At 43.7% G+C, this 143,414-nt stretch overlaps 8 protein-coding genes, 1 long non-coding RNA gene and 2 pseudogenes across 14 annotated transcripts; 6 read left to right on the forward strand and 5 right to left on the reverse strand.

The window, feature by feature from the left end:
* Positions 1 to 34,883: 34,883 nt before the first annotated feature.
* On the forward strand, positions 34,884 to 35,837 carry LOC103633250 (NDR1/HIN1-like protein 26). The gene has a single exon (XM_008654947.3). It carries the CDS (start codon positions 34,959 to 34,961, stop codon positions 35,568 to 35,570), a length of 612 nt encoding a protein of 203 aa, XP_008653169.1. The 5' UTR covers positions 34,884 to 34,958; the 3' UTR covers positions 35,571 to 35,837.
* On the reverse strand, positions 35,795 to 47,841 carry LOC100382209 (glycerol-3-phosphate acyltransferase 9). Its single transcript, NM_001174967.1, has 12 exons — positions 47,658 to 47,841; positions 47,495 to 47,552; positions 39,471 to 39,589; positions 38,455 to 38,554; positions 37,707 to 37,802; positions 37,300 to 37,396; positions 37,124 to 37,211; positions 36,958 to 37,054; positions 36,665 to 36,750; positions 36,461 to 36,580; positions 36,252 to 36,350; positions 35,795 to 36,171 (listed from the first exon to the last, which is right to left on the reverse strand). The coding sequence occupies exons 1-12, from the start codon at positions 47,762 to 47,764 to the stop codon at positions 36,123 to 36,125; spliced, it is 1,116 nt and encodes a 371-aa protein (NP_001168438.1). The 5' UTR covers positions 47,765 to 47,841; the 3' UTR covers positions 35,795 to 36,122.
* On the reverse strand, positions 41,763 to 47,488 carry LOC118472991 (uncharacterized). Its single transcript, XR_004851573.1, has 2 exons — positions 46,995 to 47,488; positions 41,763 to 41,931 (listed from the first exon to the last, which is right to left on the reverse strand). It is a non-coding gene; the product is annotated as an uncharacterized lncRNA (long non-coding RNA).
* Positions 47,842 to 48,145: 304 nt separating the features above from the next.
* On the forward strand, positions 48,146 to 53,190 carry LOC100278378 (Pre-rRNA-processing protein esf1). Its single transcript, NM_001361333.1, has 7 exons — positions 48,146 to 48,817; positions 49,823 to 49,939; positions 50,698 to 50,987; positions 51,271 to 51,433; positions 51,674 to 51,802; positions 51,895 to 52,622; positions 52,735 to 53,190. The coding sequence occupies exons 1-7, from the start codon at positions 48,167 to 48,169 to the stop codon at positions 52,976 to 52,978; spliced, it is 2,322 nt and encodes a 773-aa protein (NP_001348262.1). The 5' UTR covers positions 48,146 to 48,166; the 3' UTR covers positions 52,979 to 53,190.
* A 1,494-nt stretch (positions 53,191 to 54,684) lies between these two features.
* Positions 54,685 to 83,215, reverse strand: LOC103633251 (uncharacterized). The gene is made up of 4 exons (XM_008654948.1): positions 82,953 to 83,215; positions 58,325 to 58,578; positions 55,089 to 55,778; positions 54,685 to 54,806 (listed from the first exon to the last, which is right to left on the reverse strand). Exons 1-4 carry the CDS (start codon positions 83,213 to 83,215, stop codon positions 54,685 to 54,687), a joined length of 1,329 nt encoding a protein of 442 aa, XP_008653170.1.
* Positions 83,216 to 86,697: 3,482 nt separating this feature from the next.
* Positions 86,698 to 88,312, reverse strand: LOC100274575 (Aspartic proteinase nepenthesin-1). Its single transcript, NM_001157206.2, has one exon. The coding sequence runs from the start codon at positions 88,279 to 88,281 to the stop codon at positions 86,923 to 86,925; it is 1,359 nt and encodes a 452-aa protein (NP_001150678.2). The 5' UTR covers positions 88,282 to 88,312; the 3' UTR covers positions 86,698 to 86,922.
* Positions 88,313 to 93,703: 5,391 nt separating this feature from the next.
* Positions 93,704 to 95,621, forward strand: LOC100382296 (LOC100279706-like pseudogene; annotated as a pseudogene). Of its 2 annotated transcripts, NR_155553.1 has the most exons (4): positions 93,704 to 93,794; positions 94,031 to 94,445; positions 94,523 to 95,038; positions 95,132 to 95,621. The product of NR_155553.1 is annotated as a protein-like pseudogene, transcript variant 1 (transcript). The 2 variants fall into 2 exon arrangements; NR_155554.1 differs by lacking the exon at positions 93,704 to 93,794 and having other exon boundaries at positions 94,032 to 95,505.
* A 462-nt stretch (positions 95,622 to 96,083) lies between these two features.
* LOC118472992 (cysteine-rich receptor-like protein kinase 10) lies at positions 96,084 to 100,745 on the forward strand. Of its 3 annotated transcripts, none has more exons than XM_035961097.1 (7): positions 96,085 to 96,807; positions 98,855 to 98,956; positions 99,046 to 99,227; positions 99,453 to 99,666; positions 99,744 to 99,981; positions 100,126 to 100,279; positions 100,390 to 100,745. In XM_035961097.1, exons 1-7 carry the CDS (start codon positions 96,798 to 96,800, stop codon positions 100,669 to 100,671), a joined length of 1,182 nt encoding a protein of 393 aa, XP_035816990.1. In that variant the 5' UTR covers positions 96,085 to 96,797; the 3' UTR covers positions 100,672 to 100,745. The 3 variants fall into 3 exon arrangements, with proteins under 3 accessions (XP_035816991.1, XP_035816990.1, XP_035816992.1); XM_035961099.1 differs by lacking the exon at positions 96,085 to 96,807 and adding an exon at positions 96,825 to 97,019; XM_035961098.1 differs by lacking the exon at positions 98,855 to 98,956 and having other exon boundaries at positions 96,084 to 96,807.
* Positions 97,487 to 101,399, reverse strand: LOC100279054 (uncharacterized). 2 transcript variants are annotated; one of them, NM_001152110.1, is made up of 6 exons: positions 101,237 to 101,399; positions 100,571 to 100,659; positions 100,349 to 100,425; positions 99,821 to 99,933; positions 98,414 to 98,645; positions 97,688 to 98,330 (listed from the first exon to the last, which is right to left on the reverse strand). In NM_001152110.1, the coding sequence occupies exons 5-6, from the start codon at positions 98,453 to 98,455 to the stop codon at positions 97,818 to 97,820; spliced, it is 555 nt and encodes a 184-aa protein (NP_001145582.1). In that variant the 5' UTR covers positions 98,456 to 98,645; positions 99,821 to 99,933; positions 100,349 to 100,425; positions 100,571 to 100,659; positions 101,237 to 101,399; the 3' UTR covers positions 97,688 to 97,817. The 2 variants fall into 2 exon arrangements, with proteins under 2 accessions (XP_008651289.1, NP_001145582.1); XM_008653067.3 differs by having other exon boundaries at positions 97,487 to 98,330; positions 100,349 to 100,659; positions 101,237 to 101,397.
* A 1,965-nt stretch (positions 101,400 to 103,364) lies between these two features.
* Positions 103,365 to 104,333, forward strand: LOC103633253 (uncharacterized; the record flags this gene model as incomplete). Its single annotated transcript, XM_020541728.2, has 2 exons — positions 103,365 to 103,541; positions 103,623 to 104,333. Coding segments are annotated over 2 exons (417 nt in total), but the record flags the coding sequence as incomplete, so codon positions are not given.
* An 828-nt stretch (positions 104,334 to 105,161) lies between these two features.
* LOC111589897 (uncharacterized) lies at positions 105,162 to 105,348 on the forward strand (annotated as a pseudogene).
* Positions 105,349 to 143,414: the final 38,066 nt, after the last annotated feature.

A 143,414-nucleotide genomic window follows, 5' to 3' on the forward strand; every position in this document is an offset into this window, starting at 1 on the left:
TGCAATTTTACCTAACCCTTTTACCTTGCCTTGATTCCCATCACCGAATATAATTGAATCTTGGGAATCCTTATTCTTGACGTAGGAGGTGAACATCTTCTTCTCCCCCGTCATATGGTTTGTGCATCCGCTGTCGATAATCCAGCTTGAACCCCCGGATGCATAAACCTGCAAGGCAAATTTAGGCTTGGGACTTAGGTACCCAACTCTTGTTGGGTCCTACAAGGTTAGTCACAATTTCCTTAGGGATCCAAATGCAAGTTTTATCACCCTTGCATTTTGCCCCTAACTTCCTAGCAATCACCTTTCTATCCTTTCTACAAATTGCAAAGGAAGCATTCAAAGCATGATATATTGTAGAAGGTTCATTTACTTTCCTAGGAACATTAACAACATTTCTCCTAGGCATATTATGAACAACATTTCTCCTACCAACATTTCTATCATGCACATAAGAAGAGCTAGAAGCAAACATGGCATGAGAATCAAAGGCATTATATGCATTACAACTCCTATAAGCATTTCTAGGTTGTCTTCTATCATAGTACATAAAGGCATGGTTCTTTTGCACACTACTAGCCATAGGGGCCTTCCCTTTCTCCTTGGCGGAGATGGGAGCCTTATGGCTTGTCAAGTTCTTGGCTTCCCTTTTGTAGCCAAGTCCATCCTTAATTGAGGGATGTCTACCAATCGTATAGGCATCCCTTGCAAATTTTAATTTATCAAATTCGCTTTTGCTAGTCTTAAGTTGGGCATTAAGACTAGCCACTTCATCATTCAATTTAGAAATTGAAACTAGGTGTTCACTACAAGCATCAACATTAAAATCTTTACACCTAGTGCAAACCATAACATGTTCTACACAAGAGTTAGATTTACTAGCCACTTCTAGTTTAGCATTTAAATCATTATTAACACCTTTTAAAGTAGCAATGGTTTCATGACAAGAAGATAATTCACTAGAAAGCACTTCATTTCTTTTAACTTCTAAAGCATAAGATTTTTGAGCCTCTACAAATTTGTCATGCTCTTCATATAAAAGATCCTCTTGTTTTTCTAAGAGTCTATCCTTTTCATTCAAGGCATCAATCAATTCATTAATCTTATCTACTTTAGTTCTATCCATTCCCTTGAACAAACTAGAGTAATCTATTTCTTCATCACTAGACTCATCATCACTAGAAGAATCATAAGTGACATTGTTTTGATTACTTACCTTCTTCTCCCTTGCCATAAGGCATGTGTGACGCTCGTTGGGGAAGAGGGATGACTTGTTGAAGGCAGTGGCGGCGAGTCCTTCATTGTCGGAGTCGGAGGAGGAGCAATCCGAATCCCACTCCTTTCCGATATGTGCCTTGCCCTTGGCCTTCTTGTAATGCTTCTTCCTTTCTCTCTTGCTCCCGTGTTCCTGGTCACTATCATTGTCGGGACAGTTAGCAATAAAATGACCAATCTTACCGCATTTGAAGCACGAGCGCTTCCCCTTGGCTTTGGTCTTGCTTGGCTGTCCCTTGCGTCCTTTAAGCGCCGTCTTGAAGCGCTTAATGATGAGGGCCATCTCCTCATTATTTAGCCCGGCCGCCTCAACTTGCGCCACCTTGCTCGGTAGCGCCTCCTTGCTCCTCGTTGCCTTGAGAGCAAGGGGTTGCGGCTCGTTGATCGGACCATTCAAGGCGTCGTCCACGTATCTTGCCTCCTTGATCATCATTCGCCCGCTAACGAATTTCCCAAGTACTTCTTCGGGCGACATCTTGGTGTACCTAGGATTTTCACGAATATTGTTCACCAAATGAGGATCAAGAACAGTAAAGGACCTTAGCATTAGGCGGACGACGTCGTGATCCGTCCATCGCGTGCTTCCGTAGCTCCTTATTTTGTTGATAAGGGTCTTGAGCCGGTTGTATGTTTGAGTTGGCTCCTCGCCCCTTATCATTGCGAACCGTCCAAGCTCGCCTTCCACCAACTCCATCTTGGTGAGTAAGGTGACATCGTTCCCCTCATGAGAGATCTTGAGGGTGTCCCAGATCTGCTTGGCATTGTCCAAGCCGCTCACCTTATGGTACTCGTCCCTGCACAAAGAGGCTAGCAACACAGTAGTAGCTTGTGCATTTTTATGAATCTGTTCATTAATAAACATGGGACTATCCGTACTATCAAAGTGCATTCCACTTTCCACAATCTCCCATATGCTAGGATGGAGAGAGAACAAGTGACTACGCATTTTGTGACTCCAAAATCCGTAGTCCTCTCCATCAAAATGAGGAGGTTTACCAAGTGGAATAGATAATAAATGAGCATTAGTACTTTGAGGAATACGAGAGTAATCAAAAGAAAAGTTCGAATTGACCGGTTTCTTTTTCTCGTATTCGTTGTGGTCGTCGTCCTTTTGGGAGGAAGTAGACTCATCGCTGTCGTAGTAGACGATCTCCTTGATGCGTCTTGTCTTCTTCTTCTTCCCATCTTTGCGTCTGTGGCCCAAGCCCGAGTCGTTGGACTTGTCATCCCTTGGCTCGTTGACGAAGGACTCCTTCTCCTTGTCGTTGATCACGATTCCCTTCCCTTTAGAATCCATCTCTTCGGGCGGTTAGTCCCTTTGTGAAGAGAACGGCTCTGATACCAATTGAGAGCACCTAGAGGGGGGGGGTGAATAGGTGATCCTGTGAAAACTTAAACTTATAGCCACAAAAACTTGTTAAGTGTTAGCACAATAATTGCCAAGTGGCTAGAGAGGAGTCTCAACAAAACACAATACCACAAGAGATCAAACACAGAGATGACACAGTGGTTTATCCCGTGGTTCGGCCAAGACCAACGCTTGCCTACTCCACGTTGTGGCGTCCCAACGGACGAGGGTTGCAATCAACCCCTCTCAAGCGGTCCAAAGACCAACTTGAATACCACGGTGTTTTGCTTTGCCTTTCAATATCCCGTTTGCGAGGAATCTCCACAACTTGGAGCCTCTCGCCCTTACACTTAAGATTCTCAAAGAAATACGGAGTAAGGAAGAAACTAGCAACGCACACAAGACTCAAAATCAGAGCAACAGCACGCACACAAGTCGCAACAAGAGCTCACAACACAACTCAATGAGTTCACAACTCAACAAGAGCTCTAGATGCTATCACAATGAACCAAATGCGTGGAATCGATGTCTTGGTGCTTAGGAATGTTGTAGGAATGCTTGGTGTTCTCCTCCATGCGCCTAGGGGTCCCTTTTATAGCCCCAAGGCAGCTAGGAGCCGTTGAGAGCAGTTCTGGAAGGCTGAGCTTGCCTTCTGTCATCGGGCGCACCGGACAGTCCGGTGCCCGATCTCCTTCCTAAAATGGTGCAGCCGACCGTTGCAGATCTGGGAGCCGTTGGCGCACCGGACATGTCCGGTGCACACCGGACAGTCCGGTGCCCCCTTCCGACCGTTGGCTCGGCCACGTGTCCCGCGCAGATCGCGCGGCCGACCGTTTGCCCGGCCGACCGTTGGCTCACCGGACAGTCCGGTGCACACCGGACAGTCCGGTGAATTTTAGCCGTACGCCTTCGGCAAATTCCCGAGAGCGGCCACTTCGCTCGAGGCAACCTGGCGCACCGGATACTGTCCGGTGCACCACCGGACAGTCCGGTGCCCCAGACCGAAACAGCCTCTTGGCTGTACACAGCCAACTCTTCTCTTCTCTTCTTCTTTCTGTTTCTGATACTTAGACAAGTATATTAGTACACAAAACCAATGTACTAAGACTTAGAAACATACCTTTGCTCTTGATTTGCACTTTGTCCATTCATGGGCATAGATTCTCATTTAAGCACTTGTGTTGGCACTCAATCACCAAAATACTTAGAAATGGCCCAAGGGCACATTTCCCTTTCAGGAAGGTTGCTGTCGCATGGCGCACCTGACAGTCCGGTGCGCCAGCCACGTTAGCAGACCATTGGAGTTCGACCGTTGGAGCTCTGACTTGTGGGGCCTCTGGGCTGTTCGGTGGTGCACCGGACAGGTCTTGTAGACTGTCCGGTGCGCCAACTGCGCGTGCTCTGTCCTCTGCGTGCGCAGGCGCGCATTAAATGCGTTGCAGTCGACCGTTGCACGCGAAGTAGCCGTTGCTCCACTGGCACACTGGACAGTCCGGTGCGTCACCGGATAGTCCGGTGAATTATAGCGGAGCGGCCTCTGATTTTCCCGAAGGTAACGAGTTCAGCGTCGAGTGCCCTGATGCACCGGACACTGTCCGGTGGCACACCGGACAGTCCGGTGCACAAGACCAGGGTGCCTTTGGGTTGTCTTTTGCTCTCTTTGTTTGAACCCTTTCTTGGTCTTTTTATTGACTTATTGTGAACCTTTGGTACCTGTAGAACTTATAGACTAGAGCAAACTAGTTAGTCCAATTATTTGTGTTGGGCAATTCAACCACCAAAATCAATTAGGAAAAAGGTGTAAGCCTAATTCCCTTTCACTTGCCAATTGACCGAAGTAGAATTTAGAGTGGTGGCTGGGCACATCAGTACTAGGGACTTGGTGCAAGAGTACTTATCAAACATAACATATCCAACTTCTAGTGGTTGGGGAATGCCGAAGAGAAAAGAAGTGGGAAAGAAGCATGAGCTTGTACAACTCCCCTATCGCTTTAAGTTTGAGAAACAATTCAAAAAACCTTGCAAAGAATGACTGGAGATGATCGAGACAATGTGCAATGAAATACTTGGTAATTATACCAAGAAAGAAGATCAATTGATGACTGTAGCCTTCGGTACCCAGCCGAAATGAAGATTGAACCGGGTAATGGACGCCTTAAATTTCGAATACCCCGACTATAAAAAGCTTGACGAAGGGGCCAAAGGGGTGAAAAGGAAAAGGGTTGTCAGCATCCTGAATAGGCAAGCTGCCCGGCTAATAAAAGAAGATGAGAAATTTTTGAAGAAAGCGAAAACAGTTCCTGAGCCGAAAGCGACATCCTCTAAAAAGCGAAGACTTGATACAACTCCCTCTGCTGAGCTGAAGGTGGATGAGACAGAAGAATCTCCTTCAACACCCTCTGCTGCTGAAGTGGCAGAAATTTTAAAGGTAATGACTGACTCCCTGTCCATCAAGCTGCTAAGTCCTCTGGGACTGGAACTGACGAAATTTTTACAGAAGAAAGAACAACCTTCGGCTGCAAAGGAGAAGGTTGAAGGGCAAAAGAAACGAAGAATAGTCAACGTGATGCAAGCTATCGAGCGAACACCGCCTTCAGCTTCAGCGACCAAAATAGCGACTGCTGCGGGTGTCAAAGCCGATGCTGTTGCTGAAGTTGAAGAACTCGCAACCACAATGTCAGGAATTGACAAGCTTATATCAGATATGGTTGCAGAGGAGACAGGTGTGGCTGCGGAGGAAAGCATGGCTGCAGTGCCTGATAAAGGGAAGAAAGTTGTTGATACTTCTTTGGGAGAGAAAGATTTTGACCTTCGGCACCTGGGTGGCCAGGAACTATCCGAGGCAGACAAGGAGGAGTTGAAAGAATATGCAATATCTTGTGGCTATCAGCCAGGATCTTTGCTCTTCGGCGGGGTTGATGAAGAAATTTTGAGATGTATTTGCGACCGCACCGGGGCGAAAATAATTGGCACTCTGTCTAAGAGTGTTGGTTTCCCAAAGCTGGAGTCTAACATCAGTGGTTACCGACGGCAACACACTGTCCAAGTTTCGACATCTTTTGTTGCTTCTTCATCCTGAGCCACTTCCGTCCAATCAGCAATGAAGTCTGCTAACGCCTGAGATTGAATTGAGGATTTGTGCATGTAATTAATGGTGAATTCGTTAAGTTCCGCGGCCCATTTTCCGATCCTTCCTGTAGCTTCTCTGTTCCTCATTATGTCCTTCAGTGGTTGCGCTGAAGGCACTATTATGTGATATGCTTGAAAGTAATACCGAAGCTTCTTGGAGGCCATCAATACATCATACAGTACCTTCTCCAACTCTGTGTAATTTTTCTTTGAAGGACTGAGTACTTCAGAAATGAAGTATACTGGTGCTTTCTTTTTTACCTATCCCTCTTGTTTCTCTTGTACAAGTGCTGCACTAACCGCAACATGGGAAGCAACCACATATAGAAGTAACGGAGCTCCTGATGAAGACAAGGTTAGAGTTGTCAGATCTATCAAATCATGCTTCAGCTCTTCGAAGGCTTTCTGTTGAGTTGGACCCCATTGGAAGACTTCAGCTGATTTCAGTATTTCAAAGAAAGGTAGATTCCTCTCTACTGATCTTGAAATGAATCTGTTTAACGATGCCAACCTTCTTGCCAACCGTTGAGCCCCCTTCTTTGAATTTGGTGGCTCCATCCAAAGGATAGCTTCGTTCTTGCTTGGATTAGCTTCGAGGCTGAAAGTCGCCTAGAGGGGGGGAGGTGAATAGGCAAATCTGAAATTTATAAACTTTAAGCACAACTACAAGCCGGGGTTAGCGTTAGAAATAAAACCGAGTCTGAAAGAGAGGGTGAAAACAAATCACAAGCAAATGAAGCGGATGACACGATGATTTGTTTTACCGAGGTTCGGTTCTTGCAAACCTACTCCCCGTTGAGGTGGTCACAAAGACCGGGTCTCTTTCAACCATTTCCCTCTCTCAAACGGTCACCTAGACCGAGTGAGCTTTTCTCCTCAATCAAATGGGTCACTTAGAACCCGCAAGGACCACCACACAATTGGTGTCTCTTGCTTTGATTACAAATGTCTTGAGAACAAGAATGGGGAAGAAGAAAAGCGATCCAAGCGACAAGAACTCAAATGAACACGAAAATCTCTCTCTCACTAGTCACTAAGTGTTTGGAGAGATTTTGGACTTGGGAGAGGATTTGATCTCTTGTTTGTGTCTTGGAGTGAAGTCTAGAGCTCTTGTATTGAATGCACTATGCTGAAAAACTTGGATGCCTTGAATGGTGGTGGTTGGGGAGTATTTATAGCTCTAACCACCAAAACAGCCGTTGGAGAGGGCTGCTCTCGATGGGCGCACTGAACAGTCCGGTGCGCCACCGGACACTGTCCGGTGTGCCAGCCACGTCACCCAACCATTAGGGTTCTGACGGTTTCGACCGTTAGAGCTCTGACAGCCTGGGCCACGGGACAGTCCGGTGTCGCACCAGACAGTCACTGTTCACTGTCCGGTGCACCTTCTGGCGCTGCTCTGACTCTACACGAACTGTCCGCGCACTGTTCACTAGTCAGTCGACCGTTGCGCTGGCGAGCCGTTGCTCCGCTGGCACACCGGACAGCCCGGTGACCCACCGGACAATCCAGTGAATTATAGCGGAGCGCGGCCTCAGAAACCCGAAGGTGAAGAGTTTGAAATCGATCCACCCTGGTACACCGGACACTATCCGGTGGCACACCGGACAGTCCGGTGCGCCAGACCAGGGTTCACTTCGGTTTCTTTTGCTCCTTTCTTTTGAACCCTAACTTTAATCTTTTTATTGGTTTGTGCTGAACCTTTGGCACCTGTAGAACATATAATCTAGAGCAAACTAGTTAGTCCAATATTTGTGTTGGGCAATTCAACCACCAAAATCATTTAGGAAAAGGTTTAACCCTATTTCCCTTTCAATCTCCCCCTTTTTGGTGATTGATGCCAACACAAACCAAAGCAAATATATAAGTGCAGAATTGAACTAGTTTGCCTAAGGTAAGTGCAAAGGTTGCTTGGAATTAAACCAATTTTACTTATACTAGATATGCATGGATTGCTTTCTTTCTTTTTAATATTTTGGACCACATTTGCACCACTAGTTTTGTTTTTGCAAATTCTTTTGGAAAATCTTTTCAAAGTCCATTTGCAAATAGTCAAAGGTATATGAATAAGATTGCAAGAAGCATTTTCAAGATTTGAAATTTTCTCCCCTTGTTTCAAATGCTTTTCCTTTGACTTTAAACAAAACTCCCCCTGAATTGAAATTCTCCTCTTAGTGTTCAAGAGGGTTTTACCAATTGAAAGAAGATTAACTATACCAATTTGAAAAATACTAACCAATTGAAAAATCATCTTTTAAATATTTTATCGTAAGATACCAATTGAAAAATCCTCTTTTAAATATTTTATCATAAGATACCAATTGAAAACTTCATTTTTAAACTTTGAAATTGGTGGTGGTGTGGTCCTTTTGCTTTGGGCTAATACTTTCTCCCCCTTTGGCATTAATCGCCAAAAACGGAGTCTTTAGAGCCCTTCTTACTTTCTCCCCAATGGTACAAATGAATATGAGTGAAGATTATACCAAAGAGGAGAGCGATGCGGAGTGATGGCGAAGGGTAAATAATACCGATAGAGTGGAGTGGAAGTCTTGTCTTCGCCGAAAACTCCATTTCCCTTTCAATCTATGACTTAATAGAAATTCACTTGAAGACACATTAGTATAGGCATAAAAGAGATATGATCAAAGGTATATAAATGAGCTATGTGTGCAAAGTATCAATCAAAGTTCCAAGAATCAAGAATGTTTAGCTCATTCCTAAGTTTGGTAAAGGTTTTCTCATCTAGTGGTTTGGTAAAGATATCGGCTAATTGTTCTTTGGTGCTAACATAAGCTATCTCGATATCCCCCCTTTGTTGGTGATCTCTCAAAAAGTGATATCGAATGGCTATGTGCTTAGTGCGACTGTGTTCAACGGGATTATCTGCCATGCGGATTGCACTCCCATTATCACATAGGAGAGGGACTTTGCTAAATTTGTAGCCATAGTCCCTAAGGGTTTGCCTCATCCAAAGCAATTGCGCGCAGCAATGACCTGCGGCAATATACTCGGCTTCGGCGGTAGAAAGAGCTATTGAGTTTTGTTTCTTTGAAGCCCAAGACACCAGGGATCTTCCCAAGAACTGACAAGTCCCTGATGTGCTCTTCCTATCAATTTTACACCCTGTCCAATCAGCATCTGAATAACCTATTAAATCAAAAGTGGATCCCCTGGGGTACCAAAGACCAAACTTAGGTGTATGAACTAAATATCTCAAGATTCTTTTCATGGCCCTAAGGTGAACTTCCTTAGGATCGGCTTGGAACCTTGCACACATGCATACGGAAAGCATAATATCTGGTCGAGATGCACATAAATAGAGTAGAGATCCTATCATCGACCGGTATACCTTTTGATCTACGGATTTACCTCCCGTGTCGAGGTCGAGATGCCCATTGGTTCCCATGGGTGTCTTGATGGGCTTGGTATCCTTCATTCCAAACTTGGTAAGTATGTCTTGTATATACTTGGTTTGGCTGATGAAGATGCCCTCTTGGAGTTGCTTGACTTGAAATCCTAGAAAATACTTCAACTCCCCCATCATAGACATCTCGAATTTTTGAATCATAATCCTACTAAACTCTTCACAAGTAGATTTGTTAGTAGACCCAAATATGATATCATCAACATAAATTTGGCATACAAACAAATCATTTGCAATAGTTTTAGTAAAGAGAGTATGATCAGCTTTGCCGACTTTGAAGCCATTAGTGATAAGGAAATCTCTTAGGCATTCATACCATGCTCTTGGGGCTTGCTTGAGCCCATAAAGCGCTTTAGAGAGTTTATAAACGCGATTAGGGTACTCACTATCTTCAAAGCCGGGAGGTTGCTCAACATAGACCTCTTCCTTGATTGGTCCATTGAGAAAGGCACTTTTCACGTCCATTTGGTAAAGCTTAAATCCATGGTAAGTAGCATAGGCAAGTAATATGCGAATTGACTCAAGCCTAGCTACGGGTGCATAGGTTTCACTGAAATCCAAACCTTCGACTTGTGAATATCCCTTGGCCACAAGTCGTGCTTTGTTCCTTGTCACCACACCATGCTCATCTTGCTTGTTGCAAAATACCCACTTGGTTCCTACAACATTTTGATTAGGACGTGGAACAAGATGCCATACCTCATTCCTCGTGAAGTTGTTGAGTTCCTCTTGCATTGCCAACACCCAATCCGAATCTCTTAATGCATCTTCCACCCTGTATGGCTCAATATAAGACACAAAAGAGTAATGTTCACAAAAATGGGCGACACGAGATCGAGTGGTTACCCCCTTATGAATATCGCCGAGGATGGAGTTCACGAGGTGATCTCGTTGTATCACTTGGTGGACTCTTGGGTGAGGCGGTCTTTGACTCTATTCTTCTTGATCATCTTCCTTGTCTTGATCATTGTTATCTCCCCCTTGATCATTGTACTCCTCTTGAGATGGTTCATCCTCTTGATCTTCATTTTCATCACCTTGAGCCTGATCCTCATCTTGGGTTGGTGGAGATGCTTGCATGGAAGATGACAGTTGATCTTGTGCTTGTGTGGGCTCTTCGGATTTCTTAGGACACACATCCCCAATGGACATATTCCTTAGTGCGACGCACGGAGCCTCTTCATCATCTAGCTCATAAAGATCAACTTGCTCTACTTGAGAGCCATTAGTCTCGTCAAACACAATGTCACAAGAAACTTCAACTAGTCCAGTGGACTTGTTAAAGACTTTATATGCCCTTGTGTTTGAGTCATAACTAAGTAAAAAACCTTCTACAGCCTTAGGAGCAAATTTAGATTTTCTATCTCTTTTAACAAGAATAAAACATTTGCTACCAAATACTCTAAAATATGAAACATTGGGCTTTTTACCGGTGAGGAGTTCATATGATGTCTTCTTGAGGATTCGGTGAAGGTAGAGCCGATTGATGGAGTAGCAAGCAGTGTTGATTGCTTCCGCCCAAAACCAGTCCAAAGTCTTGTACTCATCAAGCATGGTCCTTGCCATGTCCAATAGAGTTCTATTCTTCCTCTCCACTACACCATTTTGTTGAGGTGTGTAGGGAGAAGAGAACTCATGCTTGATGCCCTCATCCTCAAGAAAGCCTTCAATTTGAGAGTTCTTGAACTCTGTCCCGTTATCGCTTCTTATCTTCTTGATCCTTAATCCAAACTTGTTTTGAGTCCGTCTCAAAAGTCCCTTTAAAGTCTCTTGGGTTTGAGATTTTTCCTGCAAGAAGAACACCCAAGTGAAGCGACAATAATCATCCACAATTACAAGACAATACTTACTCCCGTCGATGCTTATGTAAGCGACCGGGCCGAATAAATCCATGTGGAGTAGCTCAAGCGACCTGTCGGTCGTCATGATGTTCTTGTGTGGATGGTGGGTACCAACTTGCTTCCCTGCTTGACATGCGCTACAAACCCTGTCTTTCTCAAAATGAACATTTGTTAGTCCCAAAATGTGTTCTCCCTTTAGAAGCTTGTGAAGATTCTTCATCCCAACATGGGCTAGTCGGCGATGCCAGAGCCAACCCATATTAGTCTTAGCAATTAAGCAAGTATCGAGTTCAGCTCTATTAAAATCAACTAAGTATAGCTGACCCTCTAATACTCCCTTAAATGCTACTGAATCATCACTTCTTCTAAAGACAGTAACACCTATATCCGTAAAAAGACAGTTGTAACCCATTTTGCATAATTGAGAAACTGAAAGCAAGTTAGAATCTACAAGAAAAACATTGGAAATGGAATGGTCAGGTGATATAGCAATTTTACCAAGTCCTTTGACCAAACCTAGATTTCCATCCCCGAATGTGATAGCTCTTTGGGGATCATCATTTTTCTCGTAGGAGGAGAACATCCTTTTCTCCCCTGTCATGTGTTTTGTGCACCCGCTATCAATGATCCAACTTGAGCCCCCGGATGCATAAACCTACAAAACAAGTTTAGGCCTTGTTCTTAGGTACCCAAACGGTCTTGGGTCCTTTCACATTAGAAACAAGCACCTTGGGTACCCAAACACAAGTCTTGGAGCCCTTGTGTTTGCCCCCAACATATTTGGCAACTATTTTGCCTGATTTGTTAGTTAAAACATAAGCAGCATCAAAAGTCTTAAATGAAATGTTAAGATCATTTGATGCAACAGGAGATTTCCTTTTAGGCATTTTAACATGGGTAGAATGTCTAGAACTAGATGTCTCATTCTTATACATAAAAGCATGATGAGATCTAGAATGAGACTTCCTGGAATGAATTCTCCTAATTTTATGCTCAGGATAACCAACAGGATATAAAATGTAACCCTCGTTATCCTGAGCCATGGGAGCCTTACCCTTAACAAAATTAGAAAATTTCTTGGGGGAATTAAGCTTGACATTGTCTCCATGTTGGAAGCCAATGCCATCCTTAATGCTAGGGCGTCTCCCATTATAAAGCATGCTACGAGCAAATTTAAAATTTTCATTTTCTAGTTCATGTTCGGCAATTTTAGCATCTAGTTTAGCTATATGATCATTTTGTTGTTTAATCATAGCAATGTGATCATGGATAGCATCAATATTAATGTCTCTACATCTCATGCAAATGGAAACATGATCAACAGTGGATGTAGAGGGTTTGCAAGTATTTAATTCATCAATCTTAGCATGTAACATGTCATTCTCATTTCTAAGATTGGAAATAGAAACATTGCAAACATCTAAATCTTTAGCCTTAGAAATTAGTTTATCATTCTCAATCTTAAGGCTAGAAATTGATTCATTCAATTTGTCAATCTTAGCAATCAAACTAGCATTATCATTTTTAAGGTTGACAAGAGAATCATCACAAACACTTAATTTCTCAACCTTAGCAATTAATTTGGTGTTTTCAATTCTAAGATTGGAGATAGTGTCATGGCAAATGCTAAGTTCATTAGACAAGTTTTCATTTTTCTCTACTTCCTGAGCATAAGCATTTTTTACCTTAACATGCCTTTTGTTTTCCTTAATAAGGAATTCCTCTTGGCTATCCAAGAGTTCATCCTTCTCATGAATAGCACCTATAAATTCATTCAATTTTTCTTTTTGTTGCATGTTTAGGTTGGCAAAAAGAGCAAGCAAATTATCTTCATTATCACTAGAGCTACTCTCGTCACTAGATGTTGCATATTTAGTGGATGCTCTAGATTTTACCTTCTACTTTTTGCCGTCCTTTGCCATGAGGCACTTGTGGCCGACGTTGGGGAAGAGGAGGCCTTTGGTGACGACGATGTTGGCGGCGTCCTCATCAGAGGAGGAGTCGGTGGAGCTCATGCCGGAGTCTCATTCCCTACATACGTGGGCATCGTCGCCCTTCTTCTTGTAGTACTTCTTCTTTTCCTTCCTCCTTCCCTTCTTGTCGTCGCCCCTATCACTATCACTAGATATAGGACATTTAGCAATGAAATGACCGGGCTTACCACACTTTTAGCAAACTTTCTTGGAGCAAGGTTTATAGTCCTTCCCCCTCCTTTGCTTGAGGATTTGGCGGAAGCTCTTGATGATGAGTGCCATTTCCTCGTTGTCGAGCTTGGAGGCGTCGATGGGGAGCCTACTTGAGGTAGACTCTTCTTTCTTCTCCTCTGTCGCTTTGAATGCGACGGGTTGCACCTCGGGTGTGGAGGTGCCGCCTTGCTCGACAATTTGTTTGGAGCCTTTGATCATCAATTCAAAGCTCACAAACTTTCCTATCACTTCCTCGGGAGACATTAGTTTATATCTAGGATCACCACGAATTAATTGAACTTGCGTAGGATTACGAAAAACGAGTGATCTTAGAATAACTTTAACCATTTCATGGTCATCCCATCTTGTGCTCTCGAGGTTGCGCACTGATTCACCAAGGTCTTGAGCCGGTTGTACATAGCTTGTGGCTCCTCTCCTTGGTTGAGGATGAATCGACTGAGCTCCCCCTCGATCGTCTCCCGCTTGGTGATCTTGGTCACCTCATCTCCCTCGTGCGCGGTTTTGAGCACGTTCCAAATCTCCTTGACACTTTTCCACCTTTGCACCTTATTATACTCCTCTCGACATAGAGAGGCGAGGAGTATAGTGGTGGCTTGGGAGTTAAAATGTCAGATTTGGGCGACATCGTCCGAATCATATGCTTCATCCCCTACGGATGGTACCTGCGCTCCAAACTCAACAATGTCCCAAATACTAGCGTGGAGTGAGGTTAGGTGATGCCTCATTTTATCACTCCACATAAAATAATCTTCACTGTCAAAAACCGATGGTTTGCCTAATGGGACGGAAAGTAAAGGAGTGCGCTTTGAAATGCGAGGGTAGCGTAGGGGGATCTTACTAAACTTCTTGCGCTCATGGCGCTTAGAAGTGACGGACGGTGCGTCGAAGCCGGAGGTGGAGGGCGACGAAGAATCGGTCTCGTAGTAGACCACTTTCTTCATTTTCTTCTTCTTATCGCCACTCCGGTGCGACTTGACGCAGGGAGGTGATTCCTCCTTTCCTTTGGCGCCAGACTCCTTCGATGGAGCCTTCCCGTGGCTTGTGGCCGTTTCCATCTCCCTCTTGGCGGATCCTCCCGACATCACTTCGAGTTGTTAGACTCTAATGAAGTATCGGGCTCTGATACCAATTGAAAGTCGCCTAGGGGGGTGAATAGGCATGTAACACCCACTTTGTAATTGGTTAGGAATAATACTAATAGAGAAGCAGTTTCTCTTTATGTGAGTTTGGTCTTTGTGCATCATCATATGTGAACACCACGTCCGAGAACAATTAATAAAAAGATATGCAACTAAATCCATGCATCATGTTGAATATTGTATTTTTGTGTGCATTTTGTAACAAGAAAATATTAAAGACCAAAAAGGGAAAATTAAAACCTAAAAGAAATCCTTGAAAATAGAGAAAAGAAAGGGAACATTATAAAAAAAATATATAAATAAAAATATATAACAAAATATATTATTTCTGCAGCAAGATTTGAAATGGTACATTTACTCAAAGGTGAAATTCATATTCAAATTCAAATTGGATTCAAAATACTTATAAAAGAAAACAGAAAATAAAAGGGAAAAGAATAAAACCTTACCTGGGCCGGCGGCTACCCATTCGGCCCAACCCCGAATCACGCCTGCGCAGCCCACCTGCACCACGCGCGCGCGCCGACATGTGGCCCCATCTGGTCAGCCGCTCGCGCGCTTCTGCTCGTACAGGGACCCACTCGGCAGTCCCTGCGATCAACTCCTCTCCCTGCGCCACTTCCACGCGGGGCCCACACGTCATCGCCCACCTCGCGTGTAATCCGCGGAGCTTCACCGGGAGAAGTGGATCGGCATGCGCTGAACCGACTTCGCCTGATTTCCAGGCCTCGACCTGGGTATAAGGCCTCCGCGCCGCGTCCCTTCAATCTTCTCTGTGATTTCTCCAACTTCTTGCCACCATCACCGCACCGCCGCGAACACCACGGGTGAAACCCGCCGCCGCCGTGCCTTTCCACCCATTCGCCGTCGATTGGAGCCGTAGGAGGGACCGGGGATTATAACCGGAGTACCCGGAACTTGCGCGGGTGATCTGTGGACCTCGGAGGGGGGACACCGTTGGGAATCGCTCACCGGAGTACGACGACCACGACAAGCCGCAACTCACCGTGGACTGGGTTCTTGCGTGCGCCATCCTCGGTGAGCATGCCTCCTATTGCTTCGCACTGTTCTTCGCTACGCATACCATATGGCGGATTAGAGAGTAGTTGTAGGGTTCGTCGGGCGTGTGTTGTCCGGCCATGGCGCCGCCGCGCGCGGAGTGAACCCCGGCGGCCGGAGTTGGGCGGGGGTCGGCCGGGATTCGTGCACCGTCGGATACGGAGCGGACGGCTGGATTAGAATCGGGTGATTTTCCCTGGGCGATTCGATCGGGCCGTTGGTGTGGATCAGACGGTTCCGGGTGACTCGGGCTGCATAGAATCAGGACCGTTGATTTTAGATCCAATGGGAGCAGTGGCGTACCGGTTCGTTGAGTGGACGATCTAATCCGAGCCACAGGATCTAGATCCTACGGACGATAATAGAGAATACCCCTTCGCGGGTACATTTTGCTAAAGAAACCCTAGGGTATTTTATAATGAACCCGCCGTCCCTAGCGACTGTGCTCTGTGTCTTGGTGTTCTTACGCCCGAGACCCCTGCACTTTTCATATTTTAGCGCCCAGTCCAGAGCTCATGAAAATCAAATAAATAAATTCAGAAATGGATTTTTAATATAAAAACAATTCCTAGAACTTATTTAATCCATAGAAAATCCATTTTTAGTCCAAATCACTCCATTCCAGTTCCTAAAATTTTGTAATTTTATTCTCCATCATCTAGAGTCTCTGTTGCTACATGAAAACAGTAATAAAATTAATTTATCATCTAATCCTATTATAATCACCTTAAATCTTAGGAAATTCATAACTTGAATTCTATAACTCCAAATTCAGTGATTCCAGTTCCTATGATTTCATTTTAATGTGTATATTTTTACTGTATATTTTATTCATCTGTTTGGTGTGATGTTGATTTTGGCTATACCATGTATGTATTGTGTTGATGCGAGTAGACGAGCAAGCCACTGTGGTAACTGAGGTTCAACAAGTAGAAGTAGCTGAGCAGGAGCTCATTGAAGGCAAGTTGTGCCCTTGACCACTTTTTACCCAATAATGTTCTTTAATATCACTTATCCATGCATAGGTTAATTTTGATGGGACCCAATAGGTCACCCTAGATTGTTTATCTCATTACCTTGTTTACCCCTGAATCACTTGGGTAGTTTGCTATTGCTTTATATGGTTTTGGGATAATCATTTATCACCTCTATGTTCCAATTCTTGTTGTTATTCTGTTTATGTTCATGTTGTTATCATTAATGTTAATTGGAACATAGAGCTTAACTTGAGAACCACGTGCCACCACAAGGGTTTAATGGGACGCCCTTGGCTGATTAACTAGGAAAGCTAGTGGAAGACTACCTTACCCGAAAGGGGCAAGGGCAGTAGGGGAGAGGTCAGTGCGGGGAGGTCCCTGGTTGATTTTGCTGCGATGGCGGTCAGCCAGGAACCCTGTACTGGATCTTCCCATAAACTGTAGCGGGTTTTCGGAAGCTAGTGGAACTTTGTAAAGGCCTCGTAGTGTTGCCCTGCCGCGCTTCCTAGGTAGAGGTGTATGGGATTCATGACCCCTTGGCAGATGGGTAACATGACTTGTGGGTAAAGGGTACAACCTCTGCAGAGTGTAAAACTGGTATACTAGCCGAGCTCACGGTCATGAGCAGCTCAGGACTCTCTGATGTTTAAATTATGGAACTTAAATTCAATTTTGTCATTTGCATTGCATGGGTTTATTATTAATTTTGTTCTATTACTTTACTTATGGTTTGGTATTTACTTACACTTAGTAATTGCTAATAAAATTTTGACCAACTACTTAAAAGCAATGCTCAGCTTTAACCCCTATCTTTGATTAGCCTTACACATTACATGAACTCACACCTTTGTGAGTTTATGTCCACTGGTTCCCCACAACTTGTTGAGCTATGATCATATGTGAGCTCACCCTTGCTGTCTCACACCCCCCCCACAGGAGAAGATCAGGTGGTTCAGGAGGAGCTGCCTAACACTGAGGAGTTCGATCTGATCTAGGTGGTGTTTCCCAGTCGACATTGGCGCCGACGATCCTTAGTTCGTTTTATGTTTACACTTTTATTTTGTGATAAGTCTTCCGCTATGTAATAAATACTCTGATGTTTTATGACATTTATCTCTATACACTCTGTTATTATATATGTTGTCTTCTTGGCGCATGTATGAGATGCACCCGGCTTTGTCCTTTAAAACCGGGTGTTACAGAAGTGGTATCAGAGGAAATGTTGACTGTAGGACGAAACCTAGATAGAAATGGACAAATCTTTCCTACTTACCTTACTCTGATTCATTCCATACTTATCTCATCTTGATCTTGTCTCACCTTTTGCTATTCTACTCTGATTAATCTTATCTTTTCTACTCTAAGACAAGAGGGATTTCACACCTTGGAATCCTACCACTATGATCTTTTTAAGATATAGGAAGCCTAAGACAAAATTAAAACTATTTTCTTTAAAAAAATGTTGTTTGATTGTGCTGATGCTAAATGCCTGATTTGCTTCTTTGATTGATTGAATTTTAGATGGACATCTTAGCATGTACCAACATAAGGTGTTGAATTAGCTTTAGTAGGTAAAATATTAATCTACTTAGCTAATAAAGTTCCCCAAAGTAACCTGCTTTGTAAATACCTGCCTTGTCTACTATTCTCTTACCATATGTATCTAACTCAGAGGGTCAATACCAGGAAAGGAAAGATTATCACGCAACAGCAAACAGAAATGAATTCTCCAAATCCTCCACCTGTTGACACCGATCAAGTGATTGCAACCCAAAGGCTGGTAATACAACAATTGACAGACATGGTGACTGAAATGCAAAACCAGATAAGACAAGAACGCGAGGAAATACGTCAGGTCCGTCTGGAGATACAACAAGAAAGAAGGCAATCACGGTTGGAGAGACAACAACAACAACCACCATCTCCACCACCACCAGCTCCACCAAGCTACATAAACATATATATAAATTACTACTATTTGTAAGATCTACATGTTCCTTTAGTTAGTATTCGGTATGATACTATTTTACGAGGAATAAAAAGGTCTATTTGACCCCATGAGTTGCTAATAAAATTGTGCGTCATGCTGAGATTTTGGTTTGTGCACATGTGTTGGACAATATGAGAAAACCCATGGGAGTAATTACACCTAAAGGGCCTGTTGAGGCAAGTCAAATGACACGTAGATTGACATTAACCATTATGGGTAGAGAATTTGGAGCTACTGCTATAATATTGGAGTCAAGCAGTATAGATTTGATCCTTGGTATGTCATGGCTAAGAAAGGCAAAGGCCGTTATAGCATGTGGTAGAGGTACCGTAGAACTCACTACTACTAAAGGAGAAAGGTTTCAAGTTAATATTGCAGTAACCTCCTCACCCATGCGTGCAATGTTCTTTATACCGGAGGAGTTTGTTGGTGACAACATCCGGGTGGTTAGAGATTTTCCGGATGTCTTTCCAGAGGGGTTACCAGGGATGCCACCTGAGAGAGAAGTCGAGTTTGTTATTGACCTCTTACCTGGAACCGCCCCTATTTCTAAACGGCCATATAGGATGTCCGTAGAAGAACTAAAGGAACTTAAGAAGCAGTTAACTGAGTTACAAGAGGCTGAGTACATTCGTCCAAGTTCCTCACCTTGGGGAGCACCGGTCTTGTTTGTACAGAAGAAGGATGGATCGCAGCGGATATGTGTGGATTATAGATCTCTTAATGATGTTACGGTGAAGAACAAGTACCCGTTGCCCCGTATTGAGGATTTATTTGATCAGATGAGAGGAGCTAGGGTATTCTCGAAGATTGATCTCCGATCGGGTTACCATCAGATGAGGATTAGACCATCGGATATTCCCAAGACGGCTTTCTCAACTCGATATGGATTATATGAGTTTACTGTTATGTCATTTGGACTAACCAATGCACCAGCTTACTTCATGAATTTGATGAATAAGGTGTTTATGGAGTATTTGGACAGATTCGTCGTGGTATTCATCGACGATATTCTTATCTATTCTAAGGATGAAAGCGATCACGAGGAACATCTGAGGTTGGTGCTACAGAAGCTACGAGATAATCAACTCTATGCTAAGTTCAGCAAGTGCGAGTTTTGGATTGGCGAAGTGCCATTTCTTGGTCATATTATTTCTAATGGAGGAATAGCAGTGGATCCTGCTAAAGTTAAGGAGATAATGGAGTGGAGAGTACCCACTACAGTTACCGAGATTCGGAGTTTCTTGGGGTTAGCAGGCTATTATCGGAGATTTATTGAAGGATTTTCTAAGATTGCTAAACCGATGACTTCACTTTTGGAGAAAGGAAGAGAATTTAAGTGGGACGAGAAGTGCCAAGACAGCTTTGATCTATTGAAGAAGAGGTTGATGTCGCCACCAGTATTGGTTATGCCAGACCTACAGAAAGGATTTGATATCTATTGTGATGCATGTGGCCAAGGCTTAGGATGTGTGCTCATGCAAGAAGGACATGTGATCGCTTATGCTTCTCGTCAGTTACGCAAGCATGAATTGAACTACCCTACTCATGACTTGGAATTGGCAGCCGTTGTGCATGCGCTTAAGATTTGGAGACACTACATCATGGGGACCAAGTGCCAAGTGTATATACGGATCATAAGAGTTTGAAGTATATATTCACTCAGAAGGATCTCAACCTTAGGCAACGCCGTTGGTTGGAGCTTATTAAGGATTATGATTTGGAGATTCACTATCACCCGGGCAAGGCAAATTTGGTTGCAGATGCCTTGAGTCGCAAGGAGCATGTTCATTCAGCTATTGTTGCCCAGTTACCCGATGAGATTGTTGAGGATTTCAGGAGACTTAACCTGGGGATAGTTGCTCATACTGAAGGAGTTACTATTGATGTGGAACCTACTTTGGAGCAAGAGATCCGCAAAGGACAAATTGGTGATGCTAAAATAAAAGAGATTAAGGATCTGATTACTGAAGGTCGAGTACCGGAATTTACGGAAGATGAGCAGGGCACTGTATGGTTCAAGGACAGGATGTGTGTTCCTGACATTAAAAGCCTTCGAGAGACTATATTGAAAGAGGCCCATGACTCGGATTACTCTATTCATCCTGGTAGTACCAAGATGTATCAGGATTTGAAACGGAAGTATTGGTGGTATGGATTGAAAAGAGATGTGGCTGCACATGTGGCTATGTGTGATGTATGTCAAAGAGTCAAGGCTGAACACCAGAGGCCAGCTGGACTACTGCATCCACTGAAGATACCCGAGTGGAAATGGGAAGAGATTGGTATGGATTTTATTACTGGATTGCCTCGCACCCAGAAAGGATATGATGCAATATGGGTGATTGTGGATAGATTGACTAAAGTGGCTCACTTTATTCCTGTCAAGACTACTTATAAAGGTTCTCAGCTAGCAGAGTTATATATGGCTCGGATTGTGTGTTTACATGGAGTACCAAAGAAGATCGTGTCTGATCGAGGTTCGCAGTTTACCTCAAGATTTTGGAGAAGCTTTCATGAGAATATGAGTACAAAGTTGAATTTTAGTACGGCCTATCACCCTCAGACTGATGGACAGACTGAAAGGACTAATCAAGTATTGGAAGATATGTTGAGAGCATGTGCCCTTCAGCATGGAGGAAGTTGGGATAAAAGTCTACCTTATGCTGAATTCTCATATAACAATAGCTATCAAGCCAGTCTGAAGATGTCACCTTTTGAAGCTTTATATGGGAGGAAGTGCAGGACTCCTTTGTATTGGGATCAGACTGGTGAGAGACAATTCTTTGGGCCTGAATTGATTCAAGAAGCGGAAGAACAAGTTCGTATAATTCGAGAGAATTTGAGGGTGGCTCAAACCAGGCAAAAGAGTTATGCTGATAATAGAAGAAGGCCACTGGAATTTGAAGAAGGAGATTATGTGTATCTCAAGGTGTCACCACTGCGTGGAATGAGGAGATTTAAAGTTAAGGGCAAATTGTCCCCTCGCTATATTGGACCATTCCTGATCTTTAGAAGAGTTGGGGAGATGGCATACCAACTCGAGTTACCTGCTAGTCTATCGGATGTGCATAATGTGTTCCATGTATCTCAACTGAAGAAGTGTCTCCGTGTGCCCGAGGAACAGTTACCCATGGAAGAGCTCAGTGTTCAGGGTGATTTGACTTACACGGAATACCCGATCAAGATTTTGGATACATTGACTCGAGTTACAAGAAATAAGGTGATAAAGATGTGCAAAGTCCAATGGAGTCACCATGGTGAAGATGAAGCAACTTGGGAAAGAGAAGAAGAGTTTCGTATAGATTTTCCCCACCTTTTCTCTAGTTCTTCTTAAATCTCGAGGACGAGATTATTTTTAAGGGGGGTAGGATTTGTAACACCCACTTTGTAATTGGTTAGGAATAATACTAATAGAGAAGCAGTTTCTCTTTATGTGAGTTTGGTCTTTGTGCATCATCATATGTGAACACCACGTCCGAGAACAATTAATAAAAAGATATGCAACTAAATCCATGCATCATGTTGAATATTGTATTTTTGTGTGCATTTTGTAACAAGAAAATATTAAAGACCAAAAAGGGAAAATTAAAACCTAAAAGAAATCCTTGAAAATAGAGAAAAGAAAGGGAACATTATAAAAAAAATATATAAATAAAAATATATAACAAAATATATTATTTCTGCAGCAAGATTTGAAATGGTACATTTACTCAAAGGTGAAATTCATATTCAAATTCAAATTGGATTCAAAATACTTATAAAAGAAAACAGAAAATAAAAGGGAAAAGAATAAAACCTTACCTGGGCCGGCGGCTACCCATTCGGCCCAACCCCGAATCACGCCTGCGCAGCCCACCTGCACCACGCGCGCGCGCCGACATGTGGCCCCATCTGGTCAGCCGCTCGCGCGCTTCTGCTCGTACAGGGACCCACTCGGCAGTCCCTGCGATCAACTCCTCTCCCTGCGCCACTTCCACGCGGGGCCCACACGTCATCGCCCACCTCGCGTGTAATCCGCGGAGCTTCACCGGGAGAAGTGGATCGGCATGCGCTGAACCGACTTCGCCTGATTTCCAGGCCTCGACCTGGGTATAAGGCCTCCGCGCCGCGTCCCTTCAATCTTCTCTGTGATTTCTCCAACTTCTTGCCACCATCACCGCACCGCCGCGAACACCACGGGTGAAACCCGCCGCCGCCGTGCCTTTCCACCCATTCGCCGTCGATTGGAGCCGTAGGAGGGACCGGGGATTATAACCGGAGTACCCGGAACTTGCGCGGGTGATCTGTGGACCTCGGAGGGGGGACACCGTTGGGAATCGCTCACCGGAGTACGACGACCACGACAAGCCGCAACTCACCGTGGACTGGGTTCTTGCGTGCGCCATCCTCGGTGAGCATGCCTCCTATTGCTTCGCACTGTTCTTCGCTACGCATACCATATGGCGGATTAGAGAGTAGTTGTAGGGTTCGTCGGGCGTGTGTTGTCCGGCCATGGCGCCGCCGCGCGCGGAGTGAACCCCGGCGGCCGGAGTTGGGCGGGGGTCGGCCGGGATTCGTGCACCGTCGGATACGGAGCGGACGGCTGGATTAGAATCGGGTGATTTTCCCTGGGCGATTCGATCGGGCCGTTGGTGTGGATCAGACGGTTCCGGGTGACTCGGGCTGCATAGAATCAGGACCGTTGATTTTAGATCCAATGGGAGCAGTGGCGTACCGGTTCGTTGAGTGGACGATCTAATCCGAGCCACAGGATCTAGATCCTACGGACGATAATAGAGAATACCCCTTCGCGGGTACATTTTGCTAAAGAAACCCTAGGGTATTTTATAATGAACCCGCCGTCCCTAGCGACTGTGCTCTGTGTCTTGGTGTTCTTACGCCCGAGACCCCTGCACTTTTCATATTTTAGCGCCCAGTCCAGAGCTCATGAAAATCAAATAAATAAATTCAGAAATGGATTTTTAATATAAAAACAATTCCTAGAACTTATTTAATCCATAGAAAATCCATTTTTAGTCCAAATCACTCCATTCCAGTTCCTAAAATTTTGTAATTTTATTCTCCATCATCTAGAGTCTCTGTTGCTACATGAAAACAGTAATAAAATTAATTTATCATCTAATCCTATTATAATCACCTTAAATCTTAGGAAATTCATAACTTGAATTCTATAACTCCAAATTCAGTGATTCCAGTTCCTATGATTTCATTTTAATGTGTATATTTTTACTGTATATTTTATTCATCTGTTTGGTGTGATGTTGATTTTGGCTATACCATGTATGTATTGTGTTGATGCGAGTAGACGAGCAAGCCACTGTGGTAACTGAGGTTCAACAAGTAGAAGTAGCTGAGCAGGAGCTCATTGAAGGCAAGTTGTGCCCTTGACCACTTTTTACCCAATAATGTTCTTTAATATCACTTATCCATGCATAGGTTAATTTTGATGGGACCCAATAGGTCACCCTAGATTGTTTATCTCATTACCTTGTTTACCCCTGAATCACTTGGGTAGTTTGCTATTGCTTTATATGGTTTTGGGATAATCATTTATCACCTCTATGTTCCAATTCTTGTTGTTATTCTGTTTATGTTCATGTTGTTATCATTAATGTTAATTGGAACATAGAGCTTAACTTGAGAACCACGTGCCACCACAAGGGTTTAATGGGACGCCCTTGGCTGATTAACTAGGAAAGCTAGTGGAAGACTACCTTACCCGAAAGGGGCAAGGGCAGTAGGGGAGAGGTCAGTGCGGGGAGGTCCCTGGTTGATTTTGCTGCGATGGCGGTCAGCCAGGAACCCTGTACTGGATCTTCCCATAAACTGTAGCGGGTTTTCGGAAGCTAGTGGAACTTTGTAAAGGCCTCGTAGTGTTGCCCTGCCGCGCTTCCTAGGTAGAGGTGTATGGGATTCATGACCCCTTGGCAGATGGGTAACATGACTTGTGGGTAAAGGGTACAACCTCTGCAGAGTGTAAAACTGGTATACTAGCCGAGCTCACGGTCATGAGCAGCTCAGGACTCTCTGATGTTTAAATTATGGAACTTAAATTCAATTTTGTCATTTGCATTGCATGGGTTTATTATTAATTTTGTTCTATTACTTTACTTATGGTTTGGTATTTACTTACACTTAGTAATTGCTAATAAAATTTTGACCAACTACTTAAAAGCAATGCTCAGCTTTAACCCCTATCTTTGATTAGCCTTACACATTACATGAACTCACACCTTTGTGAGTTTATGTCCACTGGTTCCCCACAACTTGTTGAGCTATGATCATATGTGAGCTCACCCTTGCTGTCTCACACCCCCCCCCCCCCCACAGGAGAAGATCAGGTGGTTCAGGAGGAGCTGCCTAACACTGAGGAGTTCGATCTGATCTAGGTGGTGTTTCCCAGTCGACATTGGCGCCGACGATCCTTAGTTCGTTTTATGTTTACACTTTTATTTTGTGATAAGTCTTCCGCTATGTAATAAATACTCTGATGTTTTATGACATTTATCTCTATACACTCTGTTATTATATATGTTGTCTTCTTGGCGCATGTATGAGATGCACCCGGCTTTGTCCTTTAAAACCGGGTGTTACAGAAGTGGTATCAGAGGAAATGTTGACTGTAGGACGAAACCTAGATAGAAATGGACAAATCTTTCCTACTTACCTTACTCTGATTCATTCCATACTTATCTCATCTTGATCTTGTCTCACCTTTTGCTATTCTACTCTGATTAATCTTATCTTTTCTACTCTAAGACAAGAGGGATTTCACACCTTGGAATCCTACCACTATGATCTTTTTAAGATATAGGAAGCCTAAGACAAAATTAAAACTATTTTCTTTAAAAAAATGTTGTTTGATTGTGCTGATGCTAAATGCCTGATTTGCTTCTTTGATTGATTGAATTTTAGATGGACATCTTAGCATGTACCAACATAAGGTGTTGAATTAGCTTTAGTAGGTAAAATATTAATCTACTTAGCTAATAAAGTTCCCCAAAGTAACCTGCTTTGTAAATACCTGCCTTGTCTACTATTCTCTTACCATATGTATCTAACTCAGAGGGTCAATACCAGGAAAGGAAAGATTATCACGCAACAGCAAACAGAAATGAATTCTCCAAATCCTCCACCTGTTGACACCGATCAAGTGATTGCAACCCAAAGGCTGGTAATACAACAATTGACAGACATGGTGACTGAAATGCAAAACCAGATAAGACAAGAACGCGAGGAAATACGTCAGGTCCGTCTGGAGATACAACAAGAAAGAAGGCAATCACGGTTGGAGAGACAACAACAACAACCACCATCTCCACCACCACCAGCTCCACCAAGCTACATAAACATATATATAAATTACTACTATTTGTAAGATCTACATGTTCCTTTAGTTAGTATTCGGTATGATACTATTTTACGAGGAATAAAAAGGTCTATTTGACCCCATGAGTTGCTAATAAAATTGTGCGTCATGCTGAGATTTTGGTTTGTGCACATGTGTTGGACAATATGAGAAAACCCATGGGAGTAATTACACCTAAAGGGCCTGTTGAGGCAAGTCAAATGACACGTAGATTGACATTAACCATTATGGGTAGAGAATTTGGAGCTACTGCTATAATATTGGAGTCAAGCAGTATAGATTTGATCCTTGGTATGTCATGGCTAAGAAAGGCAAAGGCCGTTATAGCATGTGGTAGAGGTACCGTAGAACTCACTACTACTAAAGGAGAAAGGTTTCAAGTTAATATTGCAGTAACCTCCTCACCCATGCGTGCAATGTTCTTTATACCGGAGGAGTTTGTTGGTGACAACATCCGGGTGGTTAGAGATTTTCCGGATGTCTTTCCAGAGGGGTTACCAGGGATGCCACCTGAGAGAGAAGTCGAGTTTGTTATTGACCTCTTACCTGGAACCGCCCCTATTTCTAAACGGCCATATAGGATGTCCGTAGAAGAACTAAAGGAACTTAAGAAGCAGTTAACTGAGTTACAAGAGGCTGAGTACATTCGTCCGAGTTCCTCACCTTGGGGAGCACCGGTCTTGTTTGTACAGAAGAAGGATGGATCGCAGCGGATATGTGTGGATTATAGATCTCTTAATGATGTTACGGTGAAGAACAAGTACCCGTTGCCCCGTATTGAGGATTTATTTGATCAGATGAGAGGAGCTAGGGTATTCTCGAAGATTGATCTCCGATCGGGTTACCATCAGATGAGGATTAGACCATCGGATATTCCCAAGACGGCTTTCTCAACTCGATATGGATTATATGAGTTTACTGTTATGTCATTTGGACTAACCAATGCACCAGCTTACTTCATGAATTTGATGAATAAGGTGTTTATGGAGTATTTGGACAGATTCGTCGTGGTATTCATCGACGATATTCTTATCTATTCTAAGGATGAAAGCGATCACGAGGAACATCTGAGGTTGGTGCTACAGAAGCTACGAGATAATCAACTCTATGCTAAGTTCAGCAAGTGCGAGTTTTGGATTGGCGAAGTGCCATTTCTTGGTCATATTATTTCTAATGGAGGAATAGCAGTGGATCCTGCTAAAGTTAAGGAGATAATGGAGTTGGGCGGGGGTCGGCCGGGATTCGTGCACCGTCGGATACGGAGCGGACGGCTGGATTAGAATCGGGTGATTTTCCCTGGGCGATTCGATCGGGCCGTTGGTGTGGATCAGACGGTTCCGGGTGACTCGGGCTGCATAGAATCAGGACCGTTGATTTTAGATCCAATGGGAGCAGTGGCGTACCGGTTCGTTGAGTGGACGATCTAATCCGAGCCACAGGATCTAGATCCTACGGACGATAATAGAGAATACCCCTTCGCGGGTACATTTTGCTAAAGAAACCCTAGGGTATTTTATAATGAACTCGCCGTCCCTAGCGACTGTGCTCTGTGTCTTGGTGTTCTTACGCCCGAGACCCCTGCACTTTTCATATTTTAGCGCCCAGTCCAGAGCTCATGAAAATCAAATAAATAAATTCAGAAATGGATTTTTAATATAAAAACAATTCCTAGAACTTATTTAATCCATAGAAAATCCATTTTTAGTCCAAATCACTCCATTCCAGTTCCTAAAATTTTGTAATTTTATTCTCCATCATCTAGAGTCTCTGTTGCTACATGAAAACAGTAATAAAATTAATTTATCATCTAATCCTATTATAATCACCTTAAATCTTAGGAAATTCATAACTTGAATTCTATAACTCCAAATTCAGTGATTCCAGTTCCTATGATTTCATTTTAATGTGTATATTTTTACTGTATATTTTATTCATCTGTTTGGTGTGATGTTGATTTTGGCTATACCATGTATGTATTGTGTTGATGCGAGTAGACGAGCAAGCCACTGTGGTAACTGAGGTTCAACAAGTAGAAGTAGCTGAGCAGGAGCTCATTGAAGGCAAGTTGTGCCCTTGACCACTTTTTACCCAATAATGTTCTTTAATATCACTTATCCATGCATAGGTTAATTTTGATGGGACCCAATAGGTCACCCTAGATTGTTTATCTCATTACCTTGTTTACCCCTGAATCACTTGGGTAGTTTGCTATTGCTTTATATGGTTTTGGGATAATCATTTATCACCTCTATGTTCCAATTCTTGTTGTTATTCTGTTTATGTTCATGTTGTTATCATTAATGTTAATTGGAACATAGAGCTTAACTTGAGAACCACGTGCCACCACAAGGGTTTAATGGGACGCCCTTGGCTGATTAACTAGGAAAGCTAGTGGAAGACTACCTTACCCGAAAGGGGCAAGGGCAGTAGGGGAGAGGTCAGTGCGGGGAGGTCCCTGGTTGATTTTGCTGCGATGGCGGTCAGCCAGGAACCCTGTACTGGATCTTCCCATAAACTGTAGCGGGTTTTCGGAAGCTAGTGGAACTTTGTAAAGGCCTCGTAGTGTTGCCCTGCCGCGCTTCCTAGGTAGAGGTGTATGGGATTCATGACCCCTTGGCAGATGGGTAACATGACTTGTGGGTAAAGGGTACAACCTCTGCAGAGTGTAAAACTGGTATACTAGCCGAGCTCACGGTCATGAGCAGCTCAGGACTCTCTGATGTTTAAATTATGGAACTTAAATTCAATTTTGTCATTTGCATTGCATGGGTTTATTATTAATTTTGTTCTATTACTTTACTTATGGTTTGGTATTTACTTACACTTAGTAATTGCTAATAAAATTTTGACCAACTACTTAAAAGCAATGCTCAGCTTTAACCCCTATCTTTGATTAGCCTTACACATTACATGAACTCACACCTTTGTGAGTTTATGTCCACTGGTTCCCCACAACTTGTTGAGCTATGATCATATGTGAGCTCACCCTTGCTGTCTCACACCCCCCCCCCACAGGAGAAGATCAGGTGGTTCAGGAGGAGCTGCCTAACACTGAGGAGTTCGATCTGATCTAGGTGGTGTTTCCCAGTCGACATTGGCGCCGACGATCCTTAGTTCGTTTTATGTTTACACTTTTATTTTGTGATAAGTCTTCCGCTATGTAATAAATACTCTGATGTTTTATGACATTTATCTCTATACACTCTGTTATTATATATGTTGTCTTCTTGGCGCATGTATGAGATGCACCCGGCTTTGTCCTTTAAAACCGGGTGTTACAAGGCAAATCTGAAATTTATAAATTTTAAGCACAACTACAAGCCGGGGTTAGCGTTAGAAATAAAATCAAGTCCGAAAGAGAGGGCGAAAACAAATATTTCGGCATCTTTTGTTGCTTCTTCATCCTGAGCCACTGTCGTCCAATCAGCAATGAAGTCTGCTAACGCCTGAGATTGAATTGAGGATTTGTGCACGTAATTAATGGTGAATTTGTTAAGTTCCACGGCCCATTTTCCGATCCTTCATGTAGCTTCTCTGTTCCTCATTATGTCCTTTAGTGGTTGCGCTAAAGGCACTATTATGTGATATGCTTGAAAGTAATGCCGAAGCTTCCTGGAGGCCATCAATACAGCATACAGTACCTTCTCCAACTCTATGTAATTTTTCTTTGAAGGATAGAGTACTTCAAAAATGAAGTATACTGGTGCTTTCTTTTTTACCTAGCCCTCTTTTTTCTCTTGTACAAGTGCTGCACTAACCGCAGCATGGGAAGCAGCCACATATAGAAGTAACGGAGCTCCCGATGAAGACGGGGTTAGAGTTGTCAGATCTTTCAAATCATGCTTCAGCTCTTCGAAGGCTTTCTGCTGAGTTGGACCCCATTGGAAGACTTTGGCTGATTTCAGTATCTTAAAGAAAGGTAGATTCCTCTCTGCTGATCTTGAAATGAATCTGTTTAACGATGCCAACCTTCCTGCCAACCGTTGAGCCCCCTTCTTTGAATTTGGTGGCTCCATCCGAAGGATAGCTTCGATCTTGCTTGGATTAGCTTCGACGCTGAAAGTCGCCTAGAGGGGGGGGTGAATAGGAAAATCTGAAATTTATAAACTTTAAGCACAACTACAAGCCGGGGGTTAGCGTTAGAAATAAAACCGAGTCTGAAAGAGAGGGCGAAAACAAATCACAAGCAAATGAAGCGGATGACACGATGATTTGTTTTACCGAGGTTCGGTTCTTGCAAACCTACTCCCCGTTGAGGTGGTCACAAAGACCGGGTCTCTTTCAACCCTTTCCCTCTCTCAAACGGTCACCTAGACCGAGTGAGCTTTTCTCCTCAATCAAATGGGTCACTTAGACCCCGCAAGGACCACCACACAATTGGTGTCTCTTGCTTTGATTACAAATGTCTTGAGAACAAGAATGGGGAACAAGAAAAGCGACCCAAGTGACAAGAACTCAAATGAACACGAAAATCTCTCTCTCACTAGTCACTAAGTGTTTGGAGTGATTTTGGACTTGGGAGAGGATTTGATCTCTTGTTTGTGTCTTGGACTGAAGTCTAGAGCTCTTGTATTGAATGCACTATGCTAAAAAACTTGGATGCCTTGAATGGTGGTGGTTGGAGAGTATTTATAGCCCCAACCACCAAAACAGCCGTTGGGGAGGGCTACTGTCAATGGGCGCACCGGACAGTCCGGTGCGCCAGCCACATCACCCAACCGTTAGGGTTCTGACAGTTTCGACTGTTGGAGCTCTGACTCTGCGCGAACTGTCTGTGCACTGTTCACTAGTCAGTCGACCGTTGCGCTGGCGAGCCATTGCTCCGCTGGCACACCGAACAGTCCGATGAATTATAGCGGAGCGCGGCCTCAGAAACCCAAAGGTGAAGAGTTTGAAGTCGATCCACCCTGGTACACCGGACACTGTCCGGTGGCACACCGGACAGTCCGGTGCGCCAGACCAGGGTTCACTTCGGTTTCTTTTGCTCCTTTCTTTTGAACCCTAACTTTAATCTTTTTATTGGTTTGTGCTGAACCTTTGGCACCTGTAGAACATATAATCTAGAGCAAACTAGTTAGTCCAATATTTGTGTTGGGCAATTCAACCACCAAAATCATTTAGGAAAAGGTTTGACCCTATTTCCCTTTCAGATACCTTTTGTTGATACCAGACAACCAAGAAACTTGCCCTTCTTCACTCCGAAGACACATTTTTCTGGATTTAACTTGACACCAGCTTGTCTAAAATTGGCAAACGTCTCTTGCAAATCATCAACATGATTTTCTTGCTTTGTGCTTTTCACTATGATGTCATCGACATATGTGAGCACATTCCTGCCAATTTGGGAGTGAAGAACCTTGGCAGTCATTCTGCTGAAGCTTCCTCCAGCATTCTTGAGCCTGTCAGGCATCTGAAGGTAACAATAGGTACTACTAGGAGTTATGAAGCTTGTCTTTGGCTCATCCTCCTTCTTCATCCAGATTTGATGATAACCCGAGTAGCAGTCCAATAAACTTATGAGTTCTAAAGAAGCTCCTGCATCTACAAGGGAATATATTCTTGGTAGTGGGAATTCATCCTTTAGACATGCCTTGTTGAGATCTGTGAAATCAATGCACATTCTCCATTTTCCATTAGCTTTCTTTATCATAACAGTGTTGGCAAGCCACTCTGGGTATGTTACTTCTCTGATAACGTCGGCACTTAGAAGTCTCTTCACTTCATTTCGTGCACCTTCGGATTTATCATCGGACATTTTCTGAAGCCTCTGCTTTCTTGGTCTGAAGGACGGGTCCACAGTGAGTGAATGCTCAATAACATCTCTATTGATACCACATAGATCATTAGTTGTCCAAGCAAAGACATCTTTGTTGTTGAACAAGAATCTTAGCAAAGTCTTTTCCTATTCATCAGATAGCTGAGATCCCAGCAATACTTTTTGCTCTGCTATGTCTTCACATAAAAGCATAGGCTTCGGCTGATCTGCTGAAGCAGCCTTCTCTCTTTTATGCTTATATTGGTGATAAGCTTAGGCTTCATCTATATTATGAATAGCCTTTGGATCTGACCAACTCCCTTCAGCCCTCCTGGCAGCTTCTTGACTCCCATGTACAACAATGGGCCCTTGTTCCGAAGGTATCTTCATGCAAAGATATGTTGGATGAAGTATTGCTTCGAAGGCATTAAGCGTCCCTCAACCAATGATTGCATTGTATGGATACTCCATATCAACAATGTCAAAGACAACATGTTCTATTCTTGTGTTGTGAACATATCCGAAGGTAACTGGCATTGTTATCTTGCCAAGTGCCACAATCTATCTTCCTCCGAAGCCACAAAGAGGGTGTGTTGCATCATGTATCTTATCCTCTGGCTCTTGCATCTGCCTGAAAGTCTTTGCAAAGATGATATCCGCTGCACTGCCTGTGTCCACCAGGACATTGTGGCCAAAATCCTTTGATAATACAAGATATGACCATTGCATCGTTGTGAGGATAATCCTTGAACTGAAGGTCTTCCTAAGAGAAGGTAATTGAAATATGAGACCACTTGGACTTGATGAAGGGTCCTTGCACCCCAACATGCTGTACCCTTCTCTGCGCTTTTTTCTTCTGCTTCTTGTTGGCTGGTTCAGAACTTGAGCCGCCTGTGATTGGGAGCACCAACTTCGTGGTTGAAAGTGCTAGAGCTTGGTTGTTTTGTGAAGCCATCTTCGGCTTATATCTTCATGTCGCGCCTGCCTTTGTACTGTCTTGTCGAAGGTGTTTTTGCCTTGTGGACCTTCGGTGGAGAAGAAGACCCCTAACAATATCCATCTTCCAAACTGGATTTACAGAGATGGTCAAAAGTAGTGCATCTCTCAAAATCTATTAAAGTGGTCAGACTATTCAAAATAAAATCAATTTTCTAATTGGTTTGTACATATTGTTGTACGAGATAGTGAGGTCATATACTTATATGGCTATTGTTATGTTCTATGGTTTGATATGTTTATCGTTTTAACATAATCGTTTTGATAATTTTCGATCATGCACTTTCGATCATATATTTTTGTTATCGATGACATTATCGAAATATCGATGCCATTTTCGTTTCCGACAATATCATATCGTTTTCATTTTTAACAAAATAACTTGAAAGTAAAAGTGATGAAGCCTTTTTCCGATCGTTTTCAGCTCTAATAAAATCCCTAATAAAATCTATAACCACCAATGACTTTTTTATTTGAAAACATGTACGATATATGCATATTTGGAGTGGAAAACATTTGAAAAAAAACTCAAGAATTTGGAGGATTTTAAGGACTCTTTTAATATAAGACCCTATTTGGATTTTTAGAATTGAATTTCATTCTAATAATCGTAATTTGGACATAGATCAATTAACTAATATGGTTTTATACAAAATATATTTGTATATTATGGTTGGCCATATGGGAGAGATATTTATATGTTATATTTATACTGTAGAGGACTGCGTCAAAGAGCGTGTTAAAAGTTGCTGAGTAGAAACATAGACCAGTGGCGCATAAAATCAATTTTCACCCCTCATCTTATAAATTTGAGATAGGTTTATATCAAAACTTTAGATAGTAGTGGAATATCGAATTCCAAATCAAATAATATACTTAATTAAATAAATGTGAATTCTTTTAAAATGCAGGGATCCAAACGACCTCTAATATTAATGGTCGAATAATCATGCAAATTCGTTTGAGTATTTACATGTGGAGTTTACCTAGTCTCCTGTCCAGTAAATGCATCTCGACCGAGCATTTACTGTCAAGTAAAGCGCTGACACGAAGGGTATACGTATACCGCTACAGTAAGCTGTAGTTGTTTCTAAGGAATCCGAGCATAATACTTGCCCGCTGTCAGAGAATTTGGGCTTGGCCTAAATAATAATTTCTATAAATCACAAAGATCCATTCACACATGCATAGTACATGGTGTGAACTTTAGTACCACTTTATTATTTTAGGTGGAGTGATGTCAACTTACACTTGGTTGAAATCATTGAGGAGATGAGAAAAAAAGAACCTACGCGTGTGCTCGCTCGCCTCACCGGGCAATGGGAGCGGGCACACGACATACGTGAATACTTGCTGTCACTAGCACTAGATATGATTGATAGACATTAAATGATGGGTAAGTACTCTAATGTGATAAAACCGGATAAATTCACTGGTGTGGATTTCAATAAATGGCAGGCGAGAGCCATAACGCTATGGGCGTGTTTTGGGTCGTGAATAATCCTCCCGGATATGGATGTCATCTAGAGGGGGTGAATAGGTGAATAAAAATTAACATCTGGAAATTCTTACTCATCCTCACGGTGCAGGTGCTAGGCGGAGCCGGCTAGGGCACGGATGCAGGTCGTACGCACGCACTACTGAAGATTGAATGGGGGCAGGTTTTTGTGGGCTGGCTTAGGTGTGACGTGGCCCACCTAGACCCCATGTGGGCCCGCTCTGGATGTTTGTGCGTATATTTATTATGTCACTAGGGCTAGTATATAAACTCTTAGTGAGTTATACATATATTAAAATAGTGTTGCTTCTCGTATTTTTTATTATTATATTATTATTATCAAAATTAATTTTTTCATCTCTAAATTGCTATTATCTCCAACACCCGCTGCCACACTGAGAGTATAGGTGGGACGAGCAAAAACTTGAAGCAAGGAACCTAACAGTGGATTACTAAATTAATAAAGAACATCAAAATGTGAGAATAATACTGCCTTTACACCCCCACAGCTTCAGTTACAACCTATATACACATGTTGAGAATCAATACGGGAGGATAGAGTGGAGAAACTAAAAAGACTCTTTATAAGACCAAGACTTGCACATCCGACCTATATACACATGCTGAGAATCACCTCAGATAGAATTTAGACACCTTCTGTTTTCACTTTCCAGCACAGTCCAACTCCCTGCTACTCTGCTAGGAATCAAAACCCAGATAAGCTCCTCTGCAGGACACGTTCTCGCCTTTGCTGCTTTTTTTCATATATATATAAAAAAAATGCTCTCGCCTTTGCTCAAGGCAACGAATATTACTGCCTTGCATGCGTGCACAACAAACCGGGCCTGCAGCTGTATATAAGACGTGGATGTATCTCCATCATGGTGTGCAAGCAAGACGACACAAGACACGCAGCAGCAACACTAGCTAGCCAGCCTAGCAGTAACAATGCGGCGCTACGGGCAGTCGCTGTACCACCCGCAGAGCCCGATGACGCGGTGCGTCAACTTCCTGTGCGCGGTGCTGCTCACGCTGATCCTCATCATCGGCGTCATCCTGTTCGTGCTGTGGTTGAGCCTCCGTCCGCACCGGCCCAAGTTCTACCTCGCCGACTTCTCCATCCCCGTCGCCAACGCCAACCGGCAGTCCGGCCTGGCCAACCTGCCGGTCCGCTTCACCGTCAACGAGCACAACCCCAACCAGAAGATCGGCATGTACTACGACGTGATCATCGCGTCGGTGTTCTACGACGACCAGCTCGTCGCCACGGGGCCCGTCATGAACCCCTTCTACCAGATGCCCGAGGGCGACACGCCCGTTCAGGGGACCCTCACCGCCACGGGCCCCGTCCCGACGGACCCGTCGTGGGGGCGGTTCGCCGGCGAGGTGTCGGCGGGGGGCGTCGGGATGCGGCTGGTGCTCACCTCCAAGGTGCAGTTCCAGGTCAAGCTGTGGGACACCAAGCGTCACCACATGAAGGTGGAGTGCGACCTCACTATGCAAGGGGACGGCACGCTCCGTCCGCAGGACAAGGACTCCCAGTGCACACTCTACTTCTAGCTCGATCTCGCTGCTGCTTCTTGTCTCGGCCTCGCTGATCCACTTTGTTTCAAGGTCATGTTGTATTTAGTGTTTTTTCCCTGCATTCGGCTGATGTTTGCGATTGTTGTAGTGCAATTATTTGTAACACAAGCATGTCAATTCAAGAGTTTTTTTTTTCAAAATGTGGCAACCTCTTCAAATCCAATGTTTTAAATCTCAAGAAGGTACAGAGGATGTAATCTACTCATATTATTGAATCAATAATCACATGAATTAAAACCATTACATCGTCGATTCATAAATACGGACACAGCCTCTGAATAGAGTACCGTGTTTCAAGTGTCAATTCCTAACCAATCATAGAATGAACAGCCACAACACATGCGGCTATTCTTCCTTTCTTGGTAAGTTCACACTACCAATTCTGTCAAATTTCTAATAAATTTACAACAAAACTGAGCTGGGCACTTGACGTGTCCCGGACTTTTTTTTTTCGGGGAGCCAACCGAATTACAAGGTAGCTGAACGGTAAACCACTAACCAAATGCGCTTGTAGTGTTTGATGTCTCTTCATTTCTCCTCTAGTCTCCTCAAGACAGATTCGGCGAATATGCGTTGCCTGAAGATTGGAAACCACTTTAGAAACTTTGGAACTACACAACTCGGGAAATGGGGGAAGGAATGAGGGAGCAAACTCACTTCTCTTCGGTGTGTTTGGGACTAGGGCGGTTGTGTTTCAGATAGCCATCCCACGGGACCTTCTTAAGACCAGCTCTAGCTGCTATCATGTCCCTTACTCTGTTCGAAGCAATTAATCATACAAGAAATAATATATTATGGTCTCTCCAAAGAGACATGGTACTATCAGCCTTTCTTGGAAAATAAAATGAATTAAAAATATATGTTACCTCTCAGCAAACGCAATTGCAGTCTCTCCCTCCCTCAGATATTGAGGCTCCAAGTACCAAACATCACACACAACAGCCCATGATGTCATCAACCGGACCAAGTGCATCGTAAAAGATTGCCTAAAACATTTCATGTGAGGTAATCATGTTAACCAAAGAAAAGTGTGGATGACATAAATTTGTTTCGTCATTTGTATTCCTTACTTCTTACTGTTCCAAAAGGCATCAACAAATATTTTATTGTATTTGATAGCTATTGGACAGACAGCACACCCAAGCTCAAAGGCACCCTACAAAACACACCAAATAAAAAAACATTGTCATAGTAAACAACAGCAAGTGAGCAACTATGCAATTTAATGCCATGCTGTGACTAACTTCTAGTTTCTGGCATTAAATTACTGTTTGGCTACTAGGAAGACCGAGGTAGAGAAGCAAATATAAGAATACCCTCCAACGCACACACAAATGACAGAGTAAATGAAGGTAGGGTTCACCTTCTTGAACATGACCGTATACTGGTTGTTAACACAAGTTCCTTCTGGGAAAATCAAGAGAGGGTTTTTGTCTGGATGTTGAACATGATCACGCAACCTGACAAAGTAATTCTCTGAACAAAATGAACTACATAATAAATGGGTTTGTCATTCAAAGACAACTTACTTCCGTGCCGTAACTTCACGATCCCGGAGATCATTACGGTTAAACCAGATGCAACCCACACTTTCCAAGATAGTCTTCTGAATAAATCCTGCAAATAAATGGGAAATAGAGAAATAATAAATAAAACATTTGAAACTTAAATCAGCAGAGAAGTTTCTGAAGAACTGGAGACCTACCAACCCATCCAGGATGCTTCTGCATGATGACAGCAAATGCTGTCATTTGCTCCAGAATAATGAAATCTATCATTGATGTATGGTTTGCAACAAATACCTAATGCATTGGAATGGAGTTGCAAAGGGCAGTTATCAGCAACGCACTAACATTTAAGGAAGCTACAGTGCTTAGATAAGAACATGGTCTTATTAATGATTCCATTAACACAATTTGTCAATTTCATTGGACCTACAAGCAGTCTAAATGTTAATGCAAAATGTCAACTTTTTTATAATAGAAAAAAAATCAAGTTCCAACACTCTATTATGTTTTACAGTTCAAAAGCATGAACAATTAGCACCTGCCTCTAAGGTTCTTACATATACACAAATCTAAACATGAGTTACCAGAACAAATAAAAGGTAACCTGATGAGGTCGTGTGCTTGGGCGTGGTCCATGGTACTTGATCACTCCAGTCCATGAAGCAACAAAAACACTGCACATCATTTCAACCAACTTCCTCTACATAAAGATTGGAACAAAATAATGTAATTAAGAGACCAAGAATACACAGTATAAAAACCTCTACATGAAGATTGAAAAAAAATGTAACTAAGAGACCAAGAATACAATATAAATGAAGTCAAATGGAACTGGCTAATAAAAACTTTGGGGGTATGGAATGTCGGCTGCGCTGTTAAAAAACAAGATGGAAAAACTGTTCAATCCTCCTAGTGCTACTCTTTTGCAGTCAAATCTAAGCAAACCAAAATATTAATCAAGAGAAATACTGTAAAAAGAAGGCACTTCCAAAATCTTTAAATGACCATCCTTTAAGCACTTGCTAGGCTTAATAAGATGACTTAGAGGACAACCATAGCATAGATGGTCATAAGCGATTTTCATGATGCAGGTAGTTGCTGCCTCATGGAAACTCTATTATGAACTGAACTGATGAAATTGAAAAAACTTGATGATACACTAGGTACATGATGTTAATCCCTATAATTCAATAGTTTAATTGTTTAAAGCCATCACTCAAGGCCAGAAATATCAATAGAAAGTTATTACTCCAATAGCATCATCTCAGAAGTACCCTGAGGAATGATGGATGAGCAGTGATAGAGTGATATTATGGAAGCTAACATAAATATAACGGATCAAAATAACTTACCTCAATTTTATTTCTCAACTTGTCTTGACCTTTCAATAGGAAATGCACGGGGAAAAAGGCAGCAAAAAATGCTAACCATCCTATTGCAAGCGTTAAGGACCTGATTTGATAGTTAAAAAAATCAGCTAGAGGGATTTAATGTTTGACAAAAGAAACAGAGGAAGGTGAAACACTAAGGCCCCGTTTGTTTTGTTGGAATTGAATTCCATTCTAATAATCATAATTTAGACACAAACTAATTAAGTTAATATATTTGTATATGTAATATATTTGTATATTATCCTAAATCATATGATAGAGATAGTTATACACTAGACTTATGCTATAGAGAAACAAGTAGAAGAGTGTGCAATAAGTTGTACATTAGAAAAGTAGCATGCAAATCTATAGAATCAATTTCCATCTCTCACCCCATAAATTTGAGATAGACTTATATATAAACTTTGGAAAGTTACGGAATGTCACATTCTAAAAAAATAGCCTACTCCATTAGTTAGATTCCAATTCCTCAAAATGAAAGGAAACAAATGGGGCCCAACAGAAAATGAATTTAATTGACATGCTTATTTGCAAAATTTTATAAGTGAATCAAGTTTCCAGAAACAAAAGCTTCTACTGAAGCAACTGAAAAAGATGTGGACTGTGTAATCAGAGAGGTGACTTATGATGAAATGGTTTGATATTAATTTTTCAATCTGATCTATGAAAGCAAGTGTAAATCATGTCATTTTTACATTGTTCTCTTAAAAGACAAAGATAACTAAATAGACCCAATTACATATTTAGTATTGTATAAACTGAATAGGGCCTCCCCTCCAAAAGTTTTGCTAGTTATGTTGGCTGCACTTCCTAACCTATGCTGATAATTAAAAAACAACTGCAGAACAACACAAGTGCTAAATAAAGAGTGGGTTTACAATCTGGAGTCTGAGAACTGAGCAGTCTAATCAGTTGAATAATAAAAATTACCCAGGAAAAAAAAAATAGGAATTAGGAATATCTTAAAGTTCAAGTACCTCAGTGGGAAGAGTAATCCATATCGAATTACTACACCGAAGCACCATAAAGGGAACAAATATATGTTCCAGTTCCATGGTTCTGGAGAATTCGACTTAAAGCAGCGCGTGAATGAATCCTGAATATGTGTAAAATGCAGTTGATAAAATAACGACATTGTGAAACAAATAAGGAAGACTCAGAATGACAAATGGTATACTGTTTATTTCATTCGGCAATTTAAGTCAAAGAAACAGTGGCACAGAAGAAATAAAATAATGAAGATATGGAATATTTTATGTAATGATAACCTCTTTGTAAACAAAGACAACCCGAATTTTCACACCTCAAATGTCAAGTGTTATGACCGGTATCTTCTATGCGTGCAGGAGCCAGGAGTTGATGTGTGGAGTGCCATGGGGGCCAGGGCAAGAGGCGTCCCATGGCACGAAGAGGCTCCGGGAACTGAAACCATAAGGTGTCCCAAGCCTGAACCGGTGGTGAACAGTACCCACACTATACTTCTGTAGCAAGGTACTTTAGCACATAAGTTGAGTTTAGGAGGGAGTTAAAATAGAGATTGCTTAGGAGCTAAAATAGAGTTGGTTTAAGAAATATGATTCGTTTGTTAGGAAATGAGAGTCCATATCTACAAGGATTCCTCCTCTAGTTTGCGTGGGAGCCAAGTCCTCCACGAGGTGCAGGGCACAGGGTGACGACATTCCCATCCTTCACCACCACCACTATGCCACCCTGTTCACAGTGCCACCCGCCACCCTCCTCCCCGTCCCTCCACCATCCCCGCAACCCACATTTCCACAAGGGCTGCCTTTCTCATCTGCAAGTGTGCCCTACACTGTAGACACTGACCGTGTACCCGCCGATTTGGCCGTTCCCCGGCTCCCCGCTTCAGCAAGCTCAATTTCTCCATCTACGACGAAAAGGAGGACACCCTGAACTGGCTCAACCATTGTGAGCAGTTCTTCCATGGGCAGTGCACACTTGCCTCAGTTCTAGCTCGCTTCCTACTACCTCATGGGAGCGGTCCAAACATGGTTATACTACTATGCCTTGGAGCAAGATGAGTGCCATCGTGGGAGCGATTCAAGGGTCTTTGCCATCTGAGGTTCGGCCTAACCATCCGTAGCCGTAGCAATCGTCTCGTCGAACTGGCGAGGCTCCCTTCTACGCCATGGTCTAGGACTACCAGGAGCGCTTCAATGCGTCGGTGTGCCACATGTCGAATCTTCTGTCAATCCAAAAGGCCGACCTCTTCATCGGGGGTCCTCCGGAGCACATTCAGGTCGACATCGAGCTTTGAGAACCCTAGTACCTACAGACAACCATGCACCTAGCGTGGGCCTACAAGCAACAAGCTGTGGCCACCATGCCGGCCCTAGTGCCATGGGTGTCCCGACCTCCCCAGCGTCCACCATTAGTGCTACCAGCCCCACAACGTGCAACTATTGTGGTCACGACCGTGCCTCTGCTGGCTGCACCACCAATGGTGGCCCTACCTGCTCCCTCGCGCTGGTTTCGCCACACGCCGGCTCATACCGGCCGAGATGACCAAGCACCGTCATCGAGGGTTGTGTTACAACTACGACGAACCATACATGCAGGGCCACCAGTGTCAGACTACCGACTTGATGAGGCACCTGAGGACCCAGGCGTCGAGGTGGCCCTTGATGATGGGCCTGATGCCTTAGTCGTCTCCCTCCATACATTCGCCGGCATACGCATCAAGGACACCAAGCACCTCTACGCCTACATCCATGGTGATCGGCTCCTTGCCCTCCTGGACACCGGGTCAACCCACAACTTCATCAATGTCGGGGTCATGAGCCGCATTGGACTAACGACGACAAACAACACCAACATCCAGGTCATGGTGGAAAATGGTGACCACATTTCCTGTGAGGTGTGGCATGCAATATGGCCATGCACATCGGTTAGGAGGAGTTCACCATCAATTGCTTCGACATCGACATGGGTGGGTTCAACCTCGTCCTCGGCATCGATTACCTCCAAACCTTGGGACCCATCCTATAGGACTTTGAGGCTCTCCGCATGGCATTCTAGAGAGGTGACTGCCGCGTCCTCTAGAAGGGTGTAGGTTCCCCTCACGACAACACACCATCGGCACTCCACTCCGTCGCCAGTGACCACCAGTAGCCGCTGCTGGATCGCCTACTCCAGCATTACAGCACGATCTTCGACAAGCCCCGTGTACTGACCCTTGGCCACCGGCGCACCCCAAACGCCGAGACGTGAGACAGCAGAAGAACCGGAAGGGAATCACGGTGGGGAAATAGAAACTGACGCAAGGTGTGATTCTGTTTTTCCTTCTGTTATTTCTCTAGTCCCCTGATTCTGTTACAGACACGGCTTATAAGCCACTATGACAGCTAATGACAGCTAATGACTATGGCCCACCATATGGCCTAAAAGTAGTTAATCATCCAACAAAGCTACTCAGACCTTCGAAGTCGTCACACTCGCCCCCTCTTCAGTTGGTACTTGACCCCAAGTACTTAATTCAGGAAAGAGCTGAATAAGCACATTCCAATCCTCCCAGGAAGTAGCTTCATCCTTCTTGTTAGTCCACTGGATCTGCACTTGAGGAACAGCCTGATTCCCTTTACGGACCAAACGACGATCCAAAATACGAACTGGTTTCAGAACGCCCTGATCTAAAGACAGAGTAGTGGGCAACTCAGAAAACACTGGACAATGATTTGGGGTGAAACTCTTGAGCTGAGACACATGAAAGACAGGATGGATCTTAGAATCCGGGGGTAAATCCAACTTGTAAGCCACCTGCCCAATACGCTGCAACACCTTATAAGGCCCAAAGTAACGAAAAGCCAGCTTTGGACAGGAACGAAAAACCACAGAATGTTGCACATATGGCTGCAGTTTAAGCAGCACCAATTCACCAACTTGAAACTCCCTCTCAGTACGGGAACGATCAGCCTTCTGTTTCATACGATTCTGGGCTCGAGCCAACTGCACCTTAAGCAATTCCAGATGTCGTTCGCGAGACAACAGCAGATCCTGGACAGCCATATCAATCGCAGGCACAACCCCATTCCCACCAGATTCAGGTAACAAAAGACTAGGAGCAGCAGCCACAGGGGGATCATAGCCATAGACGACTTTAAAAGGAGAGCAACCCAGAGAGGTGTGATATGTAGTATTGTACCAAAATTCAGCCAAAGGTAACCACAGCTTCCACTTAGTAGGAGAATCATGAGTAGCACATCTGAGATACATCTCAAGACATTGATTGACACGTTCAGTTTGACCATCACTCTGTGGGTGGTAGGCAGTAGACAATAAGAGCTTGGTCTGCATCAGCGTAAACAACTGCTTCCAGAAAGTGCTAGTGAACACTTTATCGCGATCTGAGACAATCGATTTAGGCAATCCATGTAACTTGCAGATGTTGTCAAACACAACTTGAGCCACTTGACCAGCTGTAAATGGGTGCTTGAGAGGGAAAAAATGGGCATACTTGGATAGCCTATCCACCACCACTAAAATAACAGAATAGCCATCCGATTTAGGTAACCCTTCTATAAAATCCATAGAGATATCTTGCCAAATACCAGTGGGAATAGGTAAAGGTTGAAGAAGACCAGCAGGGTGGACATGCTCAGATTTGGCTTTCTGACAAATGCAGCACTGTTTCACAAAGTCCTCCACATCCCTCTTAAGACCTTGCCAATAAAATGCTTTCTTCACCCTTTGATATGTAGCCATGATACCAGAATGACCTCCCAAAGCACTATCATGTAAAACAGAAATAAGTTTGGTCCTGAGAGCTGAATTGTGACCCACCCAAAGCTGATTCCCTTTTTTTATCAGACCTTGGTGTATGGAAAAACCTTCTTCATTAGGACTACTGACAGCCAACTGAGCCAAAAGTTGTTGGGCCACCGGGTCTGTCATATAAGAATTAAGGATTTCTTGCAACCACATTGGTTGAACTTCAGACACAGTCTGCAAAGACAGGACAGATCCCATCCTGGATAATGCATCAGCAGCTAAGTTCTCCCTTCCTTTTCGATATACAATTCTGAACTGCAAACCCATGAGTTTAGACATAGCCTTCCTCTGGAGATCAGATTGTAGTTGCTGACTTTCCAGATAACACAAACTTTGATGATCAGTAAGAATAACAAACTCTTGGTACTGCAAATAAGATCTCCATCTTTCTACTCCATAATCAAGGCCAGAAACTCTTTGTCATAGATGGACAAATGTTTGTTCTTCTCAGATAAAGCCTTGCTCAAGTATGCTAGAGGCTGTCCTTTTTGCATAAGCACTGCACCCAACCCAACATCACTAGCATCAGTCTCAACTGTAAAAACTTCAGCGAAATTAGGCAATGCAAGGACAGGGGTACTGGCCATGGCCTGTTTCAGAGCAGTAAAAGCCACAGTCGCAGCCTCACTCCAAAGGAATTGTTTCTTCTTCAACAAAGTAGTCAAAGGCTTGGCAATGAGACCATAATGTTTAACAAAACGTCGATAATAACCAGTAAGTCCCAAAAAAGCTCGAAGTTCAGTCACAGTAGAAGGAGTAGGCCACTTTAACATGACTTCAGTCTTGCTAGGATCGGTAGAGACTCCTTCCACAGAAATAATATGGCCCAGATACATGAGTTTCTGCTGTGCAAACTGGCACTTAGACTGCTTCAAATAAAACTGATGTTGCCTGAGGGTGTCTAACACCAGTTGCAAATGTTGCAAATGCAAGTCGAAGGTAGGGCTGTAGATGAGTATATCATCAATAAAAACCAAGGCAAATTTACGCAGAAAAGGAGTCAAAATAGAATTCATTGCGCACTGAAAAGTGGCAGGGGCATTGGTCAATCCAAATGGCATTACTTTAAACTGAAAATGACCACTGTGTGTTTTAAAAGCTGTTTTAAATTCCTCGCCCTCCTTCATGCGAACTTGATGATAACCCGCCCTCAAGTCCAGACTTGTAAAATATTTGGTGCCATGCAATTCATCTAAGATTTCATCCACCACTGGCATAGGAAATCGATTCTTCACTGTAAGCTCATTAAGCTTGCGATAATCCACACAGAAACGCCATGACCCATCCTTTTTCTGCACAAGCAACACCGGAGAGGCAAATGGACTGACACTAGGTTCAATCAAACCGGCTGTCAGCAATTCTTCCACCTGACGTTCTATTTCAGTCTTATGAAATGGAGAATAACGATAAGGTCTTGAATTCACTGGAACAGCACCAGGAATGAGGGGAATGGCATGATCGAATACTCTCGCTGGTGGTAAAGTTTTAGGATCATCAAAAACATCCTTATACTGAAGAAGAAGATTATGAACTGCTAGACTGGTAGCAGCAGACTGAGAAGAAGAGGTGCCATCCGGATAGAAATCCAACAAAGCCAAAGCCCACACCTCATTGCCAGAAAACCACTTGCTCAACTGGACCACCGACAATTCAGTCACCGTCTGCTGGACCGTAGGTAACAGACCTTGCAACTGCACCCAGGAGCCTTGATAAGAAAATCCCAGAGACTTTTGATTCCAATTACAAGTAATGGGACTGTTTTGTTTCAACCAATCACACCCTAAAATAGCATCATAAGGCCCCAAATCCAATACCCTCATGTCAGTGGTGAAAGTGTGTCCACCACATCACCACTCAACTGCCTTCACCATAGTAGTGCTCACCAGTTCTTGCCCACTAGCAGTCTTGACTCGAATAGTGGAAACAGGTTGAGGAAACAACCCTGCTTGTTGGACAAACGTGGAATTGATGAAAGTTGCTGAACTGCCTGAATCGACCAACAATAGAAACACCTGGTTTTTAACCAAAGCACGCAAGCGAATGCTATCCACTCCTTCAGTCCCAGAAACTGCATGAACCGACAAACTGCACAAGTCCACCACAGAGTGATCCTCCTGATCCAACTGTTGTAAAACTTCATCTGATAATTCCAAAGCCATGTCATCCACAGTCAAAACATTAAGCACCGCCGGTACTCGTTTTCCACATTTAGCAGCATGTCCAGCATCAAACTTGTCACCACAAGTAAAACATAAACCATGAGCCCGGCGATAATCCCGCAATTGTCGTTCCTTGGACAACCCCACACCTTCCTGAGAGTCAGGCGGTAGCCCTGGAATACCTCTTTTCCCCCCAACAGTGGACTGAAACTTAGGCCGACTCTTGTCCAAAACATCCTGCTGTAAGGTGGCCAACAGAACAGCACGATTCACCGTAGTTGGTACTTGACAACGCACAGGACCTTGAATCTCGCGCTTCAAGCCTTTAACAAACTGAGCGACAAAGAAAATCTCATCCAGCTGAGGATTATGGACAGCAGTACTGTAACGCAAATCATCAAATACTGAAACATATTCCTCAAGAGAGCCAGTCTGTCTCAAATTCAACAGATCATCCATAGCTTTAGGATATTCATACAATCCAAATTGATCCAACACAGCAGAAGAAAAGTGCTCCCAATTCCCCAAAGCATGATGAAGTTTAAAGACCTGAAGCCACTTGGCTGCCTTCCCTTCCATATGCATGGAAGCAGCCATTACCCAGATAGAGCGGGATACCTGATACATCTGAAAATAATCATGGCACTTGTCCAGCCAAATCGAAGGAGATTCACCACCAAACTTGGGAAAGGAAAACTTCATGAACGGAGGAGGTGCCTCGCCAAATTCCTGATGCCCATCCGGTTCATGACGGCCACCGCGCTCCCCATGCCGACGACGATGACCACCACGATCGTGTGGAGCACGATGTCCCCCAGGAGGAACATCACGCCTCAGATCAGAAGCAAACACAGGTGAAGTCGAAGGCGACGCAGGAGATCCATCCCCAAACTGTTCCATGCCAGCCGCCATCTGCTCCAATGTCAACGAAGCCACCCGCTTGCCTGTCTCGGCAATCTGGCGTGCCATCTCATCACGAGCGCGCGCCGCTTGCTCAGCCACCGAATTCGCCAACGACTGTTGTCCCGCCAACTGCTGTTGAGCGCGCTCCACCGATTCGATCCTCTGCACGATTGTATCCAGGGTGCTCAACACTTGATCCCACTTCACTGCTCCAGCCTTCTCAGCAGCCGCCATCGCCTCCAGCACAAATGAGGTCTGGACCGATGGACGCGGTGGTGGAGCCGTGATGACGATCAGTCCACAGTCGACGCAGCGCACAACAAGTCGACGTTGGAGAAGCACGTGAGAAGAAGAAGCGCGGCCAAAGAAAACTGAATCTGATACCAATTGTACTGACCCTTGGCCACCGGCGCACCCCAAACGCCGAGACGTGAGACAGCAGAAGAACCGGAAGGGAATCACGGTGGGGAAATAGAAACTGACGCAAGGTGTGATTCTGTTTTTCCTTCTGTTATTTCTCTAGTCCCCTGATTCTGTTACAGACACGGCTTATAAGCCACTATGACAGCTAATGACAGCTAATGACAGCTAATGACTATGGCCCACCATATGGCCTAAAAGTAGTTAATCATCCAACAAAGCTACTCAGACCTTCGAAGTCGTCACACCCCGCGAGCTGCCACATGTGCAGCCCTACGATCATCGGATCCACCTGCTGCAGGGTACCGCGCTGGTGTCCGTCTGCCCTTACCGCTACCTGCAGTCGTAGGACGGGCTCAAGCGACAATGCACCGCCATGCTAGAGCAGAACATCATTTGGCCAAGCACTTCTCCGTTCTCGGCACTGGTGCTGCTAGTCAAGAAGGTGGAGGGTTCCTCGAGGTTCTGCATTGACTACCGCGCTCTAAATGAGAAGACATCCAAAGACAAGTTCCCCTTCCCCATCCCTGTGGTCGATGAAGTGATGAACTCCTCCATGAGCTCCATGGCACCAAGTTCTTTACCCCTTTTTCAGCTTATATCGTAACAGCTCTCCTAACTAGTTAAACTTGACAGATCATAAGCCTATCCTCTGCCACAAGCCCAGGATGTAAACTCCTAACTCAAAATACACCATCATCAGCAGAAGATTAAAAATCTGAAACACTCACATCGACTATGGCACCCGCTGCCTCGGTTAGCACCGGCGAGATGTCAAGCAGATCGCGCCTGCACATCAGAAGAAAAGCGCAGAAAACCTCATAAGTCTCGTAAAACCGAAGCACTAGGGTTAAGGAACGGAAAATTGAGGATCGACAGGCCTAGGGCAATTACAGATGGAGATTCCTGGGCGCCTCCTGCGGGAGCGAGTCGGGCGGGAGGTAGTCCTCCAGGTTGGGGCGGTCCAGCTCCATGTCCGCCGCCACAGACGAGCTCGCCATCGCCTCCGGTTGCCGGCCGCAGGCCCGCCGCCGGTGAGATGGCGACGCCGCCGAGGAAAATTATGCGATGGGCCGATGGGGAGAGGCGAGCACGTGGATGGGCGTAATGAGGCGCGTACGGTTCCTCCTCTCCTCCAGCGAATTGGTGCTGAGTGCCGTGCGGCCGGGTGTGAGTCGAGTGGAAATCGCACCAACGAGTAGATGCGGCTCATAAACTAGCGGGCCCCAACTTGCAGAAGGTCCATGGGCTGGCTCGGTTGGCTCAAAGGCAATCTTTGCGGCCGGGCCTGGCCCAAAAGGATCGCTTAAGGGAGAGGGTGATCTTCCTTGAGTTGTACCAGCCCTCGAGGTGAGCATCCCTCCCCCGGCGCCGCGCCCTCGGCTTTGTAGCAGCCAGCCGTCATGGCGCCGCCGGCCAGCACCGACGAGACCGCACGCCACAAGAAGGCCAGGAAATCCAAGATCGATATAGAAGAGAAGAAGCACAAGAAAACAAATAAGGCGCGCGCCGCCGCAGAGGACGCCCCGATACCCGACGCCGCCGAGCGCAAGAAGCGTAAGCACAAGGACGGGCGCGAGGAGAAGCGGGACGGCCAGAAGTCCAAGAAGGAGCGCAAGTCCGAGGGAAAGGGAGAGGAAGCCGAGGCGGCCGTGGGGAGGGACGAGAAGATGAGGCGTGCGATGGAGGACGAGCGGTTCGCGGCGGCGCGGACTGACCCGCGGTTCCGGCCGATGCGGAGGAAGGAATCCAAGGTGGCGCTGGACTCGAGGTTCAGCAGCATGATGACGGACCCGAGGTTCGCCTCGTCGGCGGCGCCCGTGGACAAGCGCGGGAGGCGCCGCAAGAAACGCGAGAACCCCATGCTGCATTACTATCTCAACCAAGAGGACTTGGAGGATGATGGGAAGGGGAAGGAAAAGGGGAAGAAGGAGAAACCAGTGCTTGTTCAAGAAGAGGAGGAAGATGAAGAGGAACTAGAGGAACAGGAGGAAGAAGAGAGCTCTAGCAGCGATGACGACGAAGATGAAGATTTGGATGACGACGACGAAGAGGTGACGCTTTTCTTCCAGTCCTTTTGATGATTTAGCTTACATTCAGCTTGATTTGCTCTGGCCGAGGCCGGGAGTTACTTTCTATAAGTTTTGCAGCTTTCTTCCATTTTCTGTCGTCCTATGTTAGTGCAAGGTCTATGCTCTTTAGCTCTTGCGCCAACTATTGCACCTATCTTAAACCAGCACGGTCATACTGGCTTCATGCCCTTGTTTTCAACTGTTGATAATATACTTTAGATTCTTGAGAACAATGAGCATTGGAGACCTTCCTGTTTACAATAGCCCGATTGGTTATGTTTAACTATTAGTTTCTTAATTTTATCTCACGTGGACTAATGCGCTAGTTTTATTGCAGCGCAAGTTATTGTATTCTAGTCTCTAGGATCTATTTTTCATGCAGACCTCAGGACTCACGGCTCAATTCTGGACTGAGTCATATAGATATATGTATTTCTGTATTGCATTTCAACATAGCACACTTGATTATGGACATCTCAGTAACATTGCTTCAATCCCTGTTTTAAGTGAAGTAGTATGCTTATATCTGTAATTGTCCAAGATATATGCTTGCGATTATAGACTTACACAACCAAACAACTGCTGAAGCCTGCACCCAGGAAAACATTGGGAGTGCTTCTATTCTTCATAATGCACCTCATCTTCTGTAAGTGTGAAAATCTACTCGTACTATGGTGCACATGTGGAGCCACAAAAATCAAATTTTCCTTTGTTTTTTTTTGGGTGGGGGTGGGAATAGGGGTAATATTTTCAGAATTTTGTTGATACAATATTTTTATTGCAAATTCAGTTTCCTGTGTTTCTATGCTCTATCCTATTGCATGTTTTATTATTTTGTTTTTACCAGTCTTGTTACTTCCAATTTTCTGATGCTTAGAGGATATTTTTTAAAGTTCTATATAGTTCTTTGCCTGGAAGAACATAATATGCTATGCTACAACATGCCAATTTTTTATGGCTAATTCTTGTTTTTTATTTTTCCAATAGTGCTCTGTTGGCAGTGACATTGCTCATTACTTAATGGGAAGGCATGATGATACACCTATGATTGACAAGGAAACTCACAGGCTTGCTGTTGTTAATATGGACTGGGATCATATTAAGGTGTGTGCTAGTGCAATAATTACTTCATCCTGAGAAGTGAACTGCTGTGCCTAAACAAATATCAGCTATGTTAAAAGGCTATCGTATTTTACATGCATTTAAGAATTAACTGGCGTTATCAACAACTTGAAATATAACTGTGAATCTAACATGTATCTTCTATGTTGATTCCAAATGATAAATTCATGAGTCCCTGCAAAAAAAAAGGAATATTAAGGATTAAAAGTAAAGTAAATGTTGACGGTGAATCACTGAGTTCCTTGATCTATTTATGCGTTAGCTGATCAGCTATTGCTCGTATATACATGATAGCCAAAACCATAATGGAACCTAGATCAATGCAAGCATCTTAACTTCAGATGTCCTAGACTCCTAGTCCTAAATTCTAGTGCAGGCAGCCAACATAACTCCCTTCATAAAATTTGAAGGTTGGGCCACTATTTTGTGTGGTTCTATGTAGTTAAGATTATTCTTAGGATCAGGATGGAGACAATCCAACAGGATTTTTACCTACTGGCTGTGCAGAATGGCTAATTGAGATAATAAGCCGTCACTATGTATGATTGATAGAATGATACCAAATCCAAATCTAATTTATTGAAAATCATCTGTTGCTAAAACAGTGAAGACCTGAACAGCCCCTTACCATTTATGTGTGTATTTTTAAGTTCTTCCTTGCAATTTTTAATGGGTTAATTTGAGTGCAATGAGCTGATGATGCAGTGACTATTATTGCCTTTTCATCCCTATTTCAACAGGCAGTTGACCTGTATATGGTGATGACTTCTTGCCTCCCAAAGGGTGGGCGAGTTTTGTCGGTCTCAATCTATCCATCAGAATTTGGACTGAAGTGCATGGAAATTGAGTCAACACAGGGCCCAGCTGCTCTGGTCAATGCCAATGTTGATAAAAAAGACAGTGATGAAGATGAGGATGACACGGATGATGATGAAGAGAGCACTGATGATGATGTTGATGAAGAAGAAGAGGAAGTTGACTCTGATAAAGAGAATAACAAACTGCGTGCTTACGAGCTAAACAGATTGAGGTTAATATTGAATTGGAGTGAAATTCTTTGATGGTAGATTTTTATTGTTATTTGTTTTTCATGTGTCATGACTGGTAAATGATATAAATTTGGCATCTCCAAACTGATAGCAACAAAAGTGTGTAATAGATTAGTTAAGGTGGAGCCTCCTTAACATATTTAGCCTTGCTGTCATGGTGTCATATTATTTTGTCAGTTGTTTTTTTATTTGTTCCATTTTAACATGTTAGTATCCAAGGGTTACATTTTTTTTGCTCTCATGCTTTAATTTATCCTGCTGCAGGTATTACTATGCAGTTGTGGTGTGTGATTCCAGCGCAACAGCAAATCACCTGTACATGACTCTTGATGGGACTGAGTTCTTGAAAACAGCAAATGTGTTTGATTTGCAGTTCATTCCTGACTCTAGGGAGTTCAAACATCCTGCTCGAGACGCCGCTACAGAGGTACCTTCCTTTGCTGATATGCATGCACTTCATAACCAATTCTTCGTAGTAGTATTGGTTGAGCAGTGACGAAATATTGGAATAGTAAGCATAGTGCCAAGTGTTTTTTTTTTGAAAAGTTACTGATACTTATATTCCCCCTTTTCATTTCTTTTCTTACTTTTTGGTTTCTAAGAATGTACAAGGTTCTAGTCGTGCTAAATGAAGCTTCTGTTTTGTAAATAACTTGAACGATTTCAGGCACCTCCGAGTTACAAGGAACCTGATTTTGAGACTCGTGCTTTGCAACATAGCAGAGTTAAGCTCACCTGGGATGATGATGAACCTGAACGTAAGAAAGTCTTGAGGCGAAAGTTCAATGATGATCAGGTTAGTTTTTTTATGTTCCAATTTGTCCTTGCAATCATTTGTTTCTTTTACTCTTATATGCAACTTTAGTGACTTCTATTTTTCTGACGCAGCTAGATGAGCTTAACATGTATTTAGCAAGTGATGACAGCGCGTCAGATAATGAAGGTGTAGACGATTCTGAGGATGAATCTCTGCCAAATGGGGGATCCAAACGGAAGCTAACAAAAGAGGAGAGGTTGGCTCTTCTGCTGCAAGGAGACAAATCTGATGAGGAGCAAACTGATGACCAGGATATGGAGATTACATTCAACACGGAGCTTGAGGATCTTAGTAAACGGATCCTAGAGAGAAAGAACAATGAGGAGAAGACCATCTGGGAGAAGCACCAAGAGAAAATGAAAGAGAAAAGGAAGGGTAGGAAGAGGGGACTAAAGGACGAAGATGATGATAACCACTACATCAGCGATGATGAGCCTGAGAATGATGATGATTTCTTTGCAGATGAACAGTCTGATGAAGAACCTAAGCCGAGCAAAAGCAAGAAACACAAGGCAAAGGCAAAAGGCGAAGCAAAGAGGAAAGGAAATGATGGGACCACAGATGAGCATTTGGAACAAGAAGCAACCAAAGATGAGTTGGAGCTCTTGGTTGCTGGTGACCAGGATACTGCCAATGGTGCAAAGGGTTATAACTTGAAGCGTAAAAAGGGCAAGAAGGGCAAAGAGGAATCTGCTGATGACAAACTTCCTGACATTGACCTTAGCAAGGATGAGAGGTTCTCAGCAATGTTTACTTCCCACTTGTTCGCATTGGATCCAACTGATCCCCAGTACAAGAGGTACGTGCTGCATACATTTTACCTTGTTATGATACGCCGTGAGACTTGCTTAATATTTCTGGTTTGGTGTTCACTCGTGCTGGAACGTTTCGAATGTTATTTTATATGATAGGAGTGCCGCCTTCATGCGAAAGCAAGCTGGGAAGCCAGGGGTACATGGGGGCAAATCAAGCAGAGAACCTCCGCTGGAGGGTTCGTCTCTGGGAGGTACAGTACCACCTGACGATGCTGTTACTAACAATGATGGTCAGAAACCTGATGGTTCAGCCACAGAGAAGCTGCAAATTTTGTCTGCTGTTAAGTCTCTCAAGAGAAACCTTGGTGCATTCAAAAACTCAAAGACAGGTGACCGATAAAAAGAGCATCATTTTTGTTCCGGCTATTACACTTAATCAGTGAAATCCCTTTGTTGGAAAATGGTCTCAGTTATATAGTCTTCGAGATAGTTTCATGGTTATGTATGCTTATCTCTGATTCTGTAGACACGCGTCCAATCTTTGGATTTTCAGTTTTGACACTATCCAGATTCCAGAATCCAATAGAACGATTCTGTTCATTTCTAGTGAGATAATTGGTTTAATTTATCAATTTAGTCACAGCGCATTTGAATATCTGGCCTTGTTGATGTAATCTCTATGCGGGATACTAGCAAGAGGTTGAGACTCGTAGAAAGTTTATTAGGCTGTGCCCAATGTTGGATGGTAGTCTTATCAGGAGATAAACGACAGCTCTAGGCTCAGCCAAGCCATCCTTAATTGTGGCCACTGGTAATTATATATGCGGCGCCAAAGCTTATCTTTTGTAGCGTATTTCTCCTTATTTACGATTTACTCTAGCCATCAACCATGTGAATGGGTATATAAACTGGCCTGTTAGAATAGATATAAAAAATAGAATATCTACATAAGCAGGTCAGAAGCTCACATTTGTTGTTAGGGTTAGATGGAAATCTGAAAGTTTTAACTGAATAAGATATCTAGATAAGTAGGCAGATGCTTACATTTGGTGTCAGAGGTGGATGGAAATCCGAGTTTAAACTGAATAGAATAATACGATTATTCTTTATTAAGGTTCTAAAACTTGCTGAACTACCGGCAAATGTCTCCGTGTGTAGAAGAATTTAGTTACCTCGTGAAGTTACAAGATACATGAGGAAACCAGATTTATTGTAGCGTACACGTACACCAATGCTACTTCCAAAAAGAATGAACAGAACGACAGTCTTATTAGTCTGTTATCGCCGGTGTGCATAAATGAACGTGCAAATAAATATACGGTAGACAGAAAGGAGTTGAAATAGATGGTGGGATAAACCATTGATGAAGATAGCCTTATAAGACAAATTTAAATGACCCAAACATGAAATTAGAGATGCATGAATATTGGAATATTATTTTGGGGACTGTAGTTATAGTGAAATAATTCCACAAGATGTAGTTATATCTTGGTCAAGAGTTATAGCGTACATGACATCTGATGGGTTGTGCTTAGTGGTCGTAATGGATTACGATCCAAATGTTTCATAACAATTTGTTTGAGACTTTAATTATTTTTAGTTCAAAAATAAATAGAAATAGAGGCAAATCATCGTCGTCGTTATTGTTATCAAAATGATCTATCCGAACCACTCTTCTTTTTCTAGTTTCCGAAGGTGGGCTTTTGTATTGGCAGTGGCTGCCTGGTATCATTGTACAGACTCATGTGGTATGCCTCGCGCCGTTCTCCACCAGCGCCTCGAGGAGGCCATGGCGCAGGTGGAGACGCTGCTCGTGGTCGTCGCCGCACCATCTCCTCCCACGCCCGGGGATGAGAGCAACACGAGGTAGCGCGCGTCGCGACGTGCCGCCGCAGAGTAGTGTCAGCGACCTACTGACGATATGTATTGATTCAACTAAGAACTAGTAGCGGTTACAGCAGAGGAAGTGGAAATGGATGAGGAAGACAGCAGTATAGAACTAAGATGACGATATCAGTAGAGAACTACGATACTTGACGAAGAAGAAGAAGAATTCTATTGTTTCTCCATACCCTCTCTTCAACTGTTGCTGCTCCTTATGTATTGTCAGCTAATTGAGCCGGCGAACACCATATGGGCCGGGTACCTGACATTTCCCTCTCTTTGAGATGCAGCTTGCCCCCAAGCTGTTGTTCGCAACACCACCGGGATCCCAAACAAAGACTGAGCTATTGTCTTGGTCACGGCTGACAGCAGTACCCCTCTGTCATCTCGTCAATGAGTGTGTGAGCTTCATCAAGTTGCCCAAGCAAGCAAAACTCCCTCATCAGCGTATTGTATCTCACGTTATCTGGGGCAATCCTCTTCTTCTCCATCTCTACCATGATCTCATATGCTCTTTCCATATTTCCATCTGTGCAGCGGCTATTGATCAGAGCATTGTACATGACAACACCCGTTCCGATGCCATTCTTCTCAGCCACTTTAAACAACCTATCCGACTTCTGAACTTGGCCTTTTCCTAGAGAGAGCATATATGTAGGTCATTGCATGTAGGTCACTGGTAGCAAGGAACACAGAGACGACCATAATGTTCAAATCCAAGCATGACAACTCCTGAGGTGGAGGCCATGGTTGCTTGATCTCACTACGGCGAGCAGGGAGGTCATCACCAAAGTTGTTAGCTACCAGCACCATTCCCTTTCCAATAGTGTAGTAGCCACGGGAGAAGTTGTTAGTTGTGTCCTCCTTCCCTGAGATGAGCTGCTCTGGGTGGAAGAGCTGGGGGTACAGACCATGCTCAGGGTCGACAAAGATGGCTCTGGCCATCTGCTTGCTGGAACCAGTCTTGGTGCAGAACGTGTTGAAGGCATCCTGCGGGACACCAACCGAGGTAGCACTTTGCTGCATTTCCTCAAACACCACTTGAGCATCAATCAAGGTCAATGTAGATTGGCTGTCTATGAGCTTGAGCTCCTGGCAGTTGAACAACTTGCACAGCCTGCAGCACGCGTCGAACAGACTCCTCCAGATGATGAAATCAGAACGACAGTTCACCCTGGTCAACCTCGTCACTGAGTCGTACTCCTCCTTGCCCTCGATGTCGGCGACGACCGCCGCCTGCTCCTCTTCTTTGGGCCGCTTCACCCTTCCCGTGATCGCTCGACACACTAGCATCACCCTTGGCTGCTGCCGCTTGGCTTCCTCATCCAATCCACCGCTGCCCTCCGCAGTCGGCACGGGCACGACGTCGTGCGCGCGCCTGTTCATGGCCATCGTGCCAAGATCTGACAATGCGTGCCTGATGGACACATCGCCGCAGTCCGACCAGGGGCAGATGGTGGCCCTCATGGAGGCGCTACCGCTAACGGGGATGAAAGTGCATTCATCCCTTTTGTGAGTTTTGGTGATTTGGATAACAACACATTTAAAGGTCTAACGAGTTTGCTAAGTGTTGAACAGGAAATTCAGTATGATGAACATACTTGAATAGTGTATAATGATCAATGAACAAAGGTTCAACACGAGGTTAAATAACCAATGAGACAATGCAAATGGAATAATATGATCTCTATATTGGTTTGAATATATGGACAAGACCTGAGAAATCACTACATACATATGATCAGAATAGAGAATGAAGTGATTAAGAGGATTGGTCAAGCCAAAGTGAATAAGATATAAGGAATCGTGAATTGGCTTGACCATATTACTATCAATCCATATATGCTTCTATGAGAATCAAACTAGAGCTTGATTGATCTTAACAATTCTATCTAGAAGACATTCAAGCAAGGTTCACAATATTGAAGAAATGATTCTCTCAATGGATGCTCAATAGGATGTGACTCAAGAATGGCTTGATAGGGTGAAGATAGCAAGGAAAGGGTTTCGAGGAACTAAGTGAAGGTGAAGGCCAAGCGACGACTTGTAGACCGAGGTACCATGGCTAAGTTGAAGAAGAGAGTACTTGCACTAAGTCGATGAACTAATCAGCTATGAAGAGTTATAACATGTTCATGCATCAGTAAGGTGACTTGAAGCCATGATTTGAACTCGTATATGGTGATATGGTACAAGCCACAGGGTTTGATTTGTGTTTGCTTCAAAAGGTGAGACAAAGATGTTTGTGATCCTTATGAAGCAACGCCATGGAGAAATCACACATGAGACGCCAATTACTCAAGGAGTTTACTTAATTATATTTTATTTAACTTGAGTATAGGAATCATCGTACTATCAAGGGGGATCCAAAAGGAAGGTTGGTGTTTGTCAAAGCTCAAGCCTCTATATTCAAAAGCTATTTTTGAAAACCAAAAAACTCTTGAACATTCTATGGTTGACCGTGGTTAGGTTTGAGAAACCTAGAGTGTTCTTGTTGAAAAGGAGCTGAACTTCTTCAACCGCAGTTGAGCTTTTCAAATGAACTAAACTTCGGCTGAGTTGAGCTTTTTCAACTACAGTTGAGCTTTTCAGCTGAGTTGAGCTTTTTCAACTACAATTGAGCTTTTCAGCTGAGCTGTCTCAACTACAGTTGAGCTTTCTCAACTCCAGCTGAACTCAACTTCAACTGTGAACCTCTTTGACCATACACCAGCTGAACTTGTCTCCGGGCAGTTGAGCTAGGGTTTTCTCTCCTAAACTTACTGGTCAAGGCCAGTTGAACTGGTCCCGAGGGGCAGTTCAGCTGGTCTCTTACCCCTCTGACCTCTGACCAATAGTCTGCCAGTCAGACTGGCGAATAGGTCGCCAGAGCTGTCAGGGGCGGTTCAACTAGTCTCATCAACCTTGGTCAGACTGCAGGTCAGTCTGCCAGTCAGCCTGACAGTCATACTGGCAGACAGTCTGCCTAACCTGCCAGGGGCGGTTCAACCGCCCTAGGGGGCGGTTCAACTGGTCTCAGGCAGAAAAATCTGCCCAACGGCTAGTTTTGAGCTCCTTCTATATATACTCTCTCCTACCTCTCTCCCCATAGAGAAGTGAGCACGATTTGAAATGCATTTCTAACCTAAGAAACACCTCCCACTCTCTCACACACATCTCTTGCCTTTCCCATTTCAAATCTTTGGAGAGAAATCTTTGAGTGAGCTTGAGAGCTGCAGTTTTTGTGCTTCATCTCTAAATCCCTCTTGCTCTTCTTCATTCGAGCTTTGGTACTACATCGAGTTCTTTGTGGATTCATTACTCTTGGAGCTTCTAGCTCCTAGACGACTAGGTGTCTCTTGTGAGTCTCCAAATCTTGTGGAAGACCACAAGAAAGTTTGTATTAGCCGCTCGTTTGAGCAAAGATTAGTGTGTGGGCTTGACCTTTGTGGTCGGCGAAGGGAGGATTAGGGTTCAAAGAGACCCGACTCTTTGTGGGCGCCTCAACGAGGAAGTAGGGCACCTTTTGTGGTGTGACCGAATCTCGGGATAAATCTTGTGTCTCTTGTGTTCTTGTTCATTGTGTTTGTTTGTGTTCTTCGTTCTCTCACCCTTCTGTGGAAGATTTGTTCTTATCTTATTGGTGTGTGGATTTTGAGAAGTGCCCTTCTCAGATCTACTACTTTGAACACCGTGGATCATTTAGAACATCTCATTTACAAAGTTAACGGGTTTTACCCAGTTTATTTCTAGTTTTTGTTGAAAAAGTTTTATCTTGCCTATTCACCCCCTCTAGGCAACTTTCAGGGGACCACCACCATGTGGCACTCGTAGCACCCTGATAGCCGCCTCAACTGCAAGCCGGCCCTGAACGACGGTCCACCCAACGACGACCCATCCAACAACGGCCCGCCATGCTGCAGTTGCTTGCTGCTCTTGTTGTTGCACGAGAACCAACACGCCGTGCTCTCCTGTGAGGAGCCTGTGGGTGTTGCGTTCTCGGTCGGCGACGACATGACCATCTGGGTCACCCGCACCGCCACGGTAGCGTCGAACGCGCCGGTCGAGTCCGCGAGCAGAAACAGGCGTTGGCACCGCTTCACGACGTCCACGACAGTGTTGCACGAAGTGGGGAGTGAAAGTCGCCTAGAGGGGGGTGAATAGGGCGAAACTGAAATTTACAAAGTTAATCACAACTACAAGCCGGGTTAGCGTTAGAAATATAATCGAGTCCGAGAGAGAGGGTGCAAAACAAATCGCAAGAGAATAAAGAGTGTGACACGCGGATTTGTTTTACCGAGGTTCGGTTCTCGCAAACCTACTCCCCGTTGAGGTGGTCACGAAGACCGGGTCTCTTTCAACCCTTTCCCTCTCTCAAACGGTCCCTCGGACCGAGTGAGCTTCTTCTTCTCAATCAAACAGGAACAAAACTTCCCCGCAAGGACCACCACACAATTGGTGTCTCTTGCCTCGGTTACAATTGAGTTGTTCGCAAGTAAGAACGAAAGAAAGAAGCAATCCAAGCGCAAGAGCTCGAAAGAACACAAGCAAATCTCTCTCACTAATCACTAAAGCTTTGTGTGGAATTGGGAGAGGATTTGATCACTTGGGTGTGTCTAGAATTGAATGCTAGAGCTCTTGTAAGTAGTTGAAGTGGGAAAACTTGGATGACTTGAATGTGGGGTGGTTGGGGGTATTTATAACCCCAACCACCAAACTAGCCGTTTGGTGGAGGCTGTCTGTCGCATGGTGCACCGGACAGTCCGGTGCACACCGGACAGTGTTCGGTGCGCCAGCCACGTCACCAGGCCGTTGGGTTCCGACCGTTGGAGCTCTGACTGCTGGGCCCGCCTGGATGTCCGGTGGCACACCGGACATGTACTATAGAGTGTCTGGTGCGCCACTTCGCGCGTGCCTGACTTCTGCGCGCTCTGGCGCGCATTAAATGCTTCTGCAGGTGACCGTTGGCGCGAAGTAGTCGTTGCTCCGCTGGCTCACCGCACAGTCCGGTGAATTATAGTGGAGCGGATTCCCGAAGCTGGCGAGTTCAGAGTCGCTCTCCTCTGGAGCACCGGACAGTCCGGTGAATTATAGCGAGGCGCCTCTGAAAATTCCCGAAGGTGAAGAGTTTGGCTTGGAGTTCCCTGGTGCACCGAACACTGTCCGGTGGCACATCGGACAGTCCGGTGCGCCAGACCAGGGCAGCCTTCGGTTATCCCTTGCTCTCTTTGTTGAACCCAATTCTTGGTCTTTTTATTAGCTAAGTGTGAACCTTTGGCACCTGTATAACTTATAGACTAGAGCAAACTAGTTAGTCCAATTATTTGTGTTGGGCAATTCAACCACCAAAATCATTTAGGAAATAGGTGTAAGCCTAATTCCCTTTCAATCTCCCCCTTTTTGGTGATTGATGCCAACACAAACCAAAGCAAGTAGAGAAGTGCATAATTGAACTAGTTTGCAAAATGTACGTGCAAAGGTTACTTGGAATTGAGCCAATATAAATACTTATGATATGCATGGATTGTTTCTTTAATTTCAACATTTTGGACCACGCTTGCACCACATGTTTTGTTTTTGCAAATTCTTTTGTAAATCCTTTTCAAAGTTCTTTTGCAAATAGTCAAAGGTAAATGAATAAGATTTTGCGAAGCATTTTCAAGATTTGAAATTTTCTCCCCCTGTTTCAAATGCTTTTCCTTTGACTAAACAAAACTCCCCCTTGATAAATTCCTCCTCTTAGTGTTCAAGAGGGTTTTAAGATATTGATTTTGAAAATACTCTCTCCCCTTTTTGAACACAATGAGATACCAATTTGAAATTTACCAATTGAAAATTTCTTTTTTTTAAATTAGGTGGTGGTGCGATCCTTTTGCTTTGGGCTAATACTCTCTCCCCCTTTGGCATGAATCGCCAAAAACAGAGTCATTAGAGCCCTTTTAAGCTACTTTCTCCCCTTTGGCAAATAAAATATGAGTGAAGATTATACCAAAGCCGGAGAGATGCTCAGAGCGACGGCGAAGGATGAGTTATGGAGTGGAGTGGAAGCATTTGTCTTCACCGAAGACTTCAATTCCCTTTCAATATACCTATGACTTGGTTTGAAATTTACTTGAAAACACATGACAGGGGAGAAGAAGATGTTCTCCTCCTATGAGAAAAACCAAGATCCCCAACGAGCTATCACATTCGGGGATGGAAATCAAGGTTTGGTCAAAGGATTGGGTAAAATTGCTATATCTCCTGACCACTCTATTTCCAATGTATTTCTTGTAGATTCATTAGATTACAATTTGCTTTCCGTTTCTCAATTATGTCAAATGGGCTACAACTGTCTCTTTACTAATGTAGGTGTCACTGTCTTTAGAAGAAGTGATGATTCAATAGCATTTAAGGGTGTGTTAGAGGGTCAGCTATACTTAGTAGATTTTGATAGAGCTGAACTCGACACATGCTTAATTGCTAAGACTAACATGGGTTGGCTCTGGCACCGCCGACTAGCCCATGTTGGAATGAAGAATCTTCACAAGCTTCTAAAGGGAGAGCACATTTTAGGATTAACAAATGTTCATTTTGAGAAAGACAGGGTTTGTAGCGCATGCCAAGCAGGAAAGCAGGTTGGTGCCCATCATCCACACAAGAACATCATGACGACCGACAGGCCACTGGAGCTCCTACACATGGACCTATTCGGCCCGATCGCTTACATAAGCATCGGCGGGAGTAAGTACTGTCTAGTTATTGTGGATGATTATTCTCGCTTCACTTGGGTGTTCTTTTTGCAGGAAAAATCTCATACCCAAGAGACTTTAAAAGGATTCTTGAGACGGGCTCAAAATGAGTTCGGCTTGAACAGAGTTCAAGAACTCTCAAATTGAAGGCTTCCTTGAGGAGGAGGGCATCAAGCATGAGTTCTCTTCTCCCTACACCCCTCAACAAAATGGTGTAGTGGAGAGGAAGAATAGAACTCTATTGGACATGGCAAGAACCATGCTTGATGAGTACAAGACTTCGGATCGGTTTTGGGCCGAGGCGGTTAACACCGCTTGCTACGCCATCAACCGGTTATATCTACACCGAATCCTCAAGAAGACATCATACGAACTCCTAACCGGTAAAAAGCCCAACATTTCATATTTTAGAGTCTTTGGTAGCAAATGCTTTATTCTTGTTAAAAGAGGTAGAAAATCTAAATTTGCTCCTAAGACTGTAGAAGGCTTTTTACTAGGATATGATTCAAACACAAGGGCATATAGAGTCTTTAACAAGTCCACTGGACAAGTTGAAGTTTCTTGTGACGTTGTGTTTGATGAGACTAACGGCTCTCAAGTAGAGCAAGTTGATCTTGATGAGATAGGTATTGAAGAGGCTCCGTGCATCGCGCTAAGGAACATGTCCATTGGGGATGTGTGTCCTAAGGAATCCGAAGAGCCTCCAAATGCACAAGATCAACCATCCTCCTCCACGCAAGCATCTCCACCAACTCAAAATGAGGATGAGGCTCAAGTTGATGAAGGAGAAGATCAAGCAAATGAGCCACCTCAAGATGACGGCAATGATCAAGGGGGAGATGCGAATGATCAAGACAAGGAGGATGAAGAACAAAGGCCGCCACACCCAAGAGTCCACCAAGCAATCCAACGAGATCACCCCGTCGACATCATCCTCGGCGACATTCATAAGGGGGTAACCACTAGATCTCGTGTTGCACATTTTTGTGAGCACTACTCTTTTGTTTCCTCTATTGAGCCACACAGGGTAGAGGAAGCACTTCAAGATTCGGATTGGGTGGTAGCGATGCAAGAGGAGCTCAACAACTTCACAAGGAATGAGGTATGACATTTAGTTCCACGTCCTAATCAAAATGTTGTAGGAACCAAATGGGTCTTCCGCAACAAGCAAGACGAGCATGGTGTGGTGACTAGGAACAAAGCTCGACTTGTGGCCAAAGGATACTCCCAAGTCGAAGGTTTGGATTTCGGTGAAACCTATGCACCCGTAGCTAGGCTTGAGTCAATTCGTATATTATTGGCCTATGCTACTTACCATGGCTTTAAGCTTTACCAAATGGATGTGAAAAGTGCCTTCCTCAATGGACCAATCAAGGAAGAGGTCTATGTTGAGCAACCTCCCGGCTTTGAAGATAGTGAGTACTGATAGTCGCCTAGAGGGGGGGGTGAATAGGGCGAAACTGAAATTTACAAATATAAACACAACTACAAGTCGGGTTAGCGTTAGTAATAAAGAAACGAGTCCGCGAGAGAGGGCGCAAAACAAATCGCAAGCAAATAAAGAGTGAGACACGCGGATTTGTTTTACCGAGGTTCGGTTCTCGCAAACCTACTCCCCGTTGAGGAGGCCACAAAGGCCGGGTCTCTTTCAACCCTTCCCTCTCTCAAACGATCCCTCGGATCGAGTGAGCTTCTCTTCTCAAATCAAAGCCGGGAACAAAACTTCCCCGCAAGGGCCACCACACAATTGGTGCCTCTTGCCTTGATTACAATGGATCTTTGATCACAAGAACAAGTGAGAAAGAAAGGAAGCAATCCAAGCGCAAGAGCTCAAAAGAACACGACAAATCTCTCTCTCTAATCACTAAAGCCTTGAGTGGAATTGGAGAGGATTTGATCTCTTTGGTGTGTCTAGAATTGAATGCCTAGCTCTTGTAAGTGGTTGAGAAGTGGAAAACTTGGATGCAATGAATGATGGGGTGGTTGGGGTATTTATAGCCCCAACCACCAAATGTGGCCGTTGGGAGGCTGTCTGTTCGATGGCGCACCGGACAGTCCGGTGCACACCGGACATGTCCGGTGCCCCCGCCACGTCATCACTGCCGTTGGAGCTCCTGTCTTGTGGGCCCTCCTGGGTGTCCGGTGCACACCGGACAGGTACTGTTTGCTGTCCGGTGTGCCAGTATGGGCGCGCCTGACTTCTGCGCGCGCTGCGCGCGCATTTAATGCTCTGCAGGTAGCCGTTGGCGCGAGTTAGCCGTTGCTCCGGAGTTGCACCGGACAGTCCGGTGCACACCGGACAGTCCGGTGAATTATAGCGGACTAGCCGTTGGAGATTCCCGAAGCTGGCGAGTTCCTGAGGCCGCTCCTCCTTGGCGCACCGGACACTGTCCGGTGTACACCGGACAGTCCGGTGAATTATAGCGCGAGTGCCTCTGGAAATTCCCGAAGGTGGCGAGTTTGCGTTGGAGTCCTCTGGTGCACCGGACAGTCCGGTGCCTCCAGACCAGAGGTGCCTTCGGTAGGCCCTTTGCTCTTTTGTTGAACCCAACTCTTGGTCTTTTTATTGGCTAAGTGTGAACCTTTAGCACCTGTATAATCTATACACTTGGGCAAACTAGTTAGTCCAATTATTTGTGTTGGGTAATTCAACCACCAAAATTAATTAGGGACTAGGTGTAAGTCTAATTCCCTTTCAATCTCCCCCTTTTTGGTGATTGATGCCAACACAAACCAAAGCAAATATAGAAGTGCATAATTGAACTAGTTTGCATAATATAAGTGCAAAGGTTGCTTGGAATTGAGCCAATATAAATACTTACTAGATATGCATGGATTGTTTCTTACTTATAATATTTTGGACCACGCTTGCACCACATGTTTTGTTTTTGCAAACTCTTTTGTAAATCCTTTTCAAAGTTCTTTTGCAAATAGTCAAAGGTAAACGAATATGATTTTGCAAAGCATTCTCAAGATTTGAAATTTTCTCCCCCTGTTTCAAATGCTTTTCCTTTGACTAAACAAAAACTCCCCCTAAATGAGATCCTCCTCTTAGTGTTCAAGAGGGTTTTGATGTATCATTTTGAAATACTACTTTCTCCCCCTTTTGAACATAATAGGATACCAATTGAAAATATTCAACACTGAGTTTTTGAAATTTGAAATAGGTGGTGGTGCGGTCCTTTTGCTTTGGGCTCTCTTACTTTCTCCCCCTTTGGCATGAATCGCCAAAAACGGAATCATTAGAGCCCTCGAAGTGCTTTTCTTCCCCTTTGGTCATAAATAAATGAGTTAAGATTATACCAAAGACGAAGTCCGGTCCTTTTGCTTTGGGCTCTTACTTTCTCCCCCAAAGACAAAGTCCTTTTCTTGGATGCTCATGCTTTTATCCCCCAAAAATGAAAAGTTGCTTGGAGAGACGGCGAAGGATGAGTTACGGAGTGGAAGCCTTTGTCTTCGCCGAAGACTCCAATTTCCTTTCAATACACCTATGACTTGGTTTGAAATAGACTTGAAAACACATTAGTCATAGCATATGAAAGAGACATGATCAAAGGTATATAAAATGAGCTATGTGTGCAATCTAGCAAAAGAAATTGCGCGAATCAAGAATATTGAGCTCATGCCTAAGTTTGTTAAAAGATTGTTCATCAAGAGGCTTGGTAAAGATATCGGCTAATTGATCTTTAGTGTTAATGTATGAAATCTCGATATCTCCCTTTTGTTGGTGATCCCTAAGAAAATGATACCGAATGGCTATGTGCTTAGTGCGGCTATGCTCGACGGGATTGTCGGCCATTTTGATTGCACTCTCATTATCACATAGCAAAGGGACTTTGGTTAATTTGTAACCGTAGTCCCGCAGGGTTTGCCTCATCCAAAGCAATTGCGCGCAACAATGACCTGCGGCAATGTACTCGGCTTCGGCGGTGGAAAGAGCGACCGAATTTTGCTTCTTTGAAGCCCAAGACACCAAGGATCTTCCCAAGAACTGGCAAGTCCCCGATGTGCTCTTCCTATTGATTTTACACCCCGCCCAATCGGCATCCGAATAACCAATCAAATCAAATGTGGATCCCCTAGGATACCAAAGCCCAAACTTAGGAGTATAAGCCAAATATCTCAAGATTCGTTTCACGGCCGTAAGGTGAGCTTCCTTAGGGTCGGCTTGGAATCTTGCACACATGCATACGGAAAGCATAATATCCGGTCGAGATGCGCATAAATAGAGTAAAGAACCTATCATTGACCGGTATACCTTTTGATCCACGGACTTACCTCCCGTGTCGAGGTTGAGATGCCCATTAGTTCCCATGGGTGTCTTGATGGGTTTGGCATCCTTCATCCCAAACTTGTTTAGAATGTCTTGAGTGTACTTCGTTTGGCTAATGAAGGTGCCCTCTTGGAGTTGCTTCACTTGAAATCCTAGGAAATACTTCAACTCCCCCATCATAGACATCTCGAACTTTTGTGTCATGATCCTACTAAACTCTTCACATGTAGACTCGTTAGTAGACCCAAATATAATATCATCAACATAAATTTGGCATACAAACAAGTCATTTTCAAGAGTTTTAGTAAAGAGTGTAGGATCGGCCTTTCCGACTTTGAATCCATTTGCAATAAGAAAATCTCTAAGGCATTCATACCATGCTCTTGGGGCTTGCTTGAGCCCATAAAGCGCCTTAGAGAGCTTATAGACATGGTTAGGATACTCACTGTCTTCAAAGCCGGGAGGTTGCTCAACATAGACCTCTTCCTTGATTGGTCCATTGAGGAAGGCACTTTTCACGTCCATTTGATAAAGCTTAAAGCCATGGTAAGTAGCATAGGCCAATAATATTCGAATTGACTCAAGCCTAGCTACGGGTGCATAGGTTTCACCGAAATCCAAACCTTCGACTTGGGAGTATCCCTTGGCCACAAGTCGAGCTTTGTTCCTTGTCACCACACCATGCTCATCTTGCTTGTTGCGGAAGACCCATTTGGTTCCTACAACATTTTGGTTAGGACGTGGAACTAAATGCCATACCTCATTCCTAGTGAAGTTGTTGAGCTCCTCTTGCATTGCCACCACCCAATCCGAATCTTGGAGTGCTTCCTCTACCCTGTGTGGCTCAATAGAGGAAACAAAAGAGTAATGTTCACAAAAATGTGCAACACGAGATCTAGTAGTTACCCCCTTATGAATGTCGCCGAGGATGGTGTCGACGGGGTGATCTCGTTGGATTGCTTGGTGGACTCTTGGGTGTGGCGGCCTTTGCTCTTCATCCTCCTTGTCTTCCTCATTTGCATCTCCCCCTTGACCAATGCCGTCATCTTGAGGTGGCTCATTTGATTGATCTTCTTCTTCATCAACTTGAGCTTCATCCTTATTTTGAGTTGGTGGAGATGCGTGCATGGAGGAGGATGGTTGATCTTGTGCATTTGGAGGCTCTTCGGATTCCTTAGGACATACATCCCCAATGGACATGTTCCTTAGCGCGATGCATGGAGCCTCTTCTTCACCTATCTCATCAAGATCAACTTGCTCTACTTGAGAGCTGTTAGTCTCATCAAACACAACGTCACAAGAAACTTCAACTTGTCCGGAGGACTTGTTAAAGACTCTATATGCCCTTGTGTTTGAATCATATCCTAGTAAAAAGCCTTCTACAGTCTTAGGAGCAAATTTAGATTTTCTACCTCTTTTAACAAGAATAAAGCATTTGCTACCAAAGACTCTAAAATATGAAATGTTGGGCTTTTTACCGGTTAGGAGTTCATAGGATGTCTTCTTGAGGATTCGGTGTAGATATAACTGGTTGATGGCGTAGCAGGCGGTGTTGACTGCCTCGGCCCAAAACCGATCCGAAGTCTTGTACTCATCAAGCATGGTCCTTGCCATGTCCAATAGAGTTCGATTCTTCCTCTCCACTACACCATTTTATTGTGGCGTGTAGGGAGAAGAGAACTCATGCTTGATGCCCTCCTCCTCAAGGAAGCCTTCTATTTGTGAGTTCTTGAACTCCGTCCCGTTGTCGCTTCTAATTTTCTTGATCCTTAAGCCGAACTCATTTTGAGCCCGTCTCAAGAATCCCTTTAAGGTCTCTTGGGTTTGAGATTTTTCCTGTAAAAAGAATACCCAAGTGAAGCGAGAATAATCATCCACAATAACTAGACAGTACTTACTCCCGCCGATGCTTATGTAAGCAATCGGGCCGAATAGGTCCATGTGTAGGAGCTCTAGTGGCCTGTCGGTCGTCATGATGTTCTTATGTGGATGATGAGAGCCAACTTGCTTCCCTGCTTGGCATGCACTACAAATCCTGTCTTTCTCAAAATGAACATTTGTTAATCCTAAAATGTGTTCTCCCTTTAGAAGCTTGTGAAGATTCTTCATCCCAACATGGGCTAGTCGGCGATGCCAGAGCCAACCCATGTTAGTCTTAGCAATTAAGCAAGTGTCGAGTTCAGCTCTATCAAAATCTACCAAGTATAGCTGACCCTCTAACACTCCCTTAAATGCTATTGAATCATCACTTCTTCTAAAGACAGTGACACCAACATCAGTGAATAGACAGTTGTAGCCCATTTGACATAATTGAGATACAGAAAGCAAGTTGTAATCTAAAGAATCAACAAGAAAAACATTGGAAATGGAATGGTCAGGAGATATAGCAATTTTACCCAAACCTTTGACCAAACCTTGATTTCCATCCCCGAATGTGATCGCTCATTGGGGATCTTGGTTTTTCTCATATGAGGAGAACATTTTCTTCTCCCCTGTCATGTGGTTTGTGCACCCGCTGTCGAGTATCCAACTTGAGCCCCCGGATGCATAAACCTACAAAACAAGTTTAGTTCTTGACTTTAGGTACCCAAATGGTTTTGGGTCCTTTGGCATTAGACACAAGAACTTTGGGTACCCAAACACAAGTCTTTGACCCCTTGTGTTTGCCCCCAACATATTTGGCAACTACTTTGCCGGATTTGTTAGTCAAAACATAAGATGCATCAAAAGTTTTAAATGAAAGACTATGTTCATTTGATGCAGTAGGAATTTTCTTAATTTTGCTCTCAGGATAACCGGCAGGGTATAAAATGTAACCCTCGTTATCTTGAGGCATGGGAGCCTTGCCTTTAACAAAGTTAGACAATCTTTTAGGAGGGGCACTAAGTTTGACATTGTCTCCCCTTTGGAAGCCAATGCCATCCTTGATGCCCGGGCGTCTCCCATTATAGAGCATACTTCTAGCAAATTTAAATTTTTCATTCTCTAAGTTATGCTCGGCAATTTTGGCATCTAATATAGCTATATGATCATTTTGTTGCTTAATTAAAGTCATGTGATCATGTATAGCATTGATATCAACATCTCTACATCTAGTGCAAATAGAAGTGTGCTCAACGGTTGATGTAGAGGGTTTGCAAGATTTTAATTCTACAACCTTAGCATGCAAGATATCATTCTTAGTTCTAAGGTCGGAAATTGTAGCATTGCAAACATCAAAATCTTTAGCCTTAGCAAGCAAATTTTCATTTTCTACTCTAAGGCTAGCAAGAGAAATGTTAAATTCTTCAATCTTAGCAAGTAAATCATCATTATCATTTCTAAGATTGGGAATAGAAACATTGCAAGCAATAGAATCAACCTTAGTATTTAAAGTAGCATTCTCATTCCTAAGGTTGTCAATCATCTCACGGCAAGTGCTTAGCTCACTAGATAGTTTTTGACATTTTTCTACTTCTAGAGCATAGGCATTTTTAACCTTAACATGTTTCTTGTTTTCCTTAATAAGGAGGTCCTCTTGGGAATCCAAAAGGTCATCCTTTTCATGAATAGCACTAACCAATTCATTTAATTTTTCTTTTTGTTTTATGTTAAGGTTGGCAAAAAGAGATCGCAAGTTGTCTTCCTCATCACTAACATTTTCATCACTAGAAGATTCATATTTAGTGGAGGATTTTGATTTAACCTTTTTGCCGTCCTTTGCCATGAGGCACTTGTGGCCGACGTTGGGGAAGAGAAGTCCCTTGGTGACGGCGATGTTGGCGGCATCCTCGTCGGAGGAGGAGTCGCTTGGGCTTTCGTCGGAGTCCCACTCGCGACAAACATGGGCATCGCCGCCCTTCTTCTTGTAGTACCTCTTCTTCTCCTTTCTTCTCCCCTTCTTGTCGTCGCCTCGGTCACTGTCACTAGATATGGGACATTTAGCAATAAAATGACCGGGCTTACCACATTTGTAGCAAACTTTCTTGGAGCGGGACTTGTAGTCTTTCCCTCTCCTTTGCTTGAGGATTTGGCGGAAGCTCTTGATGACGAGCGCCATTTCCTCATTGTCGAGCTTGGAGGCGTCTATTGGTTGTCGACTTGGTGTAGACTCCTCCTTCTTGTCTTCCATCGCCTTGAATGCGACGGGTTGAGCTTCGGATGTAGATGGATCATCAAGCTCGTTGATCTTCCTCGAGCCTTCGATCTTGCACTCAAAACTTACAAAATGCCCGATTACTTCCTCGGGGGTCATTTTAGTATATCTAGGATTACCACGAATTAATTGAACTTGAGTAGGGTTAAGGAAAATAAGAGATCTTAGAATAACCTTAACCACTTCATGGTCATCCCACTTTACGCTCCCGAGGTTGCGTACTTGGTTCACCAAGGTCTTGAGCCGGTTGTACATGTGTTGTGGCTCCTCCCCTTTGCGAAGCCGGAACCGACCGAGCTCCCCCTCGATCGTTTCCCGCTTGGTGATCTTGGTGAGCTCGTCTCCCTCGTGCGCGGTTTTGAGCACATCCCAAACCTCCTTGGCACTTTTCAACCCTTGTACTTTGTTATACTCCTCTCTACTTAGTGAGGCGAGGAGTATTGTTGTTGCTTGAGAGTTGAAGTGCTCGATTTGGGCCACCTCATCCTCATCATAGTCCTTATCCCCTACGGATGGTACCTGTGCACCAAACTCAACAACATCCCATATACTTTTGTGGAGTGAGGTTAGATGAAATCGCATTAAATCACTCCACCTAGCATAATCTTCACCATCAAAAGTTGGTGGTTTGCCTAATGGGACGGAAAGTAAAGGTGCATGTTTAGAAATGCGAGGGTAGTGTAGGGGGATCTTACTAAACTTCTTACGCTCTTGGCGTTTAGAAGTTACGGAGGGCGCATCGGAGTCGGAGGTCGATGTTGATGAAGTGTCGGTCTCGTAGTAGACCACTTTCCTCATCCTCTTTTGCTTGTCTCCGCTTCGACGCGGCTTGTGGGAAAAAGATTTTTCCTTCTTCTCTTTGTGGTGAGAAGAAGATTTCTTCTCCTTCCCTTTGTTGGAGGAGCTCTTCTTCTTCTCCCTCCTTTTGGTGCGGGACTCTTCCGATGAAGTGCTCCCGTGGCTTGTAGTGGGCTTTTCGCCGGTCTCCATCTCCTTCTTGGCGTGATCTCCCGACATCACTTCGAGCGGTTAGGCTCTAATGAAGCACCGGGCTCTGATATCAATTGATAGTCGCCTAGAGGGGGGGTGAATAGGGCGAAACTGAAATTTACAAATATAAACACAACTACAAGTCGGGTTAGCGTTAGTAATAAAGAAACGAGTCCGCGAGAGAGGGCGCAAAACAAATCGCAAGCAAATAAAGAGTGAGACACGCGGATTTGTTTTACCGAGGTTCGGTTCTCGCAAACCTACTCCCCGTTGAGGAGGCCACAAAGGCCGGGTCTCTTTCAACCCTTCCCTCTCTCAAACGATCCCTCAGATCGAGTGAGCTTCTCTTCTCAAATCAAAGTCGGGAACAAAACTTCCCTGCAAGGGCCACCACACAATTGGTGCCTCTTGCCTTGATTACAATGGATCTTTGATCACAAGAACAAGTGAGAAAGAAAGGAAGCAATCCAAGCGCAAGAGCTCAAAAGAACACGGCAAATCTCTCTCTCTAATCACTAAAGCCTTGAGTGGAATTGGAGAGGATTTGATCTCTTTGGTGTGTCTAGAATTGAATGCCTAGCTCTTGTAAGTGGTTGAGAAGTGGAAAACTTGGATCCAATGAATGATGGGGTGGTTGGGGTATTTATAGCCCCAACCACCAAATGTGGCCGTTGGGAGGCTGTCTGTTCGATGGCGCACCGGACAGTCCGGTGCACACCGGACATGTCCGGTGCCCCCGCCACGTCATCACTGCCGTTGGATTCTGACCGTTGGAGCTCCTGTCTTGTGGGCCCTCCTGGGTGTCCGGTGCACACCGGACAGGTACTGTTTGCTGTCCGGTGTGCCAGTATGGGCGCGCCTGACTTCTGCGCGCGCTGCGCGCGCATTTAATGCTCTGCAGGTAGCCGTTGGCGCGAGTTAGCCGTTGCTCCGGAGTTGCACCGGACAGTCCGGTGCACACCGGACAGTCCGGTGAATTATAGCGGACTAGCCGTTGGAGATTCCCGAAGCTGGCGAGTTCCTGAGGCCGCTCCTCCTTGGCGCACCGGACACTGTCCGGTGTACACCGGACAGTCCGGTGAATTATAGCGCGAGTGCCTCTGGAAATTCCCGAAGGTGGCGAGTTTGCGTTGGAGTCCTCTGGTGCACCGGACACTGTCCGGTGGTGCACCGGACACTGTCCGATGTGCACCGGACAGTCCGGTGCCTCCAGACCAGAGGTGCCTTCGGTAGGCCCTTTGCTCTTTTGTTGAATCCAACTCTTGGTCTTTTTATTGGCTAAGTGTGAACCTTTAGCACCTGTATAATCTATACACTTGGGCAAACTAGTTAGTCCAATTATTTGTGTTGGGTAATTCAACCACCAAAATTAATTAGGGACTAGGTGTAAGTCTAATTCCCTTTCAAGTACCCTAACCATGTGTATAAACTCTCTAAGGCGCTTTATGGGCTCAAGCAAGCCCCAAGAGCATGGTATGAATGCCTTAGGGATTTCCTTATTGCTAATGGCTTCAAAGTCGGAAAGGCCGATCCTACACTCTTTACTAAAACTCTTGAAAATGACTTGTTCGTATGCCAAATTTATGTTGATGATATTATATTTGGGTCTACTAACGAGTCTACATGTGAAGAATTTAGTAGGATCATGACACAAAAGTTTGAGATGTCTATGATGGAGGAGTTGAAGTATTTCTTAGGATTTCAAGTAAAGCAACTCCAAGAAGGCACCTTCCTAAGCCAAACGAAGTATACTCAAGATATTCTAAGCAAGTTTGGGATGAAGGATGCCAAACCCATCAAGACACCCATGGGAACCAATGGGCATCTCGACCTCGACGAGGGAGGTAAATCCGTCGATCAAAAGGTATACCGGTCGATGATAGGATCTTTGCTATATTTATGTGCATCTCGACCGGATATTATGCTTTCCGTATGCATGTGTGCAAGATTCCAAGCCGACCCTAAGGAAGCTCACCTTACGGCCGTAAAACGAATCTTGAGATATTTAGTTTATACTCCTAAGTTTGGGCTTTGGTATCCCAGGGGATCCACTTTTGATTTAATTGGTTATTTGGATGCCGATTGGGCGGGGTGTAAAATTAATAGAAAGAGCACATCGGGGACTTGCCAGTTCTTGGGAAGGTACTTGGTGTCTTGGGCTTCAAAGAAGCAAAATTTCGTAGCTCTTTCTACCGCCGAAGCCGAGTACATTGTCGTAGGACATTGTTGAGCGCAACTACTTTGGATGAGGCAAACCCTTAGGGACTACGGTTACAAACTAACCAAAGTTCCTCTTCTATGTGATAATGAGAGTGCAATCCGCATGGCAGATAATCCCGTTGAGCATAGCCGCACTAAACACATAGCCATTCGGTATCACTTTTTAAGGGATCACCAACAAAAGGGAGATATCGAGATTTCATATATTAACACTAAAGATCAATTAGCCGATATCTTTACCAAGCCTCTTGATGAACAAACTTTTAACAAACTTAGGCATGAGCTAAATATTCTTGATTCTAGGAACTTCTTTTGTTGATTTGCACACATAGCTCTTTTATATACCTTTAATCATGTCTCTTTCATATGCTATGACTAATGTGCTTTCAAGTCTATTTCAAACCAAGTCATAGGTGTATTGAAAGGATATTGGAGTCTTCGGCGAAGACAAAGGCTTCCACTCCGTAAATCATCCTTCGCCATCACTCCGAGCAACACTCCGTCTTTGGTATAATCTTCACTCATTTATTTATGACCAAAGGGGGAGAGAGTAATTAAAGGGCTCTAATGACTCCGTTTTTGGCGATTCATGCCAAAGGGGGAGAGAGTAATAGCCCAAAGCAAAAGGACCGCACCACCACCTAATTTTAAAAAGAGTTTTTCAATTGGTATGATTCTCAATTGATGAATTTCAAATTGGTATCTTATTGTGTTCAAAAGGGGGTGAAAAGTAGTATTTCAAAATTGATATATCAAAACCGTCTTGAACACTAAGAGGAGGATTTCATTTAGGGGGAGTTTTGTGTAGTCAAAGGAAAAGCATTTGAAACAGGGGGAGAAAATTTCAAATCTTGAAAATGCTTCGCAAAATCTTATTCATTTACCTTTGACTATTTGCAAAAGGACTTTGAAAAGAATTTACAAAAGAATTTGCAAAAACAAAACATGTGGTGCAAGCGTGGTCCAAAATGTTAAAAACAAAGAAACAATCCATGCATATCTTATGAGTAGTTATTTTGGCTCAATTCCAAGCAACCTTTGCACTTACATTATGCAAACTAGTTCAATTATGCACTTCTATATTTGCTTTGGTTTGTGTTGGCATCAATCACCAAAAAGGGGGAGATTGAAAGGGAATTAGGCTTACATCTATTTCCTAAATGATTTTGGTGGTTGAATTGCCCAACACAAATAATTGGACTAACTAGTTTTGCTCTAGTGTACAAGTTATACAGGTGCTAAAGGTTCACACTCAGCCAATAAAAAGACCAAGTATGGGGTTCAACAAAAAGAGCAAGGGATAACCGAAGGCACCTCTGGTCTGGCGCACCGGACTGTCCGGTGTGCCACCGGACAGTGTCCGATGCACCAGGGGACTTCACGCTGAACTCCTCACCTTTGGGAAAATCCAGAGGCGCTCCGCTATAATTCACCGGACTGTCTGGTGTACACCGGACAGTGTCCGGTGCCCCAGGGAAGAGCGGCTCTGGAACTCGCCAGCTTCGGGAATTCGCTCCGCTATAATTCACCGGACTGTCCAGTGTACACCGGACTGTCCGGTGAGCCAGCGGAGCAACGGCTACTTCGCGCCAACGGTCACCTGCAGACGCATTTAATGCGCGCCAGAAGCGCGCAGAAGTCATGCACGCGGGAGACGGTGCATCGGACAATCTACAGTACTTGTCCGGTGTACACCAGACAGCCAGGCGGGCCCAGAAGTCAGAAGCTCCAACGGTCGAATCCCAACGGCCTGATGACATGGCTGGCGCACCGGACATGTCCGGTGTGCACCGGACTGTCCGGTGCACCATACGACAGTCAGCCACCACCAAACGGCTAGTTTGGTGGTTGGGGCTATAAATACCCCCAACCACCCCACATTCAAGACATCCAAGTTTTCCCACTTCAACTACTTACAAGAGCTCTAGCATTCAATTCTAGACACACCCAAGTGATCAAATCCTCTCCAAACTCCACACAACGCCCTAGTGATTAGTGAGAGAGATTTGCTTGTGTTCTTTCGAGCTCTTGCGCTTGGATTGCTTTCTTCTTTCTTTGATTCTTTATTGCGATCAAACTCACTTGTAATTGAGGCAAGAGACACCAATCTTGTGGTGGTCCTTGTGGGAACTTTGTGTTCCAAGTGATTGAGAAGAAAAGCTCACTCGGTCCGTGGGACCGTTTGAGAGAGGGAAAGGGTTGAAAGAGACCCGGTCTTTGTGACCACCTCAACGGGGAGTAGGTTTGCAAGAACCGAACCTCGGTAAAACAAATCCACGTGTCACACTCCATATTCGATTGCGATTTGTTTTGCACCCTCTCTCGCGGACTCGATTATATTTCTAACGCTAACTCGGCTTGTAGTTGTGATTATTTTTGAGAATTTCAGTTTCGCCCTATTCACCCCCCCCCCTCTAGGCAACTTTCAACAACTAAATTCATCTTTGGGTCAATCTTAAAGGATAGACAATGTAAGATTGATAGCTTGAGATAAGGATTGAGTTAAACTGCTTAAGCACCCCAAAGCTTCGTATCATCTCTAGGTACCTGCAAAATCTTATTAAGTATATTTTGATACCCATCTCATGATGGGTCCATCAAGGTTAGTCAATAAGGACTTAGGCACCCAAATAGCCTTGGTCCTAGAATGTGGTGAACTCATCACCTTTCTAGCACAAGAGTCAAATTTGGGTCTCCTAAGTATATTTGAATGTATTGACAGGTTAGGCTTAGGTGTTTTACCCTTTGGACAAACCTTGAATAGATGACCTCTTTCACGGCAATTGTAGCAAATGTGGTGCTTGTCCTTGCAATGCATTTGCCTTTTGCTTTCATCCTTCTTGATGGTCATCTTTCTTGATCGTGCAAGGTCTTGGTTCTTCATGCGGGGGCATGAACCAATTTCATGACCCTTCTCCTTGCATCCATAGCACCTCCTATTGCTTCTCTTTGATCTTTCTTTGTTGAAGCACATAGGTACATTGTTAGAGCAAATAATATGAGCATTAATTTTCTCACCTTGAGTCTTGCTCATGTCCTTCTTGGAAAGCTTGGTATTCTTTTGAAGGGGTTTTGTGCATGCTACGGTTGTCCCCTTCTCAAGCTTTTTCACCATATTATCACGGTTATCTTGAGAAGGTTGAGCATGACACTTTCCCTTCAAAATAGTTAAGCTCCTTCTTAGCCTTCCAACTTCTTCCTTGAGCTCTTTATTTTCTTGTGTGATAGAAATATCACTAATTCCTGAAATTTCTAGCTCAATGGAAGATTGGCTTTCTTGAGAGCAACATTTGTTAGCACATGATAATATAGTTTCTACTTGAGTACATGTGCATATGTGAGGTTGGTATGATTTAAAATTAGTTAACACAACCTCATGAGCCATTTCTAACATGATATGTGAATCCATAAATTTATTATGAGAGCACACAAGCATATCATGTTTTTCTTGCAAAGCTAGATTTTCAATATTTAGCCTTTCTATCATGTTCTTGAACATAGCATTTTTATTTTCTAACTGAGCAATATATGATGAATGATTAACAGCTTTAATTTGCTCACTTGAAATGTCTTCATACCTTTGGACCAAATCATCATGAGAGCACTTTAGCTTCTCATGCTCTTTGGTCAACTTCTCTAAGTCTTCGATTTTTCGGATGAGGAAGTCTTCTTGCTTATGAAGCATTTCTTTTTGTTCTTCCGCTCTTTTCATGAGTTTGAGCAAGCTCATCCGATGTTTCTTGCTTAGTTGAGCGAAGAATTGTTGAAGATCATCCTCATCTTCATTATCACTTTCTTGCTCCTCCTCATCCTCTCTTTCGCTTTCACTGTCACTCCCATTAGCAATAAAGCACATATGAGAAGTGGATTTGAAAGACGAACCTTGTGAAGAGGTGGATTCATCGTTTGGTCTCCATCGATCATTTTCTTCTTCAATTTTGTTCTTCGCCTCATCTTCCTTATTTTGAGGAACATCCTTTCGGCGATTCTCATGACAAGATCTATTGCCATAGGATCAACATCTGCACCAAAAGATGAAGTTGAGGCAATCTCAACTTTTTCAAGCTTAGAAGCACTTTCGTTTCTTAGTCCCCCCGACATGATCTTTTCCTCACGCGGTTAAGCGTTAGAACGAGGATTAGCTCTGATACCAATTGAAAGTTGCCTAGAGGGGGGGGTGAATAGGCAAGTTAAAACTTTTTCAACAAAAACTAGAAGCAAACTGGGTAAAACTGAATTGATCTCGAAATTCACCCAGTTAACTTTGGAAATGAGATGTTCTAAATGATCCACAGGGTTCAAAGTAGTAGATCTGAGAAGGGCACTTCTCAAAATCCACACACCAAAAAGATATAAACAAATCTTCCACGCAATGGTGAGAGAACGAAGAACACAAACAAACACAATGAGCAAGAACACAAGAGACACAAGATTTATCTCGAGGTTCGGTCACACCACCAAGGTGCCCTACTTCCTCGTTGAGGCGCCCACAAAGAGCCGGGTCTCTTTCAACCCTAATCCTCCCTTTGCCGACCACAAAGGTCAAGTCCACACAATAATCTTTGCTCAAACGAGCGGGTAATACAAACTTTCTTGTGGTCTTCCACAAGATTTGGAGACTCACAAGAGACACCTAGTCGTCTAGGAGCTAGAAGCTCCAAGAGTAATGAATCCACAAAGAACTTGATGTAGTACCAAAGCTCGAATGAAGAAGAGCAAGAGAGATTTGGAGATGAATCACAAAAACCGCAGCTCTCAAACTCACTCAAAGATTTCTCTCCAAAGATTTGAAATGGGAGAGGCAAGAGGTGTGTGAGAGAGAGTGGGAGGTGTTCTTCAAGTTAGAAATGGGGTTTGGGTCGTGCTCTTGTGTGTGGGGAGAGAGGTAGGAGTGAGTATATATTGGTGGAGCTCAAAACTAGCCGTTGGGCAGATTTTTCTGTCTGAGACCGATTGAACCGCCCCCTAGGGCGGTTGAACCGCCCCTGGCAGGTCAGGCAGACTGTCTGCCAGTCTAACTGTTAGACTGACCTGCAGACTGGTCAAGTTGACCAAGACCGGTTGAACCGCCCCTAAGACCGGTTCAACCGCCTGGGACAGGCTGATAGACAGTCTGCCAGTCAGACTGGCAGACTGTAGGTCAGACTGCAAAAACAGGTCAAGCATCCCAAAGCTTCATACCATCTCCTCCTCCTGCAAAGCTTGTCAAGCATGTTTTGGTACCCATCGCTTGATGGGTCCATTATGGTTAGTTAACAAAGATCTAGGAACCCAAATGTCCTTTGCGCTAGCGTTTGGCAAATTCATTGCCTTTCTAGCACAAGTTGCAATTTTGGGTTGCCTAGTTATATATGAATCAAATGACAAGCTATGAGTGGAGGAGTTACCAATGGGACAATCATTGCCTTGATGTCCCTTTTCCCGGCATGTGTAGCATAGGCGTTTTCCAAGTTTTGAAGATTTCTTCTTTCCTTGTTTGTTGCTTGCTACATGGTTAGTAAAAACTTTCTTTTCTAACCCTATGCCCTTTTGATTTAAATGGGGACAAGATTTAATAAAGTGTCCCTTCTTGGAACATTTAAAACAGAGTTTATCATCCTTGTTAATAATCAAGCTATTTTTAATATAGGGACATGATCTAATCAAGTGCCCCTTTTCAAAGCATTCACTACACTTCTTGATTCTATTTGTATGAAGTGTAACTTGATTATTACCTTGAATGTTACCTTTTATGGAGGCATGGTTGAGGCTTTTGGAAGAGGTATTGATTTTCTTCTTTTGCTTTCTCCTCTTGGTAATCCTCAAGTCCTTGACACTTTCTTCAAGGGATTTAGTGCATGCCTCGGTTGTTCCCGTCTCAAGCTTCTTCACCATGTGATCACGGTTATCTTGAGAAGGTTGAGCAATGCATTTCCCTTTTAGTTGAGTCAAGGTCATTTTTAGCCTCTCATTTTCTTCTTTGAGCTTTTGATATGTATCATCGTTTGCTCCTGCAGATTCTAGCTCAAAGGAAGATTTGCTTGTCGACGGACAACAAGCATTAGCACATGGTAATATAGTTTCAATTTGAATGCATGTGCAAGGGTGAGGTTGTTGGGATTTTAAGTTTTCTATCACAACCTCATGAGCTATATTTAATATGATATGATCATCCATAAGATTTTCATGAGAACTTAGAAGCATATCATATTTATTTTTGAAAAGCTAGATTTTCAACTTTTAGCTTTTCTACCTGGTCCTTAAGCAAGGTATTCCTATTTACTAATTGAGCGATACAATGTAAAGCGTTATCTTGCTCAATTGAGATAGTTTCATACCTTTGGACCAAATCAACATGAGAGCACTTTAGCTCCTCATGTTCTTTAGTCAACTCGTCAAAGTGTAGCATTTTCATGGAGAGAACATCTTCTATCCTTTGACGAGCTTCGCTTTGCTCTCTCGCTCTATCTAGAAGTTTGAGTATGACTGCCTTATCCTCTTGGCTTAGGCGAGCGTAGAGTTGCATGAAGCTTATTTCTTCCTCCTCATCCTTGTTTGTGCTTCCGCTATCATTTTCATTAGCCACACAACACATGTGGGAATCGAAATGGGAAGACAAACCTTTTGAAGAGGTGGATTCATCGTTTGGTCTCCATCGATCATTTTCTTCTTCTTCCTTGCAATGATTAGTATCACAAATACCAAAGGAAGTAGAAGCACAAGATGAACTATCATGTTTGGACTTATCAAATTTAGTTTTAATTCTAGTCCAAATATCATGCACATCACAAATAGGTTTATCATATTTTATTATGAAAGCATGATAATCTTCTTTGCTAAGGGATTTACTTAAGATGTCATAAGCTAGATAGTTTAAGTGAATACATCTTAAATCTTCTTCGGAGGCATTTTCCCTAGCATAGTTAGGAGGAATAATACTCTTGTCTAAAATTTGTTCTAATTGTGGATCTATGATTCTAAAGGCATTTATTACTCTAGTGGACCATGAATCATAATTAGAACAATCGGAAAGTAATATCTCAAGAGTTACCTCCTTGTTCTCCTTCAGAGTTATCTTCTTGTTCTTTTGGGATCTTCTACGAGCCATCACTTCGAGTTGTTAGACTCAAGATGAAGTGCCTAGCTCTGATACCAATTGAAAGTCGCCTAGAGGGGGGGTGGATAGGCGAAACCTAAAAATTAAAACTTTATCCCCCAACTAGATCCATTGATTAGTGGTTAGAACAAGATATATAATTATCGAAGTATAATAAAACTGAGTCCTTGCTTGTAAGGAGTATTGCTTTCAAATAATGCGGAATTGATAAATCAATACTACTAATAAGTCTATGAGAATAAAGCAAGAGGGCTTAGGCAAGAAGAGTAATAACACAAGTTTTCTCTTGCAATGTGTTGCTTCACTAAATGAGAGTTTAACTTAAAGCAACACTAAATAGAATTAGCAAAGAGTAGTGGAAGAGAAACTTAGAAAGGGAAAGAACAAACAAATCACAAGCAATAAGCACACGAGACACGGGTGATTTGTTTTACCGAGGTTCGGCCCTCGAAGGCCTAGTCCCCGTTGAGGAGTCCACTTAAGGACGGGTCTTTTTCAACCCTTTCCCTCTCTCCACCGATCACACAAGGATCGGCGAGCTCTTCTTCTTTTTGAGGATCACTCTCGATCCCGCAAGGACCACCACACTCTTTGGTGTCTCTTGCTAGCTTTTACAAGCCTCCAAAACTTTGGAGGAAGTTCGATGGGAGTCAATACTCCACGCGCAAATGAACACAAAGATGTAGCACACACTATCTCTTAAGGAATCTCACAAGGCACTAGGGCTAAACTCAATTGAGTAGCTCTCAATTGCTTGCTCTCTCTTTTGTGGCACTTGTGTTGGTTGTAGTGGTCTAAATCTTGTGTATAGGATGGAGCAATGAATATATGTGGTTGGGAGGGCTTGAGTATGTCAACTAGATGACTTGGAATGTTGCTTGAGCTCCCACACCCTGAAGTGGCCGGTTGGGGTGGTATTTATAGCCACCAACCAAAATGTAGCCGTTTGAGAAGGCTGCTGGCGATGGGCGCACCGGACAGTCCGGTGCACACCGGACATGTCCGGTGCGCCAGCCACGTCACCAAACCCGTTGGGATTCGACCGTTGGAGCACTGTCTTCTGGGCCCGCCTGGATGTCCGGTGGCGCACCGGACATGTACTATAGAGTGTCTGGTGCGCCAGTATGGGCGTGCCTGACTTCTGCGCGCGCTGGCGCGCATTTAATGCGCTGCAGGTAGCCGTTGACGCTGAAGTATTCGTTGCTTCGATGTCACACCGGACAGTCCGGTGTACACCAGACATGTCCGGTGAATTATAGCGGACTAGCCGTTGTGAATTCCCGAAGCTGGCGAGTTCCTGAGGCGCCGTTCCTTGGAGCACCGGACACTGTCCGGTGTACACCGGACAGTCCGGTGAATTATAGCGGAGCGCCTCTGGAAATTCCCGAAGGTGGCGAGTTTGAGTTGGAGTCCTCTGGTGCACCGGACACTGTCCGGTGCGCCAGACCAGAGGTGCCTTCGGTTGTCCCTTTGCTCTTTTGTTGAACCCAATACTTGGTCTTTTTATTGGCTAAGTGTGAACCTTTGGCACCTGTATAACTTATACACTAGAGCAAACTAGTTAGTCCAATTATTTGTGTTGGGCAATTCAACCACCAAAATCAATTAGGAAATCGGTGTAAGCCTAATTCCCTTTCACTTTCCCTTTGTTGCGGGACTCTCCCGATGAAGCTTTCCCGTGGCTTGTAGCGGGCTTGTCGCCGGTCTCCATCTCCTTCTTGGCGTGATCTCCCGACATCACTTCGAGCGGTTAGGCTCTAATGAAGCACCAGGCTTTGATACCAATTGAAAGTCGCCTAGAGGGGGTGAATAGGGCGAAACTGAAATTTACAAAGTTAATCACAACTACAAGTCGGGTTAGCGTTAGAAATATAATCGAGTCCGAGAGAGAGGGTGCAAAACAAATCGCAAGAGAATAAAGAGTGTGACACGCGGATTTGTTTTACCGAGGTTCGGTTCTCGAAAACCTACTCCCCGTTGAGGTGGTCACGAAGACCGGGTCTCTTTCAACCCTTTCCCTCTCTCAAACGGTCCCTCGGACCGAGTGAGCTTCTTCTTCTCAATCAAACGGGAACAAAACTTCCCCGCAAGGACCACCACACAATTGGTGTCTCTTGCCTCGGTTACAATTGAGTTGTTCGCAAGTAAGAACGAAAGAAAGAAGCAATCCAAGCGCAAGAGCTCGAAAGAACACAAGCAAATCTCTCTCACTAATCACTAAAGCTTTATGTGGAATTGGGAGAGGATTTGATCACTTGGGTGTGTCTAGAATTGAATGCTAGAGCTCTTGTAAGTAGTTGAAGTGGGAAAACTTGGATGACTTGAATGTGGGGTGGTTGGGGGTATTTATAACCCCAACCACCAAACTAGCCGTTTGGTGGAGGCTGTCTGTCGCATGGTGCACCGGACAGTGTCCGGTGCGCCAGCCACGTCACCAGGCCGTTGGGTTCCGACCGTTGGAGCTCTGACTGCTGAGCCCGCCTGGATGTCCGGTGGCACACCGGACATGTACTATAGAGTGTCCGGTGCGCCACTTCGCGCGTGCCTGACTTCTGCGCGCTCTGGCGCGCATTAAATGCTTCTGCAGGTGACCGTTGGCACGAAGTAGTTGTTGCTCCGCTGGCTCACCGGACAGTCCGGTGTACACCGGACATGTCCGGTGAATTATAGCGGAGCGGATTCCCGAAGCTGGCGAGTTCAGAGTCGCTCTCCTCTGGAGCACCGGACACTGTCCGGTGGAGCACCGGACAGTCCGGTGAATTATAGCGAGGCGCCTCTGAAAATTCCCGAAGGTGAAGAGTTTGGCTTGGAGTTCCCTGGTGCACCGGACACTGTCCGGTGGTGCACCGGACAGTCCGGTGCGCCAGACCAGGGCAGCCTTCGGTTATCCCTTGCTCTCTTTGTTGAACCCAATTCTTGGTCTTTTTATTGGCTAAGTGTGAACCTTTGGCACCTGTATAACTTATAGACTAGAGCAAACTAGTTAGTCCAATTATTTGTGTTGGGCAATTCAACCACCAAAATCATTTAGAAAATAGGTGTAAGCCTAATTCCCTTTCAGGGAGGATGTCATTGGTGCTGTTCTGGTTCTCGTCGGGTGGCTCGTGGAGCTTGGCGCACACGAAGACGCGCTTCCCCTTGAGGTCGGCCTCCGTGAGGTCCCCGACGCTCATCTTCCCCATGCTGGCCATGGCCAGCATGCCGCGCGCGGAGCACGCATGCTGGCACTGCGACTCAACGTGGACCGCGAGCGCCAGCGACCGCACCGGCTGCCACGATGCGACAGAACCTCCCTTATCGTTGGGTAGATGCGAGCCATAGTGCGCCATGGAAAGTTCGGTTGTGAGCCCCGAAGTCGAACAGGTGGTAGGCAGCTTGGTGGCGTTAGCGCCATCGAAGAATCCATAGAGGTGGACCAATGCGCGGGCCTCGACACGCAGACGCCACGACTCCAGCGCACCGACGCGAGTTGCCACAGCAGGCTCCACGACATCGAGGCGCTCGGTGGTGGCCGAGAGTTGGATCCCGAGATGCGCCCGCGAGGGAATGGGATCCTCACGGGCAAATGCCTCCTCCAGAGAGCGAATCGACGTGGAATGGAGCGAATCGCAGAGCTGCTTGTCGGAGTCGATGCCTCGGCCGAAGAGGCCGCCCCAGTCATCGGTGATCACCTCCTTCGGTGAGCTCCTAACCTCAGCGGTAATGACACTCGAGTGCTCGAACAGGCCACCCCAGTTGTCGACAGTGACGGGCTCCTCGTAGCGCAACTCGATGCGTGGTCACCACGATTCCAGCGTGCCGACACGAGTTGCCGGAGAAGCCTCATGGAGGTGCTCGGTGGTGGTGGACTCGAGCGAAGCCCAGCGCGCATCCTGTGCCGAGAACCGGTGACAGATGACGCGCAGGAGCCTGGACTGCTCCTCGAGCGCAATCGTCAGACTAGAAACGACAACACCCGCCATTCCCAGAGATCAACGGCTCTGATACCAATTGTCAGCGACCTACTGACGATATGTATTGATTCAACTAAGAACTAGTAGCGGTTACAACAGAGGAAGTGGAAATGGATGAGAAGACAGGAGTATAGAACTTAGATGATGATGTCAATAGAGAACTACGATACTTGACGAAGAAGAAGAACAATTCTATTGTTTCTCCATACACTCTCTTCAATTATTGATGCTCCTTATGTATTCTCAGCTATTTGGGTCGGCGAACACCATATGGGATGCCTGGTATCATTGTATAGACTCATGTGGTATGCCCTCGCGCCGTTCTCCACCAGCGCCTCGAGGAGGCCATGGCGGGGAGAGGTGGCGATGCTGCTCGTGGTCGTCGCCGCACCATCTCCTTCCGCGCCCGGGGATGAGAGCAACGCGAGGCGGCGCCCGTCGCGACGTGCCGCTGCAGAGTAGCTGCCGGGGTGCTGGTGGACGTGAGCGAGGGTGGCACGAAACCCGTGAGCGGTCTTCGCGGGAGTCACCGGCGAGAGGAAGCCGATGAGAATAGCAGCAAGCGTCAGCAGAGCTGCTACAGCTTTGCTCGCCATGTGGTGAGACCATGAGAGTGACAGACGCCTTCCAGACAGCTTTGCAACATATAGCTTCGAACGTTACGTGAATACGGCCTAGCTGAAATTTAGTATCTCCAGAGTATATTTGGATCCTTTTCATAATATGTTGTATGTGTATGAAGGATAATGCAATCCATATTTTTCATAATGCTAGAGCTGGGATGGCGACATGGCGTCATCAAACTATCCCCAATAGGAATCGACTTTTTTGGAACCTAAAAATCCCTCTCAAAATTCAAAATTTCCTTTGGTGCATAGGAGGGGTGATTCTCACCAAAGATAATCTAGCAAAAAGAAGGTGGAAAGGAAGTATGAAGTGCAGTTTCTGTGATCAAAATAAGAATATCCAACACCCTTTTTCAGGGGAACCTACTAGTTCAGATTTTGGAGACTGATACAGAAAGAAAAGACTCATTAGGGAATAAATGATGTTTGTCGCTCTTTGGAGACGGTGGTTATGAAGATTTTTGCAAGACATGTGTGACGGTTTAATGCTAGCATTGCAATGTTTTAGTAATTTGTCGTATATATCTTAGGCTTTCTTTCTATGTCACCTCTAGTTCGTTTAATATTTGTGTCGATTGTTTTGTAAGGCCGTATACAAGCAATTGTAAAAGGTCAAAACTAATTTTTTTTCCATTATCTAAAAAGCTAGGATGTGTGTGTGTATATACAAAAATGGGTAGCAGGTGGCCTCTATTTTCCAAGTGACTGAAATTTTATCATTTCCCGATTATGCAGTAATTTGCAATTTTTCGTTGATTCAGAGATAGAGAAGACTTTCGAACACCACCTATCCACACCCAATGGATAGCTGTTGAACATGATCGACAAGGAGCAGCCATGCTGACAAGAACAAGTGGACAACAGGTTAATGGAGAGAGAGGGAATTGCATTAGTGTGCTGGCCACCCCGCAAAACCATACCCCACCTATGTCCGCTTTCATTTTTAAGGGATCATTATAATAAAAATGGTAGACTTATGCCATATTGACACTTGCAGACAACTTGTCAATATTATCACCAAACCTCTTCATCAAGCCACCTTTGTTCGCTTACAAGGGGTGTTGGATGTGTTTCTCTTTTTAGAGGAGAGAGATTTTTTGTTATACAATAGTGCTTTTGGATCTTCTTTGTACTTTAGCTTTTATTTTGGCTTTTATAACATATATGCATTGTATCTCATCAACCATCATATAATATTTTGAGCTTCATGTGTATAGTTGTTAGAATATGATTATGCTCTTGGTAGTATGCTTTGTGTGTACATAATGATGCTTGGGCAAGCTAAGACTTATTTTTCTCATAGTGATACAATCTTGTTAACCTAAGCTTCTTTTTTTCTGAATTGTGAACATGTTTAATACTTGCTAAATATAGAAGAACCATTCACCGTTGAGATTGGCAAGTAGCATGTGTAGAATGTGTTTGTTGGTCACTTGTTTTCAATTACTGTATAGAACCAAAAACAAGGCAACACAATGTTAAACAGTAAGGACCTTCGTCCTTGGGGTGTTATCTTTTTAGGATAATGATCCAAGGACGAAGGTAGTGATGGCCGCTCGTTTTTGAATCCCTCAGGATGTCAAAAACAGGTTAACATGAATTAGTACGTTGCCCACTTCTTCCTTAATTTAACCTCTTTCTGAAGGCCATATGAAGGAAGAGGGTGACAAATAAAGAATGTGCATATCTAGGAAGCATGGCTCTTACTATGGTGGTTCATGTCCAAGTGAAATCCATTTTTGTGTTGTCTTGAGTTTTTGAAGTTTTCACTTTGGATTTTCCCTTCTCGATCTCCTCGCTTTGATATTTTGTTAGAACTTTTGAATCCAAGTTTTTAGGGACTTTTGAGTTGGATAGAAACATGCAAGAACCTCCAAGGATCATTCCCACCAAGTGGTTTGATAGATTCAACTCAAACATAAAATTCCAACCACTTGATCGATTTTGAGAAAACACGAAGTTAAGAGCGCGTTTTTTGATCCACTGTTGAAGCTTTAACCTTTTGGAGCTCAACTTTTGTGTACGCCTTTGAAATTTTCATGGGAAGGTGTGTAAAAAAATCAGCTTAACCGGACTTTATTTGGATCTTTGTTGTCTTTTTAGAGTTTTGTGGTGTTTTTTTTTGTTTGATCTGTTTCTTCATTTTCGTTAGAGCAGAGAGCACAATTTTCGGATTTTGTAAAGTTTCACTTAGTTTTGAAAATTATTTTACTTGTCATAGCCATTGCCCTTGATCTTCAAATATTTATTTGCTCTGGATGGAGAAGTGTATTTCAAATGAAGAATAAAGAAGACCCTAAAAATAAAGAATAAAGCACATGGATCCGAGAAGGAAAAATATCTCCTGCTTTACAACCCAACCCGAGCAACACGCCATTTTTACATAATATATAGTTAAAAAAAATCACGATCCTTATGCAATTGCGCGCGCGTATTTTCAGTTCTGTAAAGCTCTGATCAGAGCGCGCTGCATTTGGCCGGAGCAAACGACAATGTCTCCTGCCCAATGTCGTAGAGGATGTGCATGTTTTGCTGCTGGTAGTTGCCGAGAATGTTTACCTCGCCGTCGGTCTGGTTCTGCATGGCCAGGCACCACAAGCCGGAGTCGTCCGACATCATGTAGCTGTCCGCCGGGAGCACCATGTCCGCGCCGTTGAAGTGGAGCGTCATGCTCGGCATGGCCGGCGGCGCCGATGTTGAGGAGGGCAGCATGAAGCACAGGTCGAGCCCCGTGTCTGCCGACCCGTCTGTGGTGGGCAGCGTCACCAGGGAGACAACCGCTGCCCGAACCTGCTGGTACGCCGTATTGCCCAGTAATGTGATGGTGGTGCCAGAGTCGATGATGAGCCCGCCGGTGCCGTCCGCGTTGAGCGAGAAGGCGTCGGGCGGGATGGACAGTGCCGTCGTGCCGAGGGATATGCCGGTCAGGTTGAGATAGTAGAAGGTGTTCATGGGCGCAGTGGAAGGGCTGGCGACGAAAGGCGTGGAGCTGACGCCGGCGGTGCCGTTGAGCGACGCCGACGGCCCGAGGAGGAGCGTGCTCGTGCTGTTGGTGTCCTGGTACGGCGTGAGGCAGTAGGAGAACTTGGGGACGCCGAGCTGGGAGACGAGCGACAGCCTCCCCCTGCCCAGCCCGACGAGGCCGGACGCGGACGAGGCGTTGAAGCCGCTGCTGGCGGTGCTGCAGCCGAAGGCGATGCCAGGGACGCGGGCATGACCGGCCGGCGTGGACCCGAACGTGAAGGTCTCGGACCCCTGAAAGACACTCGTCCACCCGCTGCCGTACGTGACGTTGTACGTGCACGCGCACCCCGGCGGCGGGGCCGTCCCGGTCCCGGCCAGCGCCGCCGCGCATACGCTCAGCGAGCTGTTGCACGGGAGCACGGCGAACGTGGTGGAGCTGGACGGGTTGTACAGCGGCGTCGGCTGGCGGAAGCACTGGGAGGTGCAGGGCGCGCACTGCGTCCAGATGAGGTCGCTGCCCGTGTCGGCGATGGCCTGGTACGGCAGCGGCGGCGTGCCGATGGCCAGCGCCATCAGGTACTCCCCGGCGGTGGGCGAGTCCTGGGTCGGCGCGGACACCGTGGCGCCGGACGACGCGGCTAGGGCTAGCTTCCTGGCGTTGTGCCGGTGCATGTCGCGGCGCAGGGCGCCGCGGACGAACTGGGACGCGGTCACGCTGGGGTCGGCGTGGACGCGCGTGAGCTCGACGCGGACGCCTGCGGCGGCGTCGGAGTCGGAGGCAAGCGCCGCAAAGACGAGGGAAATGATGAGAACGGCGAGGGAAGCCATTTGTGCTGTCGATGACATTGGCATTGGGGAAGCAAGCTAAGCTATGCTATGCAGGAGTACGTAATACGAGAATGGCGTTGGAACGTTTGCGTTTATATAAGCTAAGCTTAGCAGTGAGAAGATGGTCCGCGTCGAGCTCGTGCCGTGGCGGCTATCTCTAACGCGACGAGAACGTTGACCTGGTCGCAGCACGACATCTTTGTGCAGGTACTGTTTGGTGATTGAATTGCCTGGAAACAGCCGAACCAGTTTGCAACACGGTGGCGTCTACGGTTCGGTTTTCCACGTACGGGCGCTCATTTTCAAAGGGATTAGCGGATTAGGTGCGGTATTTGGTGGCCGTCGAGGCCAAAAAAGCCATGCCTGGTCAGCCTGGATGACTTCAGGTGGGTGTCAACAACAATCACCACGCCCAAGCTCTGTAACCCAGATGAACCTGACATCAGGACGCAGTCGCAATTTCTCCGCACCACACATTCCCGAATTTGAACATATGTCGATCAGCACCTGAACTGTGATGATGACCGCACCTGAAAAATCCCTCTCCCGCTGTCGTTGGCGGCGGGTGAGCAGAAACCAAAGAAGCCTACTACTAGATGTTTACACAGGAAAAATGTTACTAAGGGGCAAAAAGCTTAGTCAACAATTAAAATAAAAAAATTTCAAGCAGTGAAAACAAATCGATTCAAACTCCAAAAAAGTCGGTCTAGCAAACACTGAAAGTCGACTAGATTAGGTATCATAGGGGCTAGGGACTGTGCCTCATGCATATTCTATGAGATCGAGATGGGTTATATCAACATTATAGCTTGTTATATTAATCTCTTAGGTTGATGTTAAAATAAAATTCTTCGTAAATACAAAAATAAATATTTTTTTAGAAAATAACTGAAATGAAAATTTTGGTTCTTTTTGAGCTTAGGTTTTTTATTGTAGATCCATTTCAAAAGTCTCTGCATGTTTCATTCTCTATATCTAAGTCTTATAAGTGTTCTCTATTCGCCTGATTGGTTACCCGCATCATCTCATCTTAGATCATCGTATGCGTTGACTTTATTTGAGATTATGTTTGGTTGATTGTATGTGAGAGTCACAACCTGCATGGGTGGAAGCAAAATAGGCTATTTTGATGGTATTAACATGCATCCACTTATACGCTCAAAATTATCGTATCTGTCTGGCTACAGCGACGCCAGCCTGCGCATGGACGTGTGTATCAATCTCATGTTTCCATCAGACCCTCTAGAGTAAAAAAAATCATAAGAAAATGTATTGCATTTATAGTCTAGTAAGTGGAGATCGAGGGTGGTTTCGAAGAGCAGAAAATATAGAAAATGGGTTGCCGGAGTTTATTAGAGCATGTTTTTTTTGGTTTGCTGTCTAACTTCTGTGAGTCATGTAGAGAGCTCAAGACTTCACCAAATAATCCCTGCTTATCAAATGACCAAAATATGCCCACACATAAACCTTGCTAGTTTGCTTGCTATGGACACTTGTTAGGGAAACAGATCCCGGTAGCATCTGAAACACACAAATTTCTTAGGAATAATTGGATCTATACCATTAAAAGATTACAACTTTAGATATATATCAACTTCATGGACTTCACATTAACTCATGTGAACCCCACGTATAAGCGAGATAGTAATGATATATATATCTAAAGTTGTAATCTTTTAATGGTACATATCTAAATTTTCCAATTTCTTATGATACCTACAAAATTTCGTAAGGATCAATTCATTTTCATGAGAAAAACGCAGAATTCAGGGCTCACGTCGGAGATCGAATGGGCCTGGTGTGCCGTGTTGGGCTATTGGTGGCGTACCACTGCCCGAAGTCCGTGGGTCATCAAAGCTTTGCCCGTCCGTCAATTGTACTATACTCGTATCCACCTGCCGGCCTGGACAAACGAGGCGAATAATTTGGCCTACATTAATATGCACTAGATCAGGTGGCGCCCCTTCGAGCGCCCTATCCAGCATAGGGAAAATCACACTTCGTGCGCCTATCTATCCCAAAGGGAAATCAGTAATAAATAATTGTTGATGTAATCTCCCATGAAATTGATTGGTGCGAGATAAACCGAGCAACAAAGCAACGGTAAGACTAATAACATAAAGAGATCGAACATAATTTACATTAAAATTTCAGTTGTTTTATGTTTTAGCACAAGCTATCATACATAGAGGTTTAACATAGTGTAATGATCAGACTTGATACAACAAAAACTAATCAAAAATAAGATGTAGGGAACTAATCCAAAATAAGATGACAAGATCCAAGTCTACATTAGGTGATGTACGTAGGGATAGGCACCACAGAGGCACCACAGCGAGAGGTATATACATGATATTGGGGCTAATGCAATCCACATAATTATATACATAAACCTTAGAAAACTACAAGGCAGCTTCACTTTATCTACAAAAGTCAAGCGAACAGCCCAGTCCATTCACAAAAGACAAGCACATCAATTATCATGTGTTCAAACTTCAGGTTTCTCGAGGCTGCAAACAATAAACACAAGAATGTGACTCAATAAATATTCCACATGTCATGTTCCATCCACCAAAAAGGAATTGGCATCTGAATTCATTGTATTTCACAACCATTTAACTCTAAAAGTGGTTGATTGTCATCAAGGCCAAATTGTATATGGGGATGTATACGACACATGCAAAGTTAACCAAAATAAATCTTTCACTCACAGCCATTGTTGAGCGGTGTTTTTTCTTAACATACAAATATTCGATATGGTACATAGTAAGCTGTGGTCAGAGGACATTCGTAGCTTTTCGCATATTTTTACTTTTATCTTTAAAAAACAGATTCTATCATGGAATCATATTTGCTTAGATTGGAATCACTATATAGTATATACACAATAACAGAAGATGAACATAAATAAACAAACTGCTTTGAGAAACACATTTGATAATTGACAACAATAAAAAAAATTGAGGTACCATTTTTGACAAAATTGAACATGAAACAAGGGTTAAGGCCTTATGGAAACATGATCTACATAACAGAGCTCTGTAGTAAGCTTACTCTAGATCAGGATTACCTTGAAGGGATTCAAGACCTGTAGTAACAAATTATTCCTAGTCAAATCATGAACATCAAAAACCTTCTTATACTGGTTTAAAGAAAAGAAATGCTCGTTTTTCATTAATATATATTTATATAGTCTACGTAAGACAGAATCAAAGTATATTAAGCTTATCAATGTAATAAAAAATTAATTACCTCCTCATTCTCAATGTAGGCTTCTGCATCATTTTCTTACTTCTTTAGTATCTTTATGTCAAACCATTGTAAAGACTGAGCCAATTTTCTTTGTTTGATGTAGTCATTTTGTAGAAGTGTATAGAAGGCATACACAATATCCTTATTATCGAATCCATCCTCGGTTATAAACGGGTTGGTGGTAATTTTACCACTGGAAACATGAGAATCCATCTATTTGCATTATTCCTTTCATCTAGCGTACTGCATCCTGATCATAGTCCATGAGTTGAGAAAGCGAGGGAGGGTGGTACAATAGTACTTGGAAAAAGGGTTCACCAATCGACCTTCTCTGCTCCCTAATCTGGTCCCTCTCATCGAAGGTGCTCCCAGGGTTAAAGCAGCAAAGCAAGAACCCCCAAACCTCTCCCCTAATTGTGGGGTGCACACCCTAAGCCCTTTTATTTTGTGATGATTTTTTCCAAGGAGTAGTTAAATGAAATTGGATGCGGGTGTGAGAAAAGATGGTACCCCTCTCTGTATGTGGCTCAGAACAGAGGCGATATCCAGGTGTCCATCACGCGTGATCGCAACATGCCATTCCCTAACGCTTAGTGTCGTCCTCGCCTGAAATGGAAATGAACCCAACTCAAGTTAACTCAAATTAACATGGGGATCTCCAACCAATTAGGGACGGGGAGGAGACAAGAGGAACCCTTCCTTCTAGCTTTCACTCACCTTGATCTTGACCCTAGTGTTGAGGACGTTTTGGCTGCATTTGGGGCAGACCTGGTCAAGGAATCGGTGATCTACCTGCTGCTTCCCCATCTCTTCGTGGATTCCCTTCCCTTCTTCTACCTCCTGCTACAAGTATCGTAGCTAGCAGCAGCAACAAATTGATTTACTATCTTTTCTCTCAAGAAGTATGAGTGAACAATTAAAAAAGAGTACGACCATGACGGGAGGAAGAGAGCTCAGCTGAGCTGGATCGAATGAGGAAGAGGGATCACCAGAGTAAGATTGCCAGCGGAGAGGCTGTTGGGATGGGCGGATTAGCTCGGCCTTCACCTCCCTGCACACTCTACTCTATGTAGGCCACATGAGCAGGCGATGCGCTGTGCTACACCTGCACTCGTCAAACCTAGCCTTGCGCAACTTCCTCCAGATCTCCTCGTCGCTCGCGACGCCGGTGGCCGACTGCGGGCTCGCCATATCCAGGACCCCATCGGCGAGAACCCCAACAGATCTTGAATGTGTCGTCCGCCCAGCCGAAGGTCAGGCGAGCTGGTAGGGAGGCGTAGTAGCAGCGACAGCGCGGGAAGGATGAGTGCGAAGCGAGGCGACGACGCGCGGAGAGAGAGACGAAGGGAGGAAATCCAGGCGAGTAGGTAGGGAGGCGTAGTAGCAGCAACGACGCGGGAAGGACGAGTGCGAATCGAGGCGACGACGCGTGGAGAGAGAGACGAAGGGAGGAAATCTGAGAAGCTAGGGTTTGACAGAGGAGCTAGAGATGGCAACGGGTACAAACTCACTGGGTTTTGCCGTCCCAAACCCGTACCCATGGAAAATATCTATGCCCATTAAAAAAACCCGTACCCATGACGGGTTTGAGATTTTGCCCAAACCCGTATCCATTGAGTTAGCGGGTACCCGTGGGTTTCATCTACAATATACTTGTTCTTCTCATAATCAATAATTATCGTAATGATTAATGATATCATGATCCAAAATCTATGTAATGAACAACGAGTTCATGATTTGGTATAAAATTATTAGTAGAGAGAATGAAATATAAATAATAAGTTGTATAATTAAGTGACCTTGCACTAGTTATCCATCCACCACATATATAACACTAGTAAAAACTATAATAGCAAGCAAGCAACACTCTCACCGACTACTAATACATTCACCAATTGATAAAAATTATGAAGTAAATAAGGAATAACAAGTTTGTTATTCGTTTATAAAATAAAATGACAATATGCACTAGGTTTGGTCAGGTTTTAAAAACCCACGGGTTCACGGGTTTGGATACTATAGGAACAATAAACCCGTACCCATAAACCCGCCGGGTATGATTTATGCCCACTAACAAACCCATGATTATAAAAATTGACCCAAACCCGTACCCTAATGAGGTAAAAACCCATCGGATTTCGGTTACCCATTGCCATCTCAGGAGCCCTTTGACCCTTTCCATCTTCACGAAACTAAGGTTTTTTTTTGCAAGATGTTCACCAGCAGCTGAGCGAGCGTTGGCAGGCCACGGGGGCTGTGCTGTGCTGAAGGTCGTCCGTAGCGTGGTGAGCGGAGGAGGCCTCAAATTTTCGTAGCTTTTAATACTTTATAGATGTAGACTTGCACATTGCTCTGCTGCATGTGTAAGTGCTAGCTCGTCCAGAACAGTTATTTTCTTCTCAATTTTTTTCTTCCTTTTCCTTTCAGCTTTGCCCTTTTAGGAATTCTTTAGCGCTGTGGTCAACATTTTAATTATTAAAGTTAACCTAGGAAAAAAAACTACTGGTGCTACTGGTGTCAGATCTGCTAGCGCTCGCAATTCTCCTCTCCACCACGCCGGCGACGGCAGCCGGTGACCAGTACCTACATGTCCAGCCTGAGGTCGCTAGCCAGCGCACTGATCGGGGACGCCGCGAGGCTTCACTCGGCCACTGGCTCTGCCGGGGAGGAGCCTGACAGGGTCTACGGCGCCGTGCTCTGCCGGGCGGACTCCGCTGGTGCTAACTACAGGCGCCGCCGGGGTGCCCTTGGCGCCATCGACGGCGACGGCCACTCACCTTGCGCGCTCCACAGCGACGTGACCGTCTACTCCGAGCTGTACCATCTCCGTTTCTCTGACAGGAACTTCCTCGCCAACTTCAAGAACGCGCCGAAATGGGCCGACGTCAAATTATGGTTTCTCTCAGACTGCTAATGGTACATAGCAGATTTACAAGGTATTTCCGTGCTATAACGTTATTAGTATATCACGCATCAAATTATGTAAAAGCTCCATATGTGATGAATTTTGCAGGGAGTATTTACTGATGGACAAGAGGTAGCAATAAAAAGACTGTCTGCTCACAACAAGACGGGTGTTTGTTATGGCTTAAAATTAGATTCTAACCGTCAGAATCCGATTCTTGTAGCCAAAGGCTTCACTTCTTAGCTTGTTTCTATGAGAATCGTTTCCATGAAAATCACTCAAATAATCCGCAAATAATCCGTCAAGTTTTGTCACGATGAGAAAAATTCGTTGCTTTCTAGATCCTAAACTCTATAAACTATTCTAGCTTCCTCTATAGTCTGCAAGTAATCCCGCGATATTTAGATTATCTTGACAACTAGACTATACAAGAATCCAGATTCTCAGAAAAGCTCTTTAGAAAAAAGCTATACCAAACATACCCCTTTAGATATCGCGATATTCAGGTTTTAGCAAAACTTAAGCACAAAATCCTTGTTAGACTCCTTGGTCGTTGCATCCATGAAGAGAAGATGCTGATATACGAATAACTGACGAACCAAAGCTTGGACCACTTCATTTTTGGTATGCCCGTACTATAAAATGCTTATTATTTCATAATTGTATGCGTTCTCGTGTGCAGAATTAACATTTAATGTTGTGTTACATTGCTTGTAGATCCAATCATGCATGCATCACTTAAATAGAAGAGAGGAGTCAAAATAGCTGATGGTATAGCCCAGGGACTCCTGTACCTTCACAACCTCTCCTGAATACGCATCGTCCATAGGGTCTTGAAAGCAAGTAAAATCCTGTTAGATTTCTGATCTAAACCCTAAGATTTCTGATGTTGGGATGGCAAGGATATTTCCATCGGATGCCACTCAAGCAACAGCCAGCAGACTTGTGGGCACATAGTAAGGGTATTGTTATACTAGTTCTGTTACTTACTAATATTTCTATCTAAGGAATTGTATTCTGACTAGCCCCATTCTCTTCTTTTCTAGTGGATACATGGCTAATGAATTGCATCTGATGGCCTTCTCTCGATCAAGTCAGATGTTTTCAGTTTAGTATTAATGGTGTATCTGTATGGTGTTCTACATTATTTCCTTCCATAAAGTATTGAACTCAAAGTACAGGGGGTTTCCTGTACCTCCCTGTTTTATTGCTGTTGTCTAGCATTTTAGCTACTTCTAACAGCTAAAGATACACCATCATACGCATGTAAAAAATCATTTCTCTTTTCAGACCTGGGAACTGTGGAAAGACAGGAGATGGAATAAGTTCAATGATCAATCATTTGGTGATGACTACGAACTGGAAGAGCTGATGAAATACCTTGCTGAGTTGCTGTGGTATTGTTGTGTGTTATGAGAAAAAAAACAATAGATCATCCTACAATGCCTGATGTTGTTGCAACTCTTAGCAGTGATGGCATCACATTGCCAGAACCAAAGCAGCCAGCTTACTCCTATGCGAAATTAAATGTGTCAGTCACTGTATTGAGTAGCAGAAATGATGTCACCATCACTACTACAAATGGCATATAACAGAATGTGAATATACTGTTAATCAAGTGTGAGCTACAGGTCTTGGTCATCCTTCTTGCGTTAATTAATTGTAAGGCAATGTGTTCTCCTTTTTCTCGCCAGTATGTCACCACTAATCCTTTCAGGCTGCTTCGACTATTAGTTTTACATATTTAACAAAATTTTCCTTGTTATTCTATATAAACTGAGACAACATTAATTTACATCAGTGACAAACTGTCTACCACTGGGCACTGGGACATAAGCCATTTTCTGTTGTGATGATGAATCACATTCCCCCAATAATGGACATTAGACAGCATACCTAGATATCATTTGTTTGAACATATCATAAATCTAATCATGGCTGTTTTTAGTCTTCCTTTGTTTTTTCAGTCAGGATATCAGCCTCATAATTTAGGAGACATAAATATGTAATCAAGAAGTACAACAACACCTGAATGTAGACAAGTCCACTGCTCACAAGAGATTAGAACAAAGTAAACTTCACATCATGTGGAAGAATCCACAAGAGACAGCTCTCTAGACCAGTCTTCCGTGGAAATATGGCCATGTCACCGTCTTTCAATTTATGTTGCAAATAACACGTCTGAATGTAATCTAAGCTTGACCATTGAATTCTCTTACCTCTTTGAAGACAAAGCCAATATGACATTTGGCACTCATCTGTGACCAAGACCACGGCGCTCTAGACCTCTAGTTACCAGTCATTCTGAAATTGTTATCTCTCCTATTTGTCTTCCTCTCCTGCCCAGCACCATTGGCTGGCCAGACGTTCTGCAGTGATTGCAATGGTGCCAGGTACACGCCAAACATCTGTTCTTAAGGCGTCGCCTAGGTGTCCGGGCGGTGGTCTAACGTCTAGGCGCCTTGCCCGCCTACCTCGCCTAGGCGTCCTGGCGGTGCTCCAACGCCTTGGACCGCCTTACCGCTTTAAAAACCATGCGCCAAACAACACCTACAAATCTAACCTGATCTCCCTCGCTAAAACACAGTTTGCCCATGCAGTAAAGGTGCACTCAGCTACAGGAATTGTGTTGTTTAATCTGGCTAGCTCTTGCTGTTTTGCCTTCCATGCGTTATGAGCAGATAGTGTTATGTTCTTTTGGCTATGCCTCCCCTGTCTAGTGACAGGAGCATGCTTGTATGGCCTAGCAGTAACAGTAGATGGTATGGCCAGTATGGCACTGCAATAGTAGTAGTTGGTAGAATCTTCTACATCTTATCTTGCTATATCAAGTAAAGAGAGGCAGGCTGCACCCTTTAGGGTGTGTTTGGTTCAAGAGTGTGTTGGAGTAGAGCCACTCCATTCCAATTCCAGGAGCGGAGCCGTTCCGCTCTGTGTTTGGTATTGTAGAACGGAGCGGCTCTATTTTTTGTTTGGTTCTGGAGTGAAGTAGAACGGATCGGCTCCATTCTTTGTTTGGTTCAAGAGTGGAACTAGAGTATAATTTCAAATTGTAACACACTATGATCAACATACAACAACTCATTACCATCACAATGTTCTCAACAATGCGGTTACATATGAGCAGCCACATTCAACACAAAATACTCAACATATGAGCAGTCCAATATAGTGTGATTACCAACTACATTGTCAACAATGAGCAGCCACAATCAATGTTCAATATGGCAGCAACCACCATCCCAAAATACAACCACCATGACATGCAAGAATATCCAAAGAGCATTGTTCATGGATACAAATGCATGTCTCAAAATCATCCATACCACAAGAGTCCATGACTACTCAATATAATCATCCAACTAGGTCTACTTAAGTACCTAGGAAGCCTACATATTCTTGTTCATGAAATCGGCCATCTTGTGATCTTGTAAAGCACGGGCACATTCATGAAACCATTTGCAAGATTAGGATCACCAAGCATATGAGAGTAGTACCTAGACTTGTGCTCAAGCTCAAATCCGGGAAGGCTGTCCACCGCTTCAAACAATCCGTTTGGCAAACCTTTACTTGCTGCAGCCTTTTCAATAGCATTAGCTATAGTTTCAGCACCACTTTGAAAGGCTTGAACCAAAGGATCTGCTCCACATTCATCCTTCTTAGCTCTCTTGGATGGTCTACTAGGTCCTCCTTCGTCCCTCTTAGGTGGGCTGCCTTCCTTGTCATTCAAACCATTAGTTGGTGTCCCAATGTTCTCCATTTCTTTTTGGGTATTCAACTCATCTACTCCAAGAGGGTCATTTGAGGTCTTCACAAACCTTCCTGTTGCTGTACTATTACCATATATTGTTGCTAAATTGCCATAGTAAGGTAATGGTTTGTTGATGTACTCATCATCCCCCTTGTTCTTGTCATTCTAGCATGAAACAACCAAGTTAGTACTCACATGACAGCAATAATACAAGCAAAAGAAGGATAAAAACAGCACTAATATATTACCGCAAAGTGGGTTGTGTACTGCTCATGGTCCATTGTAACCATAAATAAATCTTCATCCCAACCGGACCCACTTTCAGCCCTAAGTTGATTAATCCTAACGTACTTCTTCTTCACTGTCTTCAAGTGGTTAGAAATTTGCTCAGCAGTCCTATTAAGTTTGAAATGCTCATTCAAAGCTTTAGCACAAGCATTAGGCCTGCTTTGAGCAATGTGCAAACTTGCATAAAGGCCTCTGTGAGCAACCAAACAATGGTAAGTTACATTGAGTAATGCAGCCTAGGGTAAGGTAAGCAATAATAGGAGTAGCTCTTGGAGCGCTGATGCACAGGCATACATCAGATGCCAACACTTCTCTTTTGGTTAACATAAATTGTTTCAACAAACGCATCAGTAGAACTTTTCTCAAACTAAAACTAATTGATCTTATGCATGAATTTACAGACAACACAATTGATAACGTCGTGGGAATTGGAGTTTTCCTAGTGGTAATATCCATTGCTTGCTTGGTTATCCATATCTGGATCAAAACACAACAACAAAGAGGTCTGCACTAAGCCACTAACATAACAGATAAAAATGTGTGTCATTAATATGTGCTCTCTTATATGTATAATTTCAATATTATTTTTCAGAACAAGCAATATTAAAGTTACAACGAGTGTCTTTGGCAATAAAAGGTGTGATAAACCTATGGAGCATGGAAGGTGGCAACTTGGGATTTTCACAGTACGATTACTCTCATATAAAAGAAGCTACAAATAACTTTTCGGTTGATAATAAACTGGGAGAAGGTGGCTTCGGCCCTGTATACAAGGTATTATGTCCTTACACCACAAATGAAGTCCTTAAGTGAATGAACATTATGTTGATCATACAAATATAATGCCTTCTCTATATTATATTGTAGAGATACAAATACAATCTGCAATGATGCATATTATAATTGATATTTTTTTGACTAAATAAAACAGATATGAATTCCCAGAAGAATAAGTTATTGAAAACAGTAACTTGTTTGTTTTATTTTGATCAATCCCAGGGCCAATTGAGAAGTGGAATTAAAATAGCAGCCAAGAAACTTGAAGCATGTTCTTTACAAGGACTATTGGAATTCCAAAACGAAATCCAGCTTATAGCAAAGCTTCAACACAAAAATCTCGTTAAGCTGCTGGGTTGCTGCACTAAAGGAGATCAAGAAAAGATGCTTATATATGAATACATGGAAAATAAAAGTCTAGATTACTTCATATTTGGCAAGGACCATCTCTTCTACATGTGTAAGTTGCTTACAGTATGTCAACAGTTTTGATAAATTGTACATCTTTTGCAGATAATGTGAAGGGAGCAGATCTAAACTGGTCAAAACGCCTGCACATAATTAATGGGATAGCTCAAGGGCTTCTTTACCTTCACAATTATTCACGGTTATGCGTTGTCCATAGGGATTTGAAAGCAAGTAACATTCTCTTGGATAGTGAAATGAATCCAAAAATATCAGATTTTGGGATGGCCAGAATATTCTGTTCAAACGCGAAAGAATCAAATACTACAAGAATAGTGGGCACACAGTAAGAACATATGGATCTGTGCACTTTGAGTACATTTAAAATTTATAGAGGTGCTTCAAAATTGTAGCATGTCATCAAGTTAACTTAAAAATTTCACTTTTTGTATTATACTGAGTACTGACACTATTTAACTTCCATCCTCAGTGGCTACATACCTCCTGAATATGCTTTTCATGGGGTTTGCTCCATCAAATCAGATGTTTTTAGCTACGGGGTATTGACATTGGAAATTCTAAGCTCAAAGAGGACGGTCCAATTCTATGAGTACAACCAAAAGCTATATAATCTCATCTCATATGTGAGTGTAATTAAACTTAACGAATCCAGAACTTCATCTGCGGATTCCCATTTGCTCATAAATACATACCTCTATCTCACTTGTTTCACAAAAACATGTTACTTTGGCAGGCTTGGCAACTTTGGACGGACGGAAAATCAGATGAGCTGATTTATTCTCCTCCAGGCAATGTACGTGAAGAGATAGAAAGGCACATTCAGGTGGCACTCTTATGTGTTCAAGAAAATGCGGAGCATCGACCTGATATGGAGCGAGTTGTCACAATGCTAAACAGTAAGGATGTGGACTTACCCAAGCCTATGCAGCCAGCTTACTTCCATGTAAATCCTAGTGAGGAAGAAGTTTCATCACGAAGCATTAATATGACTATGAGTATCACGCTGGAAAGGTAGAAGCACATTGTCATTGTTTTTTGAGAAAAATGCTTGTAACTATCTGCATCAAGAGGGAAAAAAAATTGCACCGATATAGTCATGTGAGTAAGTTTGATTGTTATGCATATTCATTAATACAACATATGTTTTTTACATTTTTGCTTGGATACGCAGATTGATTCTTGGGCTCAACCTGAATCTTCGAAATTTTAACCTCATGTCTTTAACAACAAAATAGGTCATTCTGATCCTAAAACTCATTCATTTTAAAAACCACAGTACCAGCAGTTGCAACAGTTTCAGATAAAAACAGCAGCAACACCACTCTGATCTTGAGTTGCTTTATTCCAAGAGTAAACTTCACAACGGGTAGTATATCCACTTGAATGAATCAGACAAAATTCATGAGCACGAACTGCAATTGGGATTTGGGGAGCACATAAAGAGGGTACAGTAACCGCTACCGTAGTGCGTTATCAACTCATAGCATCAGCAGACGGCACTCCCCACGTGGTTATTTCTTCTGAATGCCTGGCTCGAATCGAAAGCAAAAAGCGAAAAGAGGGGATTCGTAAGGCCGAACCTCGGTTCAATTGGCGCAATGTCTGTGCCAGCACCTGCGCGAAGCTGTACCCGGAGAATGTCGCGGTGGTAGTCCGCGGCCGTACCCGTCGCAGGCATGGCGCGTCCCTGGCGGGCGGCGCAAGGGTGCTCTCCGTCACTGTTCGTCACCACTACCCAGTTCCATTCCACTTCGACCCCGTTGTCGCCACTCGGCAGTCCCGCTCAGGCATGCCTGGGCCGTGGGCTTAATCTGAGTTCAACCAAACGGGCCCAGCATGTTGTCTTGCGGGCCTTGATTGGGCCGAATCACACAGAATGTATCTGTAGGACTGTAGGAGTATAGTAATATTTTTTTAGGGCCCGTATAATACCCTTCCTCTAATCTCATCGATATTCCTAAAACTAGCATGTAGCCGTGCTAACGATACGATCCCGTGGAAAAAAAAAGAAAGAAGGGGTCAACAGCGGCGCGAGTGAGAGGGAGGGGCGACGAGAACGTGGGGGAGGCTAAGGCGGCAGGGTCATAGCCTCGTAGGGGAGGGGGATGATGGACGAGGAATAATTCAAATAATATTGTCCATTGGATTTTAATAAGAAAGAGAGGTTATCCAGTGTTTTGATGATGTGTTAAGTTTAAGGTACAATTTATTTAGTGAATTTAGTGGAGGTCATGAGTGTGTGGGTGATTTTTTATAATCAAGAGGTGGAGAGAATCCCCACCTAAATTTCATTTATTCTGGCATGACTAAGTCACGCCTCAACGACCTCTTGTTTAAAGGAAACGAGGCAAACTCTTACATAATGTTGTGGCAGACCACAGATTACAAACAGCTGCTAGCACAATATAACAAGTACTTTAGTAACATGGAGAAAATAAAAAAGCAAAACACAACACGACGCATATTAAAACGATCGAAACGACGATTGTCGTACGACGATTAGCAACCTCCACTAAGAGCAACATACTTGTGCATCTAGACCCCCCTCGTAGCTACGCGTGTCTCGCTGCCTTGTGGCCATCTGCCATGCAAACACGGACGAGGACTAAAGGAGGCACGAGGCAGGCTGACCACAACATATCGCAAACGACGATCTCTCTTCGAGTAAGCAGAATCACTCGACAACGCATCAGGGCTCCGCTTGCCACCATCCAACATCGCGTGAGGGGAAATCCTCATGGGAGAATGGCGATAGAGACGGATATTCACCGACCCGGCATAAGATTTATGTGCTCCTGTTAACAAGGAGAGCGCTGGCAGAGCAGAGGCGCTAAAGGGAGGCACGTATCGCACCACGACAGAGGTCGAAACGTCAGTGTCAAGCACAACGTCACAAGAGACCTGCAAAAATATGATGACGACAAAGTTTAAATTAAAAACAAAGTGGGGGTGATTTTGGTTGGTGGATTTTGCAATGTTTAAACTGATAGATTATACAGTATGTATAGAAGTATAGATTAGTTTTCTTAAGCTATACATATTCACAACGCATGGTTAAATTAAAAATAATCATGACACTAGTATTAAGTGAAGTTATAATAGTTCGTCAAGTCCCTCACTCCTTTGCAACTTCAGTTGCAACGCGCATCGAAAGTTGAAACGCTTGATTCAAAAACGACCAACACTACTGACCGCAAACCAGCGCAGTCGCTCCCAACGGGATAGAAACCACAAACCAGCGCAAGACATCGGATCGGGGATCCACAAGACTGCCTGGTAGGTTGTTAGGTGCATGCACCTGTTGCTGCTCGATGCGGCGGAACTGCATGTTGCTGCTCGTTGCTGGTACTTCCATTTACCACTGGTTCACCACTCGCACTGTTACCTTGTGCGACCGGGAGACCTGTTCGTAGGGATCTTTCACCGCATAGGTTCCATAAGATAAGTCATTCTTCGGAATTACCTCTCATATGAGAGTTGCAAGCCAATAATGACATACCTTTCAGGCTTGTTTGAGAGCAACAATATCTAAGGGGATTAGAGAGACTAAGGATATGTTTGGTTGACTGGCCCAACTCACGACCAGGCCCGTTTCATACAGTATGGATATGTTTGGTTGCCTGGCCCAGTCCGGGAGCCTGGCTGAGGCGAGCCCAAAATAATTTTGTGGCCTGGCTGAAAGGAAACGCGAGCTTGTTGGTTCCCTGACCGGCCTGGCCCGACTTCAGTCGCCACAACGACGCTAGGGTTTCACTCGCAGCCGCCGACGCCAAAAGCCCGCTCTTCTGCCCCAAGCCGCGACGCCCCGCGACGCCGCTGCGGTGCCACCAGAGCGGTGGCTTCTCCGACGCCGGTACGGAACTGCTCGACCTCCTCCTCTTGAAGGTGCTTGGTTCCTTCTGCCGCTGGACTTGTGTTTTTTTAGTACATGGCGCTGATGTTTCCCTGTCGGAACGCTCTTTCCAGGGCGACGAGAGCGGCCTGTCGTCGGCGTCCCCGCAGCCGCCGCTGTTCTACGGCTCGCCGCCGCGGCGAGCGTCAAATCCGGTGGTCCACGACAGCAGGTTCGGCGCGGACTGCCCGCCCGTGCCCGTGCCGGGGCTGTCCGTGCACCGGCCTAGCCCGCGGCCGTCGTCGGCGGCGCCGTCCATGTCGCCGCGCGGGTGCGCCCGCGCGCGGTTCGCGTTCCAGCCCGCGAATAGTTAGGTGGTATGTCCTAGTTCGTCAATTAATGATGCTTTCTTTTTTGGTTTTTGATGGGGAATTGTTTTTTTCTTTGTTGTCCGTCCGTCCATGCAACCAAGAAATTTCATGGAGAATCTGTACAAAAGAGTGGCTAGCTACTACACGAGAGTCCGTTCTGAGAGAAGCAACACGAGGTCAGTCAGTGGATGAGCTTAGAGAGAGACATTCACACGCTGAGAGGGTTGATAATTTGTGATATTTTCCTCCTTTTTTTCTTCTTCCTGATTTTGTATATTGTATATCCTGCTGGATTAACAAATACTAGCAACCACTTATAGTCAGTCAACATAGGCCATCTACTGCTAGTACCTCTTTTCTTCTCATGAGTTGTAGCAGTTTCTGTTTAATTCATATGATTGTAATTACAATCATATTTTAAGTTACTACTATAATTTCTGTTTAATTACAATCATAGTTTCTATTTAATTAAAATTCATATGATTGTAATTACAATCATAGTTTCTGTTTTTGTTATCCATATTTTAAGTTGCTACTATAGTTCATATGATTGTAATTCAAATGATTGTAATTAGTTCAATTCAATGAGAAAAAATACTAGCAGGAGGATCTGTTTAATTCAGATTATTGTAAATCATATTTATGGGTCAAAATCATATTTTTAGTTTAAATCTGTTGTAATTTGTTTAATGGCGCTTAAAATTTTGAAATTTGGCGGGAGCTTCATTTTACACAACAAAATTGGCGGCAACCCAATTGGGCCAAGCTACAGAAATGAGAACCAAACAACGTATCATATGGGCCTGGTTCATTTTGACCAAGCAACCAAACATTATTTGTTAGCTCTGTACATGCGGGCTCTTTTGAGCCTGGTCCTCTCACTGAGTCAGACTCAGGCTAGGCCAGGTAATCAAACACATCCTAAAATCTTCTTACTATTCAAAATTGAATAGAAGGAAAATTTAGCATCCTTGCTAGCCCACACGTACTTCTATTGAATTGGCGCAAGATAGGCTCTACAAGTAATAGCGATCGAGCACCGCCGAGATTATTCAGACACAACTCCAAGCCTTTACATCTCTACTCCTATAAGTATAAGACGTCAAGTTTTACGATCTCACCGTCGTCGTGTGTTGTCAAGTAACATGGGCCATTATCTCCTAGATGAGCCGTGAGAAAACACTCAAACCTAATACAACACGAAGTCGCATGCAACACAGTGCTCTCATATACCTCCTCGCTAGCTGAAGAAGGACGAGCAGTCGAGCGAGCTATAAAAAAGGTAGGTCTTCTTTTGAACTCATATCTTTCTCGGTCTTTTGTCTAAGATAAAGTACAATATCTACAATTTAATATTTGGTATATGGATCATATGTCCACTTTAATTTTAAGTTTATTTTTATGGGTAGGATCCACATTAATTTTTAAATTATTTTTTATGGGGAGGGTCCATCATATTGGCTTACACTAAGCCCTCGTGTGTCGTATAGTCGTTGCACTATGCCATCAAATAAGATTTGTGAGCCGTCGCATGCATAGGCATATTATACTAGTGGCATGTAACAACACTATCAAGATTAGAAGGTGTGGCCCTTTCCTATTATATATAATCTTCTATCTTCAACACTCCTCTCAATCTAGACGGTATGAAATTAAGTTCATATATATTGCTACAAAACTTGTCAAAAGGTGGACCAGTCAAAGACTTAGTAATAGTATCGACCACTAGATCTCTAGAGAATATGATCTACACTTCTAGTTGGTGAGATGTCACTTGTTCATGAACAAAGTGATAGTCAAGTTCTACATGTTTGGTGCGACAATAAAATGCGGATTCGTTGTGAGGTAGGTAGCTCTAATATTGTCACACAAGAGAGTCGAAGGATGTGGTTATGGTATGCCAAGTTTCTGAAGCAATACTTGCACCCAAATAAGTTTATAGTAGCATTAGTTATGTTCGTATATTTAGCATTTTGTATTGGAACGTGAGACAGTTGGGTCTTTTCTGGAACTACAAGAAAAGATATTACCATTGAAGAAGACAATGTAAGTGTGTAACCATGAATGCTACATCGATCGATCGTGTTACCAGTCCAATCTGCATCAGAAAAACACTCAGTACTAAGGAACCAGACTTCATGATGAAATTCCCTAGATCAGAGGTGAAATGAAGATACAACAATATGCGCTTCACCGCAACCTAGTGAGAGGTAGTTGGTGCTACCAAATTGATTAACAAAAAAGAATATATCAGGACATATGAACGATAACTACTGGAGAACGCCAACCACATTGTGATAATGTGTAGCATCCTCCGTCGAGAGGTGTACCATAGTATAGAAAGAGCTTGTCGGGGGGGACATCAGGGTAGTGATGCCTTTAAAATTGTCCATGTTGGTGCACAACAGAAGGCCTTGATGTATTTGAGTTGTGTGAGGATCAGTCTGATAGATGTATGATGAACTTCAATACCTAGAAAATAACTGAATCGGCCAAGATCCTTCACCACAAGCTCAACTTGAAGTTGTTGGAGGAGGTGGTCAGTAGCCGAAGATGAGGATAAAATGTGTGTATGCGCACGCGTGTGTGTGACTACCAGGTTCATTAAAAATAGAGAGCCTTGGACACATGAAATTTCAATTGAAGCAAGGTGCCACTCAACTGAGAAAACCAAGTCTGCATCGCTTGTTTAACCATATAAAGATTTATCAAGCTTGCATATATAATTGGGATGAATGGAGTCTTCATTACTCGGTGGTTGCTTCATATAAATGTCTTCATCAAGAAATTCATGTTGGTGGTTGCTTCATTTTAAATGTCAATCTATCAAAGTGACCATCCCCGAGAAGCCATCAAGGATAATAAAAGGCATATGGTGGACAGCTTCACAACTGGACTAAAGGTGACATCTTAATTAATCCATATTGTTGCTTAAAACCTGCGATAAACGAGCCTTGCAGCAATCAATGGATCATTATGACTTGTGTTTGAGTTTGAAAATCCATTTGGACTCATTGATATTTAGACCAACACGAGGGAGAAGATGGCATGTCTTGTTTTTAATGAGGGCATCAAATTCTTCGTGCATTGCATAATGCTTCATAGTAGCGACATGTGATGATGGATCTTCAACGGAAGTCAAAGCAACAGAATATGTCACCATACCGTTAGTATGTTGTTTTAGCTTTCATATATTATATTTCAGTCATATACGGTATGGTTGTCCTGCAGTATTAGTAGGAGCAATGATTAGATCATTGGGCCAACACACACAATCAAATATGTGTAGCATAGAATAATTAGGCGATGTGTTAAATAATCATTCTAGAGGATACAAATTATATATGATATATGTAGGGAGATGATTTATGAGATGTGTGGATGTGATGATGGCTTCATCCCAAAATTGGAGTGGCATGCCAGTGTGAGCTAGGTGAGCGAGACCTGTTTCAACAATATGATGGTGTTTGCATTCAATCGAACCATTTTTTTGATGGTATGGACAAACAACATTTGATGAGTGATGCCCATTTTAGTGAAGAATTGGTGATGCAATTTTTTATATTCCCCAACCCCAATCAGATAGCACATATTAAAATTTAAGAAAATGTGTGGACAGTCCTATCATTCATGAGACAAACACACGTAAATTTGCTAAAATCATCAATGAAATTGATATAATATTTGGAACCATCAACATAAAAATGGGGGTAGGATCCCAAACATTAGAATAAATAAGTTTGAGTGGTGTTATAGATCTATATATAAATTTGGTAGGGTAATTCATGACTCTTTGTTATTTGAGATAGGGAAGATTATGAATATGTAAAAGGGGTCGAACTACTTGAGGAGATGGATGGCTGAATTGAGTATGCCATTATTCAGGATGCACAGAATAACCCACAAGCACTAGCCTAATGAACTCAATATTGGATGGCTTAAGGGGATAAAGGTCAGCTTCACATTTTCCGACCACGAGAAAATTTTATGTCACCTGATCCTTAATGTGCTAATACCAAGGATAATTTATGAACTAAAAGAAGGTGTTTAGAAATTTTAGAAACATAAACATTGTTAAGGGCAAAATGGTGTGTATTAGTATTGATAGAACACGAACCAATGTGATTAATTTGCAAACCTGCTCCATTGCCCACTTGCACCATGTCACCGCTATGATTTTGATCCAGCACAAATAAGCGATCAAGGTTGTTCGTTATGTGATCCATGTCACCGATATTGGTGTACCATATAGGGTTCACCTTGTAGGAGCACGTAGATGCACTACTAGAAAGTTAGTCTATTGCCACAGATCATACTACAACAACACAAATTTTATTGCAATAGCTATGTGTTATTGCCACAACTTTCAAACATGGTTGTGATATGTATATTTTATTACCATGAAAATTTTATGTTGCAATAATTATTAGTTTTATCACAAAAGGTAGGTGTTATGGCCACAATTTACAAAACGGTTGCAATATGTTAATTAATATTGCCATAAGTTTTATGTGGTTGCGATACTATTGAATTTCATTGCAAAAATATGGTGCTTCTTGCCAAAAAAATGGTTACAATATAGATACCTATATTGACACAAATATATTTTGCTGCTACGACCCTACTGTTCGTTGCAAAATCTTTGTGTATATTTGAAAGTCGCCTAGAGGGGAGGGGGGGGGGGGGGTGGATAGGCGAAACCTGAAAATTAAAACTTTTCCCCCCAACTAGATCCCTTGATTAGTGGTTAGAACAAGATGAACAAATATCGGAGTATAAAAGGCTAAGTCCTTTGCTTGTAAAGAAGGTTGCTTTGAAATAATGCGGAAGTAATAATCAATACAACTACTAGATATATGGATAGTCAAGCAAGAGGGCTTAGATGAAAAGAGCAATAACTCAAGTTCTTTCTTGCGGAGTGTTGCTTCACTAAATGAGAATTTAACTTGAAGCAACACCAAGTGATATGAGCAAAGAATAGTGCAAGAGAACTTAGAGTAAGGGAAAGCAAACAAATCACAAGCAAAAACACAATGAACACGGGTGATTTGTTTTACCAAGGTTCGGCCCTCGAAGGCCTAGTCCCCGTTGAGGAGTCCACTTAAGGACGAGTCTTTTTCAACCCTTTCCCTCTCTCCACCGATCACACAAGGATCGGTGAGCTCTTCTTCTTCTCAAGGATCACTCTCGATCCCACAAGGACCACCACACTCTTTGGTGTCTCTTGCTAGCTTTTACAAGCCTCCAACACTTTGGAGGAAGTTCGAATGGGAGTCAAAACTCCACGCGCAAATGAACACAAAGATGAAGCACACACTATCTCTCAATGTATCTCACAAGGCACTAGGGCTAAACTCAATGAGTAGCTCTCAATTACTCGCTCTCTCTTTTGTGGCACTTGTGTTGGTTGTAGTGGGCTAGATCTTGTGTATAGGATGTATCAATGAATATATGTGGTTGGGAGGGCTTGAGTATGTCAACTAGATGACTTGGAATGTTGCTTGGACTCCACCCCCTTGAAGTGGCCGGTTGGGGTGATATTTATAGCCAACAACCCAAATGTAGCCGTTGGTGAAGGCTGCTGGCGATAGGCGCACCGGACAGTCCGGTGCACACCGGACATGTCCGGTGCACACCGGACATGTCCGGTGCTCCAGCCACGTCACCAGGCCGTTGGGATCCGACCGTTGGAGCTTCTGTCTTCTGGGCCCGCCTGGATGTCCGGTGCACACCGGACATGTACTGCACAATGTCCGGTGTGCCAGCGCGCGCGTGCCTGACTTCTGCGCGCTTCTGGCGCGCATTAAATGCGCCTGCAGGTGACCGTTGGCGCGAAGTAGCCGTTGCTCTGCTGGTTCACCGGACAGTCCGGTGTACACCGGACAGTCCAGTGAATTATAGCGGAGCAGCCGTTCCGATTTCCCGAGGCTGCCAAGTTCCAGAGTCGCGTCCCTTTGGAGCACCGGACACTGTCCAGTGTACACCGGACAGTCCGGTGAATTATAGCGCGAGTGCTTCTGGAAATTCCCGAAGGCGACGAGTTCGAGTTGGAGTCCTCTGGTGCACCGGACACTGTCCGGTGTACACCGGACAGTCCGGTGCCGTCCGGTGCCCCAGACCAGAGGTGCCTTCGGTTGTCCCTTTGCTCCTTTGTTGATCCCAATACTTGATCTTTTTATTGGCTAAGAGTGAACCTTTTACACCTGTATAACTTATACACTAGAGCAAACTAGTTAGTCCAATTATTTGTGTTGGGCAATTCAACCACCAAAATTATTTAGGAACTAGGTGTAAGCCTAATTCCCTTTCAATCTCCCCCTTTTTGGTGATTGATGCCAACACAAATCAAAGCAAAATAGAGAAGTGCATAATCGAACTAGTTTGCATAATCTAAGTGCAAAGGTTGCTTGGAATTGAGCCAATATAAATACTTACAAGATATGCATGGATCGTTTCTTTCATTCTTAATATTTTGGACCACGCTTGCACCACATGTTTTGTTTTTGCAAAATCTTGTGTAAATCCTTTTCAAAGTTCGTTTGCAAATAGTCAAAGGTAAATGAATAAGATTTTGCAAAGCATTTTCAAGATTTGAAATTTTCTCCCCCTGTTTCAAATGCTTTTCCTTTGACTAAACAAAACTCCACCTACATGAGATCCTCCTCTTAGTGTTCAAGAGGGTTTTGATATATCATTTTGAAATACTACTTTCTCCCCCTTTTGAACACAATAAGATACTAATTTGAAATTTACGAAAATCTCCAATTTTAAAATTAGGTGGTAGTGCGGTCCTTTTGCTTTGGGCTCTTGCTTTCTCCCCCTTTGGCATGAATCGCCAAAAACGGAATCATTAGAGCCCTTCTTACTTTCTCTCCCTCTTTGGCAAACAATATATGAGTGAAGATTATACCAAAATGGAGAGATGGCGGAATACCGGCAAAGAGTGGATAATACCGATGGAGTTGAGTGGAAGCGTCGTCTTTGCCAAAAACTCCATTTCCCTTTCAATTCTATGACTAAGTATGAGAGTATACTTGAAAACACATTAGTCATAGACACAAAAGAGATATGATCATAAGATATATCAATTAAGCATAATCATAGTTCTATATAACATAGATTGCTCCCCCTAAATATGTGCATGGAGATGAATACATAATTTTGGCCTTAAATGCCTAATTGCACATAATTAGGTTAACATATCTACATCACATAGAATGTGAAGTGCATTGTGTCATAGTATAGGTGTGGTGCTCATGACAGTTTATGCACTTATGAAAGCATGTTATGAATATTTTCATGGCATATTTTAAGCATTTACCCTTAAGGATTTCAAAGAGACTTAAGGACCATCCACCTTTGGAACAAAGACAGCTTATCCTCGTTACAAGGTCAAGCTTTAAGCTCTTTGACAATAAAATTACTTCATCTAGTTATAACAAAAATGCACTAATGCAAGAGTGAAATTTATTAGAAGTTATACTAGTTACGAAGCAGGGTTAATGCATGAACACGCTTTCTCTTCCTTTTATACAAGATATGCAAGGAATGTAGGAAGATTTTGGTACATGTATGAATAAGATTGAATAGTTTTACCCTTTAGTACCTTCACATAGAGATGCTCTCTTCATTGTGCTTTGTCCTTAGTCTTAGTCGCTTAAGACCTATACTCAAGGCAATGTATGAGAATATTTTGCACAAGAGAGAGTTCTACAACTTGTGATCCTTTTCTAAGTCATGTTATTATATATCAAGAGGATCACAAATTGCATAATATATCATGAATTCTCCTTTTAACTTAGTGCATATCAAGATAGATGTCGATTGAAATTACCAATTGAAATTAAATTGAAATTTCATGAAGCACTAAGAAGCATAAGTGATAATTGAAGTTATTCAATGATCAAACAACAGATGCGATCAAAAGAACAACATAGGCATTAGATTTTTCAGACATGCTCATAAAAAGGAGAATCCGATAAATATGCTACTTTAACATTGAAAGCTACAATCCTTGATAAAGGTGACATTATTTTACCAAGATGGATTGAAATGTAGTAGCATGTTTCATGATAAACCTTCTTCTCATCCAAGAGACTATATGAAATTACTAAGATAAAGCGATAGCCTCAACAAAATCAAGATATAAGAATAGACTCCCCCTAAAGGTATGCACCAAGTACTTGAAAGAATTGATTTAGTGCATTCACTTTTAAGGACACATAGGGAGACGCATTAAGTATCTTGATAAGGGCTTATAAGATTTGCAATAAACAATTTAAGCCTTGCAATCTTATAATGAAAAAGATAAAGGGTGCTTACAACCACACTATTGATTGTTGTGAAGACCTTATTGTCCAAATAGGTGTTGATGTCCTTGATGTTCTTCCTTTTTTATTTTAGTGACCTCCCTTTGTAGTTGTCTCTTTTTCCTTCCAAACTTGTTGAAAATACTCAAGAGAGATGTTAATACCGCAAGGGAGTATATGATGAATGATGATTTCTTTTAGATAGCTAATTATACACAATTCATCATCCACAAGTCACACAGTCATGAAGAAAAGTCCTTATTATTAGTGCACATCATTAGAAAAGAGGAATATGCACCTTTAAACATTTTGACCAAACATAGGAAGTTCACTTCTTCAAATTGAATTTTAACATCATAGCATATCAATATGAAAACAAATATAGCAAAGGCATGAAATAGATTCTAATGGATAAGTGCATTAATGAGAATGAGATTGAATGCACATCTTAGCCAATTTAAGTTTAATAAAGAATCTATTTCTTCACAAAGATATAATTAGAGTGAACAATCATCGAGGGGAACTATATTTGATTGAGAAGATGAGTTCCCATACCTTTGCTTTTACCTTCCTTCTTATGGGTGAAGAGCAACCCTTTGAGGCTTGAGGCTTTAAACTTGCACTCACTCTCTTGTTGATTTTCATAAGTAAGCTCAAGCGAAAGGTTAATGGCAATACAAGCACTAGTTTTCCTTTTTTTGTAATCATTTTGATAAGGAATGAAAAACTAGATTACTAAAAGCATGGAAACTTCATAGCATGAACTAGATTATCCATAGAAGATGTTATGCCAATTTTAACTCATAAAACAAGCATAACCAATCCTTTAAGATCATGGGAATAAATCTAATTCATGATATGGAAAGCGATAAATGTAGAAGAACCATATCCAATTTAAGCAAAAAGACATACAACATAAATTATTGGATTGATTTTTCTTGTTATGATGGATTACGCATTTTCATAGAGAAACTTATTCTCTAAATGTGAGACTACTTGGGTTACTTAGATAAAAACATTGGTCTCACTATTCTAGACATAAAGAAAGATTCCCCTTTTTATAAGTGTCCTTAGGATTTGAATTCCTTACATGACACTTTATTCTTTTAAGAACATGGAATCTTTTTCTATATCTAGATCATGGCAACAAAGGATAATTAGTGTAAACCATGCCATGGGAAAAAGCAACAATTTTAAAGCATGTAGATTGTCATAATATAGAAATGAAGAATATGCAATCTACCATATGAGAGGAATATCTTCAAGGAATGATGACATAATTTTAAGAACATTTTAAGTGCTTTCTTTTCTATGTAACTACACAAGACACATAAGAAATGATATTCTAGAATACTTGCACTTTAAAAGCATAAATGTTACCATCCTTTGACTTTCCTCCAAGTTGTAGGCCTTGTCGTTTCGGCATAGGTTGATTCTTTATTACCTACAACATCAACACTTTCCTCGAGATGATATGAGTTTAAGATATAACAATTCACAATAACCTTGGGTCAATCTTGGATATAGATCATTAAAGATTGATAGCTTGAGTTAATAAAAAATTGAATTGACTCGCTTAAGCATCCCAAAGCTTCATACCATCTCTTCCTCCTACAAAGCTTGTCAAGCACATTTTGGTACCCATCGCTTGATGGGTCCATCACGGTTAGTCAACAAAGATCTAGGAACCCAAAAGTCCTTTGTGTTAGCACTAGGTAGGCTCATTACCTTTCTAGCACAAGTTGCAATTTTGGGTTGCCTAGTTACATGAAAATTAATTGACAAGTTAGGAGTGGGATTGTTACCAATGGGACAATCCTTGCATTGATGTCCCTTCTTTCGGCATGTGTAGCATATGCGTTTTTGAAGTCTTGAAGATTTCTTCTTTCCTTGTTTGTTGCTTGCTACATGGTTAGTAAAAGCTTTCTTTTCTAACCCTATGCCTCTTTGTTTTAAATGGGGACAAGATTTAATAAAGTGTCCCTTCTTTGAACATTTAAAACAAAGTCTATCATCCTTGTTAATAATCAAGCCATTTTTAATGTAGGGACACGACCTAATCAAGTGTCCCTCTTCAAAACATTCACTGCACTTCTTATTTTTCTTAGTGTGAAGTGTGGCTTGATCATTACCTTGGATGTTACCTTGTATGGAGGCATGGTTGAGGCTTTTGGAAGAGGTATTGATTTTCTTCTTTTGTTTCCTCCTCTTGGCAATCCTCAAGTCCTTGACATTTTCTTCAAGGGATTTTGTGCATGCCTCGATTGTTCCCGTCTCAAGCTTCTTCACCATGTGATCACGGTTATCTTGAGAAGGTTGAGGAATGCCTTTCCCTTTAAGTTGTGTCAAGCTCATCTTTAGCCTCTCATTTTCTTCTTTGAGCTTTTGATATGTATCATCATTTGTTCCTGCAAATTCTAGCTCAAAGGAGGGTTTGCTTGTCGACGAACAACAAGTATTAGCACATGATAATATAGTGTCAACTTGAATACATGTGCATGAGTGAGGTTGTTGAGATTTTAAGTTTTCTATCACAACCTCATAAACGATATCTAATACGATATGATCATTCATAAGATTTTCATGGGAGCATAAGAGCATATCATATTTTTCTTGAAAAGCTAGATTTTCAATTTTTAGCTTTTCTACTTGGTCCTTAAGCAAGGTATTCCTATTTACTAATTGAGCGATACAATGTAAAGCGTTATCTTGCTCAATTGAAATAGTTTCATACCTTTGGACCAAATCAACATGAGAGCATTTTAGCTCCTCATGTTCTTTAGTCAACTCGTCAAAGCATTGCATTTTTATGGAGAGAACATCTTCTATCCTTTGACGAGCTTCGCTTTGCTCTCTCGCTCTTTCTAGAAGTTTAAGCATGACCTCCTTATCTTCTTGGTTTAGGTGAGCGTAGAGTTGCAAGAGGCTTCTTTCTTCCTCCTTATCCTCATTTGTGCATTCCCTATCATTTTCATTAGCCACACAACATATGTGGGAATCAAAATGGGAAGACAAACCTTTTGGAGAGGTGGATTCTTCGTTTGGTCTCCATCGTTCATTTTCTTCTTCTTCCTTGCAAGAGTTAGTATCACAAATACCAAAGGAAGTATAAGCACAAAATGGACTATCATAATAGGACTCATCAAATTTGCTTCTAATTCTAGTCCAAATATCATGCGCATCATGGATTGATTCGTCATAATTTGATATGAAGGCACGATAATCTTCTTTACTAAGAGAATTAGTTAAGATGTCAAAAGCTAGATAGTTTAAGCGATAACATCTTTGATCCTCCTCGGAATTAATTTTTCCATTAAAATTAGAGGGAAAAATACTCTTGTCTATAATTTGTTCTAATCGTGGATCTATAGTTCTAAAAGCATTTATCACACTAGAGGACCATGAGTCATAATTAGAATAGTCATCAAATAATACTTCAAGAGTTACCTCCTTTTGAGTTGCGTTCGATAGAGGAGTCTTCTTGTTCTTTTGGGATCTTCTACGAGCCATCACTTCGAGTTGTTAGACTCAAGATGAAGTGCCTAGCTCCGATACCAATTGAAAGTCGCCTAGAGGGGGGTGGATAGGCAAAACCTGAAAATTAAAACTTTTTCCCCCAACTAGATCCCTTGATTAGTGGTTAGAACAAGATGAACAAATATCGGAGTATAAAAGGCTAAGTCCTTTGCTTGTAAAGAAGGTTGCTTTGAAATAATGCGGAAGTAATAATCAATACAACTACTAGATATATGGATAGTCAAGCAAGAGGGCTTAGATGAAAAGAGCAATAACTCAAGTTCTTTCTTGCGGAGTGTTGCTTCACTAAATGAGAATTTAACTTGAAGCAACACCAAGTGATATGAGCAAAGAATAGTGCAAGAGAACTTAGAGTAAGGGAAAGCAAACAAATCACAAGCAAAAACACAATGAACACGAGTGATTTGTTTTACCGAGGTTCGGCCCTCGAAGGCCTAGTCCCCGTTGAGGAGTCCACTTAAGGACGGGTCTTTTTCAACCATTTCCCTCTCTCCACCGATCACACAAGGATCGGTGAGCTCTTCTTCTTCTCAAGGATCACTCTCGATCCCACAAGGACCACCACACTCTTTGGTGTCTCTTGCTAGCTTTTACAAGCCTCCAACACTTTGGAGGAAGTTCGAATGGGAGTCAAAACTCCACGCGCAAATGAACACAAAGATGAAGCACACACTATCTCTCAATGTATCTCACAAGGCACTAGGGCTAAACTCAATGAGTAGCTCTCAATTACTCGCTCTCTCTTTTGTGGCACTTGTGTTGGTTGTAGTGGGCTAGATCTTGTGTATAGGATGTATCAATGAATATATGTGGTTGGGAGGGCTTGAGTATGTCAACTAGATGACTTGGAATGTTGCTTGGACTCCACCCCCTTGAAGTGGCCGGTTGGGGTGATATTTATAGCCAACAACCCAAATGTAGCCGTTGGTGAAGGCTGCTGGCGATAGGCGCACCGGACAGTCCGGTGCACACCGGACATGTCCGGTGCTCCAGCCACGTCACCAGGCCGTTGGGATCCGACCGTTGGAGCTTCTGTCTTCTGGGCCCGCCTGGATGTCCGGTGCACACCGGACATGTACTGCACAATGTCCGATGTGCCAGCGCGCGCGTGCCTGACTTCTGCGCGCTTCTGGCGTGCATTAAATGCGCCTGTAGGTGACCGTTGGCGCGAAGTAGCCGTTGCTCTGCTGGTTCACCGGACAGTCCGGTGTACACCGGACAGTCCAGTGAATTATAGCGGAGCAGCCGTTCCGATTTCCCGAGGCTGCCAAGTTCCAGAGTCGCGTCCCTTTGGAGCACCGAACACTGTCCAGTGTACACCGGACAGTCCGGTGAATTATAGCGCGAGTGCTTCTGGAAATTCCCGAAGGCGACGAGTTCGAGTTGGAGTCCTCTGGTGCACCGGACACTGTCCGGTGTACACCGGACAGTCCGGTGCCGTCCGGTGCCCCAGACCAGAGGTGCCTTCGGTTGTCCCTTTGCTCCTTTGTTGATCCCAATACTTGATCTTTTTATTGACTAAGAGTGAATCTTTTACACCTGTATAACTTATACACTAGAGCAAACTAGTTAGTCCAATTATTTGTGTTGGGCAATTCAACCACCAAAATTATTTAGGAACTAGGTGTAAGCCTAATTCCCTTTCAATATTGCAACGAATATATGAATAATAGTGATATATACCAATTTTGTTGCAAAAGTTGTAATGTCACTCTCTGAAATAAGCATCTTAATATAATTAGTTATTTTATTTACAAGACAAATGTAGTAGTCTAGTGATACGATAGTTCATTATAAAAATGATATGCCTTGAGTTCAATTCCTAGATTTGACCATTTTATCATTTGCCACTATGTTTTTCTGCAACTGTTGGCAATGAAAGTGGTTATGCCACATGTTAGAACTTGCCACGATTTATGACTTTTTGCAATGATTTTTGCCCATTGCAAGGAGTGATTTCTGCTTGGTTATGTTGAGCCATTGCCATGCCTTTGGGAATTAACTTTGTTCAAATGATTGTGTTTTGTTTTTTGTCTAGAATTTCGTCATTTGAGTGAGTTATTCCTTCCTTCTCTACTAATCTTTTGTTTGTACGGTGGTGTTGATAATGCACTCATCAAAGGAGAGATTATGAACACAAGGTTGAGATATGCCATTGTGGTTCGGTTTTGTGATGAGTGATTATCAATAAAGTAGTGTCTTGGGTTGAGGCATGTGGATTTACTAGGATGTGAGTGTGTGTGCAACATGTCTCTTGGCTTTTGATGTGTAGGTGTCTAGAGGTAGTGGTCGATGGAGAAGGTGAAGGTCATGTGGGTTCCTGTCGATGGACTGAGAGTGATGAAGGACGAGCGTTGGGTCTTAACTGAGGGACTGGAGAAGCCAAATGACCAGCTGCAGTGAGGACATGACAGAGCGGATCATGTTGTCACTACGGGTTGCCATGAAGGTTTTTCTAGCAAACACATTTCTAGCCAATTTGAACGCTTCACTGTATTATTCGATCATCACTTGAACAACTTGACAAATTTGAATGCTTTACCGTGTAGCATTGAGAGGCAAACCAGAAGTGTCTGAGCGCAAAGAATTCTAGAATTAAGATTCGAGCCTAAAACCATGGCTTTAACACCACTATTAGTTGTCTTAGACTTTAGCTGATAACTTTAACCACTAGAAATGTAGACACAGAGGGAGCAACAACACGTCAACACCTTCGGGCTCGAGAGTAGATGCTACAAATTCGAAGTCCCATGAATTGGGTGAAATGAACACGATATCGGCAGTCTTCCATTCACTAACCGCTGCAAAGTGCGCGTACTTTGTTACGATTTTCATATATGTTTGAGTATACACAACAGCACTGTGCACCATTAAGTTTATTTTCAGCGGTCAGGGGTTGATCGCCGAAAATAAGCTGCTATTTTCGACGGCTGACAGTGGCCGCCGAAAACAAGGTTATTTTCGGCGGCCAACCCTGTCCGCCGAAAATTAAGCTTTTAAAACGGCCGACCGAATCCTTCTTTCTCTGTTTCTCGCTTCTTCTCTGTCCCACGCGACCGGCCGCCGCCCGCCGCAGCTCCCCGCGCCGCCGCTTCCCGGGCCGCCGGAAATTAAGCTTTTAAAACGGCCGACCAAATCCTTCTTTCTTTGTTTCTCGCTTCTTCACTGTCCCACGCGACCGACCGCCGCCCGCCCCCACGCCGCCCAGCGCCGCCCGCCCCAACCCACCGCCGCCAGCGCCGCCCCGAGCCGCCACCGTCGTCCACCACCGTCCTCAGCTTCAGTCGACCGGCCGCGGCCAAGCCCTCCTCCTGCAACCACTCCGCCGTCGCCGCCAAGCTCTTCCTCATCCAAAGGTATTTTTTGCGTATTTTATTCCATATTTTCGGCGGCCGCCACATCCACATCAGGTGCTTCAATTTAGTTAAGACTTGTCGTTTGTATTAACCTTTTAAATCTTGACTAAACTTGATTTTGTAGGGACCCGGGGTAATGGGCCACAATACGCCACCACCGATGATACCATCACTATAAGGAGCTTATGCAGGGGAGGGAGCTACTACAGGAGAGGTTAGTTTGACAAACAATTTGTTTGAATAATGGTCATGTAAACATTGCCGTTATTAATGTCTTATTTTTTCTTTAGAATCCAAACCCGTTACACGACTTCATCAACGAGTTTTTCGCTTCTGGAGGTAGTAGTCACAACTCTAACGACCCCGGTATGTGATGGTTTGAGTTTTGTGCCGAATTGTGAGTTTGCTTTATGTTGTAATGGACTATCTGTGAAATGTGATGTTGTATTTGTGAACTGTGATGTGGTGAACCATTTGTGAACCGTGAACCATTTTGGTAAACTACAATGTGGTTGTGATACTATGTGCTAAATGTGTGTAATTCTGGATTTAATGTTTCTGTTATTTTATTGTGATTATATTGTTGATGAAATTGCTTGTTTTTTGCATTTTTCATTTTTTTTCTCTGAAATAGCCCCTAGCCCCCAAAAATAAAGGCTTATTTCCGGCTGATTTTTTCTGGCGGCCAGAGATCGCCGAAAATAAGCCTAAAGTGTAACACCCGGCTTTAAGGAACAAAGCCAGGTGCATCTCATACATGCGCCAAGAAGACAACACATATAATAACAGAGTGTATAGAGATAAATGTCATAAAACATCAGAGTATTTATTACATAGCGGAAGACTTATTACAAAATAAAATAATGAATATAAAACGAACTAAGGATCGTCGGCGCCAATGTCAACTGAGAAACACCACCTAGATCAGATCAAACTCCTCGCCTTGTGGCTCCTCCTGAACCACCTGTTCTTCTCCTGTGGGGGGTGTGAGACAGCAAGAGTGAGCTCACATACGTTCATCGCTCAACAAGTTGTGGGGAATAATGTGGCATGAACTCACCAAAGGTGGGAGTTCATGAAGTGTAAGGCTGATCAATGAAATAAAGGCTGAAGCTAAGCATTGCTTTTAAGTTGGTCAAAATTTTATTAGCAATTACTAAGTACAAGTAAATACCAACCCTTAGAAATAATAAATAAAAGTAATAATGAAATAATCCCAGATGCAATGAAATGATAGATTGAGTTTAAGTTCCATAATTTAATCATGTGAGTGTCCGAGCCGCTCGTGACCGTGAGCACGGCTAGTATACCAGTTTTACACTCTGCAGAGGTTGCGCATCTTTACCCACAAGTCGTGTTACCCATTTGCCACGGAGTTGATCAGACTCCATACACCTCTACCTAGGAAGCGAGGCAGGGTACCACTACGAGGCCTTTACAAAGTTCCACTAGCTTCAGACTACCCGCTACAGTTTATAGGAAGTTCCAATGCAGGGTTCCTGACTGACTGCCATCGCAGCAAAATCAACCAGGGACCTCCCTACACTGACCACTCCCCTACTGCCCTTGCCCCTTTCGGGTAAGGTAGCCCTCCACTAGCTTTCCTAGTTAATCAGCCAAGGGCGTCCCATTAAACCCTTGTGGTAGCACTGTTTTCCCGGGTGGTTCTCCATGTTCCCATTAACATAATGATCTTATCATGAACATAAAATAATGAACAGATAATAACAAGTGTAAAAATGAGTGATAAATATCTTTATACCCAAATCCACATAAAGCAATAGCATGTACTACCCAAAAATTTAGTAGTAAAACCAGTGGTGAAACAAGGTATAAAGATAGTCCAATCTAGGGTAACCTATTGGGTCCCAGCAAAATTAACCTATGCAGATCATTATGATTAATAAGAACATGAATGGGTAAAAGAAGTGATCAAGGGCACAACTTGCCTTCAATGAGCTCCTGCTCAGCTACTTCTACTTGCTGAACCTCAGAATCCACAGTGGCTTGCTCGTCTACTCGCATCAATACAATACATACATGGTATAGCAAAAATTAACATCACAACAAACATGTAAATAAAATACACAATAATAATCTAGACATTAAATTAAGATCACAAGAACTGGAATCATTAAATTTGGAGGTATAGATTTTAAGTTATGGATTTTCTAATGTTTTATGCATTTAATATAAGATTAAGTGAAAGAATAATTTTAATGTGTTTGTCATGTCAGAACAGAGGCACTAATGGGTAGACAATATTATTACAAAAATTTAGGAACTGGAATGGACCAATTTGGAGTTCCTATGCATTTTCTATGAATTATACAAGTTTTAACATTTATTTATGCACTAAAAATTGATTTCTGATATTAATTTCTAATTTTCAAAGTTCTCTGGATTGGGCCTCAAATACTAGGAAGCGCAGGGGCTACGGCGTAAACGAACCCGAGACACAGAGCACTGTACAGGGTGGACTGCGGGTTCATTAGTGGTTTTCCTAGGGACTCTTTAGCAATTGTGACACGGCGAAGGGGTATGCAGTGTTTACAGTCGTTAGATCTGCAACCGTCGGTCCAGATTAAACCGAGACACTTATGAACCTGAGATCGACCTCACACGTCGGATCCCGATCCTACGATCCGTGGCACACTATCTATTCTTTCCCACCCCGGCCGCACGATCATTGATCAATGGCTGCGATTGATTAAGCTGAATGGAGGCCACAAGATCAAATCCTAGCCGCAGGGAACCGATCCAACGGCGATGGTCCTTCTTCCCCACCACGTCGCGCGAGTGACAGAGCCCGGTAGTCGACGGCGAGCTCGCCGCTGCGACGGCGAACAACCCAAGCCGTACCCAGCTCATGCCAAAACAAACCTCTCACGCTTCCTAATCACGCTGCAGAGAGGGGAATGGAACGTACCGCCGCAGAGGGAGGTGAGGACGGGGCTGGCGCACACGGTCCGAAGGTCCTCCACGCGATGGGAGCGTCGAGGGTCCCTGACGCCGAGATACCAAGGAGCTCCCGCCGCCGCACCAGAGGCTCATGCCGCGCCCGGACTCCGTAGCGGCCACACGAACCGAGCACGGGTGTGGCAAATGCTGTGGTCGCGGTGCTTGTTCTCTCTCTTCTCTTTCTCTCGGCGGCTGCCGCGATGGGTTCTAACTATGGCGGCGGAGGTTAGGGCTCTATGGGAGGGGAGGCAAGGTCTCTGGAGGCGGACGCACGGATGCGCACAAGGAGGAAGGAACGGCTGCCGCTATATATCTAGGGAATACCCGGTCGCCGGCTCCGATCTTCGCGCGCGCCAGCTGCGGGATGCGTTCGGCCAGGTTGGGGATGGTGCTGACGAGGCCGGCCCACCCGTCAGTGAGGAGGTGAGGCGAGCGTGCTCGAGAGACCGCCCGGTGGGTCAGTGTGCCGGTGAACGAACAGATGTGAGCGCGAGTGTGACTGGCCAGTGGGCCCATTTAGCCGCGACACGGCGTGGACGCAAGGAACAGACGCGGTGCGGGCCCCGCTGGTCGGCGTAACAGCGTGGGGAAGTGGGTTTGGGCCGGCTGCGTAGAATGGGCCAGCTAACAGGAAACGGCCCCAAATAGTGTTTTGCCCTTTTCTTTTTTTTATTTTCTCTTTTCTTTTCTAATTTCCTTTTTCTCATTTTGAATTTCAAATTGTGACTTTAAATTTTGGTTTTGACTCGTTCATATTTCAATTGTACAAATTCAAATCTAGTGATGAACAAGGTATAATTGTTTGTGTATGTATTTCCTTCATGGCATCTTTTCTCTCTTTCTTTATTATTTCAAATTCTAAATTGTAAACCAAGTCTTAATTCCCATTGATGTAATCACTATTTTCAGTGAATGCACACACACAAAATAACTTCAGCATGATGCACATTTTATTAAGGAATTATCCACTTTATCTTTGCCTTCTAATAATTTTCATGAATGAAAAGGTACTACACATGAAGATTCATTTCTTTCTCTTATATTTCAAAGTTGGGTATTACAAATCCTACCCCCCTTAAAAATAATCTCGTCCTCGAGATTTAGGAGGAACGAGGGAAAAGATGGGGAAAGTCTATGCGAAGCTCTTCTTCTCTTTCCCACGTTGCTTCATCTTCACCGTGGTGACTCCATTGAACTTTGCACATCTTTATAACCTTATTTCTTGTAACTCGAGTCAAAGTGTCAATACTCTTATTAGGATATTCCGTATAAGCCAAATCTCTCTGAACACTGAGCTTCTCCATTGGTAAGTATTCCTTAGGGACACAGAGACCCTTCCTAAGTTGAGACACATGGAATGCACATAAGATAGATTATCAGGTAGCTCGAGTTGATAGGCCATCTCTCCAACTTGCCTAAAAATTCAGAATGTTCCAATAAAGCGAGGGGACAATTTGCCCTTGACTTTGAATCTCCTCATTCCACGAAGTGGTGACATCTTGAGGTACACATGATCACCTTCCTCAAACTCCAGTGGTCTTCTTCCATTATCAGTGTAGCTCTTTTGCCTGGTCTGAGCTACCCTCAGGTTCTCCCTGATTATACGGACTTGTTCTTCTGCCTCTTGAATAAGTTCAGGTCCAAAGAACTGTCTTTATCTAGTCTGATCCAATGTAGAGAAATCCTGCATTTTCTGCCATATAGAGTCTCAAACAGTGACATCTTCAAACTGGCCTGATAGCTATTATTATAAGAAAACTCAGCATATGGTAAACTCTTCTCCCAACTGCCACCATGCTTGAGAGCACAAGCTCTTAACATATCTTCCAGCACTTGATTAGTCCTCTCTGTCTGTCCATCAGTCTGAGGATGGTAGGCTGAACTAAAATTCAACTTTGTATCCAAGCTCTCATGCAACTTCTTCCAAAATCGAGAAGTAAACTGTGATCCTCGATCAGACACGATCTTCTTAGGTACTCCATGTAGGCAAACTATCCGAGTCATATACAATTCTGCTAGCTTGGCTCCCGTATAATTAGTCCTCACAGGTATAAAATGAGCCACTTTTGTCAATCTGTCTACAATTACCCAAATAGAATCATACCCAGCAGGAGTGCGGGGTAGTCCAACAATAAAATCCATACCAATTTCTTCCCATTTCCACTCAGGTATCTTCAATGGGTGCAATAATCCAGCGGGTCTTTGATGTTCAGCCTTAACTCTTTGACATACATCACACTTAGCCACATGAGCAGCCACATCTCTTTTTAGTCCATACCACCAATACTTTTGCTTCAAATCTTGATACATCTTAGTGCTTCCAGGGTGGATGGAGTAATCAGAATCATGAGCTTCTTTCAATATAGCCTCACGGAGGCTATCGATCTCTGGAACACATATCCGATCTTTGAACCATATAGTACCTTGCTCATCCTCCGTGAATTCCGGAACTCGACCTTCCGTAATCAGATCCTTAATCTCTTGAATCTTAGCATCACCAACCTGACCTTTATGAATCTCTTGCTCCAAGGTAGGTTCCAACTCAATGGTAACTCCTTCAGTGTGAGTAACAATTCCCAGGTTGAGCTTCTCAAAATCCTTTGCCAATTCATCGGGTAGCTGGACAACAAAAGCAGAGTGAATATGTTCTTTCCGACTCAAGGCATCTGCAACCAAATTTGCCTTGCCCGGGTGATAGTGAATCTCCAAATCATAATCCTTGATGAGCTCCAACCAACGACGTTGTCTGAGGTTGAGATCCTTCTGAGTGAATATATACTTCAAACTCTTGTGATCCGTGTATACTTGGCACTTAGTTCCCATAATATAGTGTCTCCAAATCTTCAGTGCATGCACAACGGCTGCCAATTCCAAATCATGAGTGGGGTAGTTCAATTCATGTTTCCGTAACTGACGAGATGCATAGGCAATCACATGTCCTTCCTGCATGAGCACACATCCAAGTCCTTGGCCACATGCATCACAATAAATGTCAAATCCCTTCTGCAGATCTGGCATAATCAATACCGGAGGTGACATCAATCTTTCCTTCAATTGATCAAAGCTTTCTTGGCACTTCTCATCCCAGTTAAATTCTCTTCCTTTCTCCAGAAGCGATGTCATAGGTTCGGCAATCTTAGAGAATCCTTCAATAAATCTCCGATAATATCCTGCGAGTCCCAAGAAACTTCGAATCTCAGTAACTGTAGTGGGCACTCTCCACTCCATTATCTCCTTCACTTTAGCAGGATCCACTGCTATTCCTCCATTAGAAATAACATGACCAAGGAATGGCACCTTGTCAATCCAAAACTCGCACTTGCTGAACTTAGCGTAGAGTTGATTATCTCGTAACTTCTGTAGCACCAACCTTAGATGTTGTTCATGATCACTTTCATTCTTAGAATAGATAAGAATATCGTCGATAAACACCACGACGAATCTGTCCAAATACTCCATAAACACTTTGTTCATCAAATTCATGAAATAAGCTGGTGCATTGGTCAATCCAAACGACATAACAGTAAACTCATATAATCCATATCGGGTCGAGAAAGCTGTCTTGGGAATATCCGATGGTCTAATCCTCCTCTGATGGTATCCCGATCGGAGATCAATCTTCGAAAATACCCTTGCACCTCTCATCTGATCAAATAAATCCTGAATACGGGTAACGAGTACTTGTTCTTCACAGTGACATCGTTGAGAGATCTATAATCCACGCACATCCCTTGTGATCCTTCTTTCTTCTGTACAATTAGAACTGGTGTTCCACAAGGTGAAGAATTCGAACGAATGTACCCAGCCTCTTGTAATTCCATTAATTGCTTCTTAAGTTCCTTTAGTTCTTCTACAGACATCCTGTATGGCCGTTTAGAAATAGGGGCAGTCCTAGGTAAGAGATTAATGACAAACTCAACTTCAAATCTTTGTCCTTTGGAACCGGCGAGTTCTATGGTTCCCTTAGCACGGTGTATATACTGTCCTTGCCTTTCTTAACCATGACGTACCAAGGATCACGTCTACAGTGCTCTCTTCTAACACTATAGGGGTAGCCCATCTGGGTTAGAAACAAAGGGTAAGAAGGGAAGATTTGTAGACAAGGCGAGTAATTACGAATCATGTTACTTTGGGGGATTTATTAGCTAAGTGTGTCACCTACTAAAGCTAATTCATTACCTTATGGTGGTACATGCTAAGATGCCCGTCTATACTATTTCAATCAATCAAAGAAGCAAATCAGGCATTGATCATCAGCACAATCAAACAACATTTTTAAAGAAAATAGTTTTAAATTTTGTCTTAGGTTCCCTATCTCTTACAAAGATCTTAGTGGTAGGATTCCAAGGTGTGAAATCCGTCTTATCTCAGAGTAGAAAAGGTAAGAATGATCAGAGTAGAACAGTAGAAGGTGAGACAGGATCAAGATAAGTATAGAGAGAATCAGAGTAAGATAAGTATAGAATGAATCAGAAGAAGGTAAGTAGGGAAGGGTTTTATCCATTTCTATCTAGGTTTCGTCCTACAGTCAACATTTCCTCTGATACCACTTCTGTAACACCCGGCTTTAAGGAACAAAGCCAGGTGCATCTCATACATGCGCCAAGAAGACAACACATATAATAACAGAGTGTATAGAGATAAATGTCATAAAACATCAGAGTATTTATTACATAGCGGAAGACTTATTACAAAATAAAATAATGAATATAAAACGAACTAAGGATCGTCGGCGCCAATGTCAACTGAGAAACACCACCTAGATCAGATCAAACTCCTCGCCTTGTGGCTCCTCCTGAACCACCTGTTCTTCTCCTGTGGGGGGTGTGAGACAGCAAGAGTGAGCTCACATACGTTCATCGCTCAACAAGTTGTGGGGAATAATGTGGCATGAACTCACCAAAGGTGGGAGTTCATGAAGTGTAAGGCTGATCAATGAAATAAAGGCTGAAGCTAAGCATTGCTTTTAAGTTGGTCAAAATTTTATTAGCAATTACTAAGTACAAGTAAATACCAACCCTTAGAAATAATAAATAAAAGTAATAATGAAATAATCCCAGATGCAATGAAATGACAGATTGAGTTTAAGTTCCATAATTTAATCATGTGAGTGTCCGAGCCGCTCGTGACCGTGAGCACGGCTAGTATACCAGTTTTACACTCTGCAGAGGTTGCGCATCTTTACCCACAAGTCGTGTTACCCATTTGCCACGGAGTTGATCAGACTCCATACACCTCTACCTAGGAAGCGAGGCAGGGTACCACTACGAGGCCTTTACAAAGTTCCACTAGCTTCAGACTACCCGCTACAGTTTATAGGAAGTTCCAATGCAGGGTTCCTGACTGACTGCCATCGCAGCAAAATCAACCAGGGACCTCCCCACACTGACCACTCCCCTACTGCCCTTGCCCCTTTCGGATAAGGTAGCCCTCCACTAGCTTTCCTAGTTAATCAGCCAAGGGCGTCCCATTAAACCCTTGTGGTAGCACTGTTTTCCCGGGTGGTTCTCCATGTTCCCATTAACATAATGATCTTATCATGAACATAAAATAATGAACAGATAATAACAAGTGTAAAAATGAGTGATAAATATCTTTATACCCAAATCCACATAAAGCAATAGCATGTACTACCCAAAAATTTAGTAGTAAAACCAGTGGTGAAACAAGGTATAAAGATAGTCCAATCTAGGGTAACCTATTGGGTCCCAGCAAAATTAACCTATGCAGATCATTATGATTAATAAGAACATGAATGGGTAAAAGAAGTGATCAAGGGCACAACTTGCCTTCAATGAGCTCCTGCTCAGCTACTTCTACTTGCTGAACCTCAGAATCCACAGTGGCTTGCTCGTCTACTCGCATCAATACAATACATACATGGTATAGCAAAAATTAACATCACAACAAACATGTAAATAAAATACACAATAATAATCTAGACATTAAATTAAGATCACAAGAACTGGAATCATTAAATTTGGAGGTATAGATTTTAAGTTATGGATTTTCTAATGTTTTATGCATTTAATATAAGATTAAGTGAAAGAATAATTTTAATGTGTTTGTCATGTCAGAACAGAGGCACTAATGGGTAGACAATATTATTACAAAAATTTAGGAACTGGAATGGACCAATTTGGAGTTCCTATGCATTTTCTATGAATTATACAAGTTTTAACATTTATTTATGCACTAAAAATTGATTTCTGATATTAATTTCTAATTTTCAAAGTTCTCTGGATTGGGCCTCAAATACTAGGAAGCGCAGGGGCTACGGCGTAAACGAACCCGAGACACAGAGCACTGTACATGGTGGACTGCGGGTTCATTAGTGGTTTTCCTAGGGACTCTTTAGCAATTGTGACACGGCGAAGGGGTATGCAGTGTTTACAGTCGTTAGATCTGCAACCGTCGGTCCAGATTAAACCGAGACACTTATGAACCTGAGATCGACCTCACACGTCGGATCCCGATCCTACGATCCGTGGCACACTATCTATTCTTTCCCACCCCGGCCGCACGATCATTGATCAATGGCTGCGATTGATTAAGCTGAATGGAGGCCACAAGATCAAATCCTAGCCGCAGGGAACCGATCCAACGGCGATGGTCCTTCTTCCCCACCACGTCGCGCGAGTGACAGAGCCCGGTAGTCGACGGCGAGCTCGCCGCTGCGACGGCGAACAACCCAAGTCGTACCCAGCTCATGCCAAAACAAACCTCTCACGCTTCCTAATCACGCTGCAGAGAGGGGAATGGAACGTACCGCCGCAGAGGGAGGTGAGGACGGGGCTGGCGCACACGGTCCGAAGGTCCTCCACGCGATGGGAGCGTCGAGGGTCCCTGACGCCGAGATACCAAGGAGCTCCCGCCGCCGCACCAGAGGCTCATGCCGCGCCCGGACTCCGTAGCGGCCACACGAACCGAGCACGGGTGTGGCAAATGCTGTGGTCGCGGTGCTTGTTCTCTCTCTTCTCTTTCTCTCGGCGGCTGCCGCGATGGGTTCTAACTATGGCGGCGGAGGTTAGGGCTCTATGGGAGGGGAGGCAAGGTCTCTGGAGGCGGACGCACGGATGCGCACAAGGAGGAAGGAACGGCTGCCGCTATATATCTAGGGAATACCCGGTCGCCGGCTCCGATCTTCGCGCGCGCCAGCTGCGGGATGCGTTCGGCCAGGTTGGGGATGGTGCTGACGAGGCCGGCCCACCCGTCAGTGAGGAGGTGAGGCGAGCGTGCTCGAGAGACCGCCCGGTGGGTCAGTGTGCCGGTGAACGAACAGATGTGAGCGCGAGTGTGACTGGCCAGTGGGCCCATTTAGCCGCGACACGGCGTGGACGCAAGGAACAGACGCGGTGCGGGCCCCGCTGGTCGGCGTAACAGCGTGGGGAAGTGGGTTTGGGCCGGCTGCGTAGAATGGGCCAGCTAACAGGAAACGGCCCCAAATAGTGTTTTGCCCTTTTCTTTTTTTTATTTTCTCTTTTCTTTTCTAATTTCCTTTTTCTCATTTTGAATTTCAAATTGTGACTTTAAATTTTGGTTTTGACTCGTTCATATTTCAATTGTACAAATTCAAATCTAGTGATGAACAAGGTATAATTGTTTGTGTATGTATTTCCTTCATGGCATCTTTTCTCTCTTTCTTTATTATTTCAAATTCTAAATTGTAAACCAAGTCTTAATTCCCATTGATGTAATCACTATTTTCAGTGAATGCACACACACAAAATAACTTCAGCATGATGCACATTTTATTAAGGAATTATCCACTTTATCTTTGCCTTCTAATAATTTTCATGAATGAAAAGGTACTACACATGAAGATTCATTTCTTTCTCTTATATTTCAAAGTTGGGTATTACATAAAGCCATCGAAAATAGCTTATTTTCTGGCTGCCGAAAATGACTGTATCTCATGTAGTGATAGAATTTAAAATAACTAAACATATGTGCCCTATTTGACTAGGTGTGTGTAAATGTACTTTATATAGTAGAGAGGAGATGTAGAGGTAGATTGGATCTTGTGAGAGTGTACGATGAAAGAGAGTACGGCTAATGTTAATTAAATATTAATTTTTATCCATGCTGCGTGAAAAGAAATGGTAACCAACATGTCGTTGCGTGTTCGATGAGAACGGCGTGCGGCGTGTGGCTGTCCAGTTTCTGGGTTGCCTGCTGATTGCCCTGAAAAGGTTTGTTGCGAATGCACTGGATCAGTCCTGATGACAACCAACTGTCCAACCAGAACTTGGCTGATGCCCCTTCCCCAATGACAACTGACATCGAGGCTTGCCCCATGGACCTGACAATCTTCTCGGCTTTCTCCGGAAGATGCTGTCATTCCCATGGAAGCCTAAGGGCCGGCGTAGCCAAGAACCCTGATGCCTGGTATAGTGGCATTCTTCTCAATCCTCCATGACACTTGACTTGAGTGCGCACGCAATCTTCCAAGCGACCATGCACTGGCCGCGCAATGCAATGTCCATGCCACACCATACTACCATACGATTGGTGAGACGTAGCACTTGTCAAAAGCTCGTGACGATGGGCATGCAGCATTCATCAAGTCAACTGGAAGTTGTCGTGAATGTGCCTCCCTCTGATGAACCCGTTTGATTTTCCTCAACAAGTTCCGCCATGCGTGGCACCAGACGCAACGCCAGACCGTTGGAAAATAACTTGCTGACGCTGTGGATCGGGCTAGATCGGCTTGTGGAGGAGGATCATGATGGCGTCATTACTGAGAAGATTGTCATACAGCAGTTGTGATTTTGCCTCATTCGCGTTGATTACGACAGTCTCGTGCTGGATGGTGGCGATGAAGCACTTCCTATTCCTCCAGGGGAAACGCAGCCCAGCCGGGAACGCTGCCGCGTATGGTTCTTGCAACGGATGCCAGGCTATAATAAGCACCTTAACTTCAAGCTCACGGACGCAGTTCCAGTTTTGGTGCTGATAGTGATAGTCGCCGGTTCTCTTGGGCGACCTCCAGTTCGTGAATGATTGGCCGCCGTGCTGGTCCACGGAGCAAGGGCACGACACGGCACGCTAAAGTAATAACTAACTACTGGACCGGCCCAGGGCCTATAATAGTATACAATATTTAAACTATAAAATATTTACCTGAAGGTTTAAACTATAGTTATTAGCTCTAAATATTTATTTACACCTACGTAACTAATAAAATAAACATGTTTCCTATATTTATGAGCCCGCTACGCTTCGTGTCGTATCGAGTTCGGGACAGATCAAACCTATGCCGGATTTTGGGTCACCCGACAAGCTTGGCCCACCTTGACAAGCATAACCATGAATTGGTGGAAACCTCCATGAAGACATCGCTCTTAGTTCATATAGTCCATATAGTTGTTGAGCCCTGAAATAGGCAGGCGGACGGTCCGCGCGTATACATAATCAGTTAGTGTTCTGTGTTTTTTTTGTGGGATTTGTTATCTAAACATACGGGGAGTAACTTGAGAACCAATTTGTAATGTGTTCAGACCTCCTCCCTTTATATAGATGAAGGGCTACGACCGATTAAACTCCCGACAATCAATCATATCAAATCTACTTATCGTTTTTACCTTATGCATTAGAAGTAGCTCTACTTTAGCTCTAGTTTAGCCTCCCTCCACCTCAAATTTTCACCTCTCTTCGGCTCTATGTCGATTAGAGGCATCTTAGGTGGCCTGCCCACGCCAAGACACACCCAGAATCTCTCTTGCCCGACGGGGTCCCTCCCAGGAGGCGAGATCTAGATCTGCTACGAAGAAGACCCTCTGCGCTATCGCAGACCGTCCGAGCCCCAAACGCGGACCGTCCGGACGTACGCAGAGGAGAAGCCGCTCCTAGCTGCACCAGGTCACGAACCGTCCCGCCATGTGCCGCAGATCGTCCGCGCCTTAGTCGAGAGCACAGTCAGGTAGTCCGTTCCTGTGTTTGTATGGCGTCCATATCGACGCCAACAATAGCCTTAAACATGAACTTGTGTTGCGCCCATGTCTCGGAGCATAGCACAAAGTAGTCTCATCGTTGTAAGAAATATCGTATGAAACGAGAACATGTAATTATCTAGTACTATCAGAATTGACTGCTATACATTTACGCTATCGTGGGTTTTTTCCTCACCTAACAAACCAGCATGCAACGAACGTAGACCAGAATTTAGATTGTCGACAATTTTTCCAGCGTCTTTGTGTGTTTTTATAAAGGACGTAAAGAGATGACCATAGATAAGTGAATGGAAGCCAAATTTTTTTTTTGTATATAAAGCAAATTTTGCATGCTTCCTAAATTCCACCCAAACTCTAAGAGCGTGTTTGGCATGGCTCTACTCTACCCCAGAGCAGCTCTACTCCAAAATTCTGCGTGGTGTAGCTCCGCTCCATAGTTTAGATTGTTTCTCATAACCGGTGATAGTGGTAAGTAAATAACTTCAAACTTCATGACTATGTTGCTTTTTAGAATTTTTGGAGCAGCAAAAGAGTTGCTCTAAAAAATTGTATTATAGCTCCAAAAACTTTATAGAATTTATAACTTCGGAGTTAGTACGTTTGGCATGCTCTAGCGAGCTTTTACTTGGAGTTTTGCTCTGGAGCAATGCTAAACATGTCCTACAGGGAAAAAAACTCAAAAACGAGAAGCTCTCGAACCAACATATGGCTGGATATTCTCCATAATGACCGACCAACACAGTGGAACATTTGAACCAACCAAAAGTGTACAAGTGAAACTTTCCAAAAATCTGAGAATTGGTCTTCTACTCCAACAAAAATGGAAAAAGAGTCCAAACAAAAAGCATCATAGCCAACCAGTGGCGGAATGCTTCGGAAAAGTTCCTATGGTATATAACCTAAAAATAAACAGATCATCAAACAGAAGCATGAAACTTCGAAAACTTAACACTAAGCTGCTCATGAGAGCGTGGTGGTGTTGCGAGCTCACGGTCGATACTGTTGCTCCCAGGCACTACCAGAAGAAGCCCTACACCACTACAGTAAACGAAACAATTTTCGACGGCCAAAGCCGTCGGACATAAGCTCTAAATTATCGGACGTAGCTTATGTCCGACGGTTTTGGGTTATCTCCGACGGTTTTTAGCCGTCGGACATAAGGCGTCGGAAATAGTGTTATGTCCGACGGCAGTCGTCGGACATAACTTATCTCCGACAGCCGCAACCACCCGTCGGAGATAACGACTGTCAACCGTTTTACCGGTCGACTAGTGGGCCCCACAGCCGTTATGTCCGACGGCTTGGCCCCAGCCGTCGAACATAACACTATATTATGTCCGACGGCTGGCGCCAGGTCATCGGACATAACATATTTCAGAAATTACACACAATTCTGTTTTTTTAAAAAATATGACATTTACAAAAACAAAATAGATTTCATGCATATATACACATTCACAATCACAAATATACTCACATAAGTACTCACAATCACAAATATACTCACATAAGTATTCACAATCACAAATATACTCACATAAGTATTCACATTCACAAATTTAACATAACGACATATAGTTCCATATGGTTGCAACAAGTGTTTTACATCAACATATAGGTCCAAATAAAAACTGACATTGTTCGACGGCATAGTTTTTCACATGAGTAGTAATAGATCCAATGTAAACACAATTGATGAACAATCACTCATATCCATCGCCTGGTTGGTTTCAGTTATAGCCACTTCCTCCGGCTGGACTATGCGTGTTGAAAAGGTTATTCACCCAAGAATGTGATGCGTCATCTTGACCACCATCTCCAGGTGCGGTAACTGAAGCGGGTGGTGTCTGAAATCCCTATAACACACGCACATGAAATAGTAACCACTCAGTTTTTCATTTAAACACATAAGACATCTATGAACATGTCACACACGCAAATGTGTACATACCGTAGGGAATTGTGATGGAGGCGGAGGTGGAGGCGCCAGCATTGGCATTGGCAGTGCAAAGTCCGGAGGCGGCATCCCATATGTCGGCATTGGGACGCCCGCTTGTTGGGCTAGTTGCTAAAAATTATATGCAAGTCATATTGTTGAGCAAATAAGATACACATCATGTGTTTTGCAAAATAATGTACAAAATGTTACTTCAACTTACCGAGAGAAGAGCTTGATTTTGGGCCTGGAGGTTTGCATAATATTCATCTTTCTTCTTCTGGTACTCAGCTTGTTGTCTCTGGTACTCAGCTTGTTGCCTCTGGTACTCCAATTGTTCCCTCAAAGTTGATTGATGATACTCAGCCTGTTGACGCAATACTGCAAGCTCTATCTCCTGGGCGGATGATCGTGAATGGGACGACTGTGAAGACGACGATGTGGACTATCGTCCATGGCGTCTCAGCTCCCTGGAATCAATCGTAGAATCAAAAATACCCAACCTACAAGAGTGAACCATGCACTTAGTATAGTAACTCATGGCTCAGTTGAATCGCAAGCATATGAGGATAATTTTGAAATCCAAATCAAATAATCCCACTGTCCATGGGCTTGTCCTCCTGCGCTAGCATATGCTGCCTGAGGGTCGATTGGCTGGCTCCTCCAATTGTACTCCAGTCCATGGCATTGAACCATCTCCTATCCATACAAAGCCTAGAGGCAAACAATATCAAATATAAGTGCATCACCAAATTGATGGACAAACACATAATAGAGTACCAAAAACTCACTAGACGGTCGATGGCCGTCTGAGTGCATAAAACATCAGGATTCTGAGGATCAGAACCCCTATGCCCTTGCATATACACCTCAACATCCGTGGGCGTACGACCGGATTGGACTTCCTATACATACAAGTTAGAATGACACATTTCTATGTAATTCAAAGTTACAACATACTGTGACATTCCATTCGCTTAGCCAAGCACACATGTCCATTGCCGCCGTAGTTGTGGAATGACTCAGTCCCACGGTTTCCTCTATTCCTTCCGGAAATGGCACGAAACTCAGGGGAAGCCCACCATCTGCACAAGGCCCGATAACCCTCTGATCAGGTGGCCATCCACGGCACCGGCACCTACATGATTTTTTTTCAATAAAGCAAATACATGGATTCGTGCGATATGAGATGCAACAACTTGTTTACCTCAAGGTATTGCTCCTCCGTAAGGTAAATTGATGACCACTCGGCCTTGGTACTTGGCATCGGTCGATCATCAACATTTGCTCTGTACCATGCCTTTATAGCCTAAATTCGTGCATAGTACATTGCATCTGCAACGACATCGTTCGCGTTATACTCAAACACGTAACGAGCGTTCATATTATATGATCCATCGTCCGACAACTTGTACTGTTTCTGCAAAAAAATAGTGTTATCATAAAAGCAACCATATATGCGATAACTAAATTAGTATAAATAATTCATACCCAGAATGCATCCCAAACTAGTGCCTGTGTGTTGCCAAACGTTCTACAGACACCATAGCGATAATGCTCCCAAGTGGTGGCGGGGACAGACTCGCCACTTGGCAAAGTCACAAGACCAGGCCAGTGCAGACGAACAAGATTACCAAGGACCATGTTCACCTGGCTGTAGTGTCCTGTGCCTGTGAACGAGTTGTTGATCCAAGACCTGCAAACAGAAAACAATGTAGAAATGAAACCATAAATTTCAATAACAATAACCATAGAAATGAAACCAGCTACGGAATCTCCACCAGGCCCAGAATCCATGCCTGCAGAATACCCACCAGCATCATCTCCTGCATCATCTCCCACATCATCTTCATCATCATCTCTCACATGATCATCTACCACTGGTTCCTCGATTTCAGCATCCTATGAAACAAGTAACCTACATCATACAATATTAAGTTACTCAAATAATGTAAATTAACAACTAACTTACATCCTATGGAGGCAAATGTTCTGCCAGCGCTCTGCGTCTGCTCATGGTAGAACCTGTGCCTTGAAAAACTGAATCCTCACCCCTCGAGCTGCTCCTCATCCCAAGCAAACTACGAGCAATAGACTTTATTTTCTTTGACATCTTATTTTAACAAAAACAAGTTAGTACATAAATTGACAATAAAATAATGAAACAAATGAAAAAAAATATATATAAAATATTCAATAAAATCATGATCCGTACTCGTCAATCATAATCGTAATCAAAATCAGGATCTAGTTGCTTTCGTCGATTCAATGGACGCCAAGTAGCTTTCTTCTTTCTCGTCACTCATTTTCTTTTTGGAGGAACCTCTACATCATTTTGATCGCGCAATAAAGATTCTTCCAACATTTTAGTTTGTACATTAAATGTGTTGGTAAGTTTGTCGTCTTGGAAAATCTCAGCAGCTCCCACTTCCTGCTCGATTTGACTTTCAACATAACCAGCATCACCAGGAGCATATAGTCGTTCACGAGGATTAACTTTGTACACTACCCTCCAATCAACCAAACCATTTTTCTTAGACGGATATGTCATATAATACACCTGCTCGCATTGGTGGGCAAGGATTATAGTGTCGTGGCCTTTTAATCGATCGTTGTGTTTGACTTCCACCATGCCATATTGGTTTTCTCGCGTTGTATTTGGAGAAAACCATCTGGGAACTTTGAGTTTTTCAACCATTTCATCAATTGTTTCTTCCTTTTAGGTTTAATACTGAAAAGAGCACGTGGCTTCTTCTAGTTCTCTCCTATCTCCATAGTTGGTCTTCTACAGATTAAGGCCAAGTCTTTTCTAGCCTTAGGGTTGTCTTTTGTTTTGTCAGTGATATTCATGCAAGTGCTGATAATGCTTTCACCCATATTTCGTTCCTGGTGCATCACATCAATGTTATGCATTAGAATCAAGGCTTCCATATAAGGGAGTTCCCATAGACCACATTTGTGAGTCCAATTATGCTCGGTTCCATAACCTTCAAAACGATTTCCATGTTCGTTTAGTTTCAAATCATTAAGACTCGCGAGAATCTCTGGACCACTAAAACACTTGGTAGAACTTGGGTGGCCCCCTCGTCACAATCGTGTCCTTTTTAAAAGTGTTCCTATCGAACCTGAACGAGTGATCCTCTGGCAAAAAACATCTATGGCAATCGAAGTAACATATCTTTCCACCAAACTTTAGTCGAAAGCATAAAGTGTCTTCAACGCATATCGGACATGTCAAAATCCCATAACAACTCCATCCAGCAAAGATACTAAAAGTCGCCTAGAGGGGGGTGAATAGGCGGAATCTGAATATTATAAACTTAAGCACAACTACAAGTCGGGGTTAGCGTTAGAAATATAAGCGAGTCCAAAAGAGAGGGCGAAAACAAATCACAAGCAAATAAGAATGGATGACACGGTGATTTGTTTTACCGAGGTTCGGTTCTTGCAAACCTACTCCCCGTTGAGGTGGTCACAAAGACCGGGTCTCTTTCAACCCTTTCCCTCTCTCAAACGGTCACGTAGACCGAGTGAGCTTCTCTTCTCAATCAAATGGGACATTAAGTCCACTACAAGGACCACCACACAATTGGTGTCTCTTGTTTTGATTACAAGTGTTATGGAAACAAGAATAAGGAAGAAGAAAAGCAATCCAAGCGCAAGAGCTCAAAAGAACACAAAAGTCTCTCTCTCTCTAGTCACTAATTTGTTTGGAGTGATTCCGGACTTGGGAGAGGATTTGATCTCTTTGTTTGTGTATTGAATGCTATAGCTCTTGTATGAGGTTTGAAGGCTGAAAACTTGGATGCATTGAAGTGTGGGGTTGGGGGTATTTATAGCCTCAACCACCAAAAGAACCGTTGGTGAGGGCTTCTGTCGAATGGCGCAATGGACAGTTCGGTGCGTCACCGGACACTGTCCGGTGCGCCAGCCACGTCACCAGACCATTGGGTTTCGACCGTTGGAGCCCTGACAAGTGGGGCCACCGGACAGTCCAGTGGTGCACCGGACAGGTCCTGTAGACTGTCCGGTGCGCCTTCTGGCGTTGCTCTGACCTCTGCGCGCAGGCGCGCATTTAATTCTTGTTGCAGACGACTGTTGGCGCGAAGTAGCCGTTGCTCCGCTGGCACACCGGACAGTCTGGTGTTACACCGGACAGTCCGGTGAATTATAGTGGAGCGGCTCCCCAAATTCCCGAAGCTGGCAAGTTCGAGTGGATCCTCCCTGGTGCACCAGACACTGTCCGGTGGTGCACCGGACAGTCCGGTGCGCCAGACCAGGGCTGCCTTCGGTATACTTTGCTCCTTTGTTGTGAACCCTTTCTTTTATCTTTGTATTGGTTTGTTGTGAACCTTTGGCACCTGTAGAACATATTTTCTAGAGCAAACTAGTTAGTCCAATAATTTGTGTTGGGCAATTCAACCACCAAAATTCATATTGGAAAAAGGTTTGACCCTATTTCCCATTCAATCTCCCCCTTTTTGGTGATTGATGCCAACACAAACCAAAGCAAATATAGAAGTGCAGAATTGAACTAGTTTGCACAATGTAAGTGCAAAGGTTGCTTGGAATTGAAACCAATAAACTTATTTCAATAGATGTGCATGGATGGTTTTCTTCTTATTTAAAATTTTGGACCTCATTTGCACCACAGTTTTGTTTTTGCAAATCCTTTGTAAAATTCTTTTCAAAAATCTTTTGCAAATAGTCGAAGGTACATGAATAAGATTGAAAGAAGCATTTTCAAGATTTGAAATTTTCTCCCCCTATTTCAAATGCTTTTCCTTTGACTTAAACAAAACTCCCCCTCAATAAAATTCTCCTCTTAGTGTTCAAGAGGTTTTTGCAAGTTTTGAAGATACTACTTTCTCCCCCTTTTGAACACAATAAGATATCAATTTGAAAAACTTCATTTTTAAAATACGGTGGTGGAGTGGTCCTTTTGCTTTGGGCTCATACTTTTTCCCCCTTTGGCATGAATCGCCAAAACGAATACTTGTGAGTGAAATATAAGCCCTTTGGAAATTCTCCCCCTTTGGCAAATTAGATAGGAGTGAAGATTATACCAATTTTTTGGAGAGCGTTGCGGAGCGACGACGAAGGATGAGTAATTCGATGGAGTGGAGTGGAAGCCTTTGTCTTCGCCGAAGACTCCATTTCCCTTTCAATCTATGACTTAGCATGAAATACACTTGAAGAACACATTAGTCATAGCACATGAAAGAGATATGATCAAAGGTACATAAATAGGTTATGTGTGCAAAAAGTCAATCAAAATTCCTAGAATCAAGAATATTTAGCTCATGCCTAAGTGAGAGCACCTAGAGGGGGGTGAATAGGTGATCCTGTAAAACTTGAAACTTAGTGCCACAAAAACTTGATTAGGAATTAGCACAATAAGTCCAAGTGGCTAGAGAGGAGTCTTAGCAAAACACAATAACCACAAAGAGATCAACACAGAGATGGCACAGTGGTTTATCCCGTGGTTCGGCCAAGTCCAATACTTGCCTACTCCACGTTGCGGCGTCCCAACGGACGAGGGCTGCACTCAACCCCTCTCAAGCGGTCCAAAGACCCACTTGAATACCACGGTGTTTTGCTTTCACTTTACTATATCCCGCTTGCGAGGAATCTCCATAACTTGGAGCCTCTCGCCCTTACAAAGATGTTCACAAAGAAGCACAGAAGTAAGGATGGGATGAGCAACGCACACAAGACACAAAATCAGAGCAACACACGCACACAAGTCACAACACGAGCTCTCAACACAACTCAAAGAGTTCTCTACTCAAACGGAGCTCTAGTTGCTATCACAAAGAATCAAATGCGCGGAATTGAAGTCTTGGAGCTTAGGAATGCTTAGAGAATGCTTGATGTTATCCTCCATGCGCCTAGGGGTCCCTTTTATAGCCCCAAGGCAGCTAGGAGCCGTTGAGAGCATTCCAGGAAGGCAATTCTTGCCTTCAGTCGACTGGCGCATCGGACAGTCCGGTGCACCACCGGACACTATCCGGTGCGGATTTCTTTCCTTCTGTGGCACAGCCGACCGTTGAAGATCCAGAGCCGTTGGCGCACCGGACACTGTCCGGTGCACACCGGACAGTCCGGTGCCCCCTTGTGACCGTGGGCTCGGCCACGCGTCACACGCGGAATCCTCGGCCGACTGTTGGCCTAGCTGACCGTTGGCTCACCGGACAGTCTGGTGCCTCACCGGACAGTTCGGTGAATTATAGTCGTACGCCGTTAATCGCTTCCTGAGAGCGACGACTTCGCCTGTGAATGGATCACCGGATAGTCCGGTGCACCACCAGACAGTCCGGTGATTTATAGCCGTACGCTGTTGATCGCTTCCCGAGAGCAGCCAGTTGACAGTCGCCAGCCTGGCGCACCGGACACTGTCCGGTGCACCCAGACTGCGCAGAGTCTTGGCTGTACAGCCAAGTCTTTTCCAACTTGGTTTTTTCCTGTTTCTAGCACTTAGACACAATACATTAGTCTCCAAAACAATGTATTAAGTCTTAGAAACATACCTTTACTCTTGATTTGCACTTTGTCCATCAATTGGCATAGATCAACACTTAAGCACTTGTGTTGGCACTCAATCACCAAAATACTTAGAAATGGCCCAAGGGCACATTTCCCTTTCAATCTCCCCCTTTTTGGTGATTTATGCCAACACAACAAAAAGCAACTAACAAAGTGCAACATCAATGCAAATGAAAACACAAATTTGTTTTGGTTCAAATTTGGCATATTTGGATCATTCTCTACCACCACTTGGTTTTGTTTTTGCAAATCAACCTCAATTTCCTATCTCTAAGTCAAACACACTTGTTGAGACATAAAAAGAGTTGTTCCAAGAGAAATTGATCAAAGATTTCAAAAACTCCCCCTTTTTCCCATAATCAACTATTCTCCCCACAAGAAGCCAACTTTTGATAAAAGAGACAACAAGGGAGTTTTGACAAACCAAAAGCTCTATTCTACTATTTTCAAAATTCTCAAGTGGTAGCTGATCCATTTATTGCTTTGGCCTTATTTTCTCCCCCTTTGGCATCAAGCACCAAAACGGGATCAATCTTGGCCCCAGAACCCCATTGCCTCACAAAAATCTTCAAATAAGAGTACAAAGGCAATAAGGATATTGAGATGGACTTGGAGTAAGTTACCCTCTCATCGGAGTGCAGTGGAAGTCTTGCATGGTCCAAGTCCACCTTTCCCTTTCATTCTACCTTTGAGGCTAAATCAAGCCAGCTCAAAACACATGGTTAGTCTCAAAGGGTCAAGTTGTAGCACATCTCCCCCTAAATATGTGCATCAATCACACATGGACTTTCGAGGTCCGAGGAGTGTTTGTACAACTTGAGCACCATAAATAAACAACAAAATGCGTAAGGAACATGATCAAAGGCATAAACACATGTATGCTATACATCAATCCAAGTTCCGCAAATCTAAGACATTTAGCTCACTACGCAGCCGGCAAAAGGTCTTCTCATCTAAAGGCTTGGTAAAGATATCGGCTAGCTGGTTCTCGGTGCAAATATAGAACACTTCGATATCTCCCTTTTGCTGGTGGTCTCTCAAAAAGTGATGCCGGATGTCAATGTGCTTTGTGCGGCTGTGCTCAACAGGATTGTCCGCTATGCGGATAGCACTCTCATTGTCACATAGGAGTGGGACTTTGCTCAGATTGTAGCCAAAGTCCCGGAGGGTTTGCCTCATCCAAAGTAGTTGCGTGCAACACTGTCATTGAAAGGGAAATGTGCCCTTGGGCCATTTCTAAGTATTTTGGTGATTGAGTGCCAACACAAGTGCTTTTATGCTAATCTATGCAAAGTGGTGGACAAAGTGCAAATCATGTCAAAAGGTATGTTTCTAGACTTAGTACATTGTTTTATGGACTAATGTATTGTGTCTAAGTGCTGGAAACAGGAAAAATTGAATTGGAAATGAGATGGCTTTGTTCAGCCAAAGTCTACTCAGTCTGGGTTCACCGGACTGTCCGGCGGGCGCCAGGCTGGCTCTAGCGAACAGGCTGCTCTCGGGACTTCGACGGCGGTGTACGACTATAATTCACCGGACTGTCCGGTGGTGCACCGGACTGTCCGGTGAGCCGTTCACAGGCAAACTCGTCGCTCTCGGGAGATGATTAACGGCGTACGGCTAAAATTCACCGGTCTGTCCGGTGGTGCATCAGACTGTCTGGTGAGTCAACAGTCAGCCGGGGCAACGGTCGGCCGAGGATTCCGCGCGTGACGCGTGGCCGAGCCAACGGTCACATTGGTGCACCGGACTGTCCGGTGTGCACCGGACAGTGTCCGGTGCGCCAACGGCTCTCAGACTCCAACGGTCGGCTTCGCCAAATAAGGAAGGATATCTGCACCGGACAGTGTCCGGTGCGCCAGTCGACAGAAGACAAGATCTGCCTTCTAGGATTGCTCTCAACGGCTCCTAGCTGCCTTGGGGCTATAAAAGGGACCCCTAGGCGCATGGAGGAGGACACCAAGCATTCCTTAAGCACTCTTGATCACTCACACTCCATTCTTGCGCACTTGTTCGACATTCTAGTGATTTAAGCTCCGTTCTAGTGTGCTAGTCTTTTGAGCTTAAGTCTGGGTCTTGTGTGTGCGTATTTGTTGTGGTCTTTGTGTCTTGTGTGAGTTGCTAATCCCTCCCTTGCTCTGTGCTTCTTTGTGAACTTCAAGTGTAAGGGCGAGAGGCTCCAAGTTGTGGAGATTCCTCGCGAACGGGATTAAGAAAAGCAAGAAAAACACCGTGGTATTCAAGTGGGTCTTTGGACCGCTTGAGAGGGGTTGATTGCAACCCTCGTCCGTTGGGACGCCACAACGTGGAGTAGGCAAGCGTTGGTCTTGGCCGAACCACGGGATAACCACCGTGCCATCTCTGTGATTGATCTCTTGTTGGTTATTGTGTTTTGTTGAAGACTCCTCTCTAGCCACTTGGCGGTTATTGCGCTAACACTCAACCAAGTTTTTGTGGCTTAAGTTTTAAGTGTTACAGGATCACCTATTCACCCCCCTCTAGGTGCTCTCAATTGGTATCAAAGTCGTTCTCTTCACAAAGGGACTAATCGCCCGAAGAGATGGATCCTAAGGGGAAGGGAATCGTGATCAACGATAAAGAGAAGGAGTCCTTCGTCAACGAGCTGAAGGATGACAAGCCTATCGACTCGGGCTCGGGCCATAGACGCAAAGATGGGAAGAAGAAGAAGACGAGACACATCAAGGAGATCGTCTACTACGACGACAGTGATGAGTCCACTTCTTCCCATAAGGACAACGACGACAACGACTACGACAAACGAAAGACGGTTAACTCAAACTTTTCTTTCGATTATTCGCGTATTCCTCAAAGTTCAAATTCACATTTGCTATCCATTCCTCTCGGCAAGCCTCCACACTTTGATGGGGAGGACTACGGATTTTGGAGCCACAAAATGTGTAGTCACCTATTCTCTCTCCATCCAAGCATATGGGAGA

The sequence above is a fragment of the Zea mays genome, chromosome 7 (genome assembly GCF_902167145.1).
Source record: "Zea mays cultivar B73 chromosome 7, Zm-B73-REFERENCE-NAM-5.0, whole genome shotgun sequence".
In the NCBI taxonomy this organism is placed as follows: Eukaryota; Viridiplantae; Streptophyta; class Magnoliopsida; order Poales; family Poaceae; genus Zea; species Zea mays.

What these genes read in the sequence shown, in the direction of transcription:
- LOC100382209 (NM_001174967.1), bottom strand. Translation starts at nt 47,764, where the DNA reads ATGGCGAGCTCGTCTGTGGCGGCGGACATGGAGCTGGACCGCCCCAAC. An exon ending in GGATTACTCTTCCCACTGAG is followed by an intron (nt 38,555 to 39,470) that starts GTACTTGAACTT and finishes CTATCAAATCAG; the next exon opens with GTCCTTAACGCTTGCAATAG. An exon ending in GCCTTTTGGAACAGTAAGAA is followed by an intron (nt 36,581 to 36,664) that starts GTAAGGAATACA and finishes GAAATGTTTTAG; the next exon opens with GCAATCTTTTACGATGCACT.
- LOC100279054 (XM_008653067.3), bottom strand. Translation starts at nt 98,455, where the DNA reads ATGGTTACAATGGACCATGAGCAGTACACAACCCACTTTGCG. An exon ending in AGTACACAACCCACTTTGCG is followed by an intron (nt 98,331 to 98,413) that starts GTAATATATTAG and finishes GTTTCATGCTAG; the next exon opens with AATGACAAGAACAAGGGGGA.
- LOC100278378 (NM_001361333.1), top strand. Translation starts at nt 48,167, where the DNA reads ATGGCGCCGCCGGCCAGCACCGACGAGACCGCACGCCACAAGAAGGCC. An exon ending in TGGATGACGACGACGAAGAG is followed by an intron (nt 48,818 to 49,822) that starts GTGACGCTTTTC and finishes TTTTTCCAATAG; the next exon opens with TGCTCTGTTGGCAGTGACAT. An exon ending in ACTGATCCCCAGTACAAGAG is followed by an intron (nt 52,623 to 52,734) that starts GTACGTGCTGCA and finishes TTTATATGATAG; the next exon opens with GAGTGCCGCCTTCATGCGAA.
- LOC103633250 (XM_008654947.3), top strand. Translation starts at nt 34,959, where the DNA reads ATGCGGCGCTACGGGCAGTCGCTGTACCACCCGCAGAGCCCGATGACG.
- LOC103633251 (XM_008654948.1), bottom strand. Translation starts at nt 83,215, where the DNA reads ATGGCGCACTATGGCTCGCATCTACCCAACGATAAGGGAGGTTCTGTC. An exon ending in GTTGGATGGGTCGTCGTTGG is followed by an intron (nt 55,779 to 58,324) that starts GTGGACCGTCGT and finishes TGGATGAGGAAG; the next exon opens with CCAAGCGGCAGCAGCCAAGG. An exon ending in TCTCTCTAGGAAAAGGCCAA is followed by an intron (nt 54,807 to 55,088) that starts GTTCAGAAGTCG and finishes CCAAGACAATAG; the next exon opens with CTCAGTCTTTGTTTGGGATC.
- LOC118472992 (XM_035961097.1), top strand. An exon ending in TCTAGATTACTTCATATTTG is followed by an intron (nt 99,667 to 99,743) that starts GCAAGGACCATC and finishes CATCTTTTGCAG; the next exon opens with ATAATGTGAAGGGAGCAGAT. An exon ending in TATATAATCTCATCTCATAT is followed by an intron (nt 100,280 to 100,389) that starts GTGAGTGTAATT and finishes TTACTTTGGCAG; the next exon opens with GCTTGGCAACTTTGGACGGA.
- LOC100274575 (NM_001157206.2), bottom strand. Translation starts at nt 88,281, where the DNA reads ATGCCAATGTCATCGACAGCACAAATGGCTTCCCTCGCCGTTCTCATC.